This window comes from Hippopotamus amphibius, chromosome 9 (assembly GCF_030028045.1).
Source record: "Hippopotamus amphibius kiboko isolate mHipAmp2 chromosome 9, mHipAmp2.hap2, whole genome shotgun sequence".
Classification (NCBI taxonomy): domain Eukaryota; kingdom Metazoa; phylum Chordata; class Mammalia; order Artiodactyla; family Hippopotamidae; genus Hippopotamus; species Hippopotamus amphibius.
In genome coordinates, this window is record NC_080194.1 from 79,600,691 (window position 1) to 79,744,869 (window position 144,179).

General features: G+C 43.4%; 1 protein-coding gene across 3 annotated transcripts; it reads right to left on the reverse strand.

The window, feature by feature from the left end:
- Positions 1-45,044: 45,044 nt before the first annotated feature.
- On the reverse strand, positions 45,045-112,729 carry BARX2 (BARX homeobox 2). 3 transcript variants are annotated; one of them, XM_057749018.1, is made up of 4 exons: positions 111,999-112,729; positions 60,362-60,659; positions 54,974-55,070; positions 45,045-45,991 (listed from the first exon to the last, which is right to left on the reverse strand). In XM_057749018.1, exons 1-4 carry the CDS (start codon positions 112,183-112,185, stop codon positions 45,725-45,727), a joined length of 849 nt encoding a protein of 282 aa, XP_057605001.1. In that variant the 5' UTR covers positions 112,186-112,729; the 3' UTR covers positions 45,045-45,724. The 3 variants fall into 3 exon arrangements, with proteins under 3 accessions (XP_057605001.1, XP_057605002.1, XP_057605003.1); XM_057749019.1 differs by having other exon boundaries at positions 54,986-55,070; positions 111,999-112,707; XM_057749020.1 differs by lacking the exon at positions 111,999-112,729 and adding an exon at positions 73,607-73,700.
- Positions 112,730-144,179: the final 31,450 nt, after the last annotated feature.

The following is a 144,179-nucleotide window of genomic DNA, read 5'->3' on the forward strand; positions in this document are numbered from 1 at the left end:
AATGTGCTCTGAAGACATACAGAGATAAATGATGCATCCCAGCACTGCTCTCTGAAACAGTTTCTCAAACTTACAGAAAAGCTCCAAGTACAATATAAAGAGCCTTTTTCCCCCCAAATCATCTGAAAACGAAGACCTGAGGCCCCATCACCCCTCAGTTCTTTAGAATTTTCTATAAGCAAGGGTATTCCTCTACACAACCACCAGAATCAGGAAATTAATATTGTTGCATTACAACAGAGACCATCTGATCCTTGGGCACCATCCCAGTTTCAACAGATGTCCCAATAATGACCTTTATAGGGAAATGATCCAGTCTAGGATCCCACGTTGCATTTAATTGTCAGAGCTTTTCATTCATCTTTAATCTGGGACAGTTCCTCGGTTTTTCCTTGACTTTTATGACATTGACATTTTTGAAGATTACAGGCCATTGGCAGGTCAGGTGTTGATAAGATTGGGTTGCCAATGTCCTCTCTTACAGAGAGTGATGTTACAAATAATGAGGAATGATGTGTGAGTATAGATTGTGGCAGGAGAGACTCAGGCTTCCCCGCTTAGTGCACACAGGAAGTTTGTGATAAAAATCATGGATCAGATCTGGGACCTGTGTAGCCATTTTACAAATGAGGAAACTGAGGTCAGAGAAAGACAATGATTATTCAGCATCACACAGATGAGAGCTCAGATTTCTGGACTGTTAAACAGGACTCCTTCCACTGCAGTTTCAAAATCAACACATTTTTTTCTTAAATTTCTTCTCATCATACTCTTGTCCCAAGTCTTCCTTTCCCAGTACAGCCCTGTTTGTAAATGAACTTTTTATTTATGCAACACATACATAGAGAAAAGTAAACAGATCATGTTTCAGCTCAATGCATTTTCTCATGAGTGTAACCAGTCAAGAAAGAGACCAGGCTTCCTTGGTGGCGCAGTGGTTAAGAATCTGCCTGGCAATGCAGGGGACACGGGTTCAGTCCCTGCTCCAGGAAGACCCCATGTGCCGCAGAGCAACTGAGCCCGTGTGCTGCAACTGTTGAGCCTGCACTTTAGAACCTGTGAGCCACAACTATTGAGCCCATGTGCCGCAACTACTGAAGCCCATGTGCCTAGAGCCCGTGCTCCACAACAAGAGAAGCCCCCGAGCCCCCGCTCACCACAACTGGAAAAAGCCCGCGCGCAGCAGCGAAGACCCAACACAGCCAATAAATAAATAAATTTATTAAAAAGAAAAAAGAAAGCATCCAAGAGATAGAACATTTCTAGAACCCAGAAGCCCCCCCAATCCCTCCTATCACTACCCACCTCTTTCCCTAAGGCAAAATTTTCAAACATTTGCAGATTTTCCACTTATTTTTCTGTTATAGCTTTTTAACTTAATCATACTCTTGGCAGAATATTCACTGAATGTTTCAATCCTTTGACATTTACTGACAATTCTTTACGGCTCAGAATAGAGTCTGTTTGGTAAATGTTCCATTTCCTTTGAAACGAATGTATGTCTTGGAAGTTATTGGATTTAGAGTTCTATATGTGTCAGTTATATCGAGTTTATTAATCATATTGTTCAAATATTCTCTAACCTTATTGATTATGGTGTCTGCTTGTTCTGTTGATTATAGGAAAAGGTGTGTTGAAGTCTCCTGCTTTAAACTTTCTGTGTCCTTGTATTTAAGATGTGTCTCTTGCAGTCAGCACATGACTGTTCTGTTTTGTTTGGAATACAGTCTAATGATCTTTACCTTCCATTGATATCTGAGTGTTTAGACCGTTACATTTACTATAAACAATGACTATTTCAGCTTATACGTATTATCTTACTATTTATTTTCCATTTGTCTCACCTAGTCTGTGTTCCTTTTTTTTCTCCTTTTTTGTCTTATTTTGGATTTTTCAACTTTTGTTATGTTTTAACCTTCTAATAACTTGTTGTATATTTTACTATTCTTTTAGTGTTTCACCTTGAGATTACAAGATGCAGTTTGGATTTATTAGAACCTAACATAAATTAGGATTTTCACTTTCCCATACAGTGCTATAATCTTAAAATACCTTAATTCAGTTTACCCTCCTCTTACCTTTTAAAAAGTATAGTCAAAAAAAAAAAGTATAGTCATTTAAATTCTGTATCAATTTTATACTTAATGAGAAATTGTTATTGCTTTGTCATCGATATTAATTTAAATGTGCTCACAGATTTATGGTTTATATTGTTCTTAATTCTTTCCTTCATTTCTCTGTTTCCACCTGGGAGCATTTTCCTTCTGCCTTAAGAACTTCTTTTAGATTTTCTTTCAGTAAAACTCTTCCAGCTACAAATTTTCTCAGTTTTTGTTTGTAAATGTTATTTTGCCTTCATTTTTGAAGACTGTTTTAACTGTGTAAACAGTTTATGGTTGATGGTTTTTTTTGTTTTTTGTTTTCTTTTGGTACTTTAAAGGTGTCTTCTGGATTTTTTTCTTTCAATAACTCTGTTTTTGTTTTTTGCTTTTTTCCTTTCATTACTTTAAAGAAGTCTTCAGCAGTTTCGTTTTCTTCTGGCTACTACTGTGTGAGCTGAGTCAGCTGTCAGTCTTAGTTTTGCTCTTTTCTTGAAGGGGATGTGTCTTTATTTTCCTCTGGGCATTTTTAATATTTTCTCTTTATCTTTGGTTTTTAATAATTTTACTTTGATATGCTTAAGTGTGGTTTTCTTTGGATTTATCCCTCTATGGGTTTCTTTTTCTTTTTTTTTTAATAAATTCATTTATTTATTTTTATTTATTTTTTTGGTTGTGTTGGGCCTTCATTGCTGCACATGGGCTTTCTCTAGTTCTGGCAAGCGGGGGCTACTCTTCATCGCAGTGCGTGGGCTCCTCATTGTGGTGGCTTCTCTTGTTGCAAAGCACAGGCTGTAGGTGCCTGGGCCTCAGCAGTTGTGGCTCTTGGGCTCCAGAGCATAGGCTCAGTAGTTGTGGCACACGGGCTCAGTTGCTCTGAGGCATGTGGGATCCTCCTGGACCAGGGATCGAACCCATGTCGCCTGCATTGGCAGGAGGGTTTTCAACCACTATCTTATGAATTTTAATATTTTTGAAGTTTTTAAAAAAAAAAAACTTCTTCATTATCTCAAAATGCTTTTCTGTGCATTCTGTGTTTTCTCCCTCTCAGAGCCTCCAATTATACACACATTTAAACTTTTCATCATGTTTCATACATCTGTTATGTTATTTTCTATACTTTCCCATCTTTTAAAAGATCTGTGCATAAGTCTGTCATTTGCCTCTAGCTGGGTCTATCTTCAAGCACCTGAATCCTCTCTTCAGCTGTGTCCAACCTGCTCTTTGAACCATCTATTGATTTCATAATTTCCATTATGGCATTTTTCACTTTTAGAATTTTATCTGATGCTTTTCCAAGATTCTGTTTCTATGGTAGACTTCCTGTCTTGTCATCTGTTTTCTTGAATGTAGTCATAGTTATTTTAAAGCCTGTCAGATGATTCCTATCTGGATCACCTATGCATATTTTTCCATTTTCTGTTTTTTCCCTTGGCTCTATTTCCGGTAAGTGTTTATTGGATGTTGGATATTGTATACGTAGTATTGTAGAGGCTCTGAATGACCATCTCTCACTCTAGAGAAGATTTACTTTATCCTCCCAGGCAACCGAGGACCGGATCTCCTTAATCCAACATGAATTAGGTTGACTTGAGGCACCTATGCGGTCTTTATAAGACTCTGTCTCCAGCTGGTTTGCTCTCACTCCTAGGCTGTAGCTCTTCAGACCTTCCACATCTCCCTATTTCTTGCCATTTCCAGAGCCATGCCCTCAATACTGCTGAGTGGTGGCATCTCCCCACGGGGATAATCACAGCCCCTCTGCCTACCCAGTGTTCCACCTTTAACACCAACTCTTACCTCAGACTCCAAACACAGACACTGCTGCCTTATCTCCTCTCTCCTTAGGCATTTGTAGACAAGACGATGGCTTCCATTGCCCTATGACTATCACTCTGAGCTTTAAGACTCTTTTCTAGGGACTCATGAGTTACTTAAACCCCACTCCTGTTCTCCTGGTCTACCCCCAGGTAACCCGCCTAACGCTGCCAATCATTCATTCGACTTTCCACTTCATTCTTACCTTCTCCCATGTAACATGCTGTCCTAGAAAAGTATGGTTTTGGGAGTCAGACAGACTAGACTTTGAATCCTAGTTCTACCCTTTACTTGGGAAACTCACCCGGTGTTTCCGAGTTCGCTTTCTAGATGATGAAATGAAGAGAGCAGATTTTGCCTCACATTCTTTTTACAGGGACTAAATGTTATAATCTGTCTGAAGCACCTAGCCAGAACCGAGTGATTTCTTTCCCCTATGTGTGCTCAAACACTGTTCACTTTGCCAGTGCCCCTCCCTTCCCTACTTCCTCCTGCCCTTCTTCCTTCCTTCCTTCCCACTGCCCCATTCAGATTTATCAGGAAGAATGCTGAGGTTCTAGCCTCATTTCGCTGTGCACCTGGTAGCGGGACCTTGAGCAACACCACTGCTGTCTCTGAGCTGCAGTTTCTTCATCTATAAAAGAAGGTGCTGTGGCACATGACCTCTAAGGTCTTGATCCTCTGAAACTTGCTGTGATGGAAAGTTGTTCTAAAATCCCATTTCCTTCACAGAGACTTTTTGACTGTTGAAAATAGTGTCAATTCTTTCTCCTTTACCCACATTCCACCGCCTTGTTCGAACATGTCCCTTCTGTTTTATTTTTGCTCTTTACACTAAAAATGTTTATCCGTAAGGATTTATGTCAGAATGGCTGGGGGCAGGGTGGTGAAATTATTTCTGCATGTTGCTAGGGAGAATCTTAGCCTGCAAGGACAAAAATGTTGCCCTCAAGGGGAAGAGCTGCCTTTGTGGAGGTTGTGTCCTCTGTGCCCACCCTCACAAGAGCCTGAAGACAATGCTTATCTGAGTTCATGACACAGTGAACCATGACTTCCCGCCCTCTCTCCCTTCTTTCCTCTCTCCCTTCCTTCCTTCCTTCTTTCCTTCCTTCCTCAGTGTAGGCTCACAAGAAATACCCAAAAGTATTTTTGCCAAAATTCATTTCAATCTGTAGATTCAAGTCACACTATTTATACGTTCATGCATTCTTTCTTTCATTTAAGAAGTTGTTACTGAACATGTATTCTGCGTGAGACACTGTGCTAAGCTTTAAGGTTGTAAATGTGAATAAGACATAGTTCTTGCCTCCCAGGAACTCACTGTCTACTTAATTTATTCACTTAACAGATATCTTATTATAGCATGTCATGCTGCGTTCTCTGGAAGCAGTCAGGGAGACTGAGTTTGGAGTGTGAGCTGTTTATTAGGGATGAAAATATGTTAAAGGAGGAAGGAAGAAAGCAGATTGAGAAGAAGAAGAAGTCGAACATGATTCAGGTGTGACGGAAGCTCAGGGACCCAGCGGTGAACTCTGGAGCAGGAGCTAGTCATCAGTCAGGCCACGGTGGCCCCAATTCAGCCCTTTATGCCCCCGTGTGTTAGTTTCCTAGGGATGCCGTCACCAATGACAACAACAGAAATTCCTTCCCTCACAGTTCTGGAGGCCGGAAGTCCAGCATCAGAGTGTCCGTTGGGCCATGCTCCCTCCTAAGCTCTTGGGGAGCATCCTTCTTGGCCTCTTGCAGCTTCTGGTGGCTCCATGTGTCCCTGGACAGCATCCCTCCAGTCTCCGCCTCTGTCTTCACGTGGCTTCTCCTCTGCGTGTCTCAGTCTCAAGTCTCCCTCTGCCTTTTTCTTATAAGGACACCTGTCACCAGATTTAGGACCCACTCTAAACCCCAAATGACCTCATTTTGAGATCGTTAATTTAATTACATCTGCAGAGACCGTTTGTCCAAATAAAGTCTCATTCACAGGTTCTAGGGGTTAGGATATCTTTTGGGGGCAAACATTCAATCCACTACCTCCTGCTTCACTCAGTCACCAAATGTGGACTGCCTGCCCCCCCCCCCAACGGTATGGCCTTCAGAGGTGCCTCTCTCTGCAGCTGAGCCAGACCCTAAAGTTGCTGACAGCAGGAGGGTGTCTGCTGGTTGTGTTCCCCACAGGTGGGCAGCAAGTTCTTCCTTGAAGGGGGTCTGGGTGGCACATCTTATCTACTACATAGAGCCACACTCCATACCAGGAAGCAAAGACAAAGTGGTGATAAAATCAGAGGGTGTTCCTGCCCTGACCGTGCTTGCAGTCTAGCAAGGGAGGCAGCTGTTACTCAGGTAGCTCCATGACTCCAGGTAAAGTCACCTCGGTGGTTAGTGCTGTCAAGAAGAGGTGTACATTAGCATGAAGACAGGTAGCCGGGGGACCGGAGGGTGCTTGATTCGAGAGGGGAGGGAGATTACTAGAAGGCATTTATTCATGATGTCTTTCGTTTTCTTCTTCCTTTATGTGGATTTTCACTTCCCGAAAAATAAGAAAGCTCCGGTGGTAGCACCACATTACCTTATTGACAGCCGACAATTTCTCTCCCACTCTTATAAACCAGTTTGATTTGGAGCAGCCCTTAGATGTGGAGGTTTTGGCTGCTCCTCACACTTGGGCCCTCTTATATTTTTTGAAATGCACTGGGGGGAGGGTGTGTTGATGGAAAACAGAGATGGCATTTGATGGTTGCAAATGAGCCCCTTTGACCTTATCCTAACACCTTCTCTTCTGGGCTTCCTCTTCCCCAATGTGCTGCATTCTCTAGCACCCACGTGGGCTCTTCTTGGGCCAGCACAGAACTAAGTGTAAAAAGGACTCAAGTTCTACTTCAAGTTCTGTCACTGACAAGCTATGTGATCTTAGGCAGTTCACTTAACATTCTTGTTTTTAGTTCCTAATAGGAAAAACAAGAAGTTTGGGTTCCACTGAAAAGCCTTCCCTGATAGAACTAGCTTATGACTTACTGTAAAATCTCCTGCCTGAAGCACCACCGCCACCCTCCACCAGCAGCGCGTCAACATGCTTTCTCTCTCTCGTTTGTTTTCCTACCCTCTGTCCCTTGTGTTGGTTACCTCTCTCCTTCCCATCCCCACCTTCACCGCTGGCTTAGCCCCAATTGTAACAGCTAAACTACTCGAAGGTGGAGTAATATCTATATAGAATCTGCAGGTTAATAAATGATTATAAATAATTATAGTAATAATTACACCTTTGTTTTTACCCTAATCCTTTGAGCTCAAATTAACCCTGCCCTAGCCTCCGAAGTTGATGAGTAAGTAATTGGTTGGACTCTCCTAATAGAGGGATTTATATTTTCCAAGTGCCTCACACTCGCCGTGACACTTTGTCAACATCCTCCCTGGTTTGCCAAGGAGGTGATGGGCACAGATGAGGAAAGGGCTTTTTCAGAGCCTTGTAGGGGTTCAGTATCTCCCTCCCCCACTTCGGCTCTGATTGTGATAAGAAATCATGAATGGCCTGGAAGGAGTATTTGACTGGGTTTTGGTGGTTCTAGGATTAGTTTTGCTGGAGGATCTTGGTGTCCTTGGGCAAGTCACTTCATTTCTCAATGCCTCATTGTTTTCATATGTTATAAGAAGGGATTAGATGAGATGACTGGTAAGCCTGGACCTTAGAGTCACAGAGATTGCAGTTCAGATCTGGGCCACTTTACCAGCTGCGTAACTTTGGGGTCATTAACCTCTCTTTGATACATTTCCTCCATTTCTTAACTGTCAGCTTCGGTTAGATCTTAGGCTAAATATGTCTATCTTAATTCACTCTACATCATCTCTATCCCAGCTAACTCAGTTTTCTCCCATCCTCACCGTTCTTCCTTTTCCCCCTCCTCCCCACCTCCACACTTACTGCCCCCACCTATTCTCCCACCCCTTGGAATCACAGGCTCAGGCTTGAAGCTCACCAGGGCAGCCCTCTTTCCTCATATGCCCAACATCAGCACCAAGAAAGCATATAGACAATTAGTAGTACCCGCCCCCCACCAGCTTTCGCTTATCGCCCTCCAGTGATAAGGAGCACACACCTGCTGACCCAGCCTTTGCCATTTTCAGGTCAAATCTCCCTCCATCTCGTCTGTTCCTTTCAGTGGACTAGGTTTTGTCATGTGCTGAAAAATAAGGCTCTTTAGTTTTTCAATTTACAGCTTCACCTACAAGTGAGGACATGGCTTTAATTATCTGGACCTCAAACTTAATAATCTTGGAGAAGAAGATATTTATTGTCCTATCTTGGATCAGGTGAGACCATGACAGCTCCTGTAATAGCCATATACATGGGATGAGGATGTAGTTGCCAGAAGAAAGGGGACAATCTTGGCTAGTAGAGTGGAGTTGTATTTTACAGGGGTGTTCATTCTAAAATCACACAAAGAGCAAAAATTAAATATAGCATCGATCATCTTGAAAATCCCTTAGGGATGCACCATCTTAGAGAATGAAACCCGGTGTCTCAGTCAGTCCCAAGTCACCAGTGCCTCCTCCAGTGTTGGGCCATATTGCTGCTTCCTCACTAGATGATGCCTGTGGATTACGCTTAGTGGCCGTGCACTGTAAAACAAAACAGCAACAAACAGAACCTTCGAGCAGAGATCGCGTCCATCTCACTAAGACAGCAACTCACCCGTGGGCTGGTTGATGCTGAGTGGGAGTCCCTTGGGATTACTGTACCGCTGAAAGAGCAACCTCTTGCTGGCTCCTCCCTCCTCCCTCATTCTCTCTCTCTCTTTTTAATATGGAGACACAGTTGAATTCATGCAAAGTAAGAACACGGAGAAGGCTATTCCACTCTACTTGTACAAGCCCCTTCAAAGTGCTTGTAGCCTAATCTAGAAGACAGATGTGGGCAGTGGGGAGAGTTGCCACAATAGGTCAGAGGTCATGGGAATCCACTGAAGAGGTACCTAATCCAGGTAGCAGGGGGTCTGGGAAAGCAGCTCAGAAGAAGGGACAGCCAACCTGAGGTCTGCAGGACAGTCGAGTGTTAGCCAGAGTGGAGAAAGGGATGATCCAGGCAGAAGGTACCAAGTTCAGGAGGCAAGTTGGAGCACATCGTGCTAGTTCAGGGTAGGCTTTGAATACTGAGGGGTATATGGAGCAGAAGCAGCAGCCTGATGGTCATGGGGAGTCTTGAATACTAAACTTAGGAGTTTGGAAATTATTCTGAAAGCAATGAGGAGCTATTAAACCAGGGAAGAAACATGATCAAATTGTGTAGTAGAAAGAAAATTCTGGTTGTTAGATTGAAGGTCAGCGATATGTTAGAGCAAGAGATCACTCAAGACCATCCCAATAACCCAGGCAAGAGGTCGCAAGGGCCTTGGATCCCTCACTGTGGATGCAGAGGGAATGAGGGAAGGGACCAGTGATGCTCACCCAAGTGTCTGGCTTGAACAACCTAGTGAATGGTGGTCCATTTACTTAGGTAAAGAATGAGAGTAGCTTCTCAATTTCCAATTGCTTCCAAATTACTTTTCATATTTCCTTTCCAGTCATCCCTTTTCTTCCTCTTTCTCCCCACTTCCAAATGCTGGAGACCGGGATATCAAAGGCTTTCCTATCTTGATAATCTAAAAGCCTAGACAAAAAGACCTCAAAAAGAACCTTCTAATTCCAAGGCCTCTGATTTCTTAGCCCCTAACATGGTACCTGGATAGAGGCAGAGAGAAAGTGGAGTGTAATTGGATATACTACTGATGGAATAAAGAGTTATTTGGAAAGTGCTTGAGAAACAATTACAGTCTCTCCTTTTCCCTCAGTGACCCAAGTCCTGACGTGCCAATTTCCCTGTGGTTCCCAGTCTCTCCATGTCAAAGCTTTCCTGGTGATGGCCATCCTTGGCCATGATTGTCTCTTCTTAGAGCCTAGAAGGCTTGTTTCACTTCACAGGAGGTTGCCACACAAAGAGCCATTGAGAAAAGTAAACCTAACAGGTGAGACCTCGAACATGATGGATTCCTCCTGACCTTGCCATTTTGTTATAGACCAAGGGGCACGCCCGAATCCCAGTTCCTAGGATTAAGGGATTACCTTCAGAAAGAGAAAGAAAAATAGATAGTGTTAATTAATTTTTATTTGCGGCCTCCACCTTTCTCCCCGCCTACCCCCACACCCCCCTCGCCCTGCCTCTCTATTCCTCTTTTGTCTGGTCCCAGGGAAAGCCTGGGGGAGAGGCCCAGCCTGTCAACAGAGTTGGCTTCTCTGCAGACGGGGACTCACTGCAGCCACTGTGAGCCACCCTGCCCCAGCCACTCCTCTTCCCCCTCCAGCTCTTACGCAACCGCCAGGCAGGCAGATGGAGAGTCCAGCTCGTGCTTTTCTTTCTGGGCTCCCAGGCTTCTCAAAGAATCCCTTTGTTGGTTAATGTCAACCTCTCCCCAAAGGCCTGAAGTGGGAGCCAAGGAGGCTGAGCCCAGATGAAGTGGAGGCTTCCGTGAGGGGTGCCAGGTGGATGGGGACTTGCCGGTGGCCTGTAGGGTAACCTTAGCATCTATGTGTTTCCCACAGCAAGTGTGGTCTAGCACATTCAAAATCCTTTGTAAGACTCACCTCCTGAAGGAAGCCCTCCCGATTACCTCCGATGCTGCTCTGATTGTGTCTGCACTGGACCTCCTCTCAGGCTGGCCTGTATGTAAAACCATTCTTGATACTCGTGAAACCATTGAAAGGGAAACTTGAGACCATTGAAAGGAGGATAAAAGCCACATGTTTGGGACAGAGACAAATTCACAGCCAAGACTCAGTCAAATCTTATGCTCTTTCTGCTACACACAAAGCTCTCTGGTCCACACAATACTCTGGAATCAAATACCTTAGTTTCAGATGCCCCCTAGCCCGGGGAGAGGTCAAGTCCACGTGCAGGCCTTGCAGTGCTCAGGCTCCCTCATGACCTGAAGTCACTCAGACACCATGAATTCTGTCTTTCTGGAAGCCTGGGGTATTTTGGAGTATTTGAATGGAGGCCCTCACTGCTCTAGGCCACAGCACACTCTGCTTTTCCAAGCAGGCACTGTCAAGGACCTCTGACACGGTGACATTCAGGTTAGGGTACAAAACGGCCAGGCCCAGGAAAGGTAACGGGACAGGACACTTACACTTCTGTGCTGTGTTCTCCATCACTCATGAGCTCTCACTGTCAGGAGTAACAGAGAGGGGCAGCTGGAGTAGAACAGGCTGCACCGAGGAGTGTGTCAGAGCATGAACTCTGAAATCAGGTGGCATACACTAGGGTTGCCTTTTCTCCACATCCTCACCAACACTTTTCTCTTGTCTTTTTAATAACAGCCATTCCAACAGGTGTGAGGTGATAGCTCATGGTTTTGATTTGCATTTCCCTGATGATTAGTGATGTTGAACACCTTTTCACCCATCTGTTGTCTGTTTGTATGTGTTCTTTGGAGAAATGTCTATTCAGGTTCTCTGCCCAGTTTTTAATAGGTTGTTTGTTTGTTTGTTTTTTGCTATTGAGTTGTTTGAATTCTTTGTATATTTTGGATATTAACCCCTTATGAGACATATGATTTGCAAATATTTTCATTCTGTGGATTGTCTTTCCATTTTGTCCGTGGTTTCCTTTTCTGGGCAGAAGCTTTTTAGTTTGATATAGTCCCACTTGTTTATGTTTGCTTTTTGTTATTGTTGACTTTACTTTTGGTGTCAAATTAAAAAAAAAAAAATCTTTGCCAAGACTGAAGTGTAGGAACTTACCCCTTATGTTTTCTTCTAGAAATCTTATGGTTTCAGGTCTTACATTAAAGTTTTTAAACCATTTTGAGTTTATTTTTCTGTGTAGTGTAAGACAGGGGTCCAGTTTTATTCTTTTGTGTGTGGTTGTCCAGTTTTCCCAACATCATTTATTGAAGAGACTATCCTTTCCCCCCATTGTATATTCTAGGCTACTTTGTCATGAATTAATTGACCATATATGCATGGGTTTATTTCTGAGCTCTTTATTCTGTTTCATTGATCTATGCATCTGTTTTTATTTCCAATACCATACCTTTTTTGATTACTGTAGCTTTGCAGTATAGTTTGAAATCAGGAATTGTGTGCCTCCAGCTTTGTTCTTCTTTCTCAAGATTGCTTTGGCTATTCGGGAGATATTATTCCATATGAATTTTAGGGTTGTTTGTTCTATTTCTGTGAAAAGATGACATTGTTTTGATAGGGATTGCATTGAATCGTAGATTTCTTTTGGTAGTATGGACATTTTAACAGTATTAATTCTTCCTATCCATAAACATGGTATATCTTTCCATTGATATATGTTTTCAGTTTCTTTCTTCAATGTGTTATAGTTTTCCTTGTTTGCAACCCAATCAAAAAATGAGCAGAAGACCTAAATAGGCATTTCTCCAAAGAAGACATACAGATGGCCAAGAGACACATGAAAAGCTGCTTAGCATCACTAATTATTAGAGAAATGCAAGTCAAAACTACGATGAGGTTTGCAAGGCAGCAACAGAGACAAAGATATAGAGAACAAACATATGGACACCAAGTGGGGAAAGCAGAGAGGGTTTGGGGGGAATGAATTGGAAGACTGGGATTGCCATATATACATTACTAATAGGAAAAAATACCAAATTATACACTCTAAATATATGCAGTTTATTGTCTGTTAACTGTATCTCAATAAAAGTTCTTAAAAAAAAACTACAATGAAGTATCACCTTACACCAGTTAGAATGGGCATCATCAGAAAATCCACAAATAATAATTGCTGGAGAGGGTGTGGAGAAAAGGCAACTGTCCTACACTATTGGAGGGTATGTAGATTGATACCGCCACTATAGAGAACAGTATGGAGGTTCCTTGAAAAACTAAAAATAGAATTACCATATGACCTAGCAATCCCACTACTGGGCATACACCCAGAGAAAACCGTATTCAAAAAGACACATGCACCCCAATGTTCATTGCAGGGCTATTTACAATAGCCAGGACATGGAAGCAACCTAAATGTCCATCAACAGATGAATGGATAAGGAGGATGTGGTGCATATATACAATGGAATATTACTAAGCCATAAAAAGGAACGAAATTGGGACATTTGTAGAGACATGGATTGACCTAGAGACTATCATACGGAGTGAAGTAAGTCAGAAAGAGAAAAATAAATATCATATATTAACGCATATATGTGTTATATAGAAAATAGAATATAGGAAAATGTTACAGATCAACTGGTTTGCAAGGCAGAAATAGAGACACAGATGTAGAGAACAAACACATGGACACTAAGGGGGGTAAGCAGGGTGTGGGGTAGGGGGGATGAATTGGGAGGTTGGGATTGCCATATATACATTACTAATAAGAAAAAAAATACAACTGTATCTCAATAAAAGTTCTTTAAAAAAGTTCTTAAAAATTTTTTAAAAATTTGTTATTGTTTTCGTTGTTCAGATCTTTCATTTCCCTGGTTAAAGTTATCCCTAGTTATTTTAATCTTTTTTATGCAATTGTGAGTGAGATTGTTTCCTTACTTTCTCTTTCTGGTAGTTCATCGTTAGCATATAGAAATACAACTGGTTTTTGTACATCAATATTTATTCTGCAGCTTTACTGAATTTATTCTAACAATTATTTTAGTGGAGTCTTTAGGGTTTTTGTCGTATAATATCATTTTATCTGCAAATAGAAACAACTCTGCCTCTCTTGAATGCACACCTTTTTGACCTGTGTTTGTATCCTCAGTGCCTGGCATATAGCAAGTCCTTAATAGATGTTTGCTCAATTATGTTCATTGTCACTGGTATCACCTTTATAAATGCAAGGCAAAATATGTCACTTTTATCAAGTGAATATATGTTGACTATCATGTATATTAAAAAGTCTTTGTAAACCTCAGTTACTAAGGGATTAGATCAAACAACAGTTTACTGAAACGCATAAATAAATTTGCAAGTTAATTATGTGGATTTCTGCTGAAGATTAAACCCAAACAAATGTTTCAAAAGTTATTATTGATGTTGCTTCTGAAATATAGAAAACTACCTTGTTTGAGAAGATGCAGCTTAGGATGGAGGTGTGTTGGGAGAGAGATGTAGAAAAAGAATCTAGAGTGTCAGAGAGAGCAACAAGAGCAGAAAACATTGTTCTCACTTATCTAAATGCGGTTCCTATCTTAGGATAAATCAAATTTGAGGGAGGAAAAAGCAATTAAGCACATGAAAAATCTTGAGATTGAAAGTTATGCTGTTCGAACTTTTACATTTTTCATCTGTTATGTCTATCTATGTGAATCAGGCATTTCCTTACACCATGTGACAACAACAAAGTACAAAAGCAAGTGTAGGCTTCTGCTCTGAGAAGGTGAAGTCAATATGCTTTTCCCTATTACTTCTTGCTAAGTCCAACTAAAACCCCTGGACATTATGTGTAAGACAATTGCAAGAAGACTTTAATTAAAAGGTAGAGAAGAGAAGACAAACCAGTGGAAACCTTGGGAACAGAGGAATGGGATCCCCATGGTTTTGTTTTGCCTCGTATATTCCAGACTTGGAGCTAGAGAAGTCAACAACCTGGAGATGCCAATAGATGCTGACTTTTTTTTTTAAGCCTCAACAAAAGCTTACTCTCTCAGGCCAAAGGACCAGGAAAGGGGTAGCCTATCAACAGGAAACTTTTAGACAATAACCACTATACTCTAGTCAAACCACACCCCCCCACACACACACAAATCCATTGGCACCACCTCACACTCATGCCAGCAAAGAATAACACTCAGAAAAATGGAAATGTGTTTACACCAAAACCCACACATGAATGTTTATTGCGGCTCTACTTATAATTGTCAACAACATGGAAACAATCCAAATGTTCCTGAATGAGTGGATGGATAAACAAACTGCAGTGGAGCCATAAGATACAATATGACCCAACAAACAAAAGGAATGATATTGATACCTGCAACAACTTGGTTGAACCTCAAAGGTATTTTACTGAGTGAAAGAAGCCAGTCTCAAAAGTTTACCAACTGTATGATTCCATTTATATGACATTTTTGAGAAGACCAACCTATGATGACAAAGAACAGATAATGGTTGCCAGGGTTTAGGAGGAGGGAATGGGTACAGCTGTCCTGTATTCTGAGCATGGTGATGGTTATATAAATTAACATATGTATTAAAATTAATGGAACTGTGCCATACCAAAAGGTTGCTTTTACAATATGTTAACTTAAAAAATCAAGATTGAAGAAGAGGGACAAAGTTGAAAGACAACCTATCTGACTTAAGGCTTATTACAAAGCTATAATAATCAGGACTGTGGGCTACAGGCATAAGGATAAACAAATAGATCAACACAACCCCATAGAGAGCCCTGATATAGACCCACATTTACATGGTAATTTGATTTGCAAAACGATGCCGAAACCAACCCAACGGGAAAGGGAAGTCTTTTCAACCAATAATGCTGGAACAACTGTATATCTACATGGAAAATAATTAACCTCTACTACATGTCATACACAATGATTAATTCAAAATGGATCATAGACTTAAATACAAAAAGCTTAAACTATCACACTTGTAGAAGAAAACTTAAGAGAATATCTTTGTGACCAAAAGACAAGTAAAGATTTCTTCAGGAAGACTCAGCAATAACCATAAAGGAAATCTTTGATAAACTTAACTTCATTAAAATTAAAAACTTCTACTCCACAAGAGATACATTTAACAAATGAATAAACAAGCCACAGGCTAGGAAAAAATGTTTTGCCAGACATATATATCTGACAAAAGAATTATATCCAGAATCTCTCTCTGATGGTGGACGATCTTGCAGAACCTCTTGCAGTGAATGACTGTTCTCACGGGAAGCCCAATTTATGGAGATGGCCTCAAAGTCAGTGTGAAGTGGCTGCTGAACCCAGAACGTACTTTAAAAGCTCTGTATTGCCTAACCCCTACTGTGCATTTGTTTTCTGAGGATTTTCTTTTTTCTTTCTTTCTTTTTCTTTTCCTCCCTCCCTCCCTCCTTTCTTTCTTTCTTTCCCTTTCTTTCTTTCTTTCTTTCTTTCTTTCTTTCTTTTCTTTCTTTCTTTCTTTTTCTTTCTTTCTTTCTTTCTTTCTCTTTTTCTTTCTTTCTTTCTTTCTTTTTCTTTCTTTCTTTCCTTTCTTTCTTTTTCTTTTTCTTTCTTTCTTTCTTTCTTTCTTTCTTTCTTTCTTTCTTTCTTTCTTTCTTTCTTTCTTTTTCTTTCTTTCTTTCCTTTCTTTCTTTTTCTTTTTCTTTCTTTCTTTTTCTTTCTTTCTTTCTTTCTTTCTTTCTTTCTTTCTTTCTTTCTTTCTTTCTTTTTCTTTTTCTTTCTTTTTCTTTTCCTCCCTCCCTCCCTCCTTTCTTTCTTTCTTTCCCTTTCTTTCTTTCCCTTTCTTTCTTTCTTTCTTTCTTTCTTTCTTTCTTTCTTTCTTTCTTTTTCTCTTTCTTTCTTTCTTTCTTTCTTTCTTTCTTTCTTTCTTTCTTTCTTTCTTTCTCTCTCTCTTCCTTTCTTTCTTTTTCTTTCCTTCTCTTCTCTTCTCTTCTCTTCTCTTCTCTTCTCTTCTCTTCTCTTCTCTTCTCTTCTCTTCCTTACTGTGGAAGCCATAAAACTGGATCCACTGAGAGGCCTGTTTAAAATGTATACCCGAGGGTTTGTGGTATCAGAAGGGTTTGTCTTTATAAATAACAGGATCCACGCTGGCCAGCTGATATAGAAAAGAAATGTGTGGAATTATTAAAGGATGTTAGGGAGCTCATCAAATTTTCAGGAGAGCCAGAAAGACAGAATCTGAACTGGGCAGCAACCACATTCCACTGTTTGTCTAGGAAAACCATCTTGACCAAGGTGCGACTTGGTGCCTGTAATGCCTGGAACCAAATGCCAAAAAGGCAACTACCACTGTCTCCTGTGAAGAATCAGCTCCCTTCACCAAGCACGCGTTTCAGCGAAGGGTGCCCCCACATTGTAGCCACCTCCTTCTGAGTGTGACTCACTTCTGAATTCAAGCCTCAGCAGAGTGGATCTGGTTGGTAGAATCTAGATTGCCTTCCTCCAGGCACCTTAGTTGGCTTCTCCCTTGGAGTAGTAGGTCTTAAAGGAAATTAACAAAATAGTGGGAGGATATCTTTCCATGTTGTCTGCTAAAAAATCTCTCCTCTACACAAACCAAACAGATGAGTTGAATAGGGACAAATAGGAATCACTACACCTGCATTTTTAGTCTTCAGAGTGACACAAATCTCTGTGATGTCCTTGGGGATGTAGAATTGCTTGTGTTTCAGACTGTGAGAACTGGGAATTTGGTAAGGTCCCCTGACACGCTATTGTAATTGCTAAAGACACATCTCTTTTTATCAGACCTAGGATTTGTTTTCTCTTCAAGAGTTCAAATAGAACATGAATGGACTGACCATCCATTTCAGCCCTTGAGGACCTATGATCAGCTAGTCACTACAAATGATCATTCTATCTATAGTTACTCCTTTAGGCCTGCTAAATCATGCTAGTTATTATGGTGGCTATTCATTTCACCCTCCTTCTTGTACAGCAGAGGCTGAAAAGCTAAAAAAAAAAAAGAAAAAAAGACATTTCTCAGACATCTTTGCAGATATGGAGTGTGTTCTGGGCCCTTTCAAGGATGTAGGTAAAGGTTTGTCAGTGGGTCAAATATGATAAATCTACTCCAACATTACTTTTCTTCCTGAAACCTTGGGATTTCTTTCTCTCTACATTTCCCTTAACAATGTCTAGCATCTCAACTTCCGTTTGGTGTAAATCCCTGCTGACACTAAATTTTAACTAACCAAATGAGAAACCATTAAAGTTACTTGCAACTATTTGAGCTAGCAAATTCAATCCAAAATGTCCACTAAGTGACCCCACGCTAATGAATTTGGCCCAGTCTAAAATTCTGTTTCTACCCCCACTTCATCCAGCCCATTATCATCCATTCTTATGCATATTTTCCAGTTTTTAACCGCATAAATTAGCAAAATCTTATTATTTTTGTCATGTAAGACTTTACTTCTCCAGATTGACTTTGTAATTGCCCCTGGCATATCCTGGGATCTGACTTTAGTTACAGGTGTGAAGGCAATAAGAGGTGGTTCGCATACAGCTTGAGGATAAAATGTTTCCTTTAAGGCAATATCCTTGACCAATGTCTTTAAAGATATTTTATCAGGGCAGGAACAGCCTTAATAAAGAAGGGAGAAAGGGCCTCTCTCCCTGTTGAGACTTTGTGAATTGAGATGTTCTCATGTCTTATACCAATTTTCCATGTCTTTCTCTTTCCCAATCAATGTCCAAAATTCCACATAAGAATCCTCTTAAAACTGTTAATTCAACCTATTTTATGATTCAGCATTCCAGTGTGTTTTATTTTCAGCTCTACCAGCCTTGTGACTTTAAGAGATAGCATAAAAGCTATGTAATTGTAGGATAGTTTCGTGAGCTAAAAATTTTAACTTTTGACTTAACATTTTCTTTCTTTAAAAGGTCCAACAGGGACTTTCCTGGTGGCACAGTGGTTGGGAATCCACCTGCCAATGCAGGGGACATGGCTTTGAGCCCTGGTCCAGGAAGATCCCACATGCCAAGAGCAGCTAAGCCCGTGCACCACAACTACTGAGCCTGCACTCTAGAGCCCACGAGCCACAACTGCTGAGCTCTCGTGCCACAAACAGTAAAGCCTGCACGGCTAGAGCCTGTGCTCTACAACAAGAGAAGCAACCATAATGAAAAGCCTGTGCACCGCAACAAAGAGTAACCGCCGCTCACTGCAACTAGAGAAATCCTGTAGTGCACAGCAATGAAGACCCAACACAGCCAATAAATAAATAAATAAATTTTTAAAAAACAAAATAAAATGTCTAACAGTTAGAAGCAGCAGGCCCAGCCCATAGTACTTGCATTCCCCAAGCCTTCTATCATGTAGGCCACCAAAGCCTTGAGTAGGCAGGTCAGGTGATAATATAAGTAATTGTTTCATTACTGTCCATCATGGGCTAGCAGAATCCCATCCTCTAAAGCTAACTCAATAATCATTGCCTTGCCTTCAGACCCAACCACTTCAGATAACCAACCATCATGCCCCCATTTCCTTGACACTCTGTTGTGGGTAACCATTCCAAGTACCAATCAGTGCATCTGTCAGGGTCTTTAGATGCCAAAAACAGAAGCTGTTCTGGCACTTTAAGCTAAAAATATGGCTTAATAATTTTACGTAACTCATCTAATCTTCTGGAGGCCAAGAGAACCAGACTCAGAACAATGTCCAAGCACTTGTTCTCATAACAGTTTACAGCCAGAAACCAGCACTGCCACTGCAAAAGATCTGGTGTCTTTTGCTACTGCGCCTTCTTGTAGATTGGTTGCTCATGTGTGGCTGTCTCCTCGTATTTCTTACTTCTGAATACAGGTCTCGTGAGGACGTGTCTGATTGCCAGAATATCAATCATACAACTACACTGTAGCTTGGTGAGGTATGCAGCTGTGAATTTTCTGAATTCTACATTGGGAAGAGAGGATTCACAATATGGTAAGTTCCCGAAATGTAAGGAGGAATTGAAAGTTGTAGGATGACCACTACACTATGTCATAGTTAATATTATATATCCATTTGTAACCACCATTACCTATAGCGCACATTTTTATGAATTAATAGACACAGACACACAATTTCAGTTGCCCAAAGATCTCAACTTAGATTTTGTATCCGAATACTACTTTCCTCCAGTAAAATGGAAATGAAGGTGATATAATGAAGTCAAATTAGCCCACAGTGCAATCTTGCCTGAGACAGGAAGGCTAGATGTGGTACCAAGAATGTTCCTCCTCCCAGAAATTCCATCACTCTGTCCCCATGCAGCATGCCTCAGTGACCCCTCCTTGCTGCAGTGTTGCATACTGGTTCCTCTATTTATAAAGCAGAATTTCTGAAACAAATACCGTATACTAACACATATATGCGGAATCTAGAAAAATGGTACAGATCAACCGGTTTGCAAGGCAAAAATAGACACACAGATGTAGAGGACAAACATACGGACACCAAGGGAGGAAGGCTGGGGTGGGGGGGGTTGGGGTGGAATGAACTGGGAGATTGGGATTCCCATATATACATTACTAATAAGAAAAAAATATCAAATTGTACACTTTAAATATATGCAGTTTATTGTATGTCAAAAGTAAATAAAATTGATTCCAAATAAATAAATAAAGCAGAATTTCTGGATAGAAGAGCCTTGGTGAATATCAGGCTGCCTCTATGCCAGGCTAGGATTAGGGTTCTCTGCATCTTGATCACACCAGTTGCTCCCAGAAGAGATAGAGGTCGGCTATGTCTTAAATTGCAGTGTCCAGCCCCACCTGACCCCCAGTAGCCAGCCTGTCGTGCCCACTTCTGGAACAGCTAATGTTCCCTGCCCCTTCTGGGGATCATGTGGCTGGGCACTGCAGCCAGGGCTCTTCTGTATGGTGATGGGGACTCCAGGGTTTGCAGTGGAAGCAATATCACCTGGGATTAAAGGATTGCCGCTCCTTTAAATCTGATCTCTCTGAGTTATTCGTAGGCTGTTCTTTGGCCCATTTTCTCCTACCATCATTCATTCAGGACTATAATTTGATCCAGAGAAATGGATATCTGGGTTCAGGAGGATTTTTTCAAGCCAAAAGGGTTATGTGGGAGCAAGATAAACCAAATACCTTATTACTAGGTGCTCTGCCAGGACTCTGCACAAAGAGAAGTGGAAGGCACATTCCCTGCTTTGGGGGCATGTAGCTGATTGCAAACATGGGGGCTTGGACAGGTCTGTAAAGGACAGACGTGATGCAGAAGAGCAGGGAGCAGCTGACTCATAGCCAGACCACAAAATATGGTGCTGACGTTGAACCCACTACTGTTCGCCTCCTGTGGGTCCTCATTACCTCATCGTGGGGCTATTTGAGTGACCTCCTCACTGTCATCTCCACCTTCAACAGTTCCCCTCCTCAGTTCACCTCCATTAGTCTTCTGCTCAAAACCCCCAGGATTGCCTTTTCATATTGTTAATTGTTTCTGATGTGCAGAAGCTTTTTAAGTTTGAGGTCCCATTTGTTGCTTTTTGCTTTTCTTATTTGTGCTTTTGGTGTCATATCCAAAAAAATCATTGCCAAGACCAACATCGAGCTTCTTCCCTATGTTTTCTTCTAGGAGTTTTATGGTATTGGGTCTTGTGTTTAAGTCTTTGGTCTATTTCAAGTTACTTTTTGTGAATGGTGTAAGATAGGCATCTAATTTCAACTTTCTGCATCTGGTTATGCAATTTTCCTGACACTATTTGTTGAAGAAACTGTCCTTTCCCCACTAGGTGTTCTGGGTGAATATTAGCTGATTATGTATGTGGAAGTTTAGTTCTGGCTCTCTATTCTCTTCCATTGGTCTCTGTCTCTGTTTTTGTGCTGGTACTTACAGTTTTTATTACTATAGCTTTTCAGTATAATTTGAAGTAAATAAGCATGATACCTCCGGTTTTGTTCTTTTTCCTCAGGGTTGCTTTGGCTATTCAAAGATATATCTGCACCCCCATGTTCGTAGCAGCGTTATTTACAATAGCTAAGATATGGAAACAACCTAAGTGCCATCAGTGGGTGTTGGATAGAGAAGATATGGGAGATTTTATATATATATACTATAACTCAGCCTGAGAAAGAAGGACATCCTCCCATTTGCAACATGAATGGAACTTGAGCACATTATGCTATGTGAGATAAGTTAGACAAGGAAAGAAAAATACTGTATGATATTGGTTATATGTGAAATCCAAAAAAATCCAACTTGTAAAACAGAAAGCAAAATGGTGGTTACTAGGAGATGGGTGAAGAGGAGATACGACAGATGTTGTTTAAGGGTACAAATTTGCAAGTAGTACATAAATCTTAGGGAGCTAATGCATAGTATAGTTAATATAGACAAAAATATTGTATTATAATAATCAAACTTACTGGACTTCCCTGGTGGCACAGTGGTTGGGAATCTGCCTACCAATGCAAGGAACACAGGTTCAATCCCTGCCCCAGGAAGCAGCTAAGCCCATATGCCAGAACTACTGAGCCTGCGCTCTAGAGCCACAACTATTGAGCCTGTGTGCCGCAACTACTGAAACCCGCACGCCTAGAGCCCATGCTCTGCAACAAGACAAGCCACCACAATGAGGAGCCCGCACATCTCAGTGAAGAGTAGTCCCCACTCGCTGCAACTAGAGAAAGCTCGTGTGCAGCAACAAAGACCCAACACAGTCAATAAATAAACAAACAAATAAATAAATTTTTTAAAAAAATCAAACTTACTAAAAGACTAAAACTTAATTATTCCAACCACCAAAAGAAAGGATAATCATATAACATGATATAGGGGCTAATTATTGCTACAATGGCAATCATATAATAATGTAAAAATGTATGAAGTTATGTTGCACACATATTTATATTATAAAATATATTTCAATAGAAAAATTAATGAAAGAATACCACTGAAACAAACAAACACGTCTTCAAGGGCTCCCCCGAGTCCACAAGCCCTTGTTAATCTTTTGGTTAAAAGAGTATATAGCTTTTCACATCATGGAAATTGTGCTCTCTGATCTGTTAAAAATAAGCAAACGCTACTTGTAATTCAAGAAATCTTTTGTATATTAAGTTACATTTTTTTAATCCAAACAGTATCCATTCAAAATAATACACAGGACATTATTTGTTCTGCCCAAAGACAATGATTGTTGCATATAAGGATTTCAGTAATTTTCCTTTTTTCACCCCGTTCTCCCTTGGAGGTTCTACTATTCTCTGTAAAAAGTTCAATTTGTCACAATTTAAACACCATGTACCCTTCCGCCAGTGCCCCCTGCTCCCTTTTATGGCCATCTAATCCACGTGGTCCACCTGCCACTCCAAAAGCTTGCTCTCCACTTCTCCACCTTTGCTTACACGTTTGCTCTGATGGCCTCTTCCTGCCAGTCCCTCCCTCCAACATCATCTGTCCAAACTCTCCCAGTTGCTTGAGGCATAATTTAAATGACACCACCAGCAGAATAATCTGTGTGTTTTTTTTAAAAAAAACAGACTCCCTGGGCTCCCATTTCCCAGTTCCTTAGTTCTGGGATGAGACCCAGGAATCTATTTTTTATTGTCCCAATCCCAAATGATTCTTAAGTCCTGCAGACTTAGGACCCACCCTCTAGAGCCACGGATCTGAGACTTTTGGATTTCACAGACCAGCAAGGTTGACATATGCATGCACACATAGACAATCAGGGGACTCTTGTAGGTGCCATATATTTTGCTCAATAAGGATATTATAAAACATCAGGAGAAAAGGACCTTGCCATTTATGTCTCCTGGTTAAAACCATCACCCCATCAGCATTACGTAGCGGAGCCCTGAGTGTGGGCTCAGCCCTGGTCCAGGTGCTGGAGGGTGGGGAACACTGTAAGACAAGTCCTGCCTGGGGGCCTACAGCCTGGGAAAGGTGGAGACACGGGGTAAGAGTCATTGACTAAAAAACAGTTTGTGTCTATTTCAGTTACAGGAACAGTCAGAGCAGGAGGTGGCTCTGCCAGGCCAGGACCACAGGGCAGGACTTCACAGAGAAGGTGGTACGCAGCAGGGGAGAGGAGGGAGTGACGTGAGGGTGAGGAGGCGGCCTAGATGAGCATCATCAGCCCAAAAAGCCTTGTCTCCTCGAGAAAAAACTTAACTAGCCTGGTCCCCCAAAAGAACTTAACTAACCCAGTGAGACAGGAGCTAAAGGCAGGTATCAGCTGAACTCTAGAATTGGGCTTTGTAACTCTGCTGTGTATCTATAATTTAGCGCCTGTATATAAATACTTTGTATAAGTACAGTAGAGCATAAAGCACTTGGGGCCTGGATTCAAAGCCCAGCTCTGCTTGGACGGGTCACAGGACTTCACTGAGCCTCAGTGACCTTATCCGAATGATGGAAATAATATCTGCCTCCCAGAGATGTTGTCAGAATTAGATGAGTGACTCAGCTCAACCGTGACCCTTTCTATGAAACTTCTCTGTTCTCAGCCTCCTGATCCCCTAGTTGGAAGTAATAATTCAACCTTTGTGTTCCATTGTACTTTGTAGAGATTTCTAACACATTTTGTAACATGTTTATATCCCTCTACCAGGCTAAGAGCTCCTTGAGGAAAGAATTATATCTTACTCATGTTATATCTTACCCCAGTACCTAATGCACTGCCTGTTGCAACTAAAAACTCGATAAATATCTGTTGAAAGACAGAAAGAATGAGTATGCTTTATAATACATACATATTTATAATGTATATATATAAAATATGTAATGTGTATGTTATATAATGTGATATATAACATATATAATATGTTATATATAACATATATAACATATATAAAAATATGTAATTTTTATATATGTTTTATATTATAAAAATGGTAGAAACTACTTCCATTCCATGTATGAACTTCCCCCTTTTGCAGTATTTCTTGTGCTCCTAATGCCTGAGTGGTGTAATGGGCATGACAAAGGAAGTTTGCTAAAAGAGAATTCAGGGTAAGGACTATAACTTTAAAGCTCCTCCCACCCCATAGAGAAGAGCAGCCCCTTGAATCTTTGGGGGTGGTGAGAGAGAAGCCTTTCGTGAGATCCCCTGGCATTTTGGAATTAAGGGTTAGTATAAAGACTTGTACAAGTCAGAGAGGGATGTTAATGCCAAGGGGTCAACAAAGGCTGGTAATTAGCACGCGTATTCACTGTGCTTTAGTTTATATTTTCATCAGTAGAGGCAATTATTCACTTAAGTATATATTTTGGCCTGACTATAGATAATAATACGCAGAAGTGTACTCACATTTCCTCAAGTATGTCTGAAATTCACTAATCTAGCCAGGCTCACCAAACATTTGTTATCACCTCTAATCACAGTGAAAGCCTTACATAAACAGCTAATTGGCCTTAAGAATAAAAGGGCAAATGGGACACGATTTATGAACACGTTTATTATCTTTTCCGGCTGTGGCTATTAGGTGACCTTTAGTTTTCTCTGAAGCTGGAAGAGGCTTCAGAGATAATCTAGTCCAATTTGCTACCCAATATATAACCACCTCTGCTCTATCAGATGGACGGTTATCTGGCCCCTGAGACCTACCAATGACAGTGTGCTCTCCTTTTCAGATAGGTGTCATCATGAAAATCATCCTTGATTTGACAGAGATGGGCTGAATGTCAGCAAACCCATTTCCTATTCTCCCTGGGAACACAGCAAGACTATTTCCTGGGTTTCCTTCAATTAGATACAGCATGTAACTAAGTTCTAGCCACTCCAGGCAAAGGAATATATCCCATTTGTAGGCCTGGAACTTCCAGTGTGTTCTCTGCCCTTTATTTGCCAGCTGGATGCAGAAAAGTCAGAGAGGCATTAAGAGATGATGGAGCCCCTGGAATGAGGTACCTGAGGCTCAGCTTGGAGACTACATCAGTAGATGTAATCTACTTGGGTTAGGTAGTAAATTCATGAATATTTTTCATGTTTTATAATTTACATAAATGTTACATTTTATTTTTTGCACATACCTTGGTTAATAATAGTTAAGAACACGTTTTCATCGTTAGTTCATACAATTCATTTCTTAAAAAAGAAAAAGAGGTCATGTGTCAGGGTACATGCTGGTTTGAAAAAGGAGAGATATTGGAAGCGAGGTAACCACTAGGAAGGCGATTAAAACAGTCCAAGTGATAGAGGACAAGGGCTAGAACCAGAGCAAGGACCTGGAAATGAGAAAATTGGTGGGTCTGAGAGACATTAAAATCAGGACCCAGAAAACCTGTAGAAAATGTCCACACTTGGTAATCAGACTCACAATAGCAAATTCTGAGGCCTATGTTGTAGTTGATGAATAGCTAAAGAAATTTAATCAAAGCTGATTCTCTACTTCTACTACCTAGAAAACTGTTCTTGAACATTAATGGTCCATGGTCCAACTTACAGAGTTAGTTGATATTAATGACAGATCAAAACATCTATTTCCTAACTACCCTGCAAAACACTTCTGTCTACATGAAACAACAATTTTTTTCAGATGCAGTAATGTTAAGCCGATTTTAAAAATAAATATCATAATAAATAATATCTAAAATATAATTATAAAAACTGTCATATTTAAATATTCATGCTCAAAATTGAAAACCAACTTCGGGCACAGTCACAGATGACACCTTTATAATTCCAAGTCCACAAAAACAATCAGCTTTGTTCTATTGTGTAAAAAAGTCAACATTTTCTCACACTACTCTAATTGTGTTTTGTTGAATAATTTCAACCTGAAGTTCTAGCATCAAATAAGAAAGAAAGCATATTCTTCCCTGGGAAACGTCTTAAATTAGTTTGAGGACCTAAGAAATATTGATATTAAAGAAAAATCACTGAGTAATGTTTTTAAAAAATTATTTATATATATGAGTAAATATTCTTTGTAAGAACACTCCAGAATCATAAGGACACAAAGAAGTAAAATTAACATTTGACTGGAAACTCTATATTAGACAAATACTTTCTTATTAATTATACATACACTGTTCTAAAAATTGACTATTACTATACTGCAGAGCAAACCTTAATATCAAAAAAATTGATATCACAAACCATGTTCTCTGACCACAGTAAAAGTATGTTTAAGGCGAAGCTGGGACGAAGTGAGAGAGTAGCATAGACATATATACACTACCAACTGTAAAATAGATAAGCTAGTGGGAAGTTGGTGTATAACAAAGGGAGATCAACTCGATGATGGGTGATGCCTTAGAGGGTCAGGACAGGGAGGGTGGGAGGGAGTTGCAGGAGGGAGGGGCTATGGGGATATATGTATGAATACAACTGATTCACTTTGGTGTACCTCAAAAGCTGGTACAAAAGTGTAAAGCAATTTTATTCCAATAAAGAGCTTAAAAAAGAGAAAGAAAGAAAGAAAGAAAGAAAGAAAGAAAGAAAGAAAGAAAGAAAGAAAGAAAGAAAAAGAAAAGCTAAAATTTGTGAAAAATAGAATAAAAGAAATAAATAGAAAATAAAGGAGAATGTACATACCATCAAAAAAAATTTAAAACATACTCCTGAGTGCTTCACATATCAAGGAAATAAAGATTGAAATTATAAAATAATTAAAACTAAATCATAAGAAAAACAAGATAGGAACTTATAGGGTATTGATAAAGCAGTACTTTAATTACAGGAAAATTCATAGCCTAACGTGTATACTATAGTGAAAGATATTCTAAACGTTAATAAGATGAATAGACAAATAAAAAGTTAGAAATAATGTGAAGGGCTAAACACACACAGGTATACAGAGAGGAAAAAGAAAAAAGTATAATAAAGGAAACAGCAAAACTTGATTTGAAAAGTTTAAATACAGTAAGTGATATCAGGAATTTTAAAAGTGAAAACAAATACAAATAAAATTAAAACTTTTTAAATGCTGGGAAAACAATAGGCCAACCAGTTTTTAAAAAGACTTAGCCATTCTTGGCATTGGTCTTGGTGATGACTTTTTGGATCTGATACCAAAAGTAAAGGCAACAAAAAGAAGCATAAACAAGTGAAACTACATCAACCTAAAAAGCTTCTGCACAGCAAGGGAAAACACCAACAAAATGAAAAGGCAACCTACTAAATGGGACAAAATATTTGCAAATCATCTATCTGATAAGGGATTAATATACAATGTATATAAAGAACTCAAACAGTAGGAAGAAAGAAGGGAGATTGGAAAGGCTACAGCAAACTGCCATTGTTTCCAGAAGATGTAATTGTCTACTTAGAATACTTGAGAATATCTACAATCCCAATATTAGTACTAATGAAAGAATTTTAGCAAAGTTGTATATCAAATCAATATATAAATATCATCAGTGTTCTTAAAGGCCAACAATTATCAAGTGGAAAATATAATTTTCAAAAAATACCGTTTGTAATATCAACAAAAACTATAATGTACCTCTGAATAATTCTAACAATGATGCATAAGACATTTGTGGAGAAAATTATTTTAAAAATTATAAAAAGAAACTTAAAGAAATTTCAAAGAACTTAGAAACAACTTTAAATGGACTGTATGTCGGGACTTCCTTAGTGGCGCAGTGGTTAAGAATCTGCTTGCCAATGCAGAGGACATGGGTTCAGTCCATGGTCTGGGAATATCCCACATGCCTCGGAGCAACTAAGCCTGTGTGCCACAACTACTGAGCCCATGCACCACAACTACTGAAGCCCACATGCCTAGAGTCCGTGCTCCTCAACAAGAAAAGTCACCGCAATAAGAGGCCGTTGCACCACAACAAAGAGTAGCCCCCACTCTCCACAACTTGAGGAAGCCCACACACAGCATGAAGACCCAACGCAGACAAAACTGTTAAAAAATAGGAAATAAATAAATCTTTTAAAAAATAAAAATATAGAATATATGTCTTCCAAATTAATGTACAAATTCAATGCCAAAAATAAAATTACCAGGTTTTTTTTTTTCCACATGATTTGGTCATCTAATTCTAAATTTAATATTTTAAAATACCCAAAACAATTATGTAGATGAAGAGACTGTGGAGAAGAATTAATCTTATCTTACCAAATGACTCACTAGAAAGTAAAGTATTAAATGAGCATGGTATTGTAACATGTATAGACAAAAGACAAATGGAGAGAACAGAGAGACACAGATCTAAGTATATATACACATAAGCTTGGTGTCATTACAAGTCAGTGGAAAATGGCTATTTAAGGAATGATGCCTATCCACATGGGAGGAAAACTGTCCCTAGCCTGCATGATATACAGAAAATCTATAATCCAGAGATATTAATTGTTGGGAAAGAAACATTCCAAAACTTACAGAAGAAACTATAGAAAACATTAAAAACACAAAGTGAATTGAAAAGCTACTAAGTGGGAAACTATTTTTGCAATACATTATAATTTAAGAAGGATTAATATCTATAATATAAACAACTACTCAAATTAGAAAAATGAACAAAGGATATTTACAAGAAATTCACAGAGAAATCTGAACAATAAATATGTGAAAATATGCCCCACCTCACTAATAAATAGAAAAATGAAATTAAAGTGATAATCAAATACCATTTCACCACCAATTAGATTGCAAAACATTGTCTGATAATACTTCCCATTCACTGCTGTCAGTTGGTACCCCTAGGAGTGATTTGGCAATATCTATTAAGCTGGTGATCTGCAGCCTAGCAGACACTAGAAGATCTAGGTGTCTGTTCTAGAGATACTTGCAGACATGCTCCAGGAGACATACACAAGCATCTTTTCCATATTCTCGGTGTTCCAAACTTTCATGACAGTTGCCTTGATGTGGGTCTTTATTCATTCGTGTGCTAAGCATACAGTAGACTTTCTTCACCTGGAAATTAATGCACTTAAATTCTTGGAAATATTATCACATTTATTTCTTTGATAAATTCCTTCATTCCAAACAGCTTACAAACACAGATTGCCCACAAAAGAGGCCAGGTCCATTGCAAACCCCATGGTAAATAAAGCCCACCAGTTGATAACTCTACCCGCAGTTTCCATCAACTACCTTGTGCATCATTTATATAGTTAGGCAAGGATTATGGGTGAGGAAAATCTCCAACGTGAAAGACAGAGACAAGGCAAACAAAGAAAAGAGACAATGCAGGGCAGAGAAGCAAGCTCTTCCCCTGCAGCCTATGAAGTAGGAGCTGTACCTGGGATTTGGGGTCAGTGTTATTCAAGGATCTCCAGAGAAGCAGAACCAATGGAAGATATAGATGATCTATAGATAGAGATGATAGAAATAAAGATAGAAATATGATTTGGCTTGCACTGAACTTTTGTGCATTTTTTTCTTTAGCTCATCTGAGTTTTCTGTTCTTCTCTACAATAAATATCCATTGGTTTAATTAGGGAGAAAAAAAAAGAAATATGATCTGGCTTGTGCAGTTGTGGGGCTGGCAAGTCCTAAATCTGCAGGCAGACTGGTGGGCTGGAAATTCCACCAGGAGTTGGTTGCAGTCTTGAGTCTGAAGAGAGCCTAGAAGCAGAATTTCTTCCTTTGGTGGTGGGGGTGGGGGGTGGGGTGGGGCGATAGGGCTCAGTGTTTTTACGGCCTCCAACTGATTGGATGAAGTCCACATATTATGGAGGAAAATCTGCTTTACTCATAGTCTGATGCTAATTGTAATTTTTTTTTTTTTAGTTTGCCTATTTTAATTGTTTTTTATTCAGATAGAATTGACATGTAACATTGTATTGGTTTCAGGTGTACAGCATAATGATCTGATATTTGTGTATATCACAAAATGTTCACTACAGTAAGTCTTGTTAACGTCCATCACCATATATAGTCACAAATTTTTTTTTCTTGTGATGGGAACTTTTTAGAACTACTCTTTTAGCAACTTTGAAATATGCAATACAGTATTATTAACTGTAGTCACCATGCTGTACATTATATCCCAGGGCTTATTTATTTTATAGCTGGACGTTTGTACCTTTTGGCCACCTTCACCCATTTTGCCCACTCCCAACCTCCCACCTCTGGCAACCACCAGTCTGTTCTTTGTATCCATGAGCTCAGTTTTTTGGTTTTGGTGGGGGTGTGTGTATGTGTGGGTTTTTTTTTTTTTTAGATTCTAGATATACATGAGGTCATATATTTCTTTTTCTGTCTGACTTACTTTGCTTAGCACAGTGCCCTCAAGGTCCATCCATATTGTCACAGATGGCAAGATTTCATTCTTTTTTATAGCTGAATAATATTTCATTATATATACATACACGTATATATATAAAGTATAACACATTTTCTTTATTCATCCATCCATCAGTGGACACTTAGGTTGCTTCCATATCTTGGTTAGCATAAATAATGCTGCAATGAATATGGGGATGCAGATACCTTTTTTTGAATTAGTGTTTTGGTTTCTTCAGGTAAATACCCAGAAGTGGATTGCTGGATCCTATGCTAGTTCTATTTTTTTTTTTTTTTTTTTGAGAAGACTTCATTCAGTTTTCCACTGATTGTAAATGTTAATCACATCTGACTATCTTTGCAGCAGCATCTAAACTGGTGTTTGACCAAATAACTGGCACTGTAGCTTAGCTAAGTTGACACATAAAATTAATTGTTACAGAATCTCACTGTTGTTCATGTCCCACATATCAGACATTTATATAGCACTTATTTTGGATTCTTTTTTTAATTAAAAAAGATTTATTGAAGTATAGTTGATTTACGTCATATTAATTTCTGCTTACAGCAAAATGACTCAGTTATACATATACCTGTTCTTTTTCATATTCTTTTCCATTACGGTTTATCACAGGATTTTTTTTTCATATTTTTGGACATTGAATATTTCAAGAGAAATTTATTGCTCCTTTTATTGAGGTTTTTTTTTTTTAATTTCATTTTCTGTTGGAGTATAGTTGATTAATGTTGACAATGTTGTGATAGTTTCAGGTGTAGAGCAAAGTGATTCAGTTATACATGTACCTATTCTTCTTCAAATTCTTTTCCCATTTAGGTTATTACAGAGTATTGAGCAGAGTGCCCTATGCTATACGGTAGGTCCTTGTTGGTTATCCATTTTAAATACAGCAGTGTGTACATGTCAGTCTGAAACTGCCAACACTTGCTTTGCATTAGGCACTTTTCTAAGCAATTTACAAATCCTCATAACAATCACTGAAGTATTTACTGTCATTAGCCCACTTTTCAGATGAAGAAAAAATGCCCTGAGTGTTAAGGTTATACAGCTGGGTGTACCAAAGATCCCCCCACTCCTCCTCCCTCCTCCTCTTCCTCTTTCTTCTTCTCAACACCTTGAAAAAATAAAGCCATTCTTAGCTTGTGGTCTGTACAAAAACAAAACAAACAAACAAAAAACCTAAAAAACAGGTGTCTAGGCCTCCCCCTCCAAAGATTGTAATCTACAGGTGTGGGTGTCAGGTGTCACCCAACTGTGACATGTGCTTTAATTTGCCCCTTGGTGACCCAAGAGCATCCCAAAAGTTGCAGGAAAGCAGGCTGTCTTTCCTTCCTTCTTCAGTCATTCAACATGTATTTACTGAGCTTCTGTTTGGGACACACAAAAGTGAGCAAGGCAGACATGATCTTCGTAGGCAAAGCTTACAGCTTAGCCAGAGAGACAAACAAACCAGTGCCTTAAGTTCACAGAAACCTGGAGGGCCTTGGTTAGTGAATAGACCGGGAGCTTCACAAGAATAGTCAGGGGAGAGGAAGGCTTTGTCCAAGAAGGCTGCATTTCTAAGGTGTGAAGATCATCTCTAGGCCAAAGGGATTTCCCGTCTTCCTGTTCTCCCCAAATAGACTCTTCCAGATTTCTGCTGGTCTCCCATTGGCTTCACAGTGATTTGAATCTAATATTTTAAAATACTTTTTCCTTTCAGTTTTTCTGTTCGACTTAATCTCAGTTTCAGTTCTGCCTTAAGCTTGGAAGTATCATGATATAATTTGAAAAGAATTTCCTAGGAAGAAAAATAGTGAAATGGCTGTCCCAGGACAATCATAGAAAATGTAGAATTTAGAATTGGAAATGCCTCACTTCTCATCCTGCAACTGTGTTCACTTCTGTGCTTTTGAAAGTCCTTATATTCTTATCCCTTTTCGTTTGGTTGTGAACAAACAAGTTAAAAAGACACACCCCAAAGCTTTTGGAGGGCCTTGTAAACTGGTATCATAGCAGAGTAAAGCAGTTGTGCCTTTCAAATATCTGGTTATGAGTTTCTAAAGCTCTTGCTTCACCCAGTCTACTCTGATGTTTGGGTCTCTAGAAGCAAGCCTTGAAAATGACCTGCTCCTCTTTTATAGTATGTGGCTTGTTTTTAATCAGGTTGTTTGTTTTCTCATTGTTGAGTTTTAAGAGTTTGTTGTATATCTTGGACAGCAATTCCTTATCAGGTATGTGTTTTGCAAATGTTTTCTCACAGCCTGTGACTTTTATTCTCACACTCCTGGCCGTGTCTTTTATAAAGTTTTAAATCTTAATGAAATCCAGCTGATCAATTATGTCTTTCATGGAACATGTCATTGGTGGCGTATCTAAAAAGTCATCACCAAACCCAAGGTTATCTAGACTTTCTCTGTGCTTGGAATACTGCTTGGCAATAAAAAATAATAAAATATTTGTGCTTAACATGGATGAATCTCAAAACAATTACCCGAGTGGAAGACAGGCAAAAGCAGAATACAGCTTGTATGATACCAGCTGTATAAATCTTTAGAAAACACAAACTAATCTACAGTGACTGAAGGCAGATTGTGGTTGCCTGGGGAAGACAGAGAGAGAGGGGAAGGGACTGGAGGAGAGGATTAGAAAGGGGGTGAGGAGACCTTTTGTGGAGATAAATATGTTCACTATCTTTTTTTTTTTTAATTTATTTATTGGCTGTGTTGGGTGTTCATTGCTGCCCACGGGCTTTCTCTAGTTGCGGCAAGCAGAGGCTATTCTTCATTTCAGTGCATGAGCTTCTCGTTGTGGTGGCTTCTCTTGATGCAGTGCATGGGCTTCAGTAGTTGTGGCACATGGGCTCAGTAGTTGTGGCGTGTGGGCTCTAGAGCGCAAACTCAGTAGTTGTGGTGCATGGGCTTAGTTGCTCCACAGCACGTGGGATCTTCCCGGACCAGGGATCGAACCCTTGTTCCCTGCATTGGCAGGTGGATTCTTAACCACTGCGTCACCAGGGAAGTCCCATATTCACTATCTTGATTGTGGTGATGGTTTTACACGTATATACACGTCAACACTTGTTAAATTATACAGTTTACATATGTGATGTTTATTGCATGTCAGTTATGCCTCAATAAACCTGTTAAATAATACTTGTATGATAGATGCAGAGATTAAAGAGGAGGGGATGAGAAGATTTGCTATATGTGGCAAGTTTTTCCAAAAGTTGGAGGTGGGAGCATCTACAACACAGATCAAAGTGGTTTTGTATACAGGTAGGGACACCCCTTTGGTCACAGGAGGGGAAAAAAAAGAGGCTGGGAACATATGTATAGGTGTGTAGGTTTGGTTGCAGGGAGTTGGGGGGGGGTCCCATCTAATGGCTTCTTTTTAAAAAAAATTTTTATTGGAGTGTAGTTTATTTACAATGTTGTGTTAGTTTCAGGTGTATAGCAAAGTGAATTAGTTATACATATACATATATCCATTTTTTTAAGTGAAAAGCTGGGTGCAAAATCATCTGCTGAAATTGAAATGGAGAAGGTTTGAAATGGCCATTATAGATGGAATACAGTGTGTCGAGAAGAAGGGAGAATGGTTTCTGCAAAGTGTTGAGGCACCAAGGAGGTCGCTCAGCATAGATGGACAGCGGTACCCAGCAGCCCTTCCACGGGATTTCCTCCAGCAGCAATCTGAAGCCCTCGTGTAGACAGACATCAAGGAAGTAGATAGTTCAGTTCAAATGGTGTTGGAGATCTTGCTAGACATCGATGACAGGAAGATAACCAGGAAGGAAGTTCAGGGTATTAATGGAGCATGAAATCTAAGGTGAAAAAGGAGTGAAATTAAGAAAGGAGAAAACTAATATTTTGTGAGAAAATAAACCTAGAAATGGGGGTTCTCATGGCATCTGAAAATAGTTGTAGGGGAAATAGCTGAATTAAGAATGGGAAGAATTAAAAACTGTGATCAGGGACTTCCTAGGTGGTGCAATGGTTAAGAATCCGCCTGCCAATGCAGGGGACATGGATTCCATCCCTGCTCTGGGAAGATTCCATATGCCGCAAAGCAACTAAACCTGTGTGCGCCACAACTATTGAGCCCATGTGCCTCAACTATTGAAGCCCATGCGCCTAGAGCCCGTGCTCCGCAACAAGAGAAACCACTACAATGAGGAGCCCGCGCACCACAATGAAGAGTAGTCCGCGCTCGCATCAACTAGAGAAAGCCCTTGTGCAGCAACGAAGACCTGATGCAGCCAATAAATAAATTTATTAAAAAAAAAAAAAGCTGTGAGCAGAGAGTAAAGGCTTGAACTAGTCATGTTCAAGGCAGATAAGCTTTGGATGGTAATCAAATCACAGTGTGACTGTTCAGTTGGACACTGGGGGCCTTGGAGAGGGAACTTAAGGAAGTCTGTATGGATGTGCCATTGGGAAGGTTGCGTTTTGCCGATTGCATCACTGGAGCATCATTTAACATGTTCTCTGTTCCTTTATTTCCTATAAATCAATATTTTGGTAGAAATAGAAGCTTAATCAGGTTCACGTTTGTTTCTGTTTTTGTTTTATTTTTTGCAAGACTCCTTCACAGGTAGTAGTGTGTACTCTTATCAGGACATATGTGTTGTCTGGTTGTGTCTGTTTCTGTGATGCTGGTGTACATTGGTGATCTTTACCCAGATTTGCTGATTCAGTGAGGTTCTGAAGGGTGACGTTCTAAATCAGTCATTCCTTGCTCACTTACTAGCTTCCATAAAAAGAAGACTCCCGTCGTCAGTTTAGTCACCTGGAGGCACAGTTCATAAAAGGTCAGTGCTTGATGTTGTCCTTTTATTGGCCATTTTTCAAAATTGTGAGTTGGTTTCCTAGCACCCCTCCAAAGGCGATGAATTTGTTTTATTTTTGAAATTCTGAAGACGGATTTATACGTATTTGTTGTGCTTCAACCCATGGCAGTTATTATTCTTACCAACACTCGCTTGTCGCACTTTCAGGCAGAAGCCTCATCGAGTTAGCTCCTACGTCCCTTATATCCTTGTGACATGACCTAGTGGTGTTTAACAGTTTCATTGCCTTCTGGAACAAGCAGACATTCCAACACAAACTTATGCAATTCCTGCCCTGGACCTGGAATGAGCCATTTCCAAGGAGTCCTGATTCTTTTATTGGGGAATAAAATGTAGAGACCATCATCTAGGTGCCTGGAGTTTCCATTGTCACTGGGTTAACCATCGTTTCTTGGTCCAAAGGCAGATCTAGGAAACATTTTTTTTAAGATAAAATACATCATGAGTTCATATGGATGTCAGTCACTTTAACATTCATGGAAACAAAACATCCAGTTTACAAATTAATTGCAAGTCTGAAAAAAGAAATGAAAGGGAAGCCTATAGATATAAAAAGATTTAAGGGACATGCCAGCTCTTAAGTCCGTACTTAAGGTTTTGGCTCTGGCCAAAAAATAGCTATACTTCCCTACGCCATCTTCCAGAATTGAGATGGATGCTTCTTGAAGTCTGGAATAGCAATAAAAGAAACCTGGAATCAAAATATCTTTACCAAATCTACTGAACCTTCATTTTATTGACATAATTATGATTCAGAAAATATTGAGACTTCCAAATGTGATTGGTTTGAAGAACATCTGAGGGAATTAACTGGATGGTGGATACGAATGCTAAATCTGGCAAATGCGATTTCTCATACAAGCATATTAAGTATGGCTTAGGAAATATGGACCCCCAAAACCCCACTTTGGAAATGAAAAGATTTTACCTTGATCTAGAGTAAAAGAATAGAAAGAGGAATGGAGACTCAGTTTTCACTTTGGTTAAATCTATACAGCTATAAAACAACTAGGTAGTATGAAAAGCTTCCACATTGCTATTTATGTGTACAGTGGAAGGAACCTCCAGGTTCTAGCTTGAACCCTCTTCATATTGTTTCAGCAGCACTGATTTAACGCTGACTTACTCTGGATAAAGGTTTTCATTGACAAGCCTTCACTGTTCTCTTGGGAGCTGAATTGTTTCCTCCAGGGTTTTGCACTTGACTTGCTGAGAGTAATTGACATGTGCCAGAGTAATGTTGGAATGGAAGCTATCCTCAATCCAAGGTAATTCCTAAATCTTGCTTGTAAGCCCAAAAGTTTCAAAACCGGGCATTTCCAACTTCACATATTCCCATTCACTGAAAGAGAGTCAGGTTCTTTTAGCTACTAGAATATGACCCCAAATAACTTTAAATTAGCACTTTTCATTTCAGTATATGTAAAATAATAGGTAAAAATTTAAAAGATCCACTGAGCATTTTTTTTGTGTGTAAATCTTGAAAGAAGTAAAATGAGGTAAATTGAACATTGGAAACTCATTTGAATTGAGTGCATATAAATTCTCTTAACGCTATTTTTTTAAATACTTTTTTTCACCCTTATGAATAAAGCTAGCTTTGAAGTACACTCTGTGTCAGCCAGTGTTTTAAATAGTTAAAACCTGACACTGAGTCTAAAGCCAGCTTGATTCTGGAAAGTAAGTCTTGTACAGCTGCCTCTGTGTGCAGAAGCCTTTTTGAGAAATATACACTCATTGAATTCTTTGATTGCCATGACCATACACTGGTGTTCCAGGGTCCAGACAGGCACATAGCCTTGATAACTAAAGCAAATATTTGCCATCCTTAGAAAGCAATACAAAGCAACCAGCTAGAGCACATCTCAAGCTTTTATGTGTGCCTGAATACTCCGTCTTACTTTATATTTGCATGTTGAACATCTGTTTTGATTGTCCTTGTATCTGTGTGACTGCACTTTGGTTCACAATGACTTTCTCATATTATGGAATATATTTGCATTGAACACATGCTGCAAATAAAAAAATATAAATGGCTGAAGGAGAAACGAAGAGAAGGAGGATAGGGAGGAGTAGGAAAAGGAAGACGGGCTCTGGGACCTCTGGGGGGTCAAAGCATGACCATCTGGGTCCAGAACCAGAGCTCCCGATCTGGCCTAGACCTCAGAGTTCACCCAAGACTGCCGGGAAAGAGCAGCACCCACGTGCAGAGCTAGAACAGAGGTCTCAGCCCTCCAGGCAGCTCTGCCTGAGGGTCTCCCAGCTTCTTTGTGCCCCTCCTGCTTTGGGGTGGAAGCCGGTGTCCTCTAGCACTGCTTGCCACTCCATAGTGAGGACCTATGCTGTCTCTGCTTCAGACATGACCCCTCGCACCAAGCTTCCTCCAGATGCCAGCACCCCTTTCCAAGGTCATTGCAAACGGCAGTACACCCCAACACCCTGACTATTTCCAAGGCTCTGGAAACACAATAGAAGAGGTGGGAGGGGGACTGAGTTTTTTTCTGGTCTAGCTGGGTAGATGGAGACCTTGATCATTCACACTCGAGGGGCAGACCGAGGTCTGTTCTCTGCACCCCACACTGCAAGGGCATGCTGAGACAGGTACCCCAGGGACAGCTGTGTAGGAGCTGGGGCAAGGGCACCAGCAGGCGACACTGAGGGATGCGGGCGTTTGCTGACCTCAGATCAGGCTCAGTCACCCGAGCCCTCTTAGCAGCAGCACAGGCCCAGTTTTGAGGGAGAAGGACCCCCATCTGTGTTAGGGAGACCTCACCACACTGGCCCAGCTTCCCCATCTCTGAGCGGAGATGCTAACAGTGCCACCTTCACAGGGCTGCTGAGCTTTTAGATGTGGTGATGCAAGTGGTCCTCATTGCGGGGCCTGGCGTCTGGTCAGATCGCGTGGAGAGACACGGGACCAGGGTCTGCTACTCTCGGCAGAGCTACATGTGTGTTTAAGGAGCCGGGTGCTTGGGAAGAGATGCCACCTGGAGGAGGGGAGCGCTGGCAGAACCGGTACGTCAGCTAAGGGTCCCCAAGGAGCAAGGACTCGCCCGACAGGCCTGGGGGTTCTCTGAACCACTCAGCGCAGGTGTATGCAGCCGAGACAAAGGAGTGAACTCCGGACCGAAGTCCTGCAGACGCGATGATACCCGTCTTGACAGACGGGGTGAGCTCGAGGCAGCCCTGAGGCCCTGACTGCATTCTTGGGCTGCAGGAGAGGCCGCCCTCAGGTTTCGGTCGTTTGTGGCCTTCTCACTGACCCGGGGCACTACTTCCTCGTCCTCTCCTCTCCCCTGTCCCTCCCCACTTCTTGTTAAAAACTGTTTAAAGGGTTTTGTCAGTGAATGATCTTATTCATAAAGCAGGGGCGATGACAGTTTGCAGAGCTAAATGGGCACTTAACTGTGTGTCTAATAAATCTGCAACCACAGTAAACAAAGGGAAGAGGGTTTGGGAAGGAAAGGAGTTCAGGTATGAAAGGAGCCTGTCACAGTGATTGACCAGCCCTCGCAGCAGGCAGCGTCCGCCCCCCACCCTCCTGGCCACTGCTGACCCGGAGCAGAGAGGGGACGATGGTGCGCATGGCTGGACGGGAACACGCAGATGGGCGGGCACACACGGCTGGACGGGCACACAGAGCTGGGCGGGCACACACGGCTGGACGGGCACACAGAGCTGGGCGGGGGAGGAGGCAGGGGCGGGCCGTGCATCCACCACCCACTGGAGAGGCAAGTGCAGAAGGAGGCAGGGAGGCTGAAACAGGCTGCTGCTGAGCCCCATCCTTTTCAGGATCCACACCCAGATTACAGGCAGTGTTACCAGCACCTTTCTGCCTCCCCAAACCACCCTCCACCCAGGATTTGGGCGACAATCTGGGATTAGAGGCATGTTCAGGTGATTTATCAAACACCTGTTGTTCCAGTGTTAATCACCCTCCCAGGTGCACAAGGTGCCGACCTAAGAGCTGAACCCTCTGTTAGTGGCCCAGCCTGGTGAGGACACCGTGGTGATGCATCTTCCGTGAATCACCTTCCTTGCCCGGAAAGAGCACCAGCTTACAGGGTCGGGGCAGGGGCCAAACGCCACCGAAATCTAGCTGGAATTCCCCGCCTTCACTCCAGAACTCACTGAGGTGTGTTTCCAGCAAGGTGCTCGGTTCTTTGAGGGTGGAGACGTGTTCCTTGGCCCCTTCCCGCCCCTCCTGCCCTCAGCACTGGCCCCGGGGCAGGCACAGGGGAGATGCCAAGGAAGCACCTGCTGACCTGAGGCGGATGACGCCGCTGGTGGCCCCGGAAGCCCGGGCACCCTGCTTTCTGAGGGCAGAGGGCACTGCCAGCTTCCCATTTGGCTGCCAGGCTTGGCTCAAGGGGCTGCCATCTCCCGCAGCACCCCCTTCCGACCCCCCTAGTGGCAGAAAGGGTGTGTCAGGCTGCTGAGCCCTCCCCCCACCCGGCCGCGCCCCGAGGCTTTAGACCTAGCCTCCTGCGCGGAGCGGAGCCCTGGGGCGGGGTGGGGCAGGGGAGGGGAAGCTGCCACCTCCCACGCCCCCCGTCCTCCAGGACCAACTCATCCCCCTCCAGCCACCTCCCAACATTGCCTCGTGAGCCAGGTCAAGCCTTCTCACCCCCCCACCACCAGCTACAAATATGATTTGAGTCTAAATAGGACTTATTTATTTCACATGAACAGTATTTTTTATTATGTATAAAATATTTATGTTGCATAAAATATTTATTTTTGGCTGCACCGTGTGGCTTGTGGGGTCTCAGTTCCCCAACGAGGGATTAAACTTCCGCACGCAGCAGTGAAAACGCAGAGTCGTAACCACTGGACCACCAGGGAAGTCCCTATATAGGATTTTAATTCTGTTTTAGACAGCTCAGTACGCGTCTTTTTTCCAGGCTGCTGGCTGCAACTCTGCCTGCAATCTCCTTGAGGGAGACTCTTCCGAGGGCAGCTCCTTCAGAGCCCTGTCAACACCTTCTCCCCCAAAGAGTTAGCAAGATGGGAGTGAACCGACCCTTGGCCTTGCTGTCCACCAAGTGTGGGCTCCCCATCAACCTCTACCCTCTGTCGCTGGGGAAGTGGCCTGGCACAGCTTCCCTTGGGTGATGGGACTGTTTCTGCAGACGACAGAGGTGTTTTGCTCTGCCTTCTCTCTTATCTCTGAAAAGTGCAGGCAACCCCAACCCTGCAGCCAGTGAGCGAGGCGCTAACAGGGGTCAGTGACCAGGAAAGCTACTTCGTGGCTGAGAGCTGGACCAGCCTTCCTGCTGAGGACTCAGAAGCTCTGGGTCAGGAATGGTGTCAGCAGGACACCAGGAGCATCCAGATCTTCCAGGTGCCTGTCTGTGGGCCTCAGGAGTCTCCCTGCAGAAAAAGAAACTCTGAAAAACAGCCTTGAAGAATTTACACTCTAACAGGGAAACAAAACAAATCTGTGTGCTTTTTGGAAGTATGGCAGGACCACAGAGATGATGGCAAACGATGTGTTTAGAGGAAGCAGTGAGACAGAAGTGAACAGGTTAGACTGGGGTAGAGGTGAGGTGACTGAAGGACAGGAAGAGGTGGCTTCAAAGTCGTGATGAGAGGTGAAAGGAAGGGGGAGCCAGGGAAGGCAGGAAGGGGACAGTGTCTCCTGGACACAGAGCAGGCGGGGGCGCAGCCTCACAGGGTAGGGCTGGAAGGGTCAAAAGAGGAGGGAGAAGGCTCCGGAGAAGCCTGGAAGATGCAACACTCAGTGAGGGCAGCAGAGAGGACAGTATTGCAGAGAAGGTTTGTGTAGACACAGAGCGGCAGCCCCCCGGCACGTTACGTGAACAGGCAACTCGGTGCATAGAAATCCTGAGAAGCAGGTGCGCTCTGTGCGTGTGCGTGCGCGCGCACACATGCACACAAAGCACATTTCAGCTTTCTAACCCCAGTACTTCCTGCTCTGTGGGTATGGGACTTCCCTGGGTTAGGACTTCACCTTCCAATGCAGGGGGTCCGAGTTTGATCCCTGGTCGGGAAACTAGGATCCCACATGCCTCAGGCCAAAAAACCAAAACAAGAAACAGAAGCAATATGGTAACAAATTCAATAAAGTCTTTAAAAATGGTACACACCAAAAAAAAATCTTTAAAAAAAATATGATGGGGGTAAGATTTCAGGGGCACCTACAGAAAATTGCCAGCTGATCAGGCAATTGCCTGGCAGCTGCCCCGGGCTATTGGGAGAGCCCCTGGGGACAGCCTTTAACCTGGTCCTGTGAAGTCCCTACTCATTTTCTGCTGAGTGGACAGCACACGACCAGGCTGACAGAGCACAGCTTCTTGAGGAAAGAGCTTTCTGCTCTATAGTCCAGTTCGAGCCCAGTCCCAGCCCAGGGCATGGGGCAAGGCTGGGTGGAATGAAGTTGAAAAGGTGGTGAGAAGGGCAGGGCAACTCTATAAACAACTCTAAGGGCAGGTCACTGAGTTCTCTAGATCCCTTCTCTAAGATGATTCTAGAACTGACCAGTCTCTGAGACAAACTTGAAACCAGCGCAGTTAAGGTTGGCTTCTGATAGATCTGAACAGACTAGTCTGAGGGCCAGAAGCTCACAGCATGAGACCCACTGGGGGGGATTGTCTGAGTCAGGCTGGGGGAGTGTTGTCTCAGCAGACCTTCGTAGACCATGGAGAAGCCAATCAGGGGTGCCGTGCCCCAGAACAGGAGTGCAGTGCTTGGCAAGCTTGTCTGGGCACTCTGAGAGGCTGAGACCTGCCCCGGGGATCCAGGCGTTGCAGAGTCAGGGAGGCCGCCTCCAACCCCTGCTTTAGGATGAAGCCAAGTGCAGGGAGCAGACTGCTGTGGAAGCTTTTCCAACACCACCACCCCTGAAAAGGCACGGGCGGTTTCCAAGCTAGGAGAGAAGCCACGCTGACCACAAAGGCCCTCTGCAGGGACTCAGGCCCCCAGGCTTTGTTCTCAGCGTTAGATGCTTAACCTTCCAGGGTTAGATGCTTAACCTCGCTCTGATGGATGGGGTTCCTGTCAAACTGGAAGAAACAACCCATTTTGCAGCCCGAGGGGAGCATCAGCTAAAAGTACTTGTAAGAAACTCTCCCATCCTCGCAGGGAGGCCGGGATCTCACCTGGTCAGCATCCCTTGGCAGCCACGTTGCCTCGGCCCTCTCCCTTCCTCTGGAAAACAAAAGGCAGCGGGTGACCAGACCCTAAAATAAGACCCTGAACCCTCAAGGATTGCCATCCTGGATGCCAGAGAAAGGAGAGAATGTTTTTGTTCATCAGGGTCCTCAAGGTAGATGACTGCAGGGGAACAGATGTCCAGAGGCCGCCAACAAAGCTGAAAAAGAGAGGAAATGGTCCCCTGTAGGAACTTGTGGAGCTGGTTTCTGGGTGCCGGTCACAAGGCTTGGGAACTAGAGGGTAAAGGGAAGGATGGGTGTGCAGGAGGAGCAGGGTGTGGCCCCGAATCAGTGCCCACCTGCGCTGGAAAGGCCCAGCCCAGGCCCATCTTTGAGCTACGAGGCTGAGCTCTACACAGCTGAGGCCGGAGGACGAGCCCAGGGCTCATCAGTGGAGGTGACCTTGGGCTCAGGACACCTAAAACAGGAGGAAAGACAATGCAAGCTCCTCACCTCCTCACTCATCCTCTCAACCCTTAGGGCCAAGAAACAATACCAAAGACAACAGGCCGGGAACTCAGGGCTGGAAGTCAGAAACAGTGTCCAGAACCAGGATGGGGAAAACTGAGTGTGTGTTCACACATCCCTACCTGTGCAATGACAGTCATTGTCAGACACCTAAGAGAAGGACAGTAGGAGAGTTCAGACCTGGAGACCGAAAACCAGCCTAAGAAAACAGTGTCCAAATGATGGCCTTTCTGGGGTGGAAGAACAGGATAGAACAGTTCCTCAGGAGGGAGAATAACCTGGCAGGGACTCACCTGCTTACCTTGGCCGTGGGGACACCACCTGGTGGGGAGAGCAGAAGGCTGTGTGAGGGGTGGGCTCCAGGCGAGGGAGCTTTCAGCAGGCACCAAGCAAGAAACCCTGGAGACGGCTGGGTGTGGGCTGCACAAACTGGTTCTCAGAGGCCAAATCCTTACCTCCTTTGTCTATTCGCAGAATTAAGAGACTGCCTTCTCTTTGTTGATCTCAACAACCGTCGCTGCCTTAGCAAAGTCGAAATTGCAGTCACTAGGCTTGAGTCCATTCCTGTCCAAAGGAGTTGTATATTATACGCTCTCAGGCGTACGAGTTTTTGATATTTAAATTTTAAACAAAAACCACCCTGAATGGTCACCACACTACCTGAAATGTTTAGCACTAATAAAAGATATAATGTGTCAAAAAAAAAAAAAAAGAAAGAAAGAAAAGAAATTGCAGTCACTGTCTGTGTAAATGGAGGGAAACGGGCAGTCAGATGACTAAAAACGAGCAGATCATTCCTGTTTAACTTTGAAAATAAGCATATGATCTGTTTTACAGAACTAGTGACAGGCTCTACTTCCTAGCTGAGGCAATTATTAAAGTCAGTTTCTATTTCCCCAGCCCACAAGCGGGAGTTACTGAGCAATTAATAACTGGAGGTCCACAGGAGGGGCACTCTGCCCCGGAGGGCATCACAAGGGAACATGTCAGGGGAGTGCTGACAGACAGCCCCCGTGGGATCAGGCCTCTGGGTCCGTCTGCAGGACAGTCGGACAAGAAACGGGGTCAGAGTTCTCACGTTCAGCAGCCTGGAACCTACCTCTTTCCTGGTCTTATTAAAAGTGGGACATGATTTTAACACCACAGAGCACACCTAGCCCAGTAGTTCTCAGTTCTTCTTTTGTTAAAAGTTGTAGAGCCCATGATTCAAACGGCGACTTAATGCAGGGAAGTACTCAAGAACCAATAAAAACGGTTCCCTGTAGGGGGTGGAGGGGCAGGAGGGACGCGAGACTTCTTTTCACATAGCTTGACTTTTGAAGCCTACGAAGTTATCATCTCTTTGAAAACGTAGAACACTTTTTAAAGCTGGAAGCTCACCATGTAAAGCGGCTGCCGCAGAGCCCCCTGGCTGGGAGGCGCTGGCGGTGGGGGGGTGCAGAGCCCCTGCTCCCCTGCCTCTCGAGCTGCTTCTGTTTGCTCTGCACTTGCACACCAGAGGCCTGGCCCAACCTTACATGTTCTTTCTGGGGAGATTAAAGCCCAGGGAGCCGGGCCATCTCTGTGTCTCTCTTTCCACAGGACATACTCAAGAAGGGGTAAGTAGTATTCCATTGCATATATGGACCACATCTTTATCCATTCATCTGTCAATTCAGTATCCTGAGATAAACCGTCATGGAAAAGAATATGAAAAAGAATGTATATATGTGTATAACTGAGTCACTTTGCTGTACAGCAGAAGTTAACAAAACATTGTAAGTCAACTATACTTCAATAAAGAATAGATTTTTTAAAAAAAAGGGCTAAATATCCTCCCCAGAAGAAACAATACACCCAATCCTTTTTTGAAAGATTTATTTTTAATTAAAAAATAAAAGTTATCTTCACATATCTGCATTGCAGCTTCAGGGATGACAACTTAATGAAGCAAGAAAAACAAGGTTTATCTGTTCTTGGGTCACCTGACCACCTTACAATGGGTACAAAGGCACACGTGTCTTCAAACAAACTTTATTCTATTAACACAGAACTCCCTTCCTCCAACTCTTATTTGCCCTCACCAACCCCTCCCCCCCCCAAAAAAAACCAACCAAAAACATTAAATTCTCTTTTAAAACTACAGAAATAAGTGCTGAGTCAGCAAGGAACCTGGACATGCTGCCCACTCCTCCATCTCGCTCTCCTCTGACCAGAGCATCCTCCACCACACCGGTGGGGCGGGGTGGGGTTGGACCCCAACAGCCTCATGGCGTCACCCTGGCTGGGGCTTGCAGTTCCAAGGCACTGTGTCCCTTAGTCAAGGGCATCCGTGGCTAACGCAGCCTTTCAGAAAGAGGAGGCTAAGGTGAGCAAGTCTTCCTCAAAAGCTCAAGGTGAGACCTGTGGGCAGGAGGGAGCGAGCCGGCGGTGGTCTTCTCCCCCCAAGTCACCAGCTCTCCGAAGCTTTCCTCTCCCTGGTCTCCCTGCCTTCTCTCTTTCCCTTCTTCCCAATCTCCCCCTCCCCCCACAAGAGTTTTATTTTAGCTTGATGGTGGGGGTTCCGAAGAGGCTACTGGCAACTCCTGGGGCTGGCCTGGGGGCTCGGCCACATCTACGGGGACACTGTGTGCTTTTGGTTCCTGCGTGTCACAGAGCCCCTCTTGGCCCTGGGAGGACTCCTGGTGCTCCTGGCTCTGGGCCTGGCTGTTCAACTTCTCTTCAGCTTCGATCTCTTCTGATGTGGGGATAGAGTTCTTCTTGGGACGACCTTTGGGTTTTGTGGGTGCCTCCTGTCCACCTTTAAGAACCTACGTGGGAGAAAAACAGTCATCAAACCTAAGAAATAACTCCTTCCCTCCACTTTCCCACTCCCAAGGCCTCTAACCCATTCCTTCCCAGCAGTGAAGCTGTAGGTTTGGCAAAAAATATTCTCCACGGGTCACCTGCAGTTAGTCTACAAAGACAGCTTCATTCACGAAAGGCTCAATGAATTTTTAGTCAATATCACTTCTACTGGCATTAAATGCAATGATCATAAACAGGAAAAAACCCAACTTCAACAGCAGGGAAAGAAATGACAAAATATGAATGTGAAAGCAAGTTGACAAGTTATAAGAAAAAGACAATATTTGTAGCAAACAGGAAGAGAAACGCTCATATGCTAGTGTGAAAGTGTAATTGGTACAGCTTTTTCAAAAGACAATCTGAGAATGCAAATCAAAAGTCTGAAAATGTGCATACCCTTTGACACAGAAATTCCATTTTTAACAATTTAGTCTAAGGAAGCCTTCAAAGATTGGGACAATGACTGATGTGCAAAAATGTTCATCACAAAATTGATTATAACAGCAAAAACTGGTTATAACAGCAAAAAAAAAAAACATACTCTAAGGTGTCCACCATATAACTGACTGTGTAATTATAGGATATGGCAAAGAGAGAACATTTGATAACCATTACACCCATTATATAGGAGAATGTATAATAACATGGGAAACAATATATTTTTGTGAAAAACAGGTTCTAAACCAGCATAATTTAATTTGGTAGCTAGACAACTACACACCACCTGTTTGTAGTCTCAGGATCATGGATAATATAAAAAAAATTTTCTTTATGGTTTTTTCCTGTATTTTCTAATTTTTCAACAATGATCACGTATTTTCTAATTTTTTCAACAACAAATCAGAAAAAAAGTCATGTAACATGGTTTTGTATTGTTCGAAGAAGCAGTAGCACACAGAAGAGAGTGTTCTAGCTTTGAAAGTGGAATAGCTAGATTAAATTCTAACTGTGCTCCTTATCCACTTTGTCTTTGGGAGAGTCCTTTAAAGACTCTGAGTCTCAGTTTCCTAATCTGTAAAATGGGGACAATCATACTTTACTGCACAGGGCTATGGTGAGGGGTACCAACAGATAATGTATAGGAAAGAACCAGAAGTGTTCCTGAGTGCTCCAGAATCTGCCTCCCACCCTCCTGGTCTGGGTAACTCAGCTTAGACAGTGCCTGCTCCTGGGAGCCTGACCTAACCTCCCAAGTCTAAGTTATGTGGCCTATCAGAGCACTTTTCATACACACCTGTCACTGCATGTTTAATTACCTGTCCCTCCCACCCAGTCCCTGAACATAGGGGGCGATCAACAACTGTCATCGAATGAACTAACCTTTCTCAACATGCCTTTCCATTGGACTGCAGAAATACAAAGTAAGCAAAATAATAGTAACCCAACGGCCTTTACTGATTTCACACGACTTGCACATTTGTGACTTACGTAAGAATCTCATGAGGTAGGCAGGGATAATTTTTAAAACATTTATATGTAACTCTGGGATAGATAACAGACACTCCTTCCTCCACTGGCTCTGAACTCTGGCTGGTGTAGCTGCTGATTTTCTGGGCAACTTGTGAGAAGGGCTTCGGGAGGACCTGAATTAGCATAGATAATCAGGAGTGGGATATAGTTTTGCTGCTTACACACCTGTTGTAATCTTAGCTTCCTCATTTGAACAGAAGCTCCTTGAAGGTAAATCCTGCACCTATCCCTTGTTTTGTGCTCCCAGCCTCTAACTTCCAAGTAACTTTCTATGCAGTTGTTAAATATTTACTCACTACCTCTCTCTCCTCTAAGAGCAGCAGAAGACCTCTGGGTGCTGAGTTGTAAGAATGAATGCAGTAACTCGATAAACCATACATTCTTTTTCAGAAAAGCTTTGTTGAGACATACTTCACACACCACACATTTCATTCATTTATAGTGCACGATCTAGTGGGTTTTTTATATAGTCATAGAATTGTGCAGCTCTCATCAGAATCCACTTTTAGAACATTTTCATCACCCCCAAGAGAAAGCCTGTACCCGTTAGCAGCCACTCCCTATTTCTCCCCTGCCCCCAACCCTAGGCAACCATGAACGTGCTTTCTGTTTTTACAGATTTGCCTGTCCTGGACGTTTCATATGAAGGGAATCTTACAATGTGTCGTCCTGTGCGACTGCTTCTTTTCACTTAGGTTTTCAAGGTTCACCAAGTTGTGTCATATGTTAGAATTTTGTTCCTTTTCATGGCCAAATAATATCCGCTGTGTGGAAAACCACAATCTGTTTATCCATTCATCAGCTGATGGCCAGCTGGATTGCTTCCACCCTTTGAATATGGTAAATAAGGCTTCCATGAACATGGGTATACAAATATCTGTTTCTGTCCCCGCTCTTACTTCTTTTGGGTATCTGACCAGAAGTGGAATTGCTGTGTCAAATGGTAACTCTATGTTTAACATTTTGAGGAATTTCTAGACTGTCTTCCAAAGCAGCTGCACCATGTTCCATTCCAGTCAGCAGTATATGAGGGTTCCAGTTCTCCACATCCTTGCCAACACCTGTTACTATGTCTTTTTGAGCCTAACCATCCTAGTGGGTGTGAAGTTGTATTGTGTTTTTGATTTTGTTTTTTAAACAAAAGCTCTTTGCTATTCTCAATAACTTTTATTTTACTTTTTTAAATAAATAAATTTATTTATTTATTTATTTATTTATTTATTTATTTATTTATTGGCTGTGTTGGGTCTTTGTTTCTGTGCGTGGGCTTTCTCTAGTTGCGGAGAGCAGGGGCTACTCTTCGTTGTGGTGCACGGGCTTCTCATTGTGGTGACTTCTCATTGCGGTGGCTTCTCCTATTGCGGAGCACAGGCTCTAGGTGTATGGGCTTCAGTAGTTGTGGCATGTGGGCTCAATAGTTGTGGCTCCTGGGCTCTGGAGCGCAGGCTCTATAGTAGTGGCGCACAGGCTTAGCTGCTCTGAGGCATGTGGGATCTTCCTGGACCAGGGCTCAAACCCATGTCCCCTGCATTGGCAGGCAAATTCTTAACCACTGCACCACCAGGGAAGCCCTGTATTGTGTTTTTGATTTGTACGTCCCGGACAACTAATAAAGTTGAGCATTTTTTCATGTGCTTATGGGCCAGCTGTATATCTTCCTTGGAGATATGTCTATTCAAATCCTTTGCCCATTTAAAAATGTGGTTGTCTTTTTTTATTACTGAGTTATGAATTCTCAGTATACTTTGGATAAAAGTCCCTTAGCAGATATAAGATTTGCAAATATGTTCTCCTGTTCTGTGTGTTGCCTTTTCACTTTCTTGATGATGTGCTTCACAGCACAAAAGTTTTTAATTATGATAAAGTCCAATTTTGTTTTTGTTGTTGTTGCTTGTGCTTTTGGTGTCATATCTAAGAAGGTTTTGCCTAACCCAAGGTCATAAATATTTAGTCTAAGAGTAAATATTTTCTTCTAAGAGTTTTATAGTTTATTGTTTACATTTAGGTTTATGATTCATTTTTAGTTAACTTTTGTATTTGGTGTAAGGAAAATCATAAGTTCTCAATAAACACCTCCTTTTAGCTGGGAATCTGCTCAGCCACTGCACAGAATCTGCACAGCTAACACACAAACGTGAAGGGGACTTCTAACAAGGTATAGATGCTGACAGAATCAGTCTCTGGGGAGAAGACATCCCTATATTCCTTTTCACATAAGTCAGAATCTGATATTGACTTCAGTCTGAGCACAGGCTGTCGAAAGCACCCAAGTGTGCCAAGATGAAATGGACATGTTGAAAGCAGCTCCACTCAGTATGAAAGAGGTTATACAAAATCGAGTTGCCCCATGTAGTAATCAAGTTATAAAAGGGCAGGTCTAAGGAAGCCACCTAATTGGCAAAAGAAAGTCCAGCCCAGCAATTAGAGAACACCACCCACACAGCTTGGCTAGACCCCACCTGGCTGTTTTCCTACAGCATAAAAAAAAAAAAAATCAAAACAATCAGACCATTTTCTAAATGGAATAAAACATTCCAGCACAAGCAATAATTAGGAGATAACTACCTTCTTGGCTGCTTTTCTCACTTGACCTCTGGCCCCTGCCTCCCAGCACACCTGAGACATGCAATTATCTCACAACTACCCCACACTGGAGCTACACACTCGTTTGCACCCTGAGGCCCTCCTTCTAGGACCCCTCCTCTCCAGGCATCCCCAGAGCCAATTTAGTTTCCTTGGTCCAGAGAAGCCAGACAACCCCTTGCCGGTGAGGTCACATACCTCTGGGAAAAACACCTACCACACCATCTACTTTTATTAGCCAGGCCTGCAGGCAGCCCTCCTCCAAACTCTAAAACTAGATTCTTCCATGTCCTCCTGCTGAGGATGTCAGGACCAGGCCTCTCCTTCCTTCCCGAGGGGCACAGCTGGGTGGGAAACAGGCACTTTGACTAGAACGCCTGAATGTCAGTGCAGAGAGGAACCTTCTACCTCCCCTATTTTTCAGGCCAGGAAACCGAGCAAAATAGTTTGTCATGATGGAAAAGCAACGCAAGGCAGAGCTGGGATTTGAACACGAAACACTGATTGTTTGAATCTAACATTTAAAAAAAAAAATTTTTAGCAGTGCCAAGTGGCATGTGGGATCTTAGTTCCCCAACCAGGGATTGAACCCGTGCCCCCTGCATTGGTAGCACGAGGTCTTAATCACTGGACTGCCAAAAGTCCCCTGAACCTAACACGCTTATCAGTATTTCATTGCATGTAATGTGCAAGGAATACATACAATGTGCAGTTGATGTTTCTGACTCCAATATTTATCTGCACTTACCCGATCTCCCAGCAGATCCTAGGCCATGGACTCATTAAGCCAGTGCTTTTTTACCCCCTTTTCTCTATCTTTATCTGCAGCTCTATGGAACGGTGAGAGCCATGTAACTGATGATATTTCTCCAAAGCTGAGAAGTTCACAATCTCTAGCAGGGATCTCTCCCCACCCAGCACGTTGTTTAGCAGATTTTCTGCCTGTAGATGGGATGTTCCACTCAACTCAAGCCCGAATGCTGAGGCTCTGACCAGGGAAGGCTGGCGGGAGGGGAACGACGACACACAAATGCCCAGGACTGTCCTAACCCCAGTCCCAGAAACCTGCAGAATTCACTTTGGGGTTATCTCACCTGGCCTCCAAAAGTGTATATTTTTTGGAGACATGAATTTTGTGGATAGGCAAAGAATTAAAAATAATAATAATAAAACGAATAACAGCTAACATTTCTTGGCCGTATCCTATGGGACAGGCACTGTTCTGAGTCCTACATGAATAGGCTCAGTCACCTCATCCGCATCCCTGTTAGGTGGATGTTAGGCATTTAATGATGAGGAAGCAGACACACAGAGGTTGTCACCTGCCCAAGATGACATAGGTAGCAACCGGTACAGTTTCCTGGAACTGCTGACTAGCTGGAGACTTTCTATGGGAAAGATGACAATGCATGTGGTATGTGGCCCACCAGTTCTGTGACTGGGAGAGGAAGGTGCCACCCATCTGGACCCTCTCACATAACAGAACTGTACTTTGGAGCTGAAAAGTACCACTGAATGATGAGGTACTTCCGACCCGCTGCAAAGCCAGGTGGACCCTACTAAAGCCAAGCAGAAGTGGAATGGAGGGTGAGCATCCCACTGATTGTGCAAGATCACATTTTCTCAACCAGCTACAGGTTACGCACGCTGACCGGTAAAAACTAGTCAGAGATGCTATCTTGGTTCTGGCAGCGCTGTCCTTGGCATCGTGCGAATAACTCTGAGAAGCAAGCACTAATCTTTTTCCACTTCCAATGAGATTACTCGCCTTGAGACATCTTTCTTACTCAATTATCCTTTGCTGTTCTTCCCCAGTCCCTGAAGAGACAGCCTTGAGAGAGTTTTCCCAGGGGAAACTATGAAGCAATCAGGAGCCCAAGAACGCCCTGCTGTTCTGGGAGAGTGTGAATGTGACCCACGCCTGAGCCATTTCGCTTTCATCTTCGCCCCAGCCGATCTGAGGTCCTCCCTGTGCCCCATGTACTTCTGTCCCTTCCTTCTGCCTGTGACACCCATCCCACCTTCACCTGGCACATGTCTGTTCATCCACTAAACCCAACTTAGATGGCATGGGAAGCCCTCCCTTTTCTACTGATTCTGAACCTCATAAATCCTTCCACTGTTGCCCTGATCACTGTGAATAATGAGCGGCTCACAGGCCTGTCTCCCCCACTTGACTGAGTATGTTCTTTCAGTTTTAATTTATTTTTATAAATTTATTTATTTAGTTAGTTAGTTATGGCTGTGTTGGGTCTTCATTGCTGTGCACGGGCTTTCTCTAGTTGCGATGAGCGGGGGCTACTCTTTGTTGTAGTGCGTGGGCTTCTCTTGCTGCGGAGCACGGGATGGGCTCTAGACGTATAGGCTTCAGTAGTTCCAGCATGTGGGCTCCGTAGTTGTGGCTCACAGGCTCCAGAGAGCAGGCTCAGTAGTTGTGGTGCACTGGCTTAGTTGCTCCGCGGTATGTGGGATCTTCTTGGGCCAGGGCTCGTACCCATGTCCCTCGTACCCTGCCTGCATTGGCAGGCAGATTCTTAACCACTGCGCCACCAGGGAAGCCCCTGAATTTTATTTTTTAATGGATGGATTGGTGTCGTATGGTTGCATCTCCATTGCCTGGTGAAAGTAAGTGCTCACGAGATGAAATGAAACGCACTCTTGTTTCCCAAAGGGGCCTGAATCCGGTTGGCCTGTGGAATGCTCTCTCAGGTCAGATCTGCAAAGTTACTTCCATTTTGTTTCATACAACATTGATAACCATCTACACCCAGCCCACGGCTGTGCCAGCAGTGCAGTGGCTGGTGGAAAACAGGTGATGTCAGAGGCAGAGGCACACGTGTCCCCCACGGGCACGGGGCGGTGCTGGCAGAGATGTCAGGCTGTCAGTTCGTTCACCGTCTGACTCATGAAAAGATCACTGATAACCAATTTAAACAATGCCTCTGCCACTCAGGAAACATTGATTTTGATGATGATGATGGACGGCGAAGGAGGTGGGTGGTAGAACTCGCACATAAAGCAGTGAAGAGACTTGCCCAAAACCAGCCAGGGAGGGGCAAGTTTTTCCAGCTCCCAAATCTGGCCCAGTGTTTCCAGCTCCCAGATCTGGTTCCTTTAGAGATCAATCCCTCAAAAGGTTTCACAGGTGTCTTAGCATTCTGGAAGTTGGGGAGCAATTCACTGAATCTTATTTATCCTTCAGTTTCACCTTCTCCCTGCAACCTGTCCCAATACCTCTCCTCTGAACACTTACAGGTTCTAAATCAGTAAGTAAACAACCAGCACTTTAATTACGATGTGCTCCCTTACTGCTTCCTGGGCCTCAGTTCTTCAACTAGATCATAAAGTCCACGAAGACAGGGTTATATTTTGTTCCATGACTTCCTATAGCGCATCGGACGAATCAGAGGCCTGGTTCACAAGAGACACTGAATACATATCTGAATACATATCTGTTGATGCATGCAATATGTGTGTCTGTGCACGTGCCTGGCAAGCCTGCCTCACTGGAAGAGCATTCATGGGCCAGGCTGCCTCCATCTGAAACATCCTTCCACCTCCGGGGCAGGTCCCTCCAGAAGAAATGATGAGATCTGCCCAGGAATTTTTTTCTGGGAATATAATAAATGCTGCTTTGGTGGCTTTCTTCTAATTTCCCCATTAATATTCACTTACAATTTATTAATTTATCCTTCTCCTTGTTAGGAGGCAATAGCAAGAACTAAAGTTTTCAGAAAAAAATATTGGACAAAAAATACAAAATTGAGAAAACTCAAAATCTACTACCTATTATCAAAAAATACTATTAACTCTTTTTCTTTTTTCCGAAAATTAGGTGGCGGGAGGACCTTAGTTATTTGGTAGTTGCGAAAAAATTCATATTCCAACCCTTGAGATACCAGGAAACATGCTTGTGACCAGATGGCTTAGCAAATGAGAATGTCATGCAGACAGGCCCGAGATGCCTGGTCCACAAGAGAGGAGAGGTGGCCAGCGGGATGCAGTGCAGACGTGTCAGAGGCCGTGGTGCACGTGTTCTCTAAAGAATCAGAGCGAGGCTTCTTCCCACCCTCATCCCAACCCTCCTCTTTTCTCTGGGCTTTGACCTGACCCTTGGGGTTTACAAAACTAGAAGTGAAGCTCAACTACTTTGGAAAATTTGGATTTAACTGTGCTTTTCAAAACAAGAGGGGTCGTAAACCATTATGAAATAGAGTTCCTCAAAATGCAGAGACGTTTATTCTTTTTTTTTTTTAAGAGATGTTTATACTAATAAGTTCATTTAAAAACCAAGTATGGAACCACTCATCAGCTACGCATGAAAGCAGCACTGGGGAAACCAGACTCACTGTACCACCTGCATCAGAGGAACCCGGGTGCTAGTTAACGTCCGCTGTCCTGTGACGGGGAGTCAGCATCCTGGAAGGGGCCTCGAGTTCTCCATTTGTATCTGCCACCCAGGCTCCTCTGACCCCACCCACTAGAGTAGAGAATCACTGCATTAAGGGACACACAGCTACAAGAGCAGATGTGCCCTGCATGTCCTCTCAACAAAGAGGACTGACTTCTATTCTTAGCTCTTGGTGGGAGGGGGAAGGAAGTTCTTTGAAAAGGCTAGCAGGTGGGGTTAAAACCAGCAACTGAGAAGCTTGGGGGCTTTTCTTTTCCTTTTATTTCTAATAAAACTGTGAAAAAGAATATCCTTCTGGTCAGGAAATCCGGGTCAGAAAGAGTGGCTCATCCTTTCGTTCAAACAGCCTCCCTCCTAGCCAGCATCTTAAAAGGCCTTCCAATCTCTGGAGCTCAAACCACCAAATGGTCCTTCCTGTCTTCTTACCAGCCCTGTAGGAAGAATTTTTCCCATCACGATGTGGTCCCGTGGTAAGACTTACTGTCTTTCTTACCATTTTCTTCCACTTCATCCTGCGATTCTGGTACCAAGTCTTCACCTGCAGTTGAGTGAGTCCCAGAGACTGGGCCAAGTCCAACCTACAAGGTGCAAGAGACAGAGGAAGGATGAGGAAGAGGGGAAAGGGCAGCAGAGGTGGGATCCTGATGGCTAGCTCTAGGCACCGCTACCAATGTGTGTACCCTACCCCCCCCCCCATTAAACCAATTCCTCCCCAAAGAGCTTTGCTTTCCTTCCAAAAATCCTGCGGAGGAAACTCTGGAAGCTAAGAAACAGATGTCCGAGCCCAAGGACTGTCTATGTTGGACCTGAAAAGAACGTCTGAGCCTTTACTGCAAACTCCTCTTCCTGGCCTGATAGGCTCTTTACTCTGATCCTGTACAAAATGAAAGCTCTTACGCAAAATCCAAACTGGGGAGAAAAGGTAAAGTGGTATTTTCCTTATCAGCATCCCATTTATCACGCAGATCCAGCTCAAGCCCCACCTCCTGCGGATAAGCCTCCTGCTGCCTCTCCCCCCACCCCCACCATGCAGAGTGCCTCTTCTGCACAGGTTACCCGTCACCCAGGTGGCTCTGAGTTCCTGCTGGTCTCTCATTGCTTCACATGAGTTATTTCTGCCTCGCTGACTGCAAGAGTTGACTCCCTAACTCAACTGCTGCTTTTACAATCACGAAAGTGCCAACCGCATTGTAAATCCTGAACAAGGGCTCCCTTTTGATGGACGGACTCACCCTCGGTGGCTGCCCTCAACTGTTAGGATGCCAGATTCCAAGAGAAACATTACATCCGTAGCCCCTCCTGCTTCCCATTCCATGGCTAAGGATGGTCCTGCATTTCTCTGTAGCCTCCTGAAAAGCACTGAATGTCAAAGCCCAGGGAAGTGTGCAATTGGAGCTAATTCTAACAACACGGCACCTGTTTCCTGAGCACCACCGCATCCTAGGCTGTGTGCTGAGCACATGACATGTGCCGTCTCGTTTATTCCTTTCACACCTATTCCTTCCTGCTGTGAAGTATATTTGATTAGTCCCATCTTACAGATGAGAGATCTGAGGCTAAGAGAGATTAGAATCTCTCGGCAACCATGGCCAAGTCCTATCCACTACCTATTTTTTGTTTGTTTGTTTGTTTTGAGTGTTTGTGGTATTATATTTAGTCATCCTGGCTGGTTTAATCACACTGTTGTTGTTGTTTTATTTTTTGGCCATCCTGCGCAGCATGAAGGATCTTAGTTCTCCAACCTGGGATTGAACCTGTGCCCCCTGCATTGGAAGCATGGAGTCATAACCACTGGACCATCAGGGAAGTCCCATCCACTACCTATTTTTGTAAATAAACTTTTATTGGAACACAGCCACGCTCATTCATTTACATCTCGTCTGTGGCTGCTTTCGTGCTACAACCTCAGAGCTGCGTAGTGACAGAGACCGCATGGCCCACAAAGCCTAAAATATCTACCCTGTAGCCCTGTGCTGACCCCTGCTAGGTGGTCCTAGAGAAAGAGGTGGAGGCAGGATTCAAGTCTATTGATGTCAGTGTCCTCCCGTGAGGGGCTCCCTCCACTCACCGTATATTTGTACAAGGTCAATCTGTCGAAGGGAAGCTCTCGTTCAGGCTTTTGTGGCGAAAATGCAAGGATGCGACATCCCAAGAAGCCACAAACCACCCCAGCAGAGCATATGAAATGGGAACGGGAAACAGGCTGCCCACCGCCGTCCCCGAGGTTGCTGGAAGCACTGACCTGTTTACTGAGGAGAACCCCACGTCCACCTGAGCACCCACTGGAAGGACCACCTCTGGCTGGAAGGAGCCCACACCAGCTGCCTCCCCGAGGCCCCAGCCCTGGTCCCCGGAGCAGCGTGGACCTGTCGTGCCGCACCCCTGACACGGCTTGAGCAGGGACCACCACTTTGGGAAGCCCCCTGGTTTCTGAGGACTGAGCTTGGGCTGAGGTCCACCATCTCACACCAGCCTGCACAGCCACCAGCCTGGGCTGTAAGGACTCCTTGGTGCGAGTCCTCCGCTGCAACTTTCTCTACCTGAGGAGTAACGACCGACATCTCACCCTCAGGAAGACCAGCGGGTACAGGAGTGGAGGTTCCAGGTGCGACTTCTGGCACTCCAGGTGCAGTGGCCCAGCCCTCCTGCTGTGACCAGAGTGCCCAATTTCAATCTCCAATAATAAAAACCGTTTTCCTTCAAGGAACTTCAGCTCCTGGCTTCAATCTGCATTCACACATGTCTGCCTGTCCCAGTAAAAGGGCTATTGGACGCTGACAGTTTTATTGAAAGTGATTAACAGACTGAAGCTAATAAATTCCCAGTGCCAGCAGCCCCTATTCTCCCCACTAACGAAGCCCTGCTTCCCCAGTAGCTATTCATTACAGCACCAAGAGCTCAGGGGGCCATCCCACAGGTCTCACAGGCCACCCCTGGAGACAAGTACTCCCTGGGTTCCCCCTGTCCCTTCCCAGCCAGTTCACCTGAGGCCATCAGGTGCATTAGTGAACGGAAGGGTCAAGTTCACAGCTATGCCACCGTGTTAGCAAACGAGGTGAGCTCACTTGGGAAAAATGCCCCCCTGACTCACTCTGGCTCCAGAAACACATTTCACTGTCATCAGCCTTCTCTCATTACCTGCCACCGTTACAAATTCTCACTTCCCTGCATATTCGCTTAGACTGGGTCACCTAGGAAACTGCAGAAACAAACAAAGGGTAAGAGGGAGTGCGCTGTGGGAGGAGGGAGTGCTCATGGCCCCGGTCACGTATACATACATAGGAGGTGAGGAACAGCTGGGAGGGCGGCTCAGGTGGCAGCTTCCACACCAGCCAGAGGGTCCTCCTCCCAGGCAAGTGAATCAAGCCTGCGTAGCTCACCTGAGAGGTGCCTGGGCAGGTATCAGGAAGCCCCAGGAGGTTTATTTGGAACTAACATTTTTGCTAAAAAATTCGCTGCCTTCTAAACTAAGCCTAAAATGTCACCCGAGCATGCTGATTTTAAATCAGGGTGCCCACTCCACATGGTGCCAAGTCTATGAGGCTCTCCGTTACACGCTGGCGTCTTCAGGAGAGCCCTTCAATACCTGGAGATCCCATCCATTAATCCCCAATTCACAGGACTGTCTCCACTGTCGGCCCGAGGGCACCCCAAACTCCTTATGTCCAAAACAGAGCCCTCTTTCTCCTCCAAACCCACTCTGTCCTCCGCCTTACAGCTTCAGATAATGCTTGTCCTTCTTTACCTAGTGGCCCAATCAAGGGACCACAGAATTCTCAGCTCTCTTCCTCACGCCAATGTCAATTCTGTCTGTTCCAGCTTCAGAATCGTTCTCCCATCTATTCTCTGCTCTCTGTTCCCACTGTCACCACCTTAATTCAGGTCTTCGGTGACCCTTCCTGGACTCTGTCCACCTCCTTTCCGTGTTCTATCTCTTCCCTCTCTAACACTTGTGGTGCTGCCAATGCGAGGATTTGAAAATGTAAATCTGGGACTTCCCTCGTGGCACAGTGGTTAAGAATCCGCTTGCCAACGCAGGGGACAAGGGTTTGATCCCTAGTCCGGGAAGATCCCACATGCCATGGAGCAACTAAGCCCATGTGCCACAATTACTGAGCTTGCACTCTAGAGCCCTTGAGCCACAGCTACTGAGCCCGTGCAGCACAACTACTGAGCCCATGTGCCATAACTACTGAAACCCACATTCTAGAGCCCGAGAGCCACAACTACTGAGCCTGTGTGTCATAACTACTGAGCCCATGAGCCACAACTACTGAGCCCGTGTGCCTAGAGCCCATGCTCCGAAATAAGAGAAGCCACCACAATGAGAAGCCTACGTGCTGCAATGAAGAGTAGCCCCTGCTCTCTGCTCCCGTGTGCAGCAACAAAGACCCAATGCAGCCAAAAAAATAAAATTAAAAAAAAAAATGTAAATCTGGCCATGCCGCTTCCAGCTCTTCATGGCTGCTGACGCACAGCTACATGACAAAGTCCACATTCTTTGGCCATATGTACAGGGTCCTTCCCGCCTTTGCAGCCTCATCTCCCACCATGGTTCCCCCACACACCTGAAGCTGGAGATGCCCCATCACCAGCAGGGCTGTCAGCAGGCCCAGCGAGCACATCTGTGCCTTTTGGGTGTCTCTCCCTCTGTGGAGTGCTCTCTCCCTCCTGGGATGAAAGCTCTTCTGAAGTGTTGCTTCCTCCAGGAAGTCTTCCCAGCTCCCTCGGATACACTCAGCAACTGCTTTGTGCTCCTGCAGCCCGTGGGAACATGCTGGTACTCACACCCTGCGATGCTGGCATTCACACCCCGCGTGGCAGTGCCATTACCACAGCCGTGTCCTTTCCCATGACATCCTCCACAGCAGGTCTCTTGTCTGCTACTTTCTGGACTCATAATTCCTGCCACAGTGCCTGGCTTGGTGCGCAACTAACTGAATCGGCAAACCAATTCCCTCCTAGTCAGTGATTTGCAGGCTCCCCTCTCGCTTAAATTTTTATCAAACAGCTAATAAACAGCTTACGAGATGCATTTGAGTTTCCTTTCCTTCTCTTTAATAGGAGTAAGGTCAAACCTGATATGGACAAGGCAGTGAGCAAAAGAAGAGAAAAAGTACCCCCAGTAAATAGGATCACACATTAGCTCACCCATTCCAGAGTGAGTTTGAAGGAACAAGGTAAGACACACACTCCTGCAGCATATTTTTCAGTTAAGATGCTAAATTAAGGAAAGCGGGGAGTAAAGCAGGGGTCACAGTGGCCCTCACTGGGATCTCAAAAGGGTTTAAAGAAGGGACCCTCATCCAGGTCCTCCTACATCTCAGCCAAATCGCTCTGACTTGCCACCCGTCAAATCCAGCAGAACATCTGACAGCTCTGCAGTTCCATCAATCCAGTGCGTCCAGGCAGGAGCCAGGCAGGCTCACCAAGCCAGCTAGGGGCTGGAGGATGGGGAGGACCCTGGGGAGATCATGGACCCCAATTCCAGGTCAAGTCCCACTGCATCTGATCCTGAGTGTAAGTGGCTTTAAACACCAAACCTGTTTCCCACCTGAGAACCTGGGCAAGCATTTGCTAAACTTTATTTTGCTTGTTGTACTGGAGAAGTTAAGATACAGAGATATAGTGAGCAGTATAAATTCAACAGCAGGCAGGCTCCTGGGCTACATGTGATGAATTCAGGTGGCCTGGCTTCTATTAAACCAAGGCTGAGATTGCGTGAGCCGAGGGATGGACAGATTCCTGCCAGAGTGTCCTGCACAAACTCTAGAACAGTCCTTGTGGATCTCTGTCCCACGCCGAGAGCAAAAGGAGTCTCCCTTCTCTGGGGCCTTACCTGAGGACAGTCCCCTCCCTGTGTCCTCACCTGTCTGGGGTGGACAAGTACTTCTGCTTCTGGAACTTTTTCTCCAGGCCCATGAGCTGCAGCTCGGTGAAGATGGTGCGGCTCCGGCGGGGCTTCTTCTGCCGGGGCGTGGGCTGCTCTGTCTCCGACTCGCTGCTGCCATGGTTCTCACCTATGGCCTCAGCAGAGGCCGCCTCGGCAGCCGGGTGGCGGGACAGTGCCTGGGCGATTCCTGGGGTGGCGGGCACCAGGTGGGAGATGACTGTGGGCTGTCGGGTGATCACCGAGAGGAGAGGGTATGCCCGAAGGGAAGCGGGACCTGGAAGACAAACAGGGAGGCAGGTCACACAGGAGCAGGGGGCCAGAGGCCTTCAGAGGACCCCGTGCTGAGACCCGTCTGCCTGGTAGGGCCTCCTGTTCACAAGGAGGTATACATGGGGGAAGGCCGGGTGGGCAGGACACATGCAGATTTGCTCAGCCTGGTGGGTGAGAACATTCAAGTCCTTCAGGGTCAAAAAGAGGGTCCCGCAGTTCGTCTGGTTTTAGGTGAATCTTGCCCCATCTCTCCCTTTCGAACCCCTAAATTCTAGTCTCAGAGATATGGGTCAATGGCACTGAGCAGATGGAAGGAAGTAGTCAGATTAAGCTAGAAACACATACTTAAGGAATCTGAAATAGATTCATATATGATATACAATGTACCTGAGAACCACCTCCAGTCTTTAAAAAAATACAGGGTTGTAACTATAAATTCTTTCTGAGAAGTCTACATACCTTGAATCATAACATTTTTCAGAGCTGGAAGGATGTTTAAGGGTTAATTCAACGCCCTCATTTCAGAGACAAGAAAACAGTCCCAGAAAGGCTAAGGGACTTGATGGTGTCACAGAGCAAGAAAGAGGAGACTCAGGAGTCAAGCCAGGTTCTTCTGGCTTGAAGTCCGGCGCTGTTACCACATCATGAATCCCAGGGATACATCACTTTGAAAGGGGGGGGCCAAAAAGATTTTAATTCACGTGAAAATTCACATCCATTACACTGGCTGCCTCCAGCACTGTGTTCAGGAGGAGTCTCAGGCTGGGTCAGAGCCTGGCTGAGGAAACTGAGCTGAGGTTGGTGAGCCATGTCTGTCCCGGGCGTGCAGGGGTGGGGGATGTGGTGGCCTCCACGCTACTTCTATACCTCTTCTGCTTTAAGAACGTCAAGGCAAGAGCACGTTTCTGTCCAAGAATCAGTTCTGTCTTTTGTTGACTAAAAAAAACTGCACAATCTAAAATGTGAGAATTATGTTTTCTATTTTGGCGGACGTCAAGCCTGGGAGGCAGCCTCTCAGATAGCTTTAAAGGGCTGCACTGAAGAGGTAAGGGAGGCGCCAGTACATATGGAGTTTCTGCAACAAAGACCAGAGAAAATATCAAAAGATTACTGTTAAAGAAATCCATGGATAGGCCTAGAGACGGTCATACAGAGTGAAGTGTGTCAGAAAGAGAAAAACAAATATGGCACAATATTGCTTATATGTGGAATCTAGAAAAATGGTACCGACGAACTCATCTGCAAAGCAGAAAAAGAGACACAGACGTAGAGAACAAACTTATGGATACCAAGGTGGGTGGGGGGAGAGATGAACTGGAAGATTGGGATTGAAATACACACACTACTATATATAAAATAGATAACTAATGAGAACCTACTATATAGCACAGGGAACTCTACTCAGTGCTCTGTGGTGACCTAAATGGGAAGGAAATCTAAAAAATAGGGGATATATGTATACATATAGCTGATTCACTTTGCTGTACAGCAGAAACTAACACAACATTGTAAAGCTATACTCCAATAAAAATTTAAAAAAAAGAAAACCAGACACCTCACGTTAATGAATTTAGCACTTTTCTAGGTATGGGAAGAAAGAGTCTGGGCTCTTTGAAATTCTTCCTTTGATATGTACCTCAGCTATGTGGGGCCAGTATCCTGTTCTTTCCCATCCTGAGTCCCCTCAGGGTGCACCACTGGGGACGGCTGCAGTGTGGCCAAGGGCTTGGGCAGTGGGCAGCTGGGAAGCCCATTCATCTCCATCCTGAGTTCCCTCAAGGCTCACCATCGGGGGTGGAGGTAGTGGCTGATGGCTTGATGGCTGCAACAGCCTTTGTTTGCTGATACTTTAAAGTTCAAGTGAAAAAGCTCTTGCTTTTCATTGTTCCATAGTATAGGATTTTTAACGTCACTGTCATTACCTACAGAAATCATTTTATCCCTCTGGGCCTCAGTTTTGTCACTTGTACAAGTGAGTAAAAGTAGCTAATTTCGAAGAATTTTTCAAACTCTAATATACTGATGTCCCAAAAGTACATCATCTCAAGCCCATCCTGATATATGATGACAACAGAGACGACTGCGGGGCTGCCCTTTGGGACTCAGCCCCGCCCTGACAACCAAGGGGAAGGCGCACGTCTGAGCCAAACATCACCCACACCCATTCTGGGTTAAAGCCGACCAGCATCACAGAAGCACCCAGATGCTAAGTGCATGCGCTGTCCCTCCTCTAGGGAGCCATTTCTCTTCTCACTCACTTCCATGCTTCTGTGTTGGACCCCAGTCACGGCTATTAAAACAGATAACGTCTCTTGTTCTTTGACTACATGTCTAGAAAGGCCCAGGAGAAACCGCAAAGTTGTTAAACAATAAACCACCAAGGGCTACACCTTCCACTGACTCTCCAGCCAAGGCTAACACCTGAGGTTTTTTGTTGTGGATTCTTTTAATGCAAAAAAAAAAAAAAGAAGAATCTGGGAATGATATTTTATAATGAGGAAATCAGGATAGCTGGGACAGTGGTTCTGGATGTGTATACACAATTCAGAAACATAGAAGTCTCCCCTCCCAGTTTTCAACCCCAAATCTTTGAGGTAAGCTTCCATAATTGTTCCTGTGTATATACAAACATACATATGTTCCAAATCTTTTTTTTTTTTTTTTCAAACCCTTGTGTCAAGGGCTGACTTTCAATAGATCGCAGCGAGGGAGCTGCTCTGCTATGTACGAAACCCCGACCCAGAAGCAGGTCGTCTACGAATGGTTTAGCACCAGGATCCCCACGAACATGCGGCGCCGTGACAGGTGACCAAATCTAATAATGTGTATTCTAATCTACTGAAAAACATTCTTACAAAGTGTTTATTTTGTAAAATGTAAACATGTCGCTTTATTTTTTTCTAAATGGATAGCCAACAACCCCAAAACCCCTTATTGACTACTACATGACTTAAAATGCCGACTTTAAGATACATTAAGTTCCCAAAGAAATGAAGTGGGGAATTTTTGTTTATCAGAATTCTGGGAGTCTACTGGGGAATTTTAGTCACCAAAGGTCTGAGAATTTCCTACTTTCTAGAAAATCAGACAAACTGGGACAAGAACCACACTTCCCAAGGGCTCCCTATGTTGGGATAGTTAAAAATAGGTGTGGATTGGGGGCTTCCCTGGTGGCACAGTGGTTAAGAATCCACCTGCCAATGCAGGGAACACGGGTTCGAGCCCTGGTCGGGGAAGATCCCACATGCCCGGAGTAACTAAGCCTGTCCGTCACAACTACTGAGCCTGTGCTCTAGAGCCCGAGAGTCACAAAACAAAACAAACAAAAAATAGGTATGGTGCTGCTACATGAAGGTGGTGGGTGTAGGGGAGGAGGAGGGGTAAGGAAGGCAAGAGTTAGGAAACCAGGTGGATCAGAGACGGGCAGATTTTTTTGAGGCTGCCATGAGTCTGCAACTTTGGGGAGAGTGAAAGCTACTTTGAGAGGATTTCTGGAAAACATTTTAGGGGTGTACTGGGTAAAATCCTTGAATATATTCCTTTAAGAAGAACTAAAGATCTTCCTACTCAAGGCTTCTGTAATCAGATTTCTGTTGTCTTTTGAGTATAATTCTATAGATACACTGGGCCATATGCAGCCCTAGAAATAGCTGGGTTACTTTACGTGTACATGTATCTGCTTGGGATTCTATTCTACTGAACTAATATAAGATCCTATTATAGGACCATTCCACTTTTGTTACTGTGAGGTTTAGGGAGTTTTATTATCTGGTAGAACAAATTTCCTTTTTTTATTCTTTCCACAAAATTTTCTTGGCTATTGTCGTTAATTAGTTTTTCCATTTGAATTTTAGAATCAATTTGTTAGTCTCTAAAAAAGCAAATCCCACTAAAAATTTATTACACTTCCATTGACCTTATAGATTACCATAGGGAAAGATGGTTCTTTTAATGATCCTTTTCTCTAGTACGTTGAATGCAATTGCTGATATTTAAAAATAGCTTTTGGAAATTTATGCCATTTGGTTCCATAAAGCTTAAACCCAATGGAAACCTTCATTAAAAAAACAAAAACAAAACAAAACAAAACAAAAAAAAGGATGGTAGCGATTTAAGGCAACATTCTAATCACCAAAGCCTGTAGTTTCAGGAATCTAGACCCAATGTTCTGATGCGATTCAGTGACAAAACTGCATTCCCACCAGCTGTGGAAAGTACCTTCTGATACTGGAGACACCCGTGAGGTCACTGTGATGCTGATAAATGTCTGGAGGGTTCAAGAGGACCATCACTGTAAATAAATACAACTGCAGTGCGGCACTGTGTTGAGTTTTTAGTATCTGATGTGTGTCCCTAAGGGAAGAACAAGAGTGGCTGGACTAGGACACAGGGTGGGTAATGTGTGCAGCAAAGCACTGCATCTCCTGAGAGGCAAACCAATGGGAGCAGAAAAGTGAGACCAAGTATACTCTAGCCAGCTGCTCTCTGTCTTTCCTTGTTTTAATATATGACCCGATTTCCAACAAAATAGCATCGGCCCAGAGCTTTCATTTCGCAAAGCACTTACACATCCCCATTTCATATTCTCACAAAAGTGAGATAATGTGAGGTAATCCAGCCATCTATTTATATTTTGGCTAAAATTCAAATTTATGTTTTAAAAATAGGAAAGAAATTATAAATTAGCTCATATATGGTGGGGTGGTGCGACTTGGGTTACTGAGAAGGCAGATAATGTATAACACTATGTATTAAGTATGTCTTTCTCTTTTCCTGAGAATTATCACTATGTGGAAATGTTGACTGAAGACAGCTGCCCTGCCACCCTGGATCATTTACATACACTTGTGAAATTCAAGCACATTATCTGCTACTGAGAGGGAGTCATGGCTATAATAAAGCAAAGACTTTGTTTAAACAAACACAATTTTAGTGGAGAAAAGGAGTGTAAACAGGACCACGGTGAATGAGCTTTCTGAGAGTTGTTTGCCTACCACCCATCCCCCTCACCAATATGTGGCTGTAGGATGGATATCACATAACTGCGTGTATCGTACACCTAGAAATAGCTGCCTGCCAAATGTTTGGCTGTTTTGAGAATCTGTTTTTGGATTAGAAAACCTGAGCACACTCGTGGTAGGCTGATGCCCGGGGAAATCCCAGGGAGCCTGGGGAGACGTGGAACATTTGGGAGGCTGAACAGAGAATTTTCCATCGCAGGGATTCTGCGAACTCAGTGTAGATCATGCACACGAACACACTCGGGCCAAGCCTGGGCACAGTCCAGGGCGGCCGATCCCAGGCACATCTCCCCAGTGCAAATCCCCCTTCCCGGGGGAGGCCAGTCCCCTCCAGGGACAGCTGGACCTGAACCCCAGAGCAGAATCCCCAACGCACAGTGTTGGCTCCCACACACCTCCTGGGGGCGCCTCTTCCATTCCTGCAACATACCAGTCCCCAGATTGGCTCTCCACACCCACATTTCCGGTTGACACAAGCGAGGGCCAGAGGTCTGAGTGGATGAGGACCTCTAAGCTGCCTGCTTGACTGATTTACGTCCTGGGAATGTGTGACCTGTACAGCCGCAGCAAGCTCCCTAGGGACACAAGCAACCCACACGAAGCCACAGGCAGAAATGGTACTCAGTTAACCTGAAAGAGAGACTCAGTGGAACAACTGGGTAGCTCTGGCTGAGTTTCCCGAGAAAAATCATAAAACCACCCACACCGAATTATTCCCACCAGCTCACATCGCTGCAAATTGGCTGGCAATTTGGGGCAGTGGAAAGAACAGGACCTCACTGACTCATGGGGTGACCTTGAGCAGGTTATCAAAACTTTCTTAGTTTCAATTTCCTCTTCTGTAAAGTGGGGCTAATAATAGTTCCCTATTGTAGAATATTGTGAAGATTAAATGCATTAATGTATGTGAAGTGCCCCAGTGGGCATTTCATTGCTGTTAGTTCCCTTTCCTTTCCTCTTTTCACTTTAGTGGTTTGATGCTCTGTGAATAAGCCAAATGAAAGTAGGTGGATTTTCTTATCAAGAAAGCAGACCTACTTGTGAACTACGTGTGTGTATCTTCTTATCCTCTGTGCACTTATAGGCAAAGCACGATGTGGCAACAATGGAATCTGCTAGCTTCTCATTGACAAATGATAGCCTTCAAATACCCTGACAGCAACAAGAGAGCTAAAGGAAATCAGTGGGAGGGTTAACCTGGCCAGACATTCCCCTAAAACCATTGAGACCCCAGAAATAACTACTGCAGTTTTGCAGACCATTATAAACAATTCACAGCCCTTCCCAAGGTTAGTCGTAGGCAAAGAAGGATGAAATTAGTGGGACACAGGACTGTACCAAAGTCAATTTCTGAACACTGCAGGGAAAACAGAGATGGGGTGGTTAAAATTAACTTGCCTGGTCGTATGCTGAAGGTAGACTAAAAGGAAGGCTGAAATGAAGGCAAGTAGCAACCAGGTGTGAAAGTTCAGTGCACGTCTGTCTACATGGATAATCTATAAGAATGGCAAGGAAGGGAGGAAAGGAAATATAGCGAGGCTGAGTGGCCTTCTAACTTTGTGATACACTAAGTTTCTAGCCCAGGAAGAGTTAGTGGAACAGATGCTCCCTTTACAGGTTATGGCTTTGTATGGCTAAAGAAAAGAGAAAATGTTTTCAGAGGCCAACTCAAAGGCTGACAAAACATCTTAGTCATTATCTACCTCATTAAAAAAAAAGTGGGTGGGCATTTTGATGAGTTAAGTGTAAATGAATGAGAAACATGTGGAATAAATTTATGCCAAAATCCACATGCGACAGCCATCATGTAAATTCTGGAATAAGCATCTAGTTAAATTAAAAACTGAAGGAGGTTCACAAAGGTTGATGAATAAAGGAATGAAAGCATTTTGGGGCATTTGAAAAAATGAAGATTTGGGAAATAAAGACAGGACATCAGAGCAACCTTAGCAGTCTTGATTGCATCATGCCATCTTTTCAGAGTCTTGATTTTGCATAGAGACAAGCTGGGTCTTATCACATTCAACCTGCAATGTCATCAGAATTATAGACACCCACAAAAACTCTGGGCTGCACTGGGGGCTACATGAAATCAATTAAGCCAGCCTGGCAGATAGGTTTGTGGACCTTCCCATGCTGCCTAAAGTGTCATACCACCCACATGTGGTCACCATCCACCCTCTGGACATCACCACTCCACATCTCCCTCCGCCAAAGAACACACTGGAAATGGCATTGTCTTTCTCCTCCTGGCCATTCTGTTGTCTCCATACACCCACACCTGCTTTCAGCCATACCTCATAACCACTCACGGATGGAAAGCTTCCAGAGCAGCTGTTGTTTAGTACAGAGACCGAATTAATACTCCCACCTTCACACACCCCCAGCTTTTTGTTTGTGTCCTTATTCACCCTTACTTAATTCAAACCTTGGAGCAAGAGTTAATGTGTTTACCCATCTGTTTCTCACTAGATTGCAAATTTCTTTAGGACATAATTAAAAAGTGCATCTTCCTAGAGTTTCACTCCATGCCTGGCCTGAACTGATTTTACCTGGAATCAGAAGACTGGGGCTGGGGAATTCCCTGGTTGTCCAGTGGTTAGGACTCCTCGCTTTCTCTGCGAGGGCCTGGGTTCAACCCCTGGTCAGGGAACTAAGATCCTGTGAGCCGCACAGCTCGGCCAAAAAAAAAAAAAAAACAGAAGACTGGGACTGGAGACATGGTTCTGACACCTTTGGGCTCTGTGGTCTTGGTCAAACCATACTTCCAACTTTCTACTTCCTCTTCTATAAAATGACACTAATAATACTTCTCCCAAGCTTGCTGAAGGATAACACTGGATAATGAGTATAAAAAAAATTTTTTTAAACAATAAAGAACGGGACTTCCCTGGTGGCACAGAATCTGCCTGCCAATGCAGGGGACACGGATTTGAGCCCGGGTCCGAGAAGGTCCCACATGCCTCAGAGCAACTAAGCCCACGTGCCACAACTGCTGAGCCCACGTGCCACAACTACTGAAGCCCATGTGCCTAGAGCCCATGCTCCGCAACAAGAGAAGCTACTGCAATGAGAAGCCCGTGCACCACAATGAAGAGTAGCCCCTACTTGCCACAACTAGAGGAAGCCTGCATGCAGCAATGAAGACCCAACACAGCCAATAAAAAATTAATTTAAAAAAGCAATAAAGACCTATACCATAAAAGGCAGTAATTTTTCCAACAGTCAAAAAGACACTAACTTTTCAAATTTTAGAGATGCCTCTATTCACTAAGAAGCTGTAACCCTGCTTCCTCTGCTAACCTAGTCCATCCCTTTGTCTCGACCCTTATCCTCCATAATTTCTAGTTAAGGTCCTGTTGTCACAGGGACAGAGGCTACACAATCCTCTGGTTCACTGTCACCATCATCTGTGAACTCTACCCAACAGCTACTCAGCCCTGTGCTACCTGCTAGAGACGGCAAGAGAAACAATTCCTCATCTCTGCCCTCAGAAGCTAATTATCTCACTGGAGACATGAGGCATTAAAATAAAAGGTAAATAAGAAAACAAAGAAGCATGTGGCAAATGCTGAGAGGCAGAAAACCCACAGAAATTCAGTATGAAATTGCTGTACTCCAGAGCGTACAGTGCCTGGTTATGAAAAGAGGAGGAGCTGGGGTTCTTAGGGGAAAGAAAGAACACACAGGACCTGGAGAAGCACTAGTTCGGGGTGGGAGAGGAGGGCAGACTCATAGAAGGTGCCAGAAGACTCAAGCCTCCAGTGGCAACTACTGGGATCAGAGCACCTCTGCCTCTGCCATGTGCCAGTGTTTCGGTAGAAAAGATAAGGCTTGCAGAGGCTTATTTAGTTTGCAGTAAAATCAGACACTGAAGTGATGATTCTTGGCAGGCCTGGATGGTCACAAACTAGGGTTCCCCAAAGGACTCTGGGATGAGTATGCGGATTTTACACAGAACAAGAACTGAAGGGTTGTGGGCTTCCCTGGTTGTCCAGTGGTTAGGACTCTGAACTTCCAATGTATGGGGGCGCAGGTTCTGTCCCTGGTTGGGGAACTAAGATCCCACAGGCCATGTGGCACAGCCAATAAAAAAGAGAGAGGGGGAAGAGTTGAAGGGTTGAAAGTAGAATTTGTCTTCTAAGAAGAAAGACTTAAGACCAAGAGAGGAGGAAGGTCTGGCCCTGGGGTACATCTGCATCGGTGGAGCTGGAAAAGGAAATGGAACCAGTAAACCAGACAGACGTTGTAGCCTAAGAAGCAAGCGGCACAAGTAAGGGTAGAGGGTCAATGAAAATGGCCCAAGTATTCCACGAATACACTCTCAACAATGTTACTAGGAAATCTAGTGACATAAGTTTTGAAAATTTCCCCCTTCTCTGATACTTCTAGACCTATCTTCGTGGGATAGGAATCTCCACCAGGCATGCTGGGAAAATGCGCATTGTGCCGGGGCCCTGAGCAGTTTCGAGGAAAAGCCACGGGAGATTACTTTCTGCAAGTGGCCCCGTGGGTCCCAGGCAAGCTCTTGATTACCCAGAAGGAGACGCATCCACCAAACTCAACATCTCATGCCAAAATGTAATTTTCTAAGTCCAATTTAATTTCCCTCATCTCCCTATGCACCCTAATCCTGGCTTAAACATATTCTCTATAGCCTGCCTTTCGTTGCAAAGAATTAGAAACAAAGTGGGATAAAAGAGAGTAAAATTCAATTCAGTTTAACAAATTATGGAATACCTAGCGTAGATACTGTGCCAAGAACTGGGGATAAAACAGTACCCAAGACAGGCCAGGTCCTTGCCCAGCTGTTGGACGGCAGACAGTTAAGAAAGAAGTAATTCAGCAAGAGAATTTAACCAAGTATAGGTGGTCAGGATCCACCTGAAAGAGTGTCATTTAAACTGACGGATGACGTTAGCTGAGATTCCAATCAGAGAATAAAAAGAAACAGGTAAAAGTACACAATCCTGCCAAATACTAACTGTGAAAAAAAATTCTTTTTAAACAAAACAAAAAACACAGGAAGAAACGGCATTTGGGCCTTACTGAAGAACATCTACAGAACTTCTGATGTCGAAATTGGCTCTGCTGAGTGTAGACAAGTGGGAAAATTCTCTGCTGGAACATGAAGGCAGAACATTAAACCGGAGGCCTCGCAAACAAACCAGTGTCTGGTAAGGCCCCCAGTACCGTCAATGAGCAGAACATCTCCCTCTGCTGTGATGACCAGCGTAATGCTGGCATTTCCATCAGGATGCCTCGAGGTCACACAGACAGCCATGTGATTTCGATGCTTAAATCTCCTGTTCCTGGTACCCCTTTATTTTCTGATAAAAGTGTACCCTTAAAGCTTATGCAGATAACGAGGCCCAGGGACACAGAACTACGCTGCAAAACACACTCAAACTTTGGAGGAATCTACTTATTGAAGAGAGGGAGATAGAGCGTTGTATTTGGGGGGAGGCTCTTGTTGGAGAGAATGAAAGAACTTCTCTCCTTTCTCTTTTACTCCAGGTGTTAAGATCAAACGGCAGCCTGTGTACCCCCAAAGAGTAGTGGGAAAATTATACGACAGACATCAATATTTATTTGTGAGTCTTGCTCTCGTAGGTAATAAGGGAAAACAGTAATGAGTAGTAGTAGTAGGAATAACAGTAATAAGATTCTGCAACACAGTGAATGTAAAGCATGGGGACCACAGTACTCAACTGGCCAACCAGGACCAAAGACAGCTGCTCCCTACAGCAACCGTGCTCTCTGCACTGAGCCACATCCTGTCTAAGATCCAACTCTACCCTCAACAACGCCGTTCAGCTTGCCTTAGCCTCAGTCCACAATGAGGTCTCTCTCTCTCAACTGTCCTCATCAGCAGATGGGGGAGTTGGCAGGTTTTAAAGGTCCCTGTTGGTACCAAGATGCAATGACTTCATGAGCAATATCACACTCAGACCCACTGAGTCTCTCCTACCTTTCTCAACTCGATTATAAAGTCTTTGTCTTATGCTTCTGTTTCCCACAAGGTACTTCCCATACTTCGCAAATGGTGTCAACTAAACAAATATTAGCCGAATTAAACGAGTGAGCTATGAGCAAGAGTGTTAGTGCCTGCCTGCACGTAAACTTCCCCAGCACTACTAAATCTTGTCAGTTCACAAGGGAGGCGAGTGATGAACTGTTTACTTAACTGATATCCTCATAGGTGATCCAGATTGTAATTACAAAGGCAAAAGACCATCTCTGCATAACTCTCACCATGCACAATTAAGACTTTGAGGTTATGTGATTTATAGCAAATGACACATTGAATAACAAAACACAGAGATTATTTTTTTCTAACCCAGCCTTTGATGGGATAAGATGTTAAACAAAATCACACAGCAAGTCAATGTCTGAACTAGGATTAGAGCTCAAGCCTCCAGAGGAAAGAACAAATGTTCTGTTCACATCACTGTATGGCCTTTCTAGGCAAGAGCCACCAAAGTGCTGAGGACTGTTTGGCCTCCGATACTTATTTTTCCTCATTCGCGTGGTCTACTTATTTTAATGGTTAACTCTTTTATTCTGCAACCCAGTGTGAAAAGCACTATGGCTTAAATAATCCGAGAAGACCTGGTAAATGCTACCTTGGAAGTTTCTGGGATTTTGCAATTTCTCTTCTTTTCTTTCCAGCTTTACTGAAGCATGACTGACAAAAACTGTGTATATTGAAGGTATACAACCTGTGATTTGATGCACACATATATATATACATTATGAAATAATTACTGCAATCCAGCTAATTAACACATCTATCACCTCACATAATGACTTTGTGTGTGGGTGGTAAGAACCCTTAAGATCTACTCTCTTAACAAATTTCAAGTATACAGTACATTATTATTACTAGAGTCACCATGCTGCACATTAGGTCTCCAGAACCTATTCCTCTTATAATTGAAAGTTTGTACCTTTGACCAATATCTCCCCACTTCCTCCACCCATCAGCTCCCCACGATCACCTGTCTTCTGTTTCTATGCGTCCTGCTATTTCGGGCTGCACCTATACAGGAGCTCACGCAGTATTTGTCTTGGTCTAACTGACTTATTTCACTTAGCCTGATGTCCTCCAAGTTCATCCATGTTGTCACAATGGCAGGATGTCCTTCTTTTTCAAGGCTGAATGATAGTCTACTGCATACGGAATATTTATTTATCTCACATTTTCTTTATTTATCTGTCAGTGAACACTTAGGTTGTTTCCATGTCTTGGCTGTCATGAATAATGTTGCACTGAACATGAGGGTGTCTCTTTAGGATAGTAATTTTATTTCCTTTGGATATATACCCAGAAGTGGGACTATTGGATCACATGCTAGTTCTATTTTTCCTTTTTTTTTTAAGAACTTCCACAGTGTTTTCCATGATGGCTATAATCATGTGGTCTACTTTTTAGGAAGCTTGAGCATATTAGAGATCAACAGCTAATAATCTGACATTTTGCCAGCCAGTTTGAAAGACTTCTGCATGGAAATTTTCCTAAATTGGGCTAGTAGATGTTTAGGAGGAAAGAAGGAAGTAAGTATAGACGTTTGACTCTACTACAGCTCAATGGCCTGCAACATTGTCATTGATTTGTTCATAAAAAAAAAAAAAATTAACTCCATCTCTCTGAAAGAAGAGAGGCTCAACAAGCCACTAAATCAATCTCATGTCCCTTCAATTCCACCCATAATCTCAAAGCCATGGACAGATGGAGGGGACAAAGGGAGAAAAGCTTATTGTGCACCACCACAGGCTAGACTCTGCACACACATATCTCTTTTACTCCTCACAAAAATTATCCGATGACAAGGGCACATATCTGGAATCGGAACAGAAATCTGTTTGATTCATGGCCATGCTCGTAATTATATCATGCTACCTTTCAAAATCCTAAAATACACCTTACCAGGGACTTTCCTTTCTGACATTCTAGTGTTCCAGACAGTTGATGTACATTCGTGCAGAGTTCAAATTCTCTACGGCTTCCAGGGTGTGCTCGTGAATCAGGCACTGGCGTTGGCTCACATGGTGTAAGAATAGTTAATACTTATCTCAAGGCCCCATAATTTTCATGACTCAGTGCCTTATTCCCTCTCTGCAAAAAAGACAGGCAAAAGATATAGTATTTTTGTTTCTTCTTAAATCACATTAATTTTTTTCCCAATAGAAAGCAACATATTTCAATGCAGAAATTTTAAATCTACAGAAATATAGGCACCAAAAAAAGTTGTGTACACTCCCACATACAGAAAAGCCAGCGAAGCTCACAGATTTCTGAAAGATGTAGGAGGTCCTATTTGGAGAGGCTCTGCTCTGCGTGGAAGAAAGATGGCGCCATGGTTTTAGTCCAGCAAGAAAAAGAGGACAAACAGTTGTGTTTCCCGGGGAACAGCTTGGGTTGAAACAAAGTATGACATTCTGAAAATCCATCTAACACAGAAATAATGAGCCTACTACCAAGAGCAGAGAACTGAGCCAAGCCACACACATGGGCAAAGCACTTGGATTTGTAGCCAGATGCCCAGGTATTTTCTCATTTTCCATGAGCCATTTCGCCACTGACCATGTGAGAAGTAGAGAGACATTTTTATAGAACTTGCAACTATTATTCTTAGAGATATATATCAATATTGCTTCTCCCAATTAGTCAAATTTATTTCCCCAGCTGGTAACAAGTTAACAAATGCTGTAGAAAAGTTGTACAAACACAGGCAAATACTTCCTCTCTGGTCACTAGATTCTGAGCTCCAGACTACCGTTCAAAAATCGTCATTTTATTCACAGAAAAAAAAAATAAGGTCAAAAAATTGCAGCGTAGAATTTTACCAAGATACTTCAAAGCACAGATTTTTTTTTTAAATTTAAGACTAGAGTTCATTTACAAAAGCACAGATTTTTAAAATAAGGACATAATTCCATATCCTGAGATAAACCATAATGGAAAAGAATATAAAAAAGAATGTATATATATGTATAACTGAATCACTTTGCTGTATAGCAGAAATTAACATTGTAAATCCACTATACTTCAATAGAATCAATCAATAAATAAATAACATATTTAAAATTTAGGATCTCTTCTGCCTATTTAATAAGATGAATAATAGGACAAGATTTTGAAATGTAATGAGAAAATATAAAATTATGAAAATGTCAATGTAATAACTGATGTATTTCACTTTATATATATACTATTATAGACTGAAAAGAGCGACACACATGTGGGCTGATAGTATCACCCGGCCGGGAGCCCTGGGAGGGCACAGTCCTCCCCAGAACATCTCCCTTCCTGCTGTCAACACTACAGAAGCCACACGAAGCATAACTAACTGCCAGCGCAGACTCAGTGTGACTCTGCAGTAGGTCCACATCCCTCCAACAGTCAAAAAGCGTTCATCTCCGGATGTTCAGATTCAGCAGAGAAAAGAGGATTTTTGACAAAAGCAACTTTCAGGCCCCAATGAGAAACGCTTAAGACACAGTTTGTCCTGTAGGCACAAGCTCTCTTCCAGTGGCCCAACCCCACAGGCTCCGCACCCAGCATCCCTAGGTCCTTTTTCGGGCCAAATCCTGCCTTCTCTCTCTCCTCACACATTTGATTGCTGAGATGACAGCTGCCCCAGGGACGCATCTTCCCAGTCCCGGGAGCGGAGCTGAGAGCAAGTCAGAGCACGGCGGGGTCCCTGTCTGGTCTGCTTCAGCTGCACCATTATCCCACCGCTCCGCAGAGGACCGGCAGGAGGCAGGAGTGTGGTGATGTCGTTTAAAGTACAAACAGAGACATTGGATGGATGTACTCCTAGGACACTGCTAAAGCCTCCAAAAATAGCCTCACACAGAAGCCAAACTACACCTCACCAATGTCTCAGTGGCAACCATCCATTCAGAGAGGAGAGAAAGCACCGCAGTTGGTCTTTTGTATTTTTAGGCCTACAGTGACGTTATTAGAGTCAGGTTCAAGCTGTCACTTTCCTAAGGTAGCATTAAATACAAAGGAGTGGTGACGCTTGTTAATCTGCTCTCTTACTGATCAGGGCACCTGGTCGGTTAGAGTTCAAAGGGCAAACAATCAGCCCCAACCAACTCCAAGTACAGCTCGTGGGCGCTATGGTTTCTTCTTCTTCTTAACTAGCAAGGAGCTATACGAACCTTAGTTTCAAAAATCTCTGGGCATTATAACCAAAGAGAATCCTTCAGAAACACTGAGCCAGCTCGTTTCTCCTGAGGAGTTTCTGAGAAAGTTCGTGTGGGAAGAGCCTGTCCTGACACACTTCATCCCAGCGCTGTTCCTCCTACTGTCCTCACACCGATGCTTGCTAGTCTTTCTTAACCAGCGTTCCCACCTCCGCCCCTAGCCACACCCTGCTGTCCCCACAGCCACCACCAGCGTAACCTCCTGCCAAGGCTGATAAAACAATCTCGGACCCAGACACGGCCTGCCTCCCAGGCACTGAGAGACAAGTGTGGGCTTAAAAAGCATCTTCAGCCTTACCCTCTGTGCCAGCCCCGCCCCAAACCCACCTGCAGATCAAATGGACTGTCCGTGTGGAGGTCAGCCAGCCTGTCTAATCCAATCCTTCCCAAAGGCAAAGATGAAACAAGGGACAGGAGATTTCTAAGAAACCCACATCTCTGAAACTGGACGGGTCTCTCTGGGCATGGACTCTGAAAAGCCTAAGAAGGGAGAGAAGAGCCCACGGGAGATCGGACGGCAGAGAAAGGAGTCTCCAGAAACAGCATCCTCGGAAGATTCAGGGAAATGATTGTGTCTTCAGCCACACTTTTACTTCAAAACCATCTGGGGTCAAACAAGGCTTCAGAGAAGACCTAAAATGGCCTGTTGGCCTCTTTTTAGCAGGAGGAGGAGAACAAAGAAAAGTTGGCGTGAGGGGAGGAGTTTATTAAAACAAGTCTTGATAAATATCTTGTCCAAATGTATCTTGTGCAGTGAAGGACATGTTTCCTCTCAGTTTACAACTCTTTTGAACAACTTAGTTATGAAAAAGGAGATAAAAGCTTCCAGGACTCTGCGCTCTGTGATCTAGGAAATGGTTTGGATGCCTCTGGTCTTTCTTGAGGAGAAGGGAGAGATGCCTAAGGTGATGGGAGATACACTTACTATACAAATTAGGAGAAATGGGCTCAGCAGAGCAACCACACTTCTCATCTGGAATCTCTGGGAAGCTGTACAAGGGGAAGCTTGCTGCCTGGAATAGTTCTGTGGGGGCACTTCCCATGACATCCTGGAGGCTTGGCTAAAAGAGTAGGGTGAAAGGCTCTTCCTGATGCTCCCGGATCTAAAAGGGGGAAAGGGGTACAAGGAGAACAATTGGCCTGCTGGCCCCACAGCATGAAGTCACGGAAACATCAAAGGGTCTGTCGTATTGGGCGATACTATCTCATAACTCATCATCATCATTGACACCATCAAGACACGTATTAGGACCCTCATTCTGGGGGCCTATCACAGGGAAGTAAGAAAGTCACAAAGCACCAAAACCATTCTTGCTCATAAGGTCTATAATGGGATGGGCATGGGGGGGGGGGGTGGAGTCGTCTAATTTTTAAATTAAAATAAAAGACTTGATATTAAATTAAAATTAAAAGCAATAGTAATGAAACATAAAATAGCTATTAAATAAAGGTATAAACAACTATTAAAGTATAAATGAGCAATATTGTGCTAGTCATTACGGCTTAAAATGAAAGGCTTCATGCCCTAGGGCCAAGAAGAACAATGAGCCCGTTCATTAATTGCTGTCTCATTATTTGGGAGCTCTGCTGACAGCTCTATTGTTTGCTCTAATTATTTTGGCCCAAACGCTTTAGCCTTTATGAAAATCATTAGTGATAATGCATTTGAATTGCTCACACCTAGCTCAGGTAGTATTTTCACACACCCAGGACACTGGCAATCAAGGCACAGGGTCTTTCCTAAGCTAGCACAGGACAGCAACTGCAGACTCTGATCCGTCCCCTGCTTCTCCCTGCTGTCACCCCATGGAGTGGGAACACAGGACTTGAAGACACATGCGTCAACACAGCATTATGGAAGCCTAAGAAAGGCTCTGGAGAAGGTTCCCATCCAAGACGTGGAGAAGACCTCATCCAGTAACGTCTTGGGTTATTAAAGAAAGATCTGTACCCAACCTAGGAGCTGTTACTAATACTAAAGAAAAGAAAACAGAGGAGATGAGAACTAAGGCTTATTCGCTCACTGAGAAACATTACCGGTCCTACAACAGAATGAAAAATTGAACTTACGTAATTCCTTTATCTCAGAAGCTCTAAGATAAGGCATATAAACTAGCTTAGTCATAGGGCCTAACTTAAATAATATCCAGAATTGAACTGAATCAAAGGTCATACAATCCTTACAAGCCTAGAGCTAATTTAGATAAAAGTCAAACAGTTTCAGAAAAATTGCCATTTGCCTTTTTCTTAGAAGAAGGATACGCATTCTCAACTCCAAAACCTCCCTACCTTAGTGTAATATAAGGAAATTCAAGCTCAAATCAAACCAGAATAACCCCCGAGGTATTTACTGTCCAATCGCACATGTCCTGCTATCTTCACAGGACATGAAGAACAGTCATTCCTTTCCAAAGTGCCCTACACCTTTCCCATCCTTCCCTGTCCCTCTGTCACCAACCTTGTTCAGGCCCTTAGGTCTTCATGCCTTGAACACTGAGACATCTTTTTTTTTTCAATTTATTTTATTGAAGTATAGTCAATTTACAATTCTGTATTAATTTCTGCTGTAAATAGCAAAGTGATTCAGTTACATATATATATATACATATATATTCTTTTTCATATTCTTTTCCATTGTGATTTATCACAGGATACTGAACACAGTTCCCTGTGCTATACAGTAGGACCTTGTTGTTTATCCATTCTATATATAACAGTTTGCATCTGCTAATGCCAAATTCCCAATCCAACCCTCCCCTGCCCCTTCCTCCTGGGCAACCACAAGTCTGTTCTCTAGTCTGTGAGTCTGTTTCTGTTTTGTAAATAAGTTCATCTGTATCCTATTTTAGATTCTACACGTAAGTGATATCATATGGTATCTGTCTTTCTGTTTCTGACTTCCTTCACCTAGTATGATGATCTCTAGGTCCAACCATGTTGCCGCAAATGGCACTATTTCATTCTTTTTATGGCAGTGTAGTATTCCACTGTGTATATGTACCGCATCTTCTTTATCCATTCATCTGCTGAGATATCTTTTTAACTGGTCTCCATGTCTTCAGGCTTTAAGGTCTTTCTAAAAAATGCTTTTTATCATGGCACTCCCTGCCTCAGAAACCTTCAAGGACCCCCTAGTACCCAGATATAAAGTTGCATCCCATGTAATGGCAACCCAAACCCCTGATAAATTGAACTGGGCTCCAACTCACCTTTCCAGTCAAAGGTCTACTCAGCCTCACCTGCTACTTACTCAATGTGCAAGAAATATACTTTGCCTACCCTGGCCTCCCTCCTCTGCTCACACTGGTCCTACAGATGGTAGTTCTAAGCCCAGCAAAAGGGCCATACAGCCCTGGTTTTGAGTTTAACTCCACCACCTAATACCTTATGCGGCCTTTACAAATGTCTTTAACCTCGATAAGCCTTGGTTTTGCCATCTGCAAAAGAGAGATAATAATAACACAAAGCTCATAACTGTACTGTGAGAATTGAATGAGATAATTTCTGTAAAGTGCTTAACACGGTGCCTGGGGAGAAGTATGTCCTCATTGTTTGCCTTTTCAATTGTAAAATGAAATTCATTATTTGCAGTTCTCTTAGGCAAAACTCAAATTCCACCTCCAACTAGAAACTTTTTCCAAATATATCTAATGATATCTCTTCAATATCTTTTTTTTGGGGGGGGGTGGGGGCACGCTGCACCGCTTGCAGGATCATGGTTCTCCAACCAGGGGTTGAACGTGGGCCACAGCGGCGAAAGCGCCAAGTCCACTGGACCACCAGGGAATGCCTCTTCAATATCTTAATGCACTTAAATTCCCAGTCATAAGTTAGCAGCAGCAAATAGCCTTCTGGTTTTTTCAAACTTGTTATTTTTGTTTTCCTCTATCTAAAACAGAAGTTTCTTGTGTGTTATTCTCATCTGTATCTCCTCCAGAACTTATTCTACAGCTGGGTGCATAACTGGCATTAAATTAATTGTCCCTAACTATCCCAAGTACAAAAATATGTCCCTATTCCCACCTCGTCTACATATGTTATAAACTACTTATTTGGCATACCTTGTATTACCACTTAAGTTTTTCCTGTTAAATTTCAAGATCCAGTCAAGCAGCTTAAGGACAGGAGTCCTACTGTATATCTGGTTATTTTCCAAAAAGACTCCAGGCCTGTGAATCTCAATCACAGTTGCAAATTAAAATGATCTTGGGAGCTTTTAAAAATATTAATTCCCAGGCCCTACCTCCAGAGGTTCTGATTTAATTGGCCTGAGGTGGGTCCTGGGGAGTCTGTTGTACAGCCAGGGTTGAGAAGTAACTTATCACCAAGTCCAAACTGTAAGTCAACAAATTCTTGTTGATTTACTGATTGATGTGTTTGTAATGAAGCCTCCCAGTCTTCCTGTCTCTAAGTTAATAAACCTCTTTTCTCAGAACCTTGCCTTACAGGAGCCTCATGGCTATTCCACTCCTCCCCTGATTTCACGTAGCCCATCACCCAGGGATTCTGTTACAGAATCCCCACATAAGCAAAGCTCCCCATGATTTAAATGGCTATTTACTGAGCATAACTCCATCATGTCCACCTTATTCTCATTTATATCTACTCTCTGCCTTTCTTTATAGATTCAGCTCTACAGGGAAGGTCACCATAGCACAGTGGTCCCCAGCCTTTTTGGCACCAGGGACTGGTTTCGTGGAAGACAGTTTTCCCATGGATGGTGGAAGTCGGGGGGATGGTTCAGGCGGTAATGTGGGTGATGGGGAGTGATGGGGAGCAGCAGATGAAGCTTCGCTCGCCTGCCTGCTGCTCACCTTCTGCTGCGTGGCCCAGTCCCTAACAGGCCACGGACCAGTACCAGTCTGAGACCTGGGGATCAGGGACCCCTGCCATAGCACAACCAGAGAGACTGTGACATCTTCTGAATCACAGACCGACTTCAAGCCTGTCCAAGAATGTACTTGGAAAGAATCTTGCTATAATTCAGCCTCGTCTATAACATGGCCATCACTCTGGATTCTGGATAGTAATTAGACTCCCCTTTGTTTAGCCTGAGGTCAACAAAGGTCATCGTCCATATCTTAGGGCTCATGTTCAACCATATTTAATGAGTGTTCATGTAGAAACCTCCACATTTAATAGCACCTAAATAGGGAATTACCCGGCAGTCCAGTGGTTAAGACTCCACGCTCCCACTGCAGGGGGCACAGGTTTGATCCCTGGTTGGGGAACGAAGATCTCACATACTGCAAGGTGTGGGCAAAAAACAGATTAAAAAAAAAATAGCACCTAAATATTTCCTGAGCACTTGTGGTAGACAGAAGAGACATGGTGTCTCCTCTCAGAAAGCTTACAGTCTAGAGGGAGAGTGCCTGGATGAACAAATAATACAATAAACAAATACATAATCATACCTGTAATGAGTACTATGAAAGCAGTATTCAGGTAGAGTGGTGGAGAATATCTAGGTGAGGTTTGGGCGTAAGAAGGCTGAGATACAGTCTCTGAAGAGGAGACCTTTTAGGGGAGATCTGAAGGTTGAACCAGCCATAGAAAGAATGAGTGCTTCAGGACGTGGAACCACAGAGGAGAAGGAGCAGAGCAGGGAAAAGCCTAGCATGTTCCAGTTCCAGGAACAGCGAGAGGATGTGCGTGAAGCAGAGCAGAGGTCTGGGGAGATGGGAAGGGCCAGGTCAGGCGGGCGCAGCCGGCTGCACGAGACCGGCACGCGGCTCACTGACCACCCCTATTCAGTGCTGTTCAACGGCTACCTTCACGTTAGGGGCCTCTGTCCTTGTTTTATTATTCCTTTTCCAATATGTCTGTCTGGAAACAGAAAAGGTATTCTTATCTCTCTCATGTCACAAAAAAGCAATACACCGCATGACATCATCAGAATTTGTAAAGCTTGACATAGGCTAAAATCAACAGATATAAATATATCCTTCAGTGGCTTTTCAGGACAAAATCCAATCTCTCTAGTATGACATGCAAAGCCCTGCCCACCTCTGCAGCTTCCTCACTCATTGTAGAACCTGTTCTGGTCAATCCTCCAGACACCCCAGGGCTTCTCACACCCCACACTCCTACAGAGGTTGTTCTGTCTGCCTGGTTCTCCTCCTTCACCAAGTTAACTTTTTGTATTCTCCAAGCTTTCACAGAGGTACCTCAGGAATCCTTCTCTGCTCTCTCCCTACCCTCTTCCATTCCCAGAGAGTTGGTTAAATGACCGTCCTTTGTGATTGTATAACATCTTGCAAACATTTCTATCACAGCACTGTCACACTCTGTTGGTAATTTCTGGTTATTTATGTCTTTCCTACTAAGACTGAGCTCAATTTCAAAACTGCATCTTAGTCCAGAACTGTATCTTAGAGACAGCATCCAGTAAAGCACTGAATATTTAGTAGATACTCAAAATTCACTGAATGAATAAATGGATTAAATACATATAATGCGGAAAACATCTGATTCAACAGCTGTTTGTGGAGTGGGGATGGGTGAAAGGGGGGATGTGAGCTGATCACAGTTCAAAGAGAGCCAACCCAAGCCAAGGCTTCCTTAATAGAAGTGCTAAACACAGACCACGCAGTGTTGGAACCCAACTGTTGAAAGCATCCTTTAAACTAGACTTGACTCTCCAGGAGAGGGTGATGGGAACAGGGTAACTAGAAACAATGTTATAGCAAGAATTGCTAATTGAATCAGGCTATGAGCTCCTGGACCGGGAAAAGTGGGGAAAAGCCACCTCTCAATAAAGTTAGAAAAAGAAATGACAGGCACTAGGGCTCAAAATGATGGGCACAAAAAGAATATTTTTTTAATTTTACTTTTTAATTAATTTTTATTGGAGTATAGTTAATTTCCAATGTTGTGTTAGTTTCTGCTATACAGCAAAGTGAATCAGTTTTACATATACATATATCCACTCTTTTTTAGGTTCTTTTTCCATATAGGTCATTACAAAGCATTGAGTAGAGTTCCCTGTGCTATACAGTAGGTCCTTACTAGTTATCTATTTTACATATAGTAGTGTATATATGTCAGTCCCAGTCTGCCAATTTATCCCTACCTGCCCCCCACACTAAGGATAGTAGGTGAATGTGTGGTCATCATGGTTGGTACCGTACATCTGCTTTTTAAAGTATTTATTTAGGAGTTACCTTATGCAGGGCACGAAGCTACACTCTGTAGGTAATAAATACGTTTAAGGGGAAAAAAAAACTCCATCAACAGACGATTGTTTTAGAAGATGCGTTACGTACATACGAGATACTACTCAGCCATAAAAAGAATGAAATAATGCCATTTGTAGCAACATGGTTGGACCTAGAGATTATAATCTTAAGTGAACTAAGTCAGACAGAGAAAGGCAAATATTTCATGATATCACTTATAAATGGAATCTAAAAAATAATGCAAATGAACCTATATACAAAACAGAAGTGGACTCACAGACATAGAAAACAAACTTACAGTTACCAAAGAGAAAAGGGAGGGAGAGGAGGGATAAATTAGAAATATGGGATCAACACACACGCACTGCTATACATAAAATAGATTAGCAACAAGGATTTACTGTACAGCACTGGGAACTATATTCAATATCTTATAGTAACCTACAATGGAAAATAATTTGACAAATATATACATATAACCGAATCACTTTGCTATACACCTGAAACTAACACAATATTGGAAATCAACTATACTTCAATTAAAAGAAGCACAATAAATAAAATAAAAACCCCTCTTGTCCAGGAATCCATAATCTAGTAAGGAGACAGGTAAGAAATATACACAGGATTCTATAAAGCAAGGTATTCAATTAAATGTGGAATAAAGAATATAAGAGCTCTGGAAATTCAGTGAAGGGAGTGAAGACGTCTGCCTGGAATGTTCTAGAAGGACATGGCCGTGAGCCACTCTGATTAACAGAGAGGATTTTGATCGGCAAAAGGAAGAAATGAACGCAAGCATTCTAGGCATAGGGAGCATTGTGACACAGGTATAAAGACAAAAACTTGCAAGACAGGTCAGAGAGGAAAAGCCACGGAAAATAACTAGAGACCAGCATGAGACGGTGAAACCGTTTCTAAACTTTTAACCTCTGCGGTCTTTTGAAAGTCACTGTCTCTTCTCTATTCTCCCTGGCATCTGAAGGGTATGTGTGAGCTTTCCATATTATCATATCATTATCCAAACAATTTTCTGTATCGTCTTCAAATGCAAAGTTATATTATCATTGCATTAATTGTTGCCTTAGTCCTGGTCAGGTCCACGGCCTGAACTCAGAGTGTCAGTGAAGAGACAGACTAAAGAGAGAGTTTACAGAGACTGCTCGGAGGTTGGGAGCAAAGGAGACAAATCTCAGACGCTCCAGGGCTTTATGCCTGTGGGCCGACAAATGGTGATCCCATTAAATAAGTGATAGGTGTCAACAGAAAGACCTCCTTGGGAGGGAAGGGTACAGAAAAGAAGACGAATTTGGCTTCAGACTTGCAGACTCTGAGTGTGAACGCATCACCTCTACTAGACAATCATCAAGTTACCTACCCTCTAGAGTGTGCGTAGCCTGCTTTTGGCATATTAAGGAGGGCTGACTTGTTATACTTGATAATTATTGCAGTTGGAATGTCTCGGAACTACTGCATGTCCAAGGAGAGAGATGCTTCTGCCCAAATGCTCTGAGGCCTTAAACCCCTCGAAGCATTAAGGGACTGGATTTTACTATGTCTGATGAAAATCTCTCTCAGATCAAGCAGTGGTCGCAAGGATGCAAGACCAGATCAAGAGGATATATGTACGAATGTATATATAACCCACATATTTTTTGCATACTTCCAAATTGCATTGTTTATGCAGCTGTTCACAAACTCAGCTTCTCTGTTTATTTTTGTCCTTAGAGGAAACAGAGAAGAGGGTTCTGCCTATTAGGCGAGGGGAGATCAAAGAGTCCCCTTCCCAGCCTGAGAGGGGATCCCGCTAAAGCCTCCCATCTGAGCGAAGATCAAAACAAGCCTGGTGCCCTCCGAATGGCTCCTCCACCAGCAGGCTCCCGAGGGCACCTGTTGGCCTCCTCCTTCCACTGCTCACACCAAGTGGACAGGCTCTGTGTGCTCCTGGGAAGGAAACGTGCAATAACAGCTAGGCTCTCCAAAGAGAAAACTATTTCCTACCAAGTTCCTTAAGACAACCTGACTCTCACTGAGCAGGTAGCATCTCTGTTGTTTTATGAACCAAGGGGGAGAAGAGCCCGGAAGGGTCAGCCGACAAGCTGGTGTCCAGCAGTTCACAAGGGCACTTGGGGAGCAGGCAGATGGCAAATGCTTGCTTTCTCTCTTGGGCCAAGGGAAACAAATTGACGCCCTCTGTGTTTTGCTTCCCCATCTCTGCTATGTGTCACCCACTTAATTGGTTCTAATCACCTGAAGCAGGACTACAAGAGTGACATCTATTCCCGGCACCATTTTGGTTGGCGCACGAGACAGGCCTGCCCTTGTAATCTGTGAATAGGGCATTGTTCCCCATGTCAGCCTGCAGCCTCCTGCAATGACCCCTCTGATCTGGGTGTACTTTAGGATGCGACAGCAGAAGTCAGAACTGTAACAGAAATGGCTGTGTCAGCAGGTGTGGCTATGGGTCTCAATGGTTCTCCTTCTGGAAAACTTCAGGGTGAAACGGACACTAGATTACCTCTCATAGAAGCCTGGATCAAATTGTTATTTAGAACAGTTTCCTGCAGACCGGAGATTGCCAAGGGAGAGGGGAGGTGGGGGAGGGATGGAGTGGGAGTTTGGGATTAGCAGATGCAAACTGTTATACATAGGATGGGTAAACTACAAGGTCCTACTGTATAGCACAGGGAATGATACTCAGTATCCGGTGATAAACCTTAATGGAAAAGAAAATGAAAAAGAATGTATAAATAAAAAAATAATAATAATAATAATAAAATAAAAAATAAAGTTAAGGTTAAAAAAAAAGAATGTATGTATGTGTATAACTGAGTCACTCTGCTGTACGGCAGAAATGAACACAACGTTGTAAATCAACTATACTTCAGTTTAAAAAAAAAAAACAAAAGAATGAGCTCCTGATTCAGCATCCCAACCCTTGTTCTGATGCTGTTCTTACTCCTACTGACCTTCCATTCCCTACAGAAAAGTACAAATTTCCATTTGATCCAAAATTCACTTGCAGTGGAAGTAATTAAGAACGATCTCAGCAAGAAACAGGAGTGGAGGCTAAGCTACTGCTTTCACACCTGGGCACCCACGATTCCACATCAGCTCTGCAACAGGAAATGCCAGTCGGTTATACAGGAAACATAGATGGACTCATACGTGGTAGCAGACCTGTGCCTTCCCCAGTCACCACTGGCTTGGGAAATACTCATGCTGAGTGAGCCCTGTGACCAAAGGTGGGGGGACAGGCTGGGAAATGGTGGTCCAATGATGGATGCTGCCAATGGGAGGCCGAAGCTTGAGAAACCGGTAGCAGCCTCACGGATAAACTGGGAATAACATCCAGAGACAGATTCAAATTCCACACAGCCTTCAAGGATGTCCAAGAAGACAAGGCAGCAGTCACCCAATTTCCATGATAAAAATTAGTTTGCAACACTTCCCTGTTACATCCACTCCTATTTCTCCAACTACCTATCCTATAGGTGAGAAATAGTGGAAAGGAAGAAATTTTAAAGTAATTGACCAACAGCGACCACCATTCCGAACCAGCTTATCACTAAGAAACATACAGAGGCTGCAGAAGCCACTGGGCTCACAGCTCTGTGAAGCCATGGGAGGTCACAGCTTAAACAACATGATTATTTCAAGGACATCACTGCTCTTGGCAGCTGCCAATTTCTTCAAACATTATGCATTTGCAAAAAGAGGTGATTTGTAAATGCCACCCTCCTGCTCTGAACAAGTTCTTTACTGTGAACCAGTTGAGCTCCCGAAGTGGCAAGAATCACTTCCTTTCCGGAATGTCCTGTCCTTTGTTAGATGTAAAGCTCCTCGTGTGTTTTTGTTGTTTGTTTGTTTTAGATCTCCCTCAGTGTCTAGAATGTTCTCTTACATACTTTTAGACAATGAGCAATTGCTGACTGATTAATTGACTGATTTCTCCTTTAGAGGATCTATGAGGAACCTGTCACAAAAAGAGGTAACCAACCAGTTAATTCTCAGTATTGTGAAATGTTTCCTTTCACTTCTGAAACACTGTTTCATAAACGTGTTCATAAATAGCTTCCTTTTCTCTTTATAAAATCCTGTAAATGAAAGGGCACTATTATTAGCCCTTTTCCACAGATGGGAAAATAGCAACATTCCAATATTAAACAGCCTGCCTAGTCACGTGCTGATTTTTACATCAACTCAGTCATTCCCTCAAACAGTTGTTGAGCATGTATCCCATCTCTGCTAGCGTGGGACACCCGAGAGTTTACATACACACTCTCTCATTTCGTCGCAATAGTGGGTATTACTGTGCCTTTTCTAGAAACGAGGAGACAAACGCTAAGAGTGTCTAAATAATGTGCCCATATTTACACACTTAATGGTGAGGGACTCAGATTTCAAATCAGGTCTGTGCCTTAAAAAGCTGCGGGCTATTATTAATACACAATGTATTATGAATACGCAACGTTTCTCAAAGAAACCTTGAAAAAGAGAGCCAGAACTAAACTCCAAGCCTCATCGGGCAGCAACCATCTCACTCCATCCCACACTTACAGTTGTTCCCACACGTCTATGGGAGGATATTAGTCTTCTACATATTTGTTTGTTCTTTACCCACCTCCTTATCATCAACCTCAATCTTCCTACTTTCCTTTAAACCAAAAAACAGGTGCTCAAGTCTTGGCCATGCTAAGAGATGTGTCTTCTTAACTTAGAATCATCTCCAACAATTTCGCTTCCCTACCTTGGCCAAGTTTCTTGCAGGACAATATGATTTCCACTTTTGCATTTTATATTAACGCCCAAATTGTCCACAGTGTTGATTCTGTCCTGACCACTCCAATGAGAATGATCCGTCCGGGTCATCGACAACCGTCTCCGTATCCAGACTATGTCTCTCACGTGTGGGTCATGAGTCTGCTTCTGTTAACCAGCTCCCAAATACTGCTGACACTGACGGGCCACAGACCACCGTTCCGGACCCTTCTCAGTCTTTAGTCAGCTGGATCGCTCGGCTGTATTTAACACCGCTGATCACTCATTCCTTCTGGAATCCCCTTCTTGACACTCTTTGCTGATTTTTTTCTCTTACCTCGCTGACTGGGGTTTTGCTTAGGCTCCTGATTTTCTCCTGCCCGTTAAAGGCTGGGATTCCCCAAAGCTCCATCCTTGACCCAATCCTACCACTGTCTTAGTTCGTTATATTTTCCCTGGATGATGGCAAGAGGCTCCTAATGGGTTCTCCTGCCTTCAGTCTTGTCCCTGTCAAAGTCATCCCCATAGCGACTCTCCCCAGACCCAAATCCAATTGTTATTTCCTTGCTTACACCCAGGCGGGGGCTCTCCAGAGTCTACGGAACAAAACCCCCATGGCACGGACCCCTTCCTTTCCCACCCCGCCTCTCGACACTTGCTCTCTGCGCTTAACACCCTATGACTATGGAGCTGCCTGCAGTTCCCAGACACACACTATGCTGTCTCAAGCTACCTCATCTTTGGTTCTATTCCCCCCCTTCCTGGGATGCCCCCAGCCTCGCCCCACGACTCTCATCTCCCTGGCTAATTCTTACTCATCCTTTAAGATTCAGCTCAGGTTTTCTCATCCATAAAGCCTCCCCCAGCCTTTCCTGCTGCCTCCTACATGGACGGGGCTGAATCCCTCCCTTTGTGCTCCCACGAGGCCTCCGTGCTGACCTTTCACAGCACTCTCCACAGAGTATTTAAATTGACTTATGTTGACAGCCCTTTACTGCTCAGTAAGCTCTTTGAGGGGATAATTCATCATTGTAGCTGCTCCCTCAACCTGGCAAAGAGTAGGAGCTCCATGAATGTTTTCTGAGCTGACACACACCTGTTCTCCACCAAATAAAGAAAGGAGCCTGAGATGAGCAGCATTTCAGGTCTAAAGGTCTACGGTTCTAATCAAAGACCCACAGACTCTCCAGATTCAGGAGAAGCAGCTTACAGTCTAATCTGTTTTCTTGGTTCTCCAGAACCACTGGTACTCCCACTCTGCCCCTCCAGTCAATCTGAAAGTCTTCCCATGAAAACAGTAATCCAAATAATAAGCTACCTAATTAACTACACTCCAGGAGAGCCTATAGCATTGAGACATGTGTGTTACAAACGCAATACTGATGCGCTATTCTACCAGGTGGACGTGTGCTGGTCCTTGGACCGTCAAGTGGTCTGTATGATGTTCCTTGAAGACCTATTGAAAAAGTGGTTATGCTTTTTCTCTTTCGGAAAATACTGTATCCCTAGAGTTGAACTGTAGTCCCAAAATGGTAGGTTAAGGAGGTAAAGTAGTCTGGCATGATTTTCTCTGAGCCACTATATTACCAAGGAACAAAACACAGTTATATCAAGCCTTCTGAGGACAAGAAAACTCATAGCTATCTGGCCCCCTTCTCTCACAAACCCCAGCATGTCCACTTGGCTCCCTAGAGGTTCTATAAGCCAAGTATTAGAACTCAAATCAAACCCAGCTTTTGCAAATGGTGCTAAGCTGTGTTCTGCACCAATTGAGCTAACACATTTCCTGACTGCCCATGCAGAATCTGAAGGACTGAGCTAACCAAATGATGAATGGACCAGAATCAAAAATACACACGAAGCTCTGAATGTCCAATGGGAACAGCAATGAGATATTTTTTTCACCTGCTGCAGCTAGGATTCCAGTACTGTGAATGGTTAAATTTGTAATCAAATTTACTTCAGGACACATTTATTGTACATCTGCTTGGAACAGGCAAACAATGGTACGTACAGAATCATGTTTTGCATTTTCCTAAGTTTCCTGTTTGATACTTAAGAACCTCCAAAAACTTGACTAATGAGCATACTGTCTCTGTTCAAAAGGAAAAGGGTTCAAAAGAAGTGAAACAACTTACCCCTGTTGGGGACTTCCCTGGTGGTACAGTGGTTTAGAATCCACCTGGCAATGCAGGGGACATGGCTTTGATCCCTGGTCCGGGAAGATCCTACGTGCCATGGAGCAACTAAGCCCATGCGCCGCAACTACTGAGCCTGTGTGCCACAACTACTGAAGCCCGAGTGGCTAGAGCTCATGCTCCACAACAAGAGAAGCCACCGCACTGAGAAGCCCACGTACCACAACTAAGAGTAGCCCCCGCTTGCCACAACTAGAGGAAGCCCGTGAGCAGCAATAAAGACCCAATGTAGCTAAAAATAAAAAATAAATAAGTAATAAATTTACTAAAAAAAAACTTACCCCGTCACTCTAGGGGCTCGTTACAAAATTAAAAGTAAACTCAGTATAGCAAACGAACTTCCATTCCTCGTAAAACACAAAGTCCTAACTTCACCAAGAGACATGAATAATATTCCGACCTTCCAAAGCAAAAATGATGAAAAGGGGAGAAACAAAAAGAAATGGATTTATGAAGCAACAGTAAGTCATGATTCAAAAACACATGATTCACCCTAATGGTTTGCATTGTCCTTCTACCACACAAATATTAGGTTGAGTTTATGCAGGTTTATTGTTAAAACACAGCTTCTAAAGATGCATTTCAGACAGTGTCATTAATATTCTGCTACAATTGATAAAACTTCATCTACAACATTATATAAGACTGGTGACAAAAATAATTATCCTTGGGGTTAGCAGATGCAAACTAGTATATACAGGATGCATAAACAACAAGGTCCTACTGCATAGCACAGGAAACTATATTCAATATCCTGTGATAAACCGTAATAAAAAAGAATAGAAATGAGAATGTAGGGAGTTCCCTGGTGGTGCAGTGGTTGAGAGTCCACCTGCCAATGCAGGGGACCTGGGTTCAATCCCTGGTCTGGAAAGACCCTGCATGCTATGGAGCAACAAAGCTCGTGCACCACAACTACTGAGCCTGTGCTCTAGAGCCCATGAGCCACAACCATTGAACCCACATGCCACAACTACTGAGGCCCACGCACCTACAGCCCATGCTCCGCAACAAGAGAAGCTACCACAGTGAGAAGCCCGCACACTGCAACAAAGAGTAGCCCCCCACTCACTGCAACTAGAGAAGGCCTGCACGCAACAATGAAGACCCAGCACAGCCAATAAATAAATAAATACATAAATAAATTCATTTTTAAAAAAGAATATATATATATATAACTGAACCATTTTGCTGTACAGCAGAAACTAATGTAACATTGTAAATCAACTATACTTCAATTAAAAAAATACTAAGAAAATAATAATTGACCCTGAAGGTCAAAAGATCTTCAACCATCAAAAAAAACTTCATTTATATTCAGTATCGCATCCAGAAACATGAACTCATTTTAGAAATGTTCTGCCTCTGCTAGGGCACTGCTCTCAGCCTGCTTATTCCTCCTGTAGTCTCGTCTTAAGGCTGCCTTCCCTAACTGCTACCCCTGTCCCAGCCTGGGTTAGGTGCCCCTCCGCACACCGAACTTCCCCCATCATGGACCATGTCATATTTTGTTGTGCTGGTGACTCACATTTACTCGCCTGCATCTCCCTCCCACAACACCGAGGGCAGAGCTTTGATGATCTGTCCCCACCATAACCACAGTCTTAGCACAACACCCGGGAGGTAAGTGCCTGATGATTTTTTTAATGAACTCAAGTTGAAACAGTAAGTGCTGCTAGAGTTTGTTTTAACCAGAAAGTTTAGTGTGGATCACTCCATCAGTTAAGGGTTAGATTTAATTCAAAAGTTTTTAATGTAGACATTTTACTTTCTTGATAAAACATTTAGAATCCGATTTTGTCAAAAAAAATCACAGCCATCTGTACAATTTCTTGTACACAAAAAAGAGGCAAGCGAGCTCATGAATAATTTTTATTTCCAAATGGGCCCACACTCTTAAATGATGCTTTCAGCATTTTTAGGGCACTTTTTGATATCCACTAGCTTAGGCCAGATTCTTTCATGAAAAGATGTTTAATGCCAGTTATGTACATTAGGTGACTTAACTTCTTTCAGTTTCTTACCACTTTTCATCTCTGAAAGTTTTAAAAGGTTTTGCAATTGTTCTGATCATGAACTTTATGGTTCATGAAGGGGGCAAGTCTGTATGTCTCTATCATAGGGAACTTTAAGGAAGAAAGGAACGGGTGGTGTGTTTACAGAGCGTAAAGGTCCACAAGCTGTACTGGAATCTTGCTGGTAATTCCAGCAGCCCTTCTTCCGGGGCACCGCGGGGCTGAAGGTTCAGGGGCTCTTGTCTTTGGAAGCGCTGTCACTGTCTGCAACTGGAAGTTCACATCCCAAGTCCTGTAGCACTCAGTGTCCTCACCAAATTCCAGCATATTCTATTACTCCGATTCCTTTTTCATGTTTAAGCCGTTGCGAGGAGTTGCTATGCACTGTTTAACAGCTGCCATTTAACTCCGGTCCCCCATCAAATAGGTTACACATTAGTCTCACAGATTAACTTGAAATGAACCGTTATCCCTCATGGTGAAGTATAATCAGGATGAACTGAGAGAATTCAAACAAACAAACAAAAAAACAGCAGACACTTTAAAATAGATAAATAAGGCCGACAACTTAAGGAATCTCATGCTGGAGCAGACCATTTGAGATAATAAAGTCTACTAGCTAAGTGTGGCAAGCTGCATATTATGTATACTTGGACCAAAAAAAAAAAAAAGTGGGTGTGGGGAGGAGCAGCTACACTTGAAAATTGCAGATGTAAGGATCAGGGTGGTCCCCAGAAGGGGGGAAGCAGGGAAGACTAAGTGAGAGAGAAACATATTAACTGTAGTAAGAAAAGTCCTGTAAAGAAACACCCAGCACAGACAATTCTCAACAGTTTTGTGACTTGCAAAACTACACTGCTTTTAGCACCTACCATATGCCATTAAATGCTAGAGGCTAGAAGCACAAAGAATAAGGCACAATCCTTGCCTGATGGAAGCTCAGAGCCCCACAGGAGGGACAGTTGGACACAAAGTTTCAATATACTGTTCTGACTCACCCCGTGCTGCTGGAGCACAGGGAAGGGGGGGCTGGTGTGTGACGGGGCTGAACAAGCTGTGAAGCCAGCCATCACTACCACTCTGGCCTCTTGCAGATGTATTGCTGGCTTTGATATAGAAACATAAGGAAACGCGAAGGATTTCTTTTTCTTAGGTGTATTTCAGAGGTGAAATCCTTTGTCCATACAAAATTCAGGAGATTCAGCTCATGCAATCTCTACAGCAAACCTAGGAGTATCAGTGTTATTATACCTGCTTCACCAATGGAAAAAGAGAGGCCCAGGAAAGGACCACAGCTGGTCCAGAGTCCCCAGGAAAGGAGCAGAGGTGGAAACTCAGTCTCCATGGTGGCACTCCACATCCTGTGACATTCCTATCAGAGTTTTAAAACAGATTTTAAGCCTTCAGGGCTTCTCCTGAAAGGAGAAGAAAGTCAAAACCTGGCAAATGCAGGGCTTACCAGCTCCTGAGGATTAGACAAGCACATTTCTTCCGCGATGAACCATGGCTATTTCAGGATGGGGCAGAGGGCAAGGGCTGGAGGGGGCGCTGGTGGGAGGGACTGGAGGGCCAGGGGCGATTCCAGGAGCACAGAAAGCTTCACAGCCAGCCCCAAATGCGCAGCACTCACTCCCACATCGCCCCCGATCCAGGTGACCTCGTTAAAATCTCTCCTGCCATGCGGCCGCTTCCTTAAGCGGTAAAGCCCCAGGACGAGCTGCTGAGCCAGGCCTGGGCCATTATCTGTTAACACGACCCTGGATCCTTCGAGCTCCGTGCTTGTCTTCCAAGCGGCGGCCGGGGTGCAAGACAGTGGGAATATTGTTGCTGCCAGAAGCCAGGCCCTGGGAACCAAGGGAAAACCTCTCCTGGGTCAGCAGTGGTCAGAGTGCAGAAAAGCAATGTAAAAAATCAAACCTCAAACTGTCACGATAGATTGTATTAATGGTTTTCTTTTTGGATGGATACTAAATAATTCAAGATACATAGAAGCTATATATATATATGTATATATATATATATATACATATATATATATATTACTATGAGAAGAAGCTTGTGGCTTCTAATTTACAGGTGAAACTACGGACCACATAGCTATTTTAGAGAAGTTGTATTTAAAAGGCTGGCGGGCCTTGCTGTGATCTGGTTAAGTCATTTAATTACTCTGAGCTTTGGTTTTCTTTCCAGTCAAAAAAAGCAGAGAGAACTCTAGATCCGTATCTGCTTTAAATCTCTGTGCCTTTGCACAACTCTGTAAGTGATTTCAAAAGCTTTTTCAGGTCTATCTTTTTAAGTTGGAAAATGTTAATTTCTTTTCTAGTCTCCAAATAAACAGGAGTTGTCAAAGCCCCTCTGAGCTACATAATGCAATATTGTTTGTTTGTTGCTCTGGATGACAAAAGTTTATTTAATGTTTAATTTAGAGAAGAAAGTGCTTCACATTCTAATTTAAACTACTTTATATTTTCAAATTTGTTTATCAAAATATTTACAAAGCCTAAATTACTATAAAATTGGGCAGAGCTCTTTGCCAGTGATTTTTACAATAAATGCTTCTATTTGTTTACAAAATAAAATACACAGATCATTGTCAACTCTGGAAAAAAAATTAACCCAAAAAGCAATTAAAAATAAACCCATTCTACATGTACTATGTGCCCCCAAATGAAAACTACATTTTTCTGTGCAGGAAATAGACGTAATAATTTTCATTAAGCTCTAAGACTATGCTTTTTCGTCAAAAAACTAATTAAATGAGTCCTTCTGGCCATTGGCAATATCTATAATAAGAACTGGAAACAACCCAAAAGTCCATCAATGGAGTAGGTAAATACACTGTGTAATATTTATACACTGGATTCTATACAGCAACAAACATGAATGAACTGCAGCTACACACAGCACAGGAGATTCTTGGAATCTACATGACTCCAAATCTCAGATGCTATGTGAAAAAGCAAGTCACAAAAATACATGCAGTATGATAACATTTCTATCAAGTTCAAAAAAAGGAAAACTAAGCAATACATGATCAAGGGATAAAACATATGGTAAAACGACAGAGAAAAGCAGGGTATACACAGAGAACTGAGAACCTAGTTCCCTCTAATGGGCAAAGGGCTGGGGACAGTGCCAGGGAAGGGCACTGGTAGTCGCAGACGAAATGCCCTTTTTCTTAAACCAAGTGGTGGGTACACAGGTGTTCACTGTATTAGTATTCTTTTTTATTGAAGTATAGTTGATTTACAATGTTGTGTTAATATCTGTTGTACAGCAAAGTGATTGTTATACATATATATTCTTTTAATTTTTATTTATTGTTTATTTTTTATTTATTGGCTGCATTGGGTCTTCGTTGCTGCTCACGGGCTTTCTGTAGTTGTGGAGAGCAGGGGCTACTCTTCATTGCAGTGTGCAGGCTTCTTATTGCAGTGGCTTCTCTTGTTGTGGAGCGTGGGCTCTAGCTACGTGGGCTTCAGCAGTTGTGGCGCACAGGCTTAGTTGCTATGCGGCACGTGGAATCTTCCTGGACCAGGGATCGAACCCATGTCCCCTGCATTGGCAGGCAGATTCTTAACCACTGCACCACCAGGGAAGCCCCTATCCGTTCTTTTTTAAACATTCTTTTCCATTATAGTTTATCATAGGATATCGAATATAGTTCCCTGTGCTATTCAGTAGGACCTTGCTGATTATCCATCCTATACATAATAGTTTATATCTGCTAATCCCAAACTCCCAATCCTTTCCTCCCCCACCCCTCTGTAATTATTATTTTTTATATCTTACATATATAAATGTTTAATCTACCCAACATTTAGTTTTTTTAAATATTAACAATCAGGTGACATTTATTTAAATCGTATCCAGCCTGGAACAACACCTAAGGTAGTGATGCATAATGGATAAAATAGAGAACCTCGTCCATCACTAACTCACCTGGCAAATGTGGGCACTAAGACATTCCCTAGGGCTCCAGCTGTGTAAGAACTTCACTGCTCCTTAGGGGAAAAAAAAAAAAAACACGTCCTCATCACTCTAGGGGTGTTTTTATAGCCTAGAAATAAAGAACTAAGTAAGGAAAGTCAAATGAGCTGCAATATAAGAAAAAAACTTTTAAAATATTGCTGAAGATCTACTCTGTATCCAGCACCGTGCTTTTGAAAGTACGAAATTCTTCAGGCGTCTAAGCTCCAAATGAGGCAACACAGTTCCTTATGTGTGACAAGGTTTGACTTCTCCTCTGCTTTTCCTTCTGTATTTTTCAACTAGGGTTTTTGTCTTTCTATATTAGCATCACAGAGATCAGAGATTATCCCTTCACACAATGTCTACACAACCTAGAATGTTACTGCCTCTCCTCTCCTATTCTGTACCCTCTACCCAAAAAGAAGTCTATCTCCCTACTTCTTTCTATCTGCTTTCTCCTCTACTAAATGAGATGAATAATAGTATCTCATATGACTGTGTCAGGAATTAGATAAGTTAATTCACATAAGGCACTCAGAGCAGTGCCTGGCACATAGGAAGTATTATATAAGTGTCTGCTATTTATCTGTTTTTATATTTATTTTGTTTATTATTGTTATTACTGTCGTTTTGTGACTTCACCTCTGATTTGGTGTAAGAAAGTCAGATGTAGCGTGTCCCACACATATGTCTCTCCCAGGTAGAATTTTACCTGCAACGTCAATCACTTCTCCCTCTGAAGTTACTCTACCTTCCTCTTGTCCTCACCCCTCTCCACTCCATCCCAGTGGGAAGGGCTAAACCTAAAGGATTCTCAGCCTAGTGGCTGATGAAACCCAACAACGAATAGGAAGTTACTGCCGAGTCAGATTAATTTCAATCAATCTCCCACTTCCCTAGCGCTTCATGACTCAGGGGCTGCCATAGAAAACTGAAGCCTTACCCGTTGCCAAGTGCCTAAACAAGAGTGGGGATGGGGCGGAGACACTGAGAGAACCATGCTTGGTCCTTCCCAAGAGGCCCAGCAGACCCTGACCCTGGTGAGTTGACAGTTCCGACAGGCACCTACAGATGTGCATTTCCACAACAATTAAGTGCTTTATCCAGTGGTGCACACCCTTCCAGGTGGGGCTGTGCTAACATGATTGCACAATGTTTATTATTATTACTATTATTTCAAGGGCCAGGCAACAAAAATTAAAGTCAAAGAAGAAGCACATAAACGTCACCCAACCTCAAACGGAAAAAGGTCAGTAATTTTGATGTTCCCAGCCTCTCATCAGTTGTCATCCTCAGATTTCCTCTGGGAAAGCCAGGGAGGGTTAGACCTGGAATGAAAAGTCTCCCAAATTCAGTGGAATCCCAGCCACTTTCCTGTGAATATTTTTGACCCCTCTCTCTGTGCAGAAAAATCTAGTGTTATTTCTAGAAAGTTTTGGGAACGTTTCCATAGAGCTAAGAGCCTGATCCCAATTTCAGAGAGTCCTTGTAAAATTCCCCACCAAACTCCCACTTTCAGGCCTCCACACATCACAGGATGACAACAGAACCCCGGTCTGTGACACAACAAAGGAGGTATTTGGGGGCCGAGAATGACATCACATGTGGATCAGTAACAACCTCATTTCACAGCTGAAGGACCCTGCTTCCAACAGTCTCACTCCAGGGTCTGCAAACTTTTCCCATGAAGGGCCAGACAGTAAATATTTCCGGTTCTGTGGGCCACACTCTCTCCATCGGAACGACTCCATGTGTACACAAAGGGGAGCGGCTGTCACCAGTAAAATTTGCGGACACCAATATCTGGACTTCATATAATTTTCACGTGTCAGAGAATATTGTTCTTCTGATTTCTTCTCTTCTGTGCACAGATGTAAAAGCAATCCTGAGCTCATGGCAGCAGAATGACAAGTGGCCATCCAAGTTTGGCCTCCCTGGGGTCTCATTGTCTAGTAAAACACAGAACGACCCTGACACTGCACAGCTTCCTTCACACCGAGTCTGTGCTTGTTCACCGCACCTTGATCTTCTCAAAGCATTAAATTAATAATCCTTAATCAACCACGCTTCCCCACACACTGGGGAGGCGGGTCTGTTTTATCAATGGCAGAAGCTGAAGCACTGAGCCTGCCCAGAATGAGCCTGCCCAGGATGAGCCTGCCCAGAATGAGCCCAGAGGACCCGAGGGAGGCTTTCTGACAGCACTTCTACCTTGAACTCTTCGCCCCCGTTGCCTGCTCACCTCGAGTGCACACACCTCCTGCACGGTGCTGCACGAATACTATTACCGCATCTTAATAGGATAATAGTGATCTCCTGTGACCCGGATGGTGAAACTCTTTAATCCACCATTAATATATATTATCATAATATATACGATAATGAGGCAACCTGTGTGGCTGGGCGGGCCCTGGCCCAACCCCAAGTCATCGGCTTGCTGTCAGTTCTGAGTTACGCCTCTGAGAAGAAGCACGTACTCATGGGGCAATATCCCAAATGAGAGGTTCCATTCTCATTTTCAAATGTGGACAAAAAGTGCTGAACAAGCACATAAGGATCCCTGCGTCAGGAGGATAACTTGTTTCCTTCTTCCAACTCTTCTCTCCCCATCCCCATCACTCCTTCTCACCCCCCACCCATTCCTGCTTTCTCCCCTCCTTCTGGAGTAGAATCACTTTGCTTCTCTGAATTCACAAGCTGAACAGAATATTCTCAACAAGCTGCCAAAGATCCATAGCTCCAACTGAGTCCTATTTCCGCAACGGTTCTGAGGCGCTTAGGGTACCACGTCAGCGTTCCCTCCGCGAATCAATACCGCCCCACGGCACCAGGATGACACATCCACGCCTCCTATCCCACCTGCTTCCACCAGGCCCCCACTCATCCCTGAACCTGGATGACTTCACTGGAGACTGCCTGCAGGAATCATCAGTATAAACGATTGGACGGAGGTGCTGCCCTGGTCACCGGAGCTTCCTTCACCCCCATGGAAGAATTCCATTCACTCTCGTCAAAAGGATTTTTCTCACCCTGTGGAGGGCATTTACCAATTAAAGTATTTCATCAGCAGATATCTGGCTTCCTAAGATACTAGTGACTAGTTAAGAAACAAAATTGCAGGAAAAATCCATGCAGAACCTAGTTCATTCAGCCCCTTCCACACAGAATGCAACTGTAAACCATCCCCATGAGCAAGTGAAAGCCGTAATGCAGGGGCTTCATTTGGAACGCCCTCTGAATAGAGACCCAATAATAAATGAGGACAAGGATTAGCCCCCAACCTGCTACCTCTTCCTACACTGCCAATTAGAAAGGAAGGTCTCAACGGAATTTTTTTTCCTCTCTCAGTACTCTGAGATAAGAGAATAAAAATACTCACCTCCTCTTTGAAAAAAAAGGCTATCCCTAACTCTACTCTTCAGAGAAAAAAAAATTAAACATGCTGAGAAATTCTGCTACTTTTCTAAAACAGTTCTGGAGATGCACAGTTGCATGATGAAACATTTCCTAGGAATAATTAACCCTGAGCAATTCTTGTAAAAAAAAAAAAAGAGAGAGAGAGAAAGAAAGAAAATAAAGTAACAAAGCATATTTTGTGATGCTGTAGTGTTTAACCTGTTTGTGCCACTCATGTATGAATTTACAAAATCCTGAATTTATACTATAAAACAGAAAGGTGGGGGGAATGAAGTGTACCTATTCATGAAGACTTGAACTTAAACAGCTCACGGACCACCCAGGTTGCAAAAGGCCTTAAGAGGCAGCCAGTGTAATGACATAACCCACAAGAATGCCCTAGAGTTAAGTGGTTTTTAAAGGATATTTAATTTTTTTTCAGCTTCATTCACCAGGAATAGTAATCTTTTTCTAAAGAGCTGTGCTTCAGCCAACCAAGATGAGGTTATTATTATAAGATAATTATTTGTAATAGAAGCTATCAATTACTGAGTACTTACATGCCAGGGACTATGCTAAGTGCTTTATACATATTATCTCATTTAACCTACATGACTAACCTTATTAGGTAGTTATTACTATCCTCCTCTTATAGATGAGGAAACTGAGTGTCAGAAAGGCTAAATGACTTGCCTAAGGTCACACGGATAATAAAACACAAACAAACCCAGGACCATCTGACTCAAAACCCATCTGGTAAGATCACTCCACTAAACGGCTTCACAGATTTGAGTCATGGCTGTAAATGGCCTCAATCTCATCTTTAAGCTGTCCTCTATACTACAGTGATTCCCAAACGTGACTTTTCATTACAATCTCTTTTCAAAAATACAGATCCCCAGAACCCACCCCAGCCCAACTGGAGAGAATGTGAGAAAAAAAAAATAACTTCTTATTCTTTTGTTTTAAGCGATGCCAAACAAATGGCCAGATTTCTTTTCACTGAAGTTAATAATGAGTATTTCATGAAAAATATAGGCAATTGGCTGGCATTCAGTTGTTAAGTACTTTCTCTCTGATTCACAAGAATGAATAAATGAATGAATGTATGTGTGTATGGGAATTCCATCCTCGACTCCCACAGAAAAGCTTTAACCAGAAGAAGCTTCCAAAGCTCATGGAAGCACTGTAACCAAAGGAGCCTTGGGAATATCACACAGACACTGATGTCCAGAGGCAATGGGATAAGTTCAGGGTCCACCAGCCGGACGGCAGGAGGCCCAAAATCTCCCAACCACCCGCTTCTTCCAAAGACAGCACTGCAGCTTAGAATTCATCAGGAATCATTCAGAAACCCAAATAATCACAGGAAATGAAGGGCAGACTGGCACATGTCAAATGATTATAAATACCTGTAAAGGGGTTAACAGGTCCAAAATAAGTCCCTTGGGAGCCGGCACACTCACTGGACCTTTCTTAACGTAAACCATGGAGCTTCCATGGAAGGAGACAGACTCGGCTTCTAATTGACACACCTTCATATGATTGTACTGATAGAATGGAACGTGATATTGACAGAGACAGACCTGAGTTCCAGTCTCAACTCTGCCACTTCCTCATGGGACCGTGTTGCCATTTACTTAACCTCTCCGAGTTTCACCTTCCTCCCCCGAAAACCAGGGATGGTAGTAACTACTTCCTAGAGGGTCTCCATGTGGTGTAAATTCCTTAGTGTAGACAAGCACCCAGTGCTTGGCTCACACTTACCATTTATAATTGTTGTTATTTTTACTTTCCAGTTCCCTGAAAAGTGAAACACATTCTGTTTACGCAGCTAATTGTTCTAACTGCCAAGGCTCAATGTCTCAGTTTGAGAAAATAAAAAATCAGCCCTCCAACAGGACATCCCTTTACACCGTCCTCCAAACTGAGGATTGAGAGCGTGTTTCCAAGACACACAGCTGTCTGATGTGCTAAGAGCAATAATGAGTTGCTGTAATATCCAGGGATAACAAAATTAACAGCATCTTCCCCCCAAAATCTCCTCCAGGGTGATTTCAATCAAATGTTTCAACCAAGTATTGCAATCAACTGTTCAGTCAAAGAAAAAGAAAGGACTTGGAGTGGAACCTTATTAAAATATATCCCTCTCCCTCAGTGAAACTTGCTCAAAGTTAACCATAACTAACCCAAATCCTCGCCTGTCCTTTCCCAGGTTGTTCCAAAGAGAAAATTCAAGGCAGAGCTGTCGGATTTGCTGCCAGTGATTCGACTGTCAGGGCAGCAGAAACAAGACCTGCCTTTTATCTTCCTCCGACAGCCACATACAGCCCTTTGGAACATCTCTCTTGATAACGTTCGCTCCATTCACAGCCTCGAGCCTGGTGAGTCCATTTAACAAGGAATAAGATTTCACTGGAGAGATGCAGAAAGGGGACAGAGTAAGGCTCAGATGACGTTTCAATCTGTTTGATTCACCGCAGCCGTCCTATGCCTCCATCCAGGTGAGATAAAATGCAGAACGCCTCCCTCCTGCAGCCCTGGAAGTCTGTCCACTGGCAGCAAATCGGATAGATCCACCGGCCTTTCAGTCATGTCCAATTTGGCCACCCTCCTCTAGATGTGGTCATTAGTTCCTGCTGACCACGGCTGCACTGCCAAGTACCAAAGACAGCACAGTGACCCTGGCTATCGATGGACGGGGTGGGATGTGGGCTCCGAGGGCTTTGATTGATTTGCTTCTCTGTTTATGTATGGAATTAGGACAGAGGGGGTGGTCTCAGGAGAAATGCTTTGGCAAACTCTTGACTGTACAAACTGTTTCATTCACACCAAGGAGTAGTTTCCCACTGAAGGGACACAGAAAGATAGAGCTCCCAAAGGTTTTTGTCACAATATCTTAAAGCAATGTTTCTACATTGGAACTCTTTTGCAGAGAAAAGAAGAATGCCTTGGCTGTCAAGATAGGCTGAACAAAGCACCTGCCACCACAGTTGTCACTGGAGAGTAATGTGGTCCAGGTTAACCTCTCCAAACCACAGGATGACCATTCATCATCCCTAACAGAAAGCCTGCTGTGTGGTTACCATGGTAACAGTTCTCATCCCTTCCTAACAGTCCCGGACACCACATATCAAAGTTTTAAAATCAAACCATGGTTACCCAATATAAAGAGAACTCAGCCAGCTTACCTGCCAATACCAACATGAGTCTTCCCTGCCAAGAAACTACATTTTAACATTTTTTGATTCTTTGCTATTCACAGATGTCCCCAGACAGTTTTTTAAGTTAAATTGTCAATAGCAATGACTACTGGTCAAAAGCCAAGGATGGTATATCATTTGAGCAGATATATATCAAGGCAAGATGCAATCAAAGGCAATTTACTGGAATTTGAAACATCATTAAAAAGAAGGGGAAAGAACCTAACGACTCTTCCCTGCATGAACACTGATAGATATTTGGAGAAAACAAACACACACTTCACCAGCAATTCCTTCCAGCCCTAGTGCCCAGCTCAGAGCCTGTTTATTCACATGCCAAAGCATTACTTGGGGGAACAGCAGTTATCTTGGTGATAAATGATGTCCCCGCCCAGCCAGGGGAGCTAAGTGAGATCCAAAAGCCAATTTCAGAAGCCGCAGTGGTTCTTTCAGGATGAGTTGTACACGTGTCTAATTATAAAGTTCTTCTTTCCCCACTGTCTGTATACAAGAAACTTTGTTTGTTTGTTTATTAAATAAATTTTATTTATTTATTTATTGGCTGCGTTGGGTCTTTGTTGCTGCACACAGGCTTTCTCTAGTTGTGGCAAATGGGGGCTATTCATGCAGTGATTTCTCAGGGCATAAACAGAGGTGGAACTGCTGGTTTGAGGGCATGTGTGTATCTGCAGCTTCGAGGTGTTGCCACACTGCTTCCAAAGCAATTGTGCCAAATAACCCTCCCACATCAGGGAATGAGAACGTCTATTGTTCTGCATCCTTGTCATCGAGCGATACCATCAGACTCTTTGATGTTTACCTGTCTGATGGGTATGAAATGGTACCTTGTTTTCATTTGTGTTTTCCTGATTACCAGGGACATCCTTTCCTACTCACTAGACACCGAGATCCTCACTTCTACGAACTGCCAATTTTTCTACTTGCCTTTTTCCTAACTGCTTTAGAAGAGATCTTCATATATTCTGTGACTTTTGGAAAGTTACTTAACTTCTCATCTTCCCATTAGTAAAGCAGAGATAACATCTCTTAGGAACGATTGTTAGCTGATCAAAAAGCACTGGGTCCAGGGCCTATCACACGTTGAACCTCAAAACAAGCCACTATTTCTATTACAGTAAGTCTCCTACATCCAAACAAGTTTCATTCCAAGAGCGCATTCGTAAGTTCAATTTGTCTGTAAGTCCAACAGAGTTAGCCGAGGTACCAAACTAACGCAATCGGCTTTATAGTACTGTACTGTAACAGGTTTATAATGCTTTCCACACAAATAATACATTAAAAAACACAAAAAATAAAGAAAACATTTTTAATCTTACAGTATAGTACCTTGAAAAGTACAGTAGTATCAGCTACATCACCACTGCTTTTACGCTTGCTTCCAGACATCCTAGGCTTGAAATAAAGATGTTGCATGACTGTACTCTATACAGTACTGAACAATAAAGTACACAAAAGCACAACCACTTGCAGAGGATGCACCCACGTGACAATGTACGCCAGACACATGAACTAACTTACGTGATTGGACATGCGAACACATGTTCACGTCTTTGAAAGTTCGCAACTTGAAGGTTCGTATGTAGGGGACTTACTGTATCGTTATGAAGATGAATAATGAGGTTCAGGGTTTAGAGTATGCATTTCTAGCCTTTCTCTCCAGTTCGTAGCCCCCTTTGAGATAAATGCTGCAGGACTCAGGAAGAGGACTCTGAGCATCTCTGGCTCCGATTTCTCCATGATACAGAGACATAATATCAGAATTCTGTTGTTTATAAATTACCATGAGGAAAGTGTGCAACGTTGATTCTCCCAGATAGCACTTGAAGCATCGAAGTTACACATCCTCCAATCTACGAGTGGCTGTGATCTTGTCTGTGAAATGACCATGATCGTAAATTTCAGCAATGGTTAAGTACCTGTGTGAAAAGACCTCTGGGAAGAGGGGAGTGGGCGGTGGGGGCTGGCAGGTAATCAGTATTAGGAACCTATCTGGTATTCCCGGGGTGGAAACACAGCCGTGACTTCATGCAATGCCACCAGGCCCAAGACCCCTCCATGTCCCCACATATGATAAGCGATCCTCGCATGAGAAAAGTGAAAAGACAGTCATCCTATCACTTATTACACACAGAAGTGGTTTTTTTGTTTTTGTTTTGGTTGCACTGGGTCTTAGTTGTGGCCTGAGGGCTCCTTAGTTGTGGCAGGCAGGCTCCTTAGTTGCAGCACATGGGCTCTTTACTTGCAGCATACATGTGGGATCTAGTTCCCTGACCAGAGATTAAACCCGGGCCCCCGGCACTGGGAGCGCAGAGTCTTAACCACTGCACCACCAGGGAAGTCCCCAGAAGTGTTTTTTAAATAGTGACCAAAAGTACATTGACATCACCTCGGAGGCAGGCACATGTAAGCTCTTCTGCTAGGACTCTTAACACATTGAGTTTCATACTGAGATCCTCCCAGATTGGCTTCTGCTCAGTTGCATCTTGGCCTCTCCTTGGAGAAGGGCCATGTTCATCTTTATGAACTCTGCCAGTGGAGTCAGGGAGCATATACAGCTGACCTCCAGGACGATCAAGTGGTCCTGACATCAGCTTCCACCAGTGACTGGCGGAGTCCCTTTTCACATGTACTTGCACCTCATCTAACATTCAGAATCATCTCCCTCCATATTCAATTTCCACCGGCACTAAAGAAACGAGAGCCTTTCCTTAGTGACCCTCCTCCTATCTTTTGCAGAGCAATCATGGGTAAGAGTCAACTCCAGCCCAAATATAATTAGATCATCTTCTGATATCTATCTGGGTGTAGTGCTTTCTTCCTTCAATGTTGCCAAGTTTCCACTTCCAAGAAGTTAAACTGCCATATAAAAATGCTCTGGTGATGATAAGTAATTAGATTCTGTAATGGAATATTAACTGTGTTTTTATTTAGAACATTCATTTTAAGAAGACATTTCTTTTTCTAACTGTTATTAAGCAGCAATAAAAATAAATTAAATCCTGAGGGTCTGCAAAGGTTTCCTGGTTAAAAAGCAAACAAACAAACAAACAAACAAACAAAAAAACACTTCTCCTGGAGTCAGAGTATTTCTCATTTTGTTAATATCACTAAGTTGGTACACAGCCCTGGTCTGAAGCTGTTCCTGGTAAATTCTAAGGCCAATTCTAAGCCTATCATCAGTGCCGTGGATGGAGAAACAACCATTCCACCCTCACAGCAGCTGAACCGGAGGCAGACACGCCAGGCAGGACAGAGGGCCTTCGCCACATGCGGGAAGGCTTCACCCAAATGTTCTCTGTCCTTCTCTCTCTCTTTTTCCCTCTTTGTCGTGCTACTCCCAAGAGATTTGCATCCGAGTGATACGAAGCAGTCGAGCGAGCACCTGTGGGCTTTGGCAAGTTCTGGGTTAGAAGGTGGCTAATCCAGCTGATGGGGTCCATCTCTGGTGCCACAGTAAAAACACCACCTCCTCAAGAGCAGAATGGAAACGGGCACTCGCCAAGACAGAATGCAAAACAAGGCCTCGATCTGCCCACCTCACTCAAAGCCTTACAGCCCTCTAACCACGTTCCAGCTAAGGCTTCATCAACAGGGGGAGCCACAGGACCCGAACTGATTTCACTCTGGGCGGACGAGTGGCGAGCGTGGCCTGCAGGTCCCACCACCCCCACCGACGTTCCCAGGCTTCTACAAAGCGGGGAGCCTCAGATCTGTGCCCTGCTGAACTTCCACCTCTGTTCTTCCTCCCGATCTCAAAACAAAGTGCGAATAGCACCCAGAAAAGCTTCTGGGTTAACACTGATTCAGTCCTTCACAGTAATGCTAAATGCTGGGCAGGGCCCCTGCTCAAGGCTCTTCCCTGAAGGGGCCCCAGCAGGTGTCCACATAACATCAACTCTGGTCATTTACTGTCCATGCAGGGACAGAATTTCAGAAGCCACCTCTGTGTGGCCCCTAGAGTCACTCTGAAGGACACTGAGCTACACGCCAGGCGGAATCATGTGACTTCAAGAGTTTCAAGGAAACCTATCTTTTTCTTTTTCCCTATTCCTTCCCTTTTTTCACTTTCATCTCTCTTTACAATCTAAACAACATTTTACTGTCCTTACTGTTTTTCACATAGATTCCTGGGATGTAAAAACCTAACAATCTTTTCATTTAGATTCCCGAGGTATGTGAAAACCAGCAACTATATACTGGTCACACTTGCGTCACAAATTCTATTTTCCACCCAGAGATACAACCAACACTGTAAGAAATTGGCTTCGTAAAAGATTTACTGTATATACAATTTCAGTTGAGTTGTATTTAAGGAGGTTAAGATGACCGTTTTGGTGCCGATAATACCCTTTAGGTGGAGTTCAAAGAGAAAATTGCAGATGGTAAGCAAATGGATTAAACTGCCATAATGTTCCACAATTCCAAAGTGCCCACATAGACTCTAGAGGACCACAAAGAAGAGCTTGGCAGTGGTTCTACAAGTGCTTCAGAGAAAGGTTTAAAATATCCCAACTGTTAGCCAAGACTTAGAATAAACTTAAAAGCAATGGCAGTGTTGTGACCAAGCAAGTGTAAATATTTGTTGAATTAAACTATTGAATTAAATGATACGGAAGATTATAGACCTTTGGAAAGGCATTTTAACTTCCTCAATTTTGAATCATTTTCCCATTCGCTATTAGGAAAATAAGAACCAGCGAAGAAATGGCTAATAAACTATTCACACATTAAAACTGACCCCCTAAGGAGTCCCTCAGTCTCTCTGTTTAACAAAGGCATCAGAAAATTTAAGGAGTAAGGAGACAACAACTGAGGATCCAAAAGAGCTCAGCTCCAAATATATCCTGACCCTGGATGAGTCCTCTATCCTGTGCTCTCCTTGATTTATTGACCCTTAGAATGGGAACAGGAGAGGCTGTGATGAGTAATTGCTAATAAAAGCCTATTTGCCTCTGGCAGAAATACAAATGCTTGTTAATAAAGATCATTTTCCAAACCCCCAGTTTACATTTCTCCATCAACATCCCAGTGCCTGAGATCCAGGTTCCCAAGATCCTATGGGTTTTGGTCTCTGACTAAAAGACAGCTAGGATTTGGGGAATCACTGGAGCCAACTCGTGAGGTGGCAGCCGGCTCCCTAACTCCCATCACACATGACCACACCTCATTTCATTTTTCACCAGGATGACATCCAATCTTTGTGATAAAAATGAACCCAAGGACACCACCCCAAAGAACTTGTTTCTCTTGGACCCACCGAAGAATAAAATGTTCTCAAAGCCACCTCCTAAGATAAACACCCTTCCCCACATGCCCCTTTTAATTGGCTGGTTGACTGTCCCTTGGGTGTGACTGCACAGATTGCTCCTGGGTGTGTAACAGAGTTGGAAAAATCTTCCTGATTTCTGAGTACCCTAATATGAAAGACAGCAGTGTACAGTGTGGGCTGAAAGTACGTTTAAACCCCGACGTGACCCTAGCACTTTGCAAAAAGAAAAAAAGTATGGTCTTCTTGGGAAGGTTGATATGTGGTCGCTATGATTCCTTCCAGCTCTAAAACACTTCAGTCAGCTCTATAAGACTGGCCACTGGAAGTCAGGGAGACAGCCTACAGAACTCTTCTGCCAGAGAAGAGAAAAAGAATTAAACTATATGCTTTACTGAAATCACTAAAAGTCATGTCGTGGTTATGGGTTGTAAAATCTGCAAATAGCCATATTCACCTCCCTCCAAATGTGCGTGTACAAGTCCTAGGGTAATTCTAGGTTATAAGTAACAATAATTATAATAAGTTATAAATAATTATGCACAATGGGTTGGCTTCTCAGTATCTTCATATGAAAACTCTTAGGGTACATTGTGACATCCTTGTTTTTGTGAAGCAAGTTACTCGTTTTTTCCAAACACCCCAACACTCAATTTTTCCAAACACCCCTCAGAGTTTTAGAAACTCTGCCTATTTCTAAAGCTCAAACTGAAAGAGAGATCCTTCTAAAGGAAGTGTGCCAGTACCTCTGCAATCTGTTCTGTCCTGAGAAGCCAGTTCAAGTGACTCCTCCACCAAGAAACATTAATCACAACCAGAAAAATAAAACAATGCACCCGAGAGTTAAATAACATTTTTGATATCATAAACTGCAGGTCATTTTTGGCCTTCAGTCACTGTCAACGTTCTAATGTTTACAAGAGATCATCACTGGCTTCTAAATTGCAATACACTTCCATTCTGAATGAGGATTACTGTTATCAGATTTTCAAATAAGAACAACATGTTGTAAACTAAATTAATTCTAAACATGTTCCACACCTCGTCAGTGGTCTGAATCACAAACTTTTTTTTTTCAAATGGAGGCTCTCTTTGGGCTTAGCTTTTTTAATTTTATTTTAAATTGAATGACAAATGTTCCTTTAGTTTGGCTTTAAGAAAAGGATTCCCTTACTCAATATCTATTATGTGATGCAGCAGATCTATTAGGAAACTTAAATCTATTTAGAGTTCGCTTCCTAAAACTAAAATTACTATCTTTTAATAAGGAAGGGCCTGTTCAAATAAACAATTTTTTTTGAAGATGAGTATCCTGTCAAGGTTAGAGTGTCTAATAATAAATTACTGTCAAGTGATTATCTGCCTGATAAAAAATGTTTCCATTTCTCAGTTTACTTGAATACATGCTCTTCAGCCCGAGGAGATCAGTATCATAAATTGATGTTTGGATTGCTAAATCTAAACAACACGGATTGCTTAATTATGTAGAGGCTTTTGAAAGGCTGTAGCTTTTTTTCTACCACAATTTCATGTACTCATTGTGCAGGGTGGCCACTTTATTATCTTAGTTTTCATTATTTTATCTGACAAAGTTCACTGCTGTTAGTTATTTAAATCTTAAAACAGCAAACCAAAGGATGAGACAGTTCAGTAACTTTAATTCCAATTTATGCCTTTCACTTGATTTGAATATTTTAAGCATTGGTTCCACCAAAAGTGCTGAACATTTCTCTCTATCCAGAAAATAGATATAGATATAGATACAGTTTCATTATGGAGGCAAGCAACTTACTGGGTTTTTTAGCTAATAATTAAAAAAAAAAGATTAAGTTCATCCAATCTAAGATGTGTGATCCTGAACATAACTATTAAAAGCAACAAAACTGCTTGGAAAGCATGGTATTTGCAAAACCTTCGAGGAGTCGCTAATGGTATTCCCATGATCTAATACATGTAAGACTTTAACTGTAATCGTAAACCCACTGAAAGCTTAGGATCTGAAAAGATGGAATATTGTAGCCAGTTTTTATGGGTTTAATTCCACTGGCAAATCCCAGTTTCTATATTTTAAATCTCAACTAGAGCAAAATCACAACACATTTTCAAAAGAACAGCCTAAAGAAATCAGGCATGGGAGTAACAGGGCAAGAACGCCAGTGCCAATAACCACCCTCTCCCACAAACCATCAAAGAACTTCAAAAGCACAAGACTGAGCAAAACTTTCAGTTTGTGAAATATATGCAATTCACTTTTAACACTCACAAAAGTACATATGAATCACTGTGTTTTCCTCTGATTTATGTCCCACACAAGGTTCAATAAAACACAGAACTTACTCAGCCTCCACCGATGACTGGATCATTGTTTTCGGAGGCTATTTATTACTCTTTTTCTGGCGTGATTTCTCCTATGATCCAATTCTGTGACTGCTAAAAGCCAGGAAAAGCCGCCTTCAAGTCAACGCATGGCACGAAATCACTAAAATGTTTGCAGGCATCAGACTCTGCCTAGGTGCTTAGGCGAAGCTGTTCTGCTTCGTCCTAGGGACACCCAGGTACGCAATGTCTTTTCAGGGTGCAAGAGATTTATTATTAAAACGGATCCTCTTTTTCCTTTAAGGGATTTGAGTTCCTGTGGCAAATGAGTCTTTATGCTCAAAACAACAATCAGCCTACTTCCCCTCTCCAAGATCTATGTAGACAACTCATCCCAGGGCCAACGCATAGCAAGACACACAAATGTCAAAACATCAACATCAACCGTATCTACTTTGTTTCTAAGATTTCTTCTTCGTTTCTTGTTTTGTATATTTTTTGGCTTTTAAAATTCAGTATTACAAGTCTTGTTCTGGGCTACCAGGCCTCATTCCACCTTATGAACAAAATTTATTTTACAAAGGAATAACTGAATATAATATTCATTTTATTACCAAATACACATAGGAACAACTTGGTTGTAAAAGAACTTTACTGTATGCATTTACACACATGTCTACTGATTGTCCTAGAGAGCCTATAAATGGAATCAACAGAAAATGCAGTATTCCAAGCATTGTGTACTAGCAGCTCTTGGCCTGAACGTTCCAAAAACATCTTTGAAAACCACTGCTAGCTCTTCACTTTACTTTTTCAGTATAAGTACAATTAAATTCATTTATTTCATGCCACCCATGCAACAAACATACCCTCCAAGGGTCTTTTGGTTTGGAAATACTAAATTTTTACCTTCAGTTCAAAGCACAGTCAATAATTGTTTTGATGAAATTGCTTCATTTTTTTTTTTTTTTTTGGGCTATACCCAAGTTTGGATAGCCTAAGACCTTATAATGCCAGGGCACTATGAAACTTGGAGCTTGTCTTAATGCAAAGTTTTTTTAAAATACCTTTGGATTTATTTTCTACATAAATCTATGACTTCTTAAATGTATTTATTAAGTGCTCTTTATTTTTTTCCTAGGGGTCTTATCCTCCTGGAGAAAGGAAACTAGATTTGAGGAATGTTTTTATTGTGCCCATTGTTTTTTAGTCACTTAAAATTCACAGGGTTGATCTCCTCAGCTTGCCCCACAACGCGACACATTCCAGAACTACTTCCCCAGAGGGAGATCCTTCTAAGAAAAGTTCAGCGGATTCAGGATTTTGCTGGGAACTTCAGGATACCGATTTACTTGTAAAATTCCCAGTGGAGACAGGAGGAGGTTGGAGGAGTTAACTTAAGGTGAGAAGCAACGCCACTTCCCGAGACAATGATTTAGGTGCGGAACCAGGTCAAGGGTTTGAACTTTGGGCCTGAAAGCTACTGCCGCGCTGGGAATGAGGACGGTTCTCCTGCCAGCAGATCCCAGGCGCTGCGGAGTGACCGGCTCTCGGGGGCGCTGCCTTGACTGCATTTCTAACCTTGCCATCGACACCTTGCCGGCCCCTCCCAGGCCTCTGCAATGCTCGCCGCCGCGGACAAGTCTAGTCCTCTTGCAGGGGCCCAGAATTCCCGGGCCCCTTCCTCTCGCCCTCGGGTGGGAGGACAGGGGCGGTCAAGCGCCCGTCCCCGGCGCGAAAGCTGCCGCACCCCACTGCGCCGCCGCGGGCCGTCTTACCGGTACAGGAATGCAGGGGCTTGGGTCGCACGACCAGCGACGGGCACACGGAGTAGAGGGAAAGTTTCTCAAAGTAGTCGCAGGTCTCCTTGGAGAGGATCTCATCGATCATGAAAGTCTTGTAGCGCCGCCTGGCTGCTTTCAGCTGGCCGGGCGAGCTCAGCCTCAGCTCCGCGTGGCAGTGCATGGTGAGCCGGGGCGAGCGCCCGCCGGCCGGGGCCGCGGGGCTGGCGCGCAGGCGAGGGCCTCGGTCCGGCGCTCCTTGGCGGCCGGAGGCGGCGGGGCTCGGGAGGCGCGCGGAAGGGAGCCGGCACCCGGCGCGCGGGCCGCGCGTCTAGACCCACCCGCGGATCAGCATCTTCTCGGAGCCTTTGGGGACAGTGCAGGTGTCAATCAGCGCGCGCTTCCTGCAGGGCCGGGTGAGGAGCCGCGCGGAGGGCCGGCCGCCGAGGGGCGTCGGCGCCCACCCCTCCCAGCCCGCCTGTGCAACACGGCGCGGACCTGCGCGCCTCGTGCCCGCCGCTCTCGATCGCCTCCTCCCGCCTCTCAGTGTCTCGCGCTCGTCTGCCTGCCTATTTTAAGACACTCGCCTTGGCTCTGCTCCCCGCCCCCCTCCTGGGACGAGCTCCAGGTGTGTGTGTGTGTGTGTGTGTGCGTGCGTGCGTGCAGTGTGCGCGCCCATGTGTGCGCGCGGTGCGGGGAGCGCGCGCCGCCCCAGCCAACCGACCAGGCCTCCGCGGGCAGCTGCCCCCGCCGAGCCCCGCGCGCCGCCCTCGCGCGGGGCATGCAGCGCACCGGGCCCGGCTCCTACCGCACCTGGTAGGCGGGCACGTCCTGGTCTATTAGTACAAAGAAGTCGAGACCTCGCCGAGGCTCCCGGGACTGCGGGCCCCAGAACCGGCGCCCCCAAGGACCGGGGTGCCTTCCTCCCTCCCCACGTGGACTTCCGCGCGCCGCTCCCGAGGACAGCGGCCGCCCCTCGCGTCCCCTACGCTCGCAGCCCGCGCCCGGCCAGCGCGCTCCAGTACCCGGCGTATGCCCCGAGATCGTGACCTTGACTGTCCCACAGAGATCCCAAACCATCCCAAACCCTTGCCCTGTCCGTTATCCCTATAGTAAACTGTTTAAAAAAAAAAAAAGCAATCAACAAAAGCACGTGTTCCTTTTTTATTATTAAACTTTGTAAACGTTTTTTCGTCTCCAGAAGGACAAGCGTAGCGCGCCTGCCGGGTGCGGCGGGGCTTCGGGCAGTCAGCCCGGTCGAGGCTCCTCGCGCCGGATACTCCGGCACGGCTTTCGTCCGCCGGGTCCCTGGCTACGCTTAGGGTTCGGGGAGCCGCCAGGACGCGTTCGTTAGGTGATTTGTCTTCTGCCTCCTGGGCGCCTAACTTCCGAGCCTGTTCCAATCAGTATCTGAACGAACTTTTGTTTTCAGTTGGAATTGTTGGGCGAGGGGCGAGGGGACCCCACTCAGCCTCGGCACCCGGACCGTCCCGCTGCCCACGTCTTGCCCCTGCGCCCGCGCTCGGCAGAAACTGCCGGTGCTGCGGGTTTCACGCAATTTTGTCTGGGAGTTGGTTTGCACGGGGCCGGAAGGGAAACGCATGGTAAGGAGACTGAGAATTACAGAAGCGGATGGCCTTCTCCGAGACCGAGTTTGGGGCTGGTGACATCTCGCGGTCCCGGGTCACGGCGGGCTCGCTGCGGAGCGGCTCGCCCAGGAGCCCGAGTCGCCGCAGAAGCAAGTGGACAAGGGCGCCTGGGCCGGTGGTTCAACTCAGAGGGAAGGGACACGCCTGGAGAACTAATGATTACACACTTAGAGAAAACAGTAATAAACCAAATCAGAGCCTTGCATTAGACGTGGCCCGCAACGCGCCTTTGAGGAACTTCATTCCCGAAGCGTTTGCGTGCGCCCTGGCTCCCCTCCTCTTCTCCTCTCCATTTAGAACGGTTTTCGTTTGTTCTCATGCTATCTCCTCATGCTCATTCTTCTCCTCCCGGAGAGACGGCTCGAGGGCCGGCGAGAGCTGCGGCCGGGTGTCCCGGTGGCGGCGCGCGGACCGCCGCAGAGCCTGGAGGTCGCCGCATTGGCCCCGGGCGCGACCCCGGCTGTGATGGCCTTTTCTGCTGCCCAGCGCGGGGCCGAGGACGCTCCCGGCTCAGCTGGGGGAGCGCCACCCGGCGCCCCGACCCAGGGGTCCGATCCAAGGACCCGCTGCGCCAGGAGCCGGCGAACATCCCAGGGGCGCGACATTCGCGCTGAGGACATTGTTGGGTGGGGAGTTCTATTTCCCGCTGGAAAGTGCAACTCTGTCTGCAGCACCTAGAAACTGAGTGTTTGGTGGGATTGGAGGGCGCGGCGTAGCGGCGACCCCCGGGCTTCTGCATCGCACCCGGCGACCCTGGCAAGGGACCGAGCGTTAGCCGTTTGGACCCTCTGTCGGGCCTTCACGGAATGCGCGCGCCCTTGCTACTCTTCCGGCCCAGTCTTTTCCTCCACCTCTTGTCCTGTCCTCTAGATTTATTTTCCCCTCGCTGGCTCTTCCCGTTCCTTTCCTCCGCGTCCACCCATTTCTCCTTTCCCCACTGTTCCCAGCACTTGGGGCCTCCTCTGCTCGATCGAACTCCCGCATCTCTCCTCCCCATCTGCCATCCTGGTTTCTTTTTTTCTTTCTTTCCTCTCTTCCTGTCCTTGCTCCTGTCTTCCTTCCCTCTCTTCCTTCCCTCTCTTCAGACCCGGATCTGGAGCCGCGCTCCTGTGCCCCTGCGTCGCGGCGCTGCCACCCGGACGGCTGCGGGCGGCTCGCGGGAGAGGACTGGCCCGGAGGGAACCGGCCTCGCCTCCGCCCGCCGAGCCCTCCAACCGTCTTTCCTCCCTGTGTCCACTCGACCACGGGCACAACGTTCACTCAGACTCTCCCGCAACTGGTCTTTCGACTTGAAATCTGCCGAGTTTTAAATAGCTAAATAATAAATTCAATAATAGCTTATTGGATTTCCCATCTTTTCTATTTTCTACCAGAGAGGCAAGAAATCTCGGAGGGGGTCTGAGAGCACAAGTCCCCAGGTATAGTTGAGAGAGATTCCAGATCTCGGAGTCTGGAGCCTCCAGCTCTCTCTTGCTTATAATCAAAGCTGAGCCTCAGTTTTTTCATTTGTAAATGATATTCATAATATCTACTTCACAAGGTTGGCCTTTCATAATCCATGCCGTTACACAGCTCTTCCCTTCAGTGGGAATGCCCACGGCACCGCATCCCCTCCCTCCTTCCCTGCCTGAAAAACTAATTCAAGGCCCATCTCAAATGTCACCTCCTTTGGGAAAGATCCCACACTCCCCAAGGCTGTCATTGCTGTTCCGACCTCTATCTTAGAGGTTCCTTTAATGTATGATTGCCTTCTGCATGTTTGTTTCACCCACTGGACAATTCATCTTCTGTCACCAACACCAGCATAGCACCTGGCACGTAGTAGGTTGTGAGTAAACGTCGTGAATAAATTAATGCACGAAAGCTGGGATAATCATAAAATGTGTAAGACCCAAGCACATGGTGGGGCTTCAGATCTTCACTAGTAGTACTAAATTTGTCTTTCTCCTTAAATGAGTCTCTCCTTCCTTTATATTTTTGGTTTTTCAGCAACAGCATCTAGCCCAATTCCCATTTTGCTCTCATCTCACTCTTTTCACTCCTCTCTCCTGATCTCAGACTGTAAAGGGTTTCCGTGGGAGGAAGCACACCCCAGCTGTCAATCACGAAGCGGGGCTTTGGTTAGGAATAGTCAGGGGTTTAGTTTCCAACATTAATGAAGTGGCTGGAACAGCAAACATCTGCCAAAGAGCCTCAAACCTTTTCCAGCTGCTGGAGACCCACAGACACTTCCCAACCTCCTGTGACTGTACCCAGGCAGTGTCTGCCCCTCTACCGGGAGGAACACACACGGAGAGGAACAGACCCGTCTGTACTGAGCCACGCTTGCTCAGGCAGGCACGGAAGGGGATAAAAATGCACACCCCCAGGAGTCTTCAGGAGATCAGCGCCCCTCCCCCAGCTGGCGCCTGATTCCTCGGGATACAGCCCAGCCAGAAGCAAGGGGGCAAAGACACCTGTGCAAAGTTAAAATGTTCTGACAACTAGAAACCAAAGAATCGCTCTTTCCCATTTCAGCTGACAGCCTGTGTCTCCATTCAACTAGAACGCATGAAATTTAATAAAACAAAATGGTACTTAAAAATCCTAGGGTGGCATTTAAATTGCATCTAGGATCTCACTCTAGGTAAATGAGCTCAGCTTCATTTTTTGTGTAACTATCCTTTTATAAACTTGGGCTATATGTTGAGGTAGATAGACGTGGCCAGGGCACAAGTCCTTCAAGTACACAAATTCATTCCCAATCATCTTTTCTCCAAGTGGGAAGGGGGGAGGAGAAGCCCTCCTTACACTCCAGTAAAGTGTGTTTAATAACTTGTATTTCAGTCGCTAAGTTTTGAAATAGTTTCAGACATGTAAAAGCAAAATAGGGAAAGCCTTGTAAGTTAATATTCCCCTGGGCCCCAAGGCCATGCCAAAACTGCTGCCTGTGGAGCCCAGCGCGGCAGCTTTGCACAACAAGGAGGCGGACAAGAAAGCCAGCTTATTTTTAATGATGATATTAATTTACAAAAACTGCTCTCATACACTGTAAAGCATCTTTCTAAGAGAAGGCACAAATGTAATCCACTTGACAAATGGGCTTGGAAATGTCTGAATAGGTCCTTCTTTCTCAAAACATCTTTCTGGAGGAAAAGTTTAAACTGAAAAAAAAAAAAAAAAAAAAAGGACGATGGCTGTATCTACAGAGCACCTAACAGTTACATGAAGAGCGAAAATGCAGTAAATCATCCAAATTTTTAGAAGCTTGATATACAGATTAAAAGCATTTGTTTAAAGAAAAATTTTTAAACCATTTTTTTGCTGATTATTTCCCTTTTTAAACTGTGCTCTCTTGACATTAAATAGCCTTATTTTTGCCCATGTGTCTCAATTATCCCATTGGATATAGCCAGGAAAATAAAATTTAATCCCTCTTATCTTTTTCATAATGTTGTAGAAATGGATATTGACATTTGGAGCGTCGCTGGTTTTGACTTGTTGTTTTTGTTCGTTGTCTTTTTTTGTACATGATACCCCTCACTAATGAGAAAGCTGCCACAAGCGAAGAGAATCACTTTAAAGTATGTCATGGAGCAGTGCCCTGGCTGCCTGGGGCAAGTGGAAAGAACTCTGGAGTCAGGCAAACCTGTGTTCCAATTCTAGCCCAATCACTTAGTAATTTCCCTGATCCCTAGTCCTCAACCACAACATGGGGTGATGATAGCCAACTCAGGTTTGCTAGAGGATTCCATGGAGGATTGTGTGCACTGCACTGACTCATAAAATGCCAGTCTTCCCACTGCCTTTACTCTGAGTTCAATAAAATAAGCAATTTGTTTTCAAAAAACATCACAAAATAAAACTGCATTCTAAAAAAGCATCAGAGCCAGTGCTGTTTCATATGTGTCTGGGGTTGTTTTTTGTTCAATGTTCAGGACTTAGGAAGCAATTTGCTTTCAAAAACCATCACAAGACTGCATTCTGAAAAAAAAGCATCAGAGCCACTGCTGTTTCATATGTCTTTGGGGTTGGTCTTTGTTCAATGTTCGGAACCCAGGATCAACCAAGAAATGAAGAGTGAGAGGAGCCAGCGTAAGAGTGAGGGACGATCGTTACTGAAGTAAATGGCCCTGGCCACCAAACGTCCTCAAGTGCTACTCAACATCTGGCACCTGCAGCCGCAGACTCAGCACATCTGCAGGCGTCAATCATCCTAACCAGCCCTTCACAAGAGACTGGCTTATTTATCGTTGTTACGTTTTCTGTCTGCAGGAGAAAAAAAAAAAAGCCATGATCCTGCACCCATTGGGTGACACCGCATCCAAATCATCTCGTAAAGTATTTTCATTCTCTCCTCTGCCTCAAGCAGGCCTCAGTTAGGTTTCATGTAAATTCTGTGTAATCTGCCCTGCACAGAGCCAGCCAGCAGCAACCAACCCAGCGAAGGCAGGATTTCAGAGAACAAGCGGTCGGTTGGTCGGTCGTTGGCACGGGCTGTTATCAAGGACAAGAAGGGTCCTGTGTCAGCCAGCACAGGGGAAGACTTGTGGAGCCAGTCTGCCTCTGACCACATGAAGGAAAAACCATGCTCGAATGATTAACTTGCTGGCGTTATTGTTATTATGCTAATACAAAACAATATTTACCAAGAACACTGGGTGCAAAATGCCAATCAGAATGGAATGGCCTCTGCTCTCCAAGTTCTTAAGGAAGAGGAAGTTTGTACAGACTCCTGGACACAGGTGCTAATCACCCACTTAGGTCTAAGTGTAGAGGGGTGTGTGTGTGCAAGCCTGCCTGTGCTAAGGTTCTGTAAACTTTTTTTTTTTTTAATATAGGAATAAGGAGAGGGGGAGGAAAATGGAAGAAAAGGGAAATAGACATTTGGAAACCTTGTTTACTAAACAAATTCAAGAGGATTCTTTAATCTTAGAAGAGGAGGGAAAAACAAACAAACCTGAGACTAAGTGAATTGTCCAGCCCAAAGTTTGATATTTGTCATTTCTTTCTGTCCCATGCTCAGCCTAGGTTATCAGACTTTTAGGCATGGAAACATATGCAAACTGTTTATTTCTTTTCTAAGGAATAAACCACAGTTTGAAATCTTTCTTCCGGTGATAGGCTTTTAAGAGAAAGTTGACCTCAGTGAGTGATTTATAATGAATATTTTTATCATTGATAGAGTTTACAACACAGCAAGTGTCCTCAAAGCAAAAGGAGAATCAAAAAATAACGTGGAAAATTCTGGTATTAAACATTCTCATAAAAAACACTCAAAAAAGTAAGGAAAATGCAATTGTATCATTTTCTAGATAATCTGAGTAAAATGAAATTCTGCTTCAATCTTTTCATCTGGGGCTTTTTAGGCAGAGAAGTATTTCATTTCACTTTGAGCAGACAGCCTCACAGACAGTTTTTATAGATCTCTAATGCTGAAGCTTTTCCTTGCTTTCTTTCAAAAGTTACAGAGATGCTCAGATCTAAATAGGCTATAAATTACTAAAGTAAATGACTGAGATGGTGCCAATCTCTGCGCATTTCAATTACACAAGCAGCCTGCCTTTCAAAAAGGGATTTGAAGTCATCACAGAACAGAGAATCCCCAAATTCTATTGCCAGTCCACATCGTGATACGTTTACTTAAGTCAATTATTAAGTCTCTTAGATTATGTCTACATAAGCTGCCAAAACATCTGGTCATTTCAATCAGTTCAATAAAAGATTCTGCCAGCACAGGGGAAAAAATTAGTCAAATTAGTCATTTGTACAGCAGAACAATAGGTTGTTTTCTCAGGGTAGACAGTAGTGGATATAGCTCAAAAGGTTTTAATGTTCTCTTCTGAAACCAGTTCCTGAAGGAGGCTGTGATTTTTATCAGTTTATGTTTGGGAGGTGTTCTGACAGATCTTCAGTCCAAAATGTCATGGGTATGAAGATGGCTTAGCCACGTCTCTGAGACAATTGTGTGCTCATTCAAATTCTACGTCCTCAAGGTTGAGACCACGCCAGAATTAAGCCAGGCTAGGGTTTGTTAAATGTTGAAATATAAACGCAGCAGTACTAGAAATCACTGAATAGAGTCTATTCCCCTGGAATTTACTAGCATTCCTGTTCGCCTGTGTCCTCAGTTTCTGGAAATCTGATACATGATTTGAACGACCAAATACAGGCAAGTACAGCTTTTTCTTTGAATCTCTGTTGCACAGAATGCTTTTCTATAAAATCAAAACAGTACAATCCTTTTATTTTTTTGTCTCATATGAAATCGTCAACGAATATTTGGAATTTCAACCCACTATCTTTCTTCATCACATAGAGGCAGCTCCAAGGAGAAACAAACGCTCAGAGAAGGGAAGAGAAAGTTTCAGGTCCCCAGCCCAACATTCTGCTCGTATTAATCTGTTTTCCCTTTAGAATTCACATTCTCATTCATGGATTAAAAATCCTCTGATCCGAAACAGTTTATAAAATGACTTGGTTCAGAAAGCTGTATTAGAATGCAAGCTCTCACTTGCATAAATGCATTAGAAGAAGACATTTTTATATTCTTTTGGGCAACAGGAAGTACAGATAACCTACCTATGTCTAATTTTATACAGCTTTATTCTCTGTGCATAGATTTCAAGTTTTATTAAGACACAGACAATTAGAAATAATTATTGTCATAAATTGAATAATGTAAACTTTATATTAAGTCCAAGATGACTCACCCTCCTACTGAATATTCCAGAGTACATGACATCTTAGGCTGCTGTCTGTATATACCTTGTGAAATGTCTGTGTCTTAATTGTTAAAGGTTAGTTGTTAATGAATTGGTTTAAAAATAAAGTCTTTCCGTCTCCTTTAGGAGAGAAAATAGCTCTTTACTACGAGGACAAAGAAATTCAGTTTCCTAAATAAGAGGAAGATAGTTTTTGAAAAGGAGAAAATTTTATTTAGGACTTTAGCACGAGGAGAATCTTGCTTTATAAAATCTGGGGTTCAGTAAAGGAATGATGCTTACATAACCAAGGGGGAATATTTTAGTTCTGACATGGGGAGGCTGGAAGTTGGTAGGATGAAGACTTTTTGGAGAATTCAGCAGAAGGACTTTAGATTAAGAATAGGATAAACTAGGGAGATCAAACGGGGGGCAGAAGATAGATTGTAGTTGACTTCTTGTAGAAAGGACTAGAATTTGTTTTCCATCTGGAGGAACTAATTACGTAGAGTTTATACTTTCATTTATCCAGTATAATTTTAGAAAAGTTGGTTTTACAGCCCTGAAGACAGGGGCTTGGAAACCAGACAGGGAGCAGGACATGAGGCAAGGTGTTGAAGAGATGAGAGAGAAAGAGAGGGTATCATTGGACAGAATATGCAGAAAGGCTCCTGAACCTCAAAATAATTAATATATTTTTAAAAAAAGTGCTCAATTTCAAATTGAAACTTTAGTGTGCGTGTGTGCACGTGTGCACACTAAATAGCCTACAAGTAGGTTACTGTCCTGATGACAAACTAGGAAGCAATATACAAGGTAATATTGTGGAATACAGACAGATCCAAACAAAAGAGCCTAAATTCGTCACACGCGGTTTGTGGGAATGGAAACTGGTTGTCATTTCTGGAGGGCCCTTTGGCATTATGTCTCAAATTCAAAGTCAATCCAGCAATCCCAATCTAGGAATTTAAACCGAGGTTGCAGTTCTCAAACATGACTGTACACATAACAACCTCCAAGGAGAGCTTGTTTAAAAATTGTCAACTTCTACGTCTCTTCCCCTAGAGATTTGTAGGTGTGAGAATTGACATTTTTGAACAAGCAGCCCTCTTGATTTGGCTACTAACAAACAGAATGCTGAAAACACAATAATAAAAGTGGAGAAAGCTGTAAGCAGAAGCAAACATGTTAGTTCCAAGATTCCTTAAAATGTCAGGAAATTGGAAAATCTATTTCATTTCTCTGAACCTCAGTTTCCTGTCTTTACAATAAAAAAGTATATACTCAATGCCACTGCTCTGAGATTAAATAAGGATCCACTTAAAAGGCTTAGACAAAGCCTGACACATTATTAAAGATCAATATATATTGGATATTATGCAATGTTGAGTGGGGGGAAAGGCATTTAAATAATAGAATGTATAATACAATTCCATTTTTGAGACATTGTTTACATACATATGTATCTATGTACATGCAGAGTTGTCTGAAATATTAACAGTGATAATTCCTTGGTAGTGAAATGTTGACGGACTTACTTTCCTTTTTGTAGTTATGAGTATTGTTTGAATTGTTTTACAATTAACATGTATCATTTTTCCTCAAAAAACATTTAAGTTAAAAAATATAAGTGTACTTCAGTGATATTTTACATGTGTGGAACACTTCCATTTACAGAAAATTTCCAAATACCTTACTTCATGAGAGCCTCACAAAGTCCTGTGAATGAAAAAGGACGTGTCTCATCATTTCTGTTTCACAGATGTGGAATCCGGAGAATTGGGTTCCTTGAGGACACTACATATTGCTAATGACTTTGCAGACCCAAGACTCAGACCCGGGTCTTTTGAGTCCAAGTTCACTGTACCTTCTACTGGACAATGATTCCTCACTGAACCCAGCTATATATATTAAAAACAAAAAAAAAAGCAGGGGGAGGGATTACAGTTACACAAATGTTTATTTTTCATTTATCCTCCACATTTAAAAAAATGCTCAGTACTAGATAAAACTGAGATGAACTGAATACTGAGAAGGCTGATATGAAAACATATTAAAGTCAGGCAATATCAAAGTTAGGTCTGAGATAGTAACCCTAAGCATCTCATGTATCCTGCAGCTTTGGTTACTCTAAATATAGACAGTCCCAATCACCTGTTAAAAGTTAACAGAAATTTCATGAGCAAGGAAAAGAGTTGATAATCATGTAGAATGTAGACTGCCAACGGGCTTTCTCTGAGTTCCCACCAGTTTTTCACCTCCTGGCAGTCCAGCCCGGCGCCTGACGGAGCTTTAAGGCCGAGCCGCCTTGGCTTTGGAGCGACCGTGCCCGGAGTCAGGAGCGGATTGTCGGGGAGCCGCGGTGTCTCGGCCGGCGGTGTGGCCGGCACTGCCCCCTCCCGGACGAAAGGCAGAACTGCGTCTGTGCTGTGGAGCCATGTCTCCCTCTATCGGTGGAAAAAATTCCATCGCGTAGGACCGGCTTCAGGGCGGCGCCCGTGGGCTCAGAGCATCACCTGGGCCCAGATCAGGTCCTGAGGTCCTCAGGAGGTACCATCCGATTGGTTTTCAATGCAGAAGTTTAAGGAATTCCTTTGCTGGCTAAGTTCTCCTCTTCTCCACTCAGAGGGCTCCTGGATCTCAATTCTGTTTCAGAACAGTCACAAGTTGCTGTTCTGTCCTGAAATAGTGAAGCAGATCAAGGGACACGTTTTCTTTGCTGGTCCTAAACTCTAATTTCCTTTCTCCCATGAGTCTGAGTTGGTCTGTTGACTCATTTCGACAAATGGCATACAGCAGAACTGACAGTTCTGGGCCTAGCCCTTCAGAGAACTGGCAATTCCACTTTTTCTCTAGTGGAAAAAGTGCACCACGTAAGAAGTCCAGCTACCCTGACAGACCACAAAGCTGTGAGGAAACCCACATCAGCCACGTAGCGAGAGAGTGGCAGTGAGGAGCAGCCTGGAGGAGAGGGGCATGTGAGTGAAACTTTTTTGAATGATCCAGGCTGACCGTGTTTGTGACCTCATGGCATGGAGACACAGCAAGCAGCAGATGAACCACAGCCCAGCCAAGTCCTGCCTGAATCCCCAGCCCACAGAATCATGAGAAATCACAAGTCCTTGTTTTTTATTTTGTTTTGTTTAATTGGAGTATAGTCACCTTCCAATGCTGTGTTAGTTTCTGCTGTACAATGCAGTGAATCAGCTATACATATACATATATCCCCTCCCTCTTGGACCTTCCTCCCCCTCCCCCATCCCACCCATCTAGGTCACCACAGAGCATGAGCTGAGCTCCCTGTGCTCTACAGCAGGTTCCCACTAGCCATCTATTTTACACATGGTTGTGTATATACAGATGAACTTATTTCCAGGGCAGGAATAGAGATGCAGATGTAGAGAACAGACGTGTGGACACAGGAGGGGAAGGAGAGGGTGGGACAAATTGGGAGACTAGGATTGACATATAAACAAGTCCTTGTTTTGAACCACTGAACTCTGGGTTGTTTCTTGCACAGCAATAATTACCTTGAAACACTTGTGCCTTCTGGACGTGTTCAGGCCTGACCTCATAGATAAGCTTCTGTCCTATACCGTGTGCTGCTCTCTGGTTGCATTTAGCTGTATTATGAATGTTTTAGCTTAGTCAAGCAGTTAAGACTCAGTTGAAGGTGAGTAGTTCAGGTTGCCTACTCACTTGGTGTCCCATAGTCAGACGTCGTGTCTCTGCCAGGGCCCAGCTGCAAGTTGGCTGTGTTTTCAAACAGAGAATAGCTGTTCGCAGAAGAGGGCATGGCCTTGACCTGGGGTCTCCTATGGGAACTGGCCAGAGGTTCATATCTGTCTGCCAGAGACACAATAAGTTTAGTCTGCTGGATATTATAGTGAAATTGGTGAGACAGTTTGAAATGTAGCGTGGACCTCTGCCAAGGCTTCTTGTCTTGGACTCCACTCAAAATTGGTGACCTAACGGATTAGCCAATGCTTGAGTGAGAGCAGCACAGCCAAACATCAGATATGAAGCCTCAAAATCCAAAGAGGCCCATGAATGGCGAGCCCTTGCTTTGTGGTGAGCGGCGCGAGGTGCAGCAGCCTGCGCCTCACTTAACAGTGGCTCTTCCATAAAAAGCAATAAAATCGGGTCATTTGTAGAGAGTAGATAGACACGGAGTCTGTCGTACAGAGTGAAGGAAGTCAGAAAGAGAAAAACGAATATCATATATTAATGCATATATGTGGAATCTAGAAAAGTGATACAGATGAACCAACTTGCAGGGCAGGAATAGAGATACAGACTTAGAAAATGGACGTGTGGACGCAGCAGGGGAAAGGGGTGGGATGAATTGGGAGGTTAGGATTGACATATATACACGACCATGTGTAAAACTGATAGCTAGTGGGAACTTGCTGTAGAGCACAGGGAGCTCATCTCGGTGCTCTGTGGTGACCTAGATGGGTGGGATGAAGGAGGGGGTAGGAGGGAGGTCCAAGAGGGAGGAGATATATATATACATATAGCCAATTCACTTCGTTGTACAGCAGAAATTAACACAACATTGTAAAGCAACTATAACCCCCCAAAAAACAAAACAAAACAAACAAAAAACAGTGGCTGTTCCAACATGCCCCGAACCACAGGACCCTAGCACTTTTCACTGATAGAGCAAGCACTTTTGAGCTCCCACCCTCTAGCACGCATGCATCTCACCAGAGAGCTTTCTAATTCCTTCTTCCAGATACAACTAGGAAAAATGTCATCAATGTCAAAGGCCAGCGTGATGTTCTGTGGGAGAGCAGGATGGTTAAGTCCTTCCAGACTATATGTGCCAGAGAGCAAGAGACTTGGCAAGACTCTGAGATAGGACTGTAAAGGTAATCCTTTATTCCTCCCTGGTGAGGGCAAACTGCTTCTGCTTATCTTTTCTGATAAGAGTGGAGATGGAAGGTGTGTGTGTTTGAGTTGGGGGGAGGGGGGGTTTCAATAGTTGTCAACCAGGAGCCAAAAGCCATGCAGATTTGCTCCAGTAAAGATGTTATATCCAGAAACACAGCTCTGATTATCATCACTACTTGGCTAAGTTTGCCTAATCTAGAATTATTCTCAACTATTCCTCTGGCTCTTACACAAGCTGAACAAGAAAGTTTGAAAACGATACAGAAACAGGGAAGTTTATGTAATGACAGCATAGCGTTTTACTGTTTCTGAGTCCCAACATAAAAACAGAAAGAATAACTAATAGAAAAACCAAACCAATGGATCACATTTTACAGGGAAACTAAGTGACGAGGTGTCCCCACGAACTACAAAATGCAAGCAGTGAGGATAACCCACCAACAGCACGGACCAGTAGGGCACTGGCTGTGTGTAGATGGAAGCAACAGGGTATCTGACAAGTTGACAAAAGGTGAACCCCAAAATAGCAACTGGTATTCCCTAAAAAGTGTGATGTTCTAACTTAAGAACAGTGCCTGAAACTGAGCAGTTTTAACCCCCTGATAGTACTATTTGCATGGGTAAAATTTTAGGTAGGTGAGTGCAAGTAGTCCAAGGTGAAAATGGAAGGGTCTGGAGAGCCTAGCCTCTGTAACTCTCAAAATGGACTCTCCAAGAGTCCCTTCCAGAACAGGACCCAAACCAAGGAGAAAGTCCCAAAAGTGAAATCAAAATTTCACAGGACAGGGATAATAAGATGAAGGAAGAAAAGGCCCAGATAAAGTTGGAGGAAGGAAGAGAGAAAGGAAATCTCAGGAATCAAGTTGCCATATTTGTTAACACCCCTGTGAAGTTAGAAGAGCCACTGTCAACTATGCCTCCTTCTAAAAATTCAGGAAAAGGACTTCCCTGGTGGTGCAGTGGTTAAGAACCCCCTGCCAATGCAGGAGACACGGGTTTGAGCCCTAATCCGGGAAGATCCCACATGCTGAAGAGCAACTAAGCCCATGTGCCGCAACTACTGAGCCTGTGCTCTAGAGCCTGTGACCCACAACTACTGAGCCCACGTGCCACAACTACTGAAGCCTGTGCACCTAGAGCCAGCGCTCCACAATAAGAGAAGCCACCACAATGAGAAACCCACGTACCACAAGGAAGAGTAGCCCCTGCTCCCCACAACTAGGGAAAGTCTGCACACAGCAACAAAGACCCAACACAGCCAATAAATAAATAAATACATATAAATAAATAAATAAATACATACATACATACATATTCAGGAAAATACTTCACATAAAAAGTAACAACAGAAAAGCATGAAAGTCAAATCCCATGCAAATTCTTACAAGAAAAGAAAATATGGCATTATCATACCCACAAAAGAGAACTATGGATTTCTATTTCAAAAATAAATTTAAGTACCTTTTTTAAATAATACAAGCTTATTTCTTTCTTAAATATCAAGAGAAGAGCCATTAGGCAGGCCCCCAAAAAGAGGGAGACTGTGCAGAGAGGTGGCTTAGCAGGTGGTTGAAGACAGAGCGAGGAAGGTGGCCAAGTGAGACCCAGGGAGGTGAAAAGATTGGTTGTATATAGTGATTGAGCAGATAAGTAAAAGTACTGAGGACAGTGGGAGTCTTAGTTTTCATTGTCAGAGAAGGAAATCTTAAATTTGAAAAGAGGGAAAGGCAGAAGAAATACTCTGTTGTTGGATTGGCATTGGGAGGTTTGGATTGGAATTACAGGCTTCCATATGAAGAGAACACGTAAATACATGTGTGCGTACATGCACGTGTGCACATGTATTAGTCTACTTGTGCTGCTGTAACAAAATACCACGGACTGACCACAGGCTTAAACAATAGACATGTATTTCTCACTGTTCTGGAGACTGGGAAGTCCAAGATCAAGGTGCTGGTCTATTCAGTTCCTGGTGAGAGCCCTCTTCTTGGCTTGCAGATGGCCATCTTCTCGCTGTGTCTTCACACAGTGCAGATAGCTCTCTCTTCCTCTTCCTAAGGCCACTAATCCTATCAGGAAGTTCCCACCAGCATGGCCTCATCTAACCCTAACTACCTTCCAAAATCACCACCTCCAAATACCATTATACTCAGAGTTAGTTCAACACATGAATTCAATTCAATACATGAATTTAGGGTGGACTCAATTCAGTCCATAGTGGTATGGATATATGTATAATTTCTAACTCTGTCCACTAAGACTGCTTTAAGCAGCAACACCCCAGTATCCATGACCCTATTTAGTACACCCAGATCTTGTTTTCCAAATACCATTCTCCACTTAAAGGAGAAATGGCTGATTCTAAGGCCGGGGCAGAGAAAGTACCTAGACAAGCCTGGAACAGGCTATTGTGACCAAAATAAAGGAGTTAAAAGACTGATGGAGGCATATCAAAAAGGCACAGAAGGGACTTCCCTGGTGGTCCAGTGGCTAAGACTCCACATTCCCAATGCAGGGGGCCCAGGTTCCATCCCTGGTTAGGGAACTAGACCCCACATGCCATAACTAAGAGTTCATATGCTGTAACTAAGGATCCTGTGTGCCACAATGAAGACCTGGCACAGCCAAATAAACATAAATATTTTTTTAAAAAAAGGAGGGGGGCACAGAAGCCAGAAAGAAAGGGCTTCTGCTAGACAAATCTGGGGCAAATTGAAAAGCAAAATAAATTGTAAAAAAATATATCCCACTGAATAAAATAGGAACCCATGAGCCAACACTGATGTAAAAACATAAATGAATATATAAATGAGAAGATAAATACTAAATGCTAAGTGGTAAAAACAGAAGGAATAGTGAAATGAGAAAAATCACCATTTGGGAACCATCATAGTTATAATTCAAATGAGAAATCTCAATGTATCCTAAACTAGTGGATTAAAGATGGATAAATAATAGGATATTTCCATATTTTTAAAAGATCTCAACACAAAATGATACATACAAATACAAGCCTTTAGGCATAATATTTACGTACAGGATTTATGCAGGATTCTTCTACTAAAGATATGGTAACTTATCAGTTGTAATTTGAGAAACATTGTTTTAAAAAATTTCATAATTTGGTTTTGCTCAGAATGATCAGAAAGTATAAAACACATGTATGATTCGTCTCATGAAAATTAAAATAGAAGGGTTAATATTTTAAAAAAAGATAAATGCAAAAGGGAAAAGTCTAACCTTACAGTGGAGAAACTTGGTAGCTAGCACTTTAACCAAGTGATCAAAGTAACTTCACCAGAGATGGAAGAAGTTAACATCACCTGCTACCGGATGGGATCCAGTGGGAAGAGCTCAGAATCATTTTTGTGATACTCCTATTATCAAGTCAAGAACACAGGGAGTGTTGTTCTCATGAGCCCTTCTTGAGGACTTTTTAAGAGAATCTGGGGGCTTCCCTGGTAGCACAGTGGTTAAGAATCCGCCTGCCACATCTTATCTTTGGCAAAGGAGGCAAGAATATACAATGGGAAAAAGACAGCCTCTTCAATAAGTGGTGCTGGGCTGCTGGTGGGAATGTAAATTGATACAGCCACTATGGAGAACAGTATGGAGGTTCCTGGAAAAACTAAAAATAGAACAAACTACTATATGACACAGCAATCCCACTACTGGGCATATACCCAGAGAACACCATCATTCAAAAAGACACATGCACTCCAATGTTCATTGCAGCACTATTGACAACAGCCAGGACATGGAAGCAACCTAAATGTCCGTCAACAGATGAATGAATAAAGAAGATGTGGTACATACATACAATGGAATATTACTCAACTGTAAAAAGCAATGAAACTGGGACATTTTTAAAGACATGGATGGACCCAGAGACTGTCATACAGAGTGAAGTGAGTCAGAAAGAGAAAAACAAATATCGTATATTAACACATATATGTGGACTATAGAAAAATGGTACAAATCAACCGGTTTGCAAGGCAGAAATAGAGACACAGATGTAGAGAACAAATATATGGACACCAAGTGGGGAAAGCAGGGAGGGTTGGGGGGGGGGAATAAATTGGGAGATTGGGATACCAAATTGTACACTCTAAATATATGCAGTTTATTGTAAAAAATAAAAAAATTAAAAATTAAAAAAAAATGTGGTGCTGGGAAAATTGGACAGCACCGTGTAAAAGAATGAAATCAGAACACTTCCTAACACCATACACAAACATAAACTCCAAATGGATAAAGACCTAAATGTAAGGCCAGACACTATAAAACTCCTTGAGAAAAACATAGGCAGAACACTCTATGACATCCATCAAAGCAAGATCCTTTTTGACCCACCTCCTAGAATCATGGAAATAAAATCAAGAATAAACAAATGGGACCTCATGAAACTTAAAAGCTTTTGCACAGTGAAAGAAACCATAAAAAGACAAGAAGGCAACCCTCAGAATGGGAGAAAATACTTGCCAATGAAGCAACGGACAAAGGATTAATCTCCAAAATATACAAGCAGCTTAGGCAGCTTAATACCAAAAAAGCAAATAACCCAATCCACAAATGGGCAGAAGACCTAAATAGACATTTCTCCAAAGAAGACAGACAGATGGCCAACAAACACATGAAAAGGTGCTCAACATCACTAATCATTAGAGAAATGCAAGTCAAAGCCACAATGAGGTATCACCTCACACCAGTCAGAATGGCCATCATCAAAACATCTAGAAACAATAAATGTTGGAGAGGGTGTGGAGAAAAGGGAACCCTCCTGCACTGTTGGTGGGACTGTAAGTTGGTACAGCCACAATGGAAAACAGTTTGGAGGTTCCTTAAAAAACTAAAAATGGAACTACCACATGATCCAGTAATCCCACTCCTGGGCATATACCCAGAGAAAACCATAATCCAAAAAGAAACATGCACCATAATGTTCATTGCAGCACTATTTACAATAGCCAGGACATGGAAGCAACCTAAATGCTCATCAATAGATGAATGGATAAAGAAGATGTGGCACATATATACAATGGAATATTACTCAGCCATAAAAAGGAATGAAATGGAGCCATATGCAATGAGGTGGATAGACCTAGAGACTGTCATACAGAGTGAAGTAAGCCAGAAAGAGAAAAACAAATACCGTATGCTAACTCATGTATATGGAATCTAAAAAAGTGGTTCTGATGAACCCAGTGACAGGGCAAGAATAAGGATGCAGATGCAGAGAATGGACTGGAGGACACAGGGTTGGGGGGGTCGTGGTGAAGGGGAAGCTGGGACAAAGTGAGAGAGTAGCATAGACATATATACACTACCAACTGTAAAATAGATAGCTAGTGGGAAGTTGCTGTATGGCAAAGGGAGATCAACTTGATGATGGGTGATGCCTTAGAGGGCCAGGACAGGGAGGGTAGGAGGAAGTCACGGGAGGGAGGGGATATGGGGATATATGTGTAAATATAGCTGATTCACTTTGGTGTACCTCAAAAACTGGTACAAGAGTGTAAAGCAATTGTATTCCAATAAAGAGCTTAAAAAAAAAAAGAAATTTCTAAACTGTGAGTTCTATGCAAATAAAGAGGGTTTGGGGGAGGGAGAGAGATGTTAACTTGGTGAATGGAACTCAAGTTCTCATCCAAAAATGGGGAACACCAGGCTGCTAGCATTGTTGAAAGGCAAAGCAGGAGAAAATCAAAGAAAATTTTTGCCTCCTGCGGTATTTTGCAAAGACCTGGACCTGCATGGATCTCGCCCCTGGATCTGGACAGCTGTCAGGAAAATCAGCAGGAAACGGGAACAAACATATGTCAATACACGGGCAACATCAGACTGTGAAAGGCGGTCCACAGGCCCCGCTCCACCAGATGGCAGTGTGTCAACGGGGAGCCGGAGAGAGCATTTCCAAGAGGCCGCAATTAAACGACCGTGTGCTGATGCCAAAGCAGGGGCACTGTTTGCTTGAATTATTGCTGATAATTTCTCTTTTTATTACCTAATGAGGATTTTTTTTATTGGCAGCAAAGAACACATAAAGGAGTACATTATCATAGTGCTTGCCAATGATAAGACTACTATCAAGATAAAGACATGCAAATACACTGGTAATATTTATCAATAGTCACTGTACAAAAATTAAATTATCACCATTATTACCAATTGCAAAACACCATTGGTGTCAGCTTGTCATTGAGTTGACTTGGTGAAACTACTTCAGAGCCTTGTGGGTAGTGATTCATGGGGTGAGGATGTACGTTGTGTGGGCGCAGTCTGGGATGATATTCATTCTAAGAGTTGTCCGGGGCTGGAGAAGGACCATGAAAGCGCAGGCCTTGACATTCCCTCAGCATCTGAGGACTTGCAGAGAAATCCTACCTGGCATCCTGGTCTCATCCTACTCATCTGTAGAGGCAGTTACAAGAGCGTGGGTCCAGCAGTTCAGATATCTGTATTAGTTTTCCAGGGCTGCCATAACAACCCATCACAGACTGGGTGACGTACACAACAGAAATTTATTTTCTCATCCTTCTGGAGGCTAGAAGTCCAAGATCAAGATGTCAGCAGGTTGATTTCTTCTGAGACCTCTCTGTTTGTCTTATAGACGGCCATCTCCTCCCTGTGTCTTCACATGGCCTTCCCTCCTCACAGACATAGAGAACAGATCTGTGATTGCCAAGGGGGAGGGGCTGTGCGGGAGAGGAGGGCTGGGAGTTTGGGGTTAGCAGATGTAAACTGTTATATACAGGATGGATAAACAAGGCCCTACTTTACAGCACAGGGAACTATATTCAATATCCTATGATAAACCATCATGGAAAAGAGGATTTAAAAAAGAATGTCTATATGTGTATAACTGAGTCACTTTACTGTACAGCAGAGATTAGCACAATATTGTAAGTCAACTATACTTCAATAAAAAAATAAATAAAATTAAAAATTAAAAAAAATACATCCTCTTCTTATAAGGACACAACTCAGATTGGATTAGGGCCCACCCTCCTGACCTCATTTTAAATTGGTTACCTCTTTAAAGACCCTGTCTCCAAACACAGACACATTCTAAGGTCCTGGGGGTTGGGATTTCAACATATGAATTTGGTGGTGCACAACGCAACCAATAACAACAGCCCAGTTCTCATCCTGGCTCTCCCACTAACTAACTAGGCCATGGAGTAATGCTGAGCAAGTCGCTCTCCCGGCCTCAGGCTTTTGGCTATAAAATGAGGCTATTGGATTATGTCATCTCTGTGGTCTAAACGTCTGTGATCACGACAGTCAATACAAGTCTGAACTGTGCAAGGCCAGGAACAGGATGACTTGCAAACCAGCCACAAAGGACAATTGTTTCCGTGCACAGCAACTGGCACGTGTGTGCACATAGATGTTTCTCTACACTCCTATCGGTAGAAAGACAGCTTTCATCAACTTACGGGGGCTGCCTTCCACATATACACAGGCATTCAGTGTTTTCAGGACAATATCAGGACAGTAAGAATATATCTTCTCCAAGTAAGATGGTAATTTTCCCTTTATTGCATCTTTGAAAGAAAAGAAGTGTGTTTAAGGACCTACAAGTACTCAGTTGGCTGTTAGTTTTGCGGTCACCCCATCCTCTTTCATGGGTCCTTGTTCATGCATGAGATGTTCTCTCTGCATGGATTACCCTCTCCTGTACCTACTCCTGCCAGCAAACAACTGTATCAAGGCTCAACTCAAATGTCTTCTCCTCTATAATCTTCCAGAATCACCTGCTCTTTCCTCTGTGCCCATATAGCACATGGTATACCCGTCTGTGATAGTTGCCGACACACACATAGCACTTATTCTCTGCCACGCAGAAGTCTATATGCTTTATGTACCACCCATTCAATTCTCACACCCACCCACTGAGGAAGAAATATACTGTTATTATCCCCATTTAATAAACAAAGAAACTGAGTCACAAAGAGGTTAATGAACATGTCCAAGTTTACCCGGAAAGTGATAGAACTAGGATTCAAAGCCACACAGTCCAATTCCAGAGGCTGAGCAAACAATTCAGTACTAGCTTGTACACCATATTGTCTCATAATTAGTATTGATTTACATTTCTGTCTTTCACTAGGCAATAAGCTTCTTGTTGACAAGGACCATTTTTTTTTCAAAACCAACAACTTTTTTATTGAAGTATGTTTGATTTACAATCTTGTGTCAGTTTCAGGTGTACAGCAAAGTGATCGATTTTCTATATATATGAAACTTTTTCAGATTCTTTTCCACTGTAAGTTATTACAATACTATATTGAATATAGTTCCCTGTGCCATACAATAGGTCCTTGTTGTTTATATATTTTGTATACAGTAGTGTGTATCTGTTAATCCCAAACTCCTAATTTATCCCTTCCTCTCCTTTTCCGCTTTGGTAACCATAAATTTGTTCTCTGTGTCTGTGAGTTGGTGTCTGTTTTGTAAAAAAAAGTTCACTTGTATCATTTCCTTAGATTCCACACATAAGTGATATCATATGATGTGTGTCTTTCTCTTTCTGACTTACTACACTTAGTATGATAATCTCTAGGTCCACCCATGTTGTTGCAGACAAGGACCGTTTCTTAGTCATCTTATTTCTTATCGCCTAGCACAGACCTGGCCTGTGATAGATAGTTTAATAGTGAATAAATGTATTTGTCACTCCATCTCTCTGCTGTTTATTGAGCACATAGTCCCCAACACCTCTTCTCGCTGTGTCTCCCCAGCTCCCCATTCTTCTTTTCACACTACATCCACTAGTACGTCTCTTCTCCAGCCTGTGGTCCTCAAGTCCAAATAAACTCTCAGGTGCATCTGTGTACCACTGAGGTTGTCTATGGGATAAGAGATGGATCCAAATGACTTCTAATAAATATAATACCTGATGTGCATATCTCAGTTTAAGTTTAGACATGCCTCCTCCTTTCCCTGTTCTCTTTGGTCCTCCATCTGCTCACTTTCACCATCACCACAGGCTGTCCTCTCCAACTTATTGGAATAGAGGAGGGGAACAGATACGTAAGTGAGACGCTTATCCAAGGGGCCATTCATTCATAAAGAACCCCACACAGATGCAATGTCTTGTCTCATAGACCTAAAATACATATTTGAAACATGTAGTTTTGTTAAAGAATTAAATGCCCTAAACTATATACACAGAAAATATAAACATGGGTTTGGCATTACGTGTTCTGTTTCTCTTAATAAATAAGTAGCTACTATCAACTAACATCCAACCACTGTATGAAAGCCTTTCCACGCATTATCTTCTCTAATTTTCACAAAAACGAATGAGGTAGGCTCTCTTTTTTTAAAAAAAAACTTTTATTGAGATACAGTTGACATACAATAAACTGCATATGTTTAAATTGTACAATTTGATATTTTTTTTCTTATTAGTAACGTGTATATGGCAATCCCAATCTCCCGAGGTAGGCTCTCTTTTTATCTTCATTTTATCAACGAAAAACCACAAGCTCAGAGAGTTAAAATAATTTGCTGCAGATTCCACAGCTAACAAAGGTCAAAACCAGTATTCAGGCCTCACGTCCAAACCCAGAATGCTTCACACTTCTCCCTAGGGCCTCTTGGGTCACTCTCGGTTTGCTCCTAATTTGTCTTGTCTCTCATCTGCATGAGAGAGAAACTTGGGGAAAGAGAAAAGGGTAATGAACAAGAAGGACAGGAATCAGAGAAAGAGAAGCAGATTGAGATGGAAGGGAAAGAACAAGTTGTAGGGGGAAGACATGGGAAGAAAAAGAGGAAACAGAGCATCGCTACTGCTGCACCCCAGACTTGCAGTTAAGTTCAATGTCAGGTATGGAACCATTGGGTAAGTCTTTCCCCCATTTCTTTTAAATAACAAAATTCTATAAATGCATCCCTGTGAGGCTGTGTCCCACCTGAGCCCAGGCTGTCCATGCAGACATGTCCCGTGGACAGGAAGAAGACTCAGGCTCAGAGAACCAGACAGAGACACTGACCAAGGAAGGTCAATGTAACTGTTCTTCCTAAATCTCATTTTTCTCTACTCTCTCTCTCAATTTTACTGTGAATGCGTGGAAGTATAAAAGAGTCATTTAGTTATCAAAATTAGGATTAATTTATGTAATCTTCTGTTTAACTCTGCAGGGTTAGATCAGGAAATGTATACTAGTAGAAAAAACAAACAAACAAACAAACAAACAACCCGCAGCCACTACGCTAGTGTTTAGGGCAACATACAGTATACACAATCAGGACCTGGCCCCAATAACAGAGAGCTGTAAGTTATCACTCAGGCTTGCATGCTTCCATTCTGTACTGGAGGCTAGCCTTGTTTTATTTCAGAATATGCCAAGGAGGTTACTTTAAAGGTAGGTCACTCCACTACCTTCTCCAGTGAACACTGGTGGGTAGAAGGGACCTGCGCTACATTCATTCCCAGTCGTCCAGGGAAGTCAAATAAAAAACACAGTGGTCTCATAGCACCCTCTTTCTGCTCTCTCCCCTACCACCACGTCTGCATCAGGCAGATGCTCCTAGAGAACAGCTAGACATAAAGTATAACCAGGTGCAAACCTGCCTACTCTTTACCTATCTTGTATTTTTCTCTCGGGCATCCTCCACACCAATATTCCCCACCTGATTTGGACAATATGTCAGAAATAGTCCCTAAGTCTCTGTGTGGTCTTCACATTTCTCATAGAAGAGGTGGAGCTTCTGTTCATTCCAAGTGCGTGCACGTTGTAATTAAGGGGAGGCAACGCTGGAGTTCAGGAGGAGAGATGAAGGACTGGGAGTTCTGGCACAGAAGACAAATTACCCAAACAAATGCCAGAACTCCAAGAAAAGGCACTACAACACTCTCTAAGGGACTAGCAGCTTGCTGTGTGACTGCAAGCAAGTCAGCAACCTCTCTGGTTCTTTCATCTGTAACAAAATAAGGGTTGAACTCTAGGATTGCTGAGATGCTCATCTAGGTACAGAAGCCTGGTTCTGCTAATTCATCCCAAGGAGGATTTTCTGAAGAAAGATAAATTTTCGAGACAAAGGAGAGGAAAGAGTCATTGATAGGGAATTATGGTCTCACTGCTTTCTTTTGATGAAAAGAGATCAAATTCACAGCAAATTATCCTACCAACTGACCAGGAAAAGAAGTATAGATATAAACCAGTTATTTATATTTCAGCTTTTTACTAGTGAAACTACTTGCCTATTTTAATTGAAGACTGAATTTGCTTAATAGGCTGGTATTAGAATAGAAGATCTAACATGTATCTCTGTAATTTATCATTTTTTTATTCTGAATTCAGTCATACATTTTGTATAAGTGCAAATGTAAAACATTTTGATGCAAAATCCATAGCGCAGAAGCCTGTTAAACTGAAATTAAAATGAAATCCTTTTTCTTTGACAGCTAAACTCAACTCTAGTCTCAGATTTAGTTCTGAAGCTGCCATTTCGAAGAATTTGTGAGCACTGGACTACGGGTGAAGGGAAGGCTATTTCGGCACCCCCTCCCCCTTCCCTGCCACACCCCAGGCCTTTCCTCTTGGTGTCCTGGCTGGAGTGTCCTCCCCAGGCACCCCTGCTCCTATCTTGTCTTTTGCTTTTCAGGATTCCTTTTCTTTCCCTATTTCTCCTCCTATGGTAACTCCCAACCTGGCTTTGCCTTTCCCACAAAACTCCAACTCCCCAGAGAGTTCTCCACCCTATTTTCATCAAAACTCATCCGTCCTGTCATCCATTTCCCTAGGGCTGCATTCCTGAGAATCTGCAGTCTATTGTGGTGGCCTTCTAAAAATCTAAGTGCTCTGCAGGTGTGTCGGTACAAAAAGAAAGCAGGGGGCAAAGGAGGAGATTATACACGGCTACTCTGTCCAGGTGAGACTGCCCCAAAGCCTGGAGGGCAATTCCTGGCACTCACCTGAAAAGGGTTATTAATAAAGGGGAGTCATTTCAGGGGAGAATACTTGGACACAGGCTCATAAATACGAACAAATATTCAAAGAGAGTCACCAAGGCGATGAGCACTAAGAAAGCTTGTCACGTAAGAGAAAATTCAAGGAATTAGAAATGTTTAACATGGAAAAGAAGGGACTTAGAAAACCAAATATCACACAGGAAGAGGTATTTGATTTGTAGCTTTGACCTCAGAGGGGGAAGTAGGAAGAATATTTGAAAGTAATAGAAAGGCAGATTTCAATTCCGTGTAAGCAAAATCTACTAAAAAGTTAAATGCCTGTTAGTGGAATTGAAACAGGAGGGAAGTGGACAGGGCACAACCTTTAAAAGAATGACATAAAAGAATGACATAAAAGAATGACAGGACATGACAAAAACTGGTTAGAACCAACTAGGTCCAAAATGGCAGAAGATTCAACTTCCAGTGGACCTTGAGCCTCATTATACTCTCCTGGTAACGCATCAGCTAACTGACACACCTACCAACACCAGGACAGTTCTGAGGCCAACCCTAAAAGGCTAAAAAGTGGGCAGTGGCCCAATTCCTGGAAATCCCCGCCCCTTCCCCAAGAGTTGGAATAATCCTCCCACTCATTAGCCTGTGAAATTACCCAGCCCATACAAACTAACCACCCCATATTTTAGGGTTTCTCACCTTCTGAGGTGGCCCACACTCTATCTGTGGAGTGTGTTCCTCCCAAGGTCGTTCTCGCCTTTTGAGATGGACGGCATTCTCTCTACGGAATGTGTATCACTCTAAATAAATCCATTTCTTACCTATCACTTTGGCTCTCGCTGAAGTCTTTCTGTGATGAGACATAAAGAACCTGAGCTTCGTTAAGTCCTGAGACCAGATGTGTGATCTCAAGTAGAAGACAGTGGGTTCAAGTCCCAATCTGGGCTCTGGCTGAGTTCGAGTCCCGGCCCATGGATTTGAGACTCATCTGAGTTGTGCGGTTTCAGCATGGGTTAGTCTGTGAGGTCAGGAACTTGCTCTGGGCTGCACATAATCATGTAGAGTTAACCAGTCACACTGAGGAATTTTTTTTGAAGAGGGAAATAATTCAATAACCATTGAATGTGTTCAATAATCATGCACTGAATACTTTCTATGGTCAAGTACTGGGCTAGCTTCTGAGGATGTAAAGCTGAGCAAGGTATGGTCTCAGTTGAGCAGGAAAAAAAATGTCAACAAGTAACAATGACACAAGTAGCTCATATGTCACTGGAGAACAGAATGAGACCCCACTTACTTTTTTTTTTTTAATTTCTTATCTATCTATTTGTTTATTGGCTGTGTTGGATCTTCATTGCTGCACGAAGGCTTTCCCTAGTTGCGGAGAGAGGGGTCTACTCTTCATTGTGGTGCAAGGGCTTCTCATGGCGGTGGCTTTTCTTGTTGCAGGGCACAGGCTCTAGGTGTGTGGGCGTCAGTAGTTGTGGCACTTGGGCTCATTAGTTGTGACTTGGGGGCTCTAGACCACAGGCTCAGTAATTGTGGCACATGGGCTTAGTTGCTCCACGGCATGTGGGATCTTCCTGGACCAGGGCTCGAACCTGTGTCCCCTACATTGGCAGGCAGATTCTTAACCACTGCACCACCAGGGAAGCCCGACGCCATTTGCTTTCTATATACTAAAGTTATTTTGGCACCAACCCCCACCTACCTAAATTTCAGAAATAAACCTCCTTTAAAATGTCTCTTCAGTTATTTCTCAGTCTTCTAGGATAAAGTCTTATCTGGCCAACCAGGAAATGGAGGCTTAAGAATAGAAAGCCATGGCAATCCTTGCAGAGCAAGCTCCAGAATTACAGCCACAGCGGGAGGAAGAAGCTTGCTTGGGAACGTGCTGTGAGATTGGAGGCCACTGGGTGAGGCCAATCAGAATACTTGGAGGGTGGGAAAAAGAGCTTCAGAATTTAATGGCTGAGTAGATACAGTTTTGACCTGGAACTGGGCTTGGTTCCTGAATCCCAACCCCAAAGGACCTGGTTTGCCCAGAAAATTGGGCCAAGAATGTTGGAATCACAGGGGAGAAGTGTGGACTCGAGAAGGGCACCTGAATGTGATGAGCGTTGTGTAGCAGACGGTTTCCAAGCCAAGGACAGCCCTGGGTCTGTCTGTTTAACCCTCAAATTCCTCCCTTTTTTGTACATTTCTTAATGGCCAACCAAGCAGAAAGGTGCTGATGACAAAATCCTGCTGAGGAAGGAAAAGAGAACAGTCCATGTCTGAAGGTCTGAGGCTGATGAGGACAAAACTCTGACTGCAGACAGCAGCACTGCTGGGAGTCCAGGTCAGGGATCCTGCCCTGTAGGTGGTTCCTCGCTGCTCCATCATGTGAGTTAACAACCGGATTTTCAGAAGAATCCCTCAGTGGCTTTTCTTCATGCATAACAATGACTTGCTCAGACTTAGGGAAGTGGGACCAGCCCGTGCTGTCCATTCTCAGTTCCTGAATCTCAATGGTTAACACAGTCTTGTGGCCTCTGGCCATCCCCGCATCACTTTTACCTGCATCTACTCACAGCACAACCCAAATGTGACCTTGCAAAGTCAACATCACCTCTGCGGGTCCAATTTCCCTTTCCAGTCCAAACACGTCTCCTGGGTCAAGATGCCGACCCAGGACAGATGGGATTCCTTTCGGCAGAAGTGACCCCGAGGCTCCTTAGTGATCCTGAGAGGGGATCTTATTTTAATGTTTGCCGTGCAAACAGGATGCCACCTATTTCAAGCACAACAGAATAATATGTCTCATGGAAATGCCAAGAAGTCCTTGAGGGGGAAAAATAGCCTTGATTCTGGAGAAAAGGAAAAATTGTAATAATAATACTACCCCAAAGGAACCACTTGGAGAAGTCGGATGATTTCTAATACAGAGAGGCTGAAGTAAAACACCATGAACTAGAATGGATGCCAAAAGGAGGTCCCTTGAAAGACTCAATATTGCAACATTAATATCCAGATGGCTCTCTCTAGGGCATGCAAACGCTGTTGGAGAAGGAAGTGGGTAGGAGGCAGGGTGAGAAAGGCAGCTTCACACCAGGCACGGAAAGGGAAATATGCATTTAATTTTAAGCTGTCCTACCAGCGAACAGAGGAAGGGAAAACAGTAACATTCTGGGGTGTGTGTGTGTGTGTGTGTGTGTGTGTGTGTGAGTGAGAGATTGTGTCCTCGTCTCTCTGAACTGTTTATAAGGTTCACACGTGTTACCAGGACCATGGATTCCAGGGGGTCCTGCTGAACAGAGGCTCTTCTTCGAGATGTTTATCTGTGTTATTGCTGGGGAAAGGAGGAGGGATATCCAGTGATCAAACTATTTCAGAAGTACTGGATTTATCAAAATGTTAACTGTTTGTTTACTGCAGAGTTCTTAGACTGATTTAACCTGTTAGTGTACATCATGACTTTCCAAACAGGGAAATATGTGGTACTTCTCAAATTTAGATGAATGGGTACTTTTCATGGAATGCTTTCTGGATCTAGTGTTCTAGAAAATGCTGCCGTGGAAACTTTCAAAAGCAGTCCTTTATCCCTGTATCTGATCTTTGAGTCTCAAGATCTGTCTTGTGGCAGCCCCACCCCATACTCTGATCCCAGTAGCAGCCTCCTGGCTGGGCAGCCCAAGCCAGGTTCTTCAACCCGAATTCTATTCTGCATACTCCCCACTGCCTTATCTGACCAAGCCCAGCATAACTCCTCCAACTGCCTTTGAGAGCTCACAAAATCTGCACCAATTTTCCTTTACTCTTACCCAAAATAAGAACATCTCCTGAGTGCTATGTGCACCGAACTGTTCTCACTTTACTTCTGTTATCTCATTCACTCCCTCCACTCCCCGCCACGACCCCTTTTCAAACTTGACAAATGGGAAAACCCAGATACAGGAAAGTTCAGTGATGAGCCTGAGTTCACATGGCGAACGGTGGCTGAGCCACGGTAGGAACCTCTGCAGTCCAGCTGCCCGCCCAAGCCTCGCTCACAGCCACGTACTGCCTGCCTCTGCATCCACCTGCCTGTCTCTGCTTCTCAGGAAGCCTTCCCAGCCTCATTCCACTGCAGATGATGGGTGCGACTGGCCTGACCTTGGAGGCTCTAGTTAAGCCCTGTTGAGGAGCTTGGACTTCATCCCGAGGACAACAGGGAGTCACAGGGGACTTAGGGAGGTGTGTGACAGCATTAGATTTGTGCTGTTGGCTCGCTCCAGAGAAAGAGTGCAAAATAGACTGGGCTGTTTGACAAAATCAGAGAGAGCTAGAGAACAATGCTAACATGCACGGCCCGTAAATGAATGAATCATTCTCACAGCCCCATGTGTACCTGCCCTCATCACCCCCATTTCACAAGTGAAGGCCCTAAGCTAAAGAGAGATCAAGGAACTTCCCCCACGTTACCAGCTAGAAAGTGCCAGAGCCAGGATTTGAGCTGAAACTGTTTATTTCCTAAGTGATCCTCTCGTACTAGCTCCCAAATGAGACTTACTGCCTCTCCTGAGCGTCTTTATACTGTTCTTTAAAATTTTCTCCCTCCTCAGAATATTCTGTAACTGTTTTTAGGTGGACCAGAAGGGTCCAGGTTGGCTGCAGTGACCCTGTGAGAAGCTGCTGCAGGTGACCCCCTAGGGATGCCCTCATGAGGTCCTGAACTCAGGCAGAGGCTGGGAAGATGCGGACAGTGGACAGATTTGAGAACGAACCAGGAGGGAGACCCACAGGGACTGAGGTTGAAAGAGGTGTGAGGAGTAAGGAAGGGAGAAGAAAGAGTCAGCCCCAGTGTCCAGGCTGGAAAACTGGGGGCCACTCAGTTCTCATTGCCTCGTGCAGGGGTCATTACAGCGGCCTCCTGGCTGGGCTGTCTGGCTCCCAGTTCTCCAACAAAAATTCTGTTCTGGATGGCCAGTAGGCACATGAAAAGATGCTCAACATCACTAATCATTAGAGAAATGCAAATCAAAAGTACCATGACATACCACCTCACACTGGTCAGAATGGCCATCATTAAAAAGTCTATAAATAACAAATGCTGGAGAGGGTGTGGAGAAAAGGGAACCCTCCTGCACTGTTGGTGGGAATGTAGGCTGGTGTAGCCACTGTGGGAAACATTGTGGAGGTTTCTCAGAAAACTAAAAATAGAATTATCATATGATCCAGCAATCCCACTCCTGGGCATATACCCAGACAAAACTATAATTCAAAAAGATACATGCACCCCTATGTTCACAGCAGCACTAGTCACAATAGCCAGGACATGGAAATAACCTAAATATCCACCCACAGATGAATGGATAAAGAATTTGTGGTACATATATACAATGGAATATTACTCAGCCATAAAAAAGAACAAAATAATGCCATCTGTAGCAACATGATTGCAACTAGAGATTATCATACTAAGCGAAGTAAGTCAGAAAGAGAAAGACAAATATCATATGATATCACTTATATGTGGAATCTAAAATACGGCACAAATGAACCTATCTACAAAACAGAAACTGTCTCACAGACATAGAGAGCAGGCTTGTGGTTGCCAAGGGCAGAGTGGGGGAAGACTGGGAGTTTGGGATTAGCAGATGCAAACTCTAATATACAGGATGGATAAACAACAAGGTCCTACTGCATAGCACTGGGAACCATATTTAATATCCTGTAATAAGCCATAATGGAAAAGAATATTAAAAAAGAATGTCTATATGTGTATAACTGAGTCACTTTGTTGTACAGCAGAGATTGGCACAACACTGTAAATCAACTATACTTCAATTTAAAAAAAAACCAACATATCACACACACAAAAAAAGAAATTCTATTCTGTACACAACTGACAGCCTTTTCTTTACTGAGTGGTAAGTCAACTGGGAGTATTTACAACGCAACCCCTTATTATTTTTCTTTTTACAGAAATCTAAATTACCAGGAGGCATATATTATATGCCATGCTCATGCTAGTAATTAGAGAGGATGGGTGAAGACATGGATAAAAGTACTCAAAAAAAAAAAAAGAAAAAGTCTGCTCTACTGATAGCCTATAAGGTCCATGGGAGACATGGTTGCCTACTTACGATTTGAAGGGAAAGGGAGTTTTTCTTACCCCCACATATCCCCCTATTGATGCCTGAAATCCTCCATTTGAGTCCATAGAACCTCCAAACAGGAGATCTTGGAGCTCATGGAATCAAATATTCTAATTATCCATGTGAGGAAACTGGGCGCATAGAGATTATGTGATTTGTCCAGCATCCCCCAGATTGGTACTGGACCCAGATTCCCTTGATGTTCCCACTCTAGAATCATCTCGGAAAATGGAAGGAGAGGCAATAGTTTGACATTCCCAGGACCTTGGAGTGAATTCCTGAGAGGCTTTCCTCTGTTCCCAAAAGAATGGTTGCATAGGAAACTGTTTAAGAGGCCACCAATATTTCACCAGAAGAATTCCTTTCTCCACAACAAGCAGCTAGGACGGTGCTCCTGGTTCCTCTCCAGGTTGCAAAGAGACACTGTCCTCGGGGACACCACTGATCCCTCTGCTCAACCATTTGGGGCACAGTCTGCAGGCCTCCTTTAAACATCCAGGAGTCCAGCTATGCCTTTGCCCAAGCAGATGGGGCCCAGTCCTTGAGTCATAAATCTTTAGCAAAGAGGGAATCTCTAGCCCAGCTCCCTGCCTGGAGATAAGATTTTATTATCCCTAATTTTATAGATAAGGGCCTGAATCCCAGAGATGTTAACTGCCTTGCCCAAGGTCATATCTCCAGTAATTAGAACAGTCACTTAAGGCTATTACCTACTTAGAATCCTAGTGGCATAGAATGTCAGTGCTAAAAGTGATCTTAGAAGTACACGGACAGTGTTTTCAGAACCCAAAACTAGGACATTTAGTCTGGCAAACTCAAGTGCACTTATGGGGACAGCAAACAGATTATTTGAATTGCTGATGGTCCAGAAAAGGGGGATTTATGGCTGTGGTTCTTAGAGACCATCCAGT

Bases quoted from the DNA above. Each gene is read 5' to 3' on its own strand.
- BARX2 (XM_057749018.1), bottom strand. From the start codon at position 112,185: ATGCACTGCCACGCGGAGCTGAGGCTGAGCTCGCCCGGCCAGCTGAAA. The intron at 60,660-111,998 runs GTAAGACGGCCC...TTTGTCTTCCAG, and splicing joins GCCCCTGCATTCCTGTACCG to GTCCCGCTTCCCTTCGGGCA. The intron at 55,071-60,361 runs GTGAGGACACAG...TGCACCTTGTAG, and splicing joins TACTTGTCCACCCCAGACAG to GTTGGACTTGGCCCAGTCTC.